The sequence below is a fragment of the Silene latifolia genome, chromosome X, assembly GCF_048544455.1.
Source record: "Silene latifolia isolate original U9 population chromosome X, ASM4854445v1, whole genome shotgun sequence".
Lineage (NCBI taxonomy): Eukaryota > Viridiplantae > Streptophyta > Magnoliopsida > Caryophyllales > Caryophyllaceae > Silene > Silene latifolia.
This window is the reverse complement of record NC_133537.1, coordinates 335,896,701-336,040,879: the sequence shown is the minus strand read 5'-3', so window position 1 is coordinate 336,040,879 and position 144,179 is coordinate 335,896,701. Positions and strand designations below refer to the sequence as shown.

At 35.9% G+C, this 144,179-nt stretch overlaps 6 protein-coding genes, 1 long non-coding RNA gene and 2 pseudogenes across 8 annotated transcripts; 1 reads left to right on the top strand and 8 right to left on the bottom strand.

Annotated features, from left to right (window-relative positions):
* The first annotated feature begins 7,561 nt into the window (after positions 1 to 7,561).
* On the top strand, positions 7,562 to 11,578 carry LOC141622475 (uncharacterized). Its single transcript, XR_012532977.1, has 2 exons — positions 7,562 to 7,882; positions 11,090 to 11,578. It is a non-coding gene; the product is annotated as an uncharacterized LOC141622475 (long non-coding RNA).
* LOC141622473 (feruloyl CoA ortho-hydroxylase F6H1-2-like) lies at positions 11,507 to 14,135 on the bottom strand (annotated as a pseudogene).
* Positions 14,136 to 42,891: 28,756 nt separating this feature from the next.
* On the bottom strand, positions 42,892 to 51,434 carry LOC141620961 (uncharacterized). The gene is made up of 4 exons (XM_074437697.1): positions 51,429 to 51,434; positions 43,316 to 43,630; positions 43,078 to 43,230; positions 42,892 to 42,990 (listed from the first exon to the last, which is right to left on the bottom strand). The coding sequence occupies exons 1-4, from the start codon at positions 51,432 to 51,434 to the stop codon at positions 42,892 to 42,894; spliced, it is 573 nt and encodes a 190-aa protein (XP_074293798.1).
* Positions 51,435 to 59,400: 7,966 nt separating this feature from the next.
* LOC141620959 (feruloyl CoA ortho-hydroxylase F6H1-3-like) lies at positions 59,401 to 79,683 on the bottom strand. Its single transcript, XM_074437696.1, has 10 exons — positions 79,677 to 79,683; positions 78,648 to 78,715; positions 77,258 to 77,284; positions 77,020 to 77,115; positions 75,067 to 75,354; positions 74,206 to 74,217; positions 74,008 to 74,121; positions 73,255 to 73,542; positions 64,058 to 64,605; positions 59,401 to 59,974 (listed from the first exon to the last, which is right to left on the bottom strand). Exons 1-10 carry the CDS (start codon positions 79,681 to 79,683, stop codon positions 59,401 to 59,403), a joined length of 2,022 nt encoding a protein of 673 aa, XP_074293797.1.
* A 5,413-nt stretch (positions 79,684 to 85,096) lies between these two features.
* Positions 85,097 to 86,692, bottom strand: LOC141620958 (feruloyl CoA ortho-hydroxylase F6H1-3-like). The gene is made up of 2 exons (XM_074437695.1): positions 86,178 to 86,692; positions 85,097 to 85,670 (listed from the first exon to the last, which is right to left on the bottom strand). The coding sequence occupies exons 1-2, from the start codon at positions 86,690 to 86,692 to the stop codon at positions 85,097 to 85,099; spliced, it is 1,089 nt and encodes a 362-aa protein (XP_074293796.1).
* Positions 86,693 to 95,780: 9,088 nt separating this feature from the next.
* LOC141619008 (U11/U12 small nuclear ribonucleoprotein 35 kDa protein-like) lies at positions 95,781 to 101,137 on the bottom strand. 2 transcript variants are annotated; one of them, XM_074436051.1, is made up of 8 exons: positions 100,951 to 101,137; positions 100,762 to 100,859; positions 99,661 to 99,712; positions 98,811 to 98,881; positions 97,521 to 97,611; positions 97,357 to 97,432; positions 96,963 to 97,041; positions 95,781 to 96,483 (listed from the first exon to the last, which is right to left on the bottom strand). In XM_074436051.1, the coding sequence occupies exons 1-8, from the start codon at positions 101,090 to 101,092 to the stop codon at positions 96,175 to 96,177; spliced, it is 918 nt and encodes a 305-aa protein (XP_074292152.1). In that variant the 5' UTR covers positions 101,093 to 101,137; the 3' UTR covers positions 95,781 to 96,174. The 2 variants fall into 2 exon arrangements, with proteins under 2 accessions (XP_074292152.1, XP_074292153.1); XM_074436052.1 differs by having other exon boundaries at positions 95,781 to 96,466.
* A 2,211-nt stretch (positions 101,138 to 103,348) lies between these two features.
* Positions 103,349 to 105,579, bottom strand: LOC141619013 (tetrahydroanabasine acetyltransferase-like; annotated as a pseudogene).
* Positions 105,580 to 106,006: 427 nt separating this feature from the next.
* LOC141619014 (tetrahydroanabasine acetyltransferase-like) lies at positions 106,007 to 108,253 on the bottom strand. Its single transcript, XM_074436056.1, has 2 exons — positions 107,399 to 108,253; positions 106,007 to 106,834 (listed from the first exon to the last, which is right to left on the bottom strand). The coding sequence occupies exons 1-2, from the start codon at positions 108,199 to 108,201 to the stop codon at positions 106,306 to 106,308; spliced, it is 1,332 nt and encodes a 443-aa protein (XP_074292157.1). The 5' UTR covers positions 108,202 to 108,253; the 3' UTR covers positions 106,007 to 106,305.
* Positions 108,254 to 127,650: 19,397 nt separating this feature from the next.
* Positions 127,651 to 129,934, bottom strand: LOC141622468 (uncharacterized). Its single transcript, XM_074438506.1, has 3 exons — positions 129,675 to 129,934; positions 128,823 to 128,952; positions 127,651 to 128,403 (listed from the first exon to the last, which is right to left on the bottom strand). The coding sequence occupies exons 1-3, from the start codon at positions 129,841 to 129,843 to the stop codon at positions 127,731 to 127,733; spliced, it is 972 nt and encodes a 323-aa protein (XP_074294607.1). The 5' UTR covers positions 129,844 to 129,934; the 3' UTR covers positions 127,651 to 127,730.
* Between the last annotated feature and the right edge of the window lie 14,245 nt (positions 129,935 to 144,179).

Genomic DNA, 144,179 nt, shown 5'->3' with positions numbered 1-144,179 from the left:
CAAAAAATAAAGTAATTTGCTGATAAAAATTAATTAAGATCAGTAATTGAAGAATGTGGAAGAAATTTGATTAAGCTGTAGGAGGGAGATCATGGAGAAGAATTAGCTTACTTGGTTTCGGTGAATGGTACAATGGAAAACTTGTGAAAATAAATATATAAAAAAATAAAATGTAAATTATTTAATGGGATAGAGAAAGTACATAAAAGAGTAAATACTAAAATTAAAGTTTAGCTCCAAATCTTTTGGTACAAACTTATAAATTTGGTCGAAAATTATAAGATTATTCTTTAGTCATCAAAGGCAAATTTGGCTCCAAGTAATTTTGGGGACAGATTAAGACTCTATTTGGCAAGATATTTTATGTAGCTTAATTGACCAAAGTAACTTCTTTGATCAAAATTTTACCTACCTTAGCTTATTTTTTTTGCAAATGTTTGACAAGTAGCTTATTTAGATTTCGTTTGGCATGACATTTCAAATAGCTTATTTGACCAAAGTGGCTTATTTGACCAAAATTTCAGCTACCTGATTTTTTTGCAAATGTTTGGCAAGTAGCTTATTTGATCAAATAAGTTACCTGAAATGAAATGCTATCTCAGGTAGCATTTGAGAAATCACGTACTTGAAATGACTTATTTTCCATTTTGTACCCCTTTATTCTATAATATTAAATAATTTTCATATTCTTTTACGTCATTTTACTAAAATTAGCTACTTTTTCAGCTAGTTTGCCAAACACATTTTTATATAATCAGTTACCTTATCAGCTCCTAATTTTCAGCTACCTTATTAGTTACCTTTTCGGATTCAGTTAGTTTTTCAGTTTTCAGCTACTTTTTCAGGTTTCAGATACTTTTTTAGGTAGTTTTGCCAAACAGAGCCTAACCAAATAACCTATCTGAAAATGAAATGCTAGAAAGGGTAACATTTGATAAATAAGTTACCGGATTGTATTTATCTTCCCTTTTTACTTATTCAATCTATAAAAATTAAATAATTATTATATTCTTTTACGTTGTTTCGTAAAAAATCAGTTGTCCTTTTAGCTAGTTTGACAAGCATTTTTTATATAATTAATTAGTTACCTTATGAACTCCTGATAGGTCCATTTTATATATATTTTAACCCCTTGTTTTAGCTCTATTTACATGTCATTTGCACTGATGCTAGTGATTTAATGAGCTAATTCCGTGTTCTAGGTGTTTTTTCTCGTATTCATTGTATTTTTTAGAAAATGAAGCCGTTGATAGTTTTTTTTTTTTCCCGTCAAATTAGCGATTACCCAAGTTCACGAGGCTAATGAGAGCACGTCATAATCATGCAAAGGTGTTTCGGGAAGCATATGGGCATTTTGGGAAGAAATTGGAAAACCCGAGCAAAAGAAAACCAATCTTAGTTGGTGGATATGTAAACAAATGAAATCCAAATAAAAGCCTAACTCACATGCATGCATTGGATGCCAAATTACGCCTAAGATACCTTAGACGGACGCATTAAGAAACAAGCATCGGATTTCGCATTAACATTAAGTGCAAAGTTAAGACGGATTTAAGAGAAAAATGAGAAAAGCCACGACCCCGATCGGGGTGGGGTGGCCCCGATCGGGGTTCCCTTATTTCACCTTATTTTCGTTACTCCCTTGGTTCTATATAAAGGGTGTTGATCCGAGACTTCTTACACACCTTGTATACCACTTTTATACTCTCATTTCAGTTCTTAGTTTAGGTTTGATTAGATTTCCCTTAAATATTTCCTTATTGTAATTTTCTTTAAACATTTCAAGTTCATTTGAAATTTCCATTTCAAGTATTTGTTCTTCCTTTTTCAAGTTCTATTTCCTTTATAAAGGTAATCTCATTTCTAGTACTACTTTGTTATTCCTTTGTCATTTCCATTTACTAATTATGATCACTTTATCATTTGTCATTAGTCTAATTTACATTATGCAAGAGTAGTTATAATTATCTAGGGAATAAGGGAAACTATGCATAAGTAGTTCTTGCACTCGTTGAATTAGGATGTTATAATATCGTTTAATTGTTTCTTTCACATGTTTGCATTGTATTGTTAGTCTTTGATAAATGATCACTATCTTAGATTAAATTTTTTAATTCACTTTTATAAGTCGAGAGACACGAAATTGAGTTAGACTAAACATGTGTTAGTAAGACGACCTAGTCATAACGAGAGTTCTCTAGGACCAGACCTATGGTTGACAATAAGGCCGAGAGGTGGTTGTCTTTAAGCCTAAACAATTAACAATTTTATCAACTCCTATGTTTAACTTGAGCATTTACATAATTTGCATGTGTGACCCAATCTCTCTAGACTATTCCTTTATTATTGTCTTATCACAAGTTTACCAACCAACCAAGCAATCATACGATAACTGACCTTGATAGAATTCACCCAATAACAACTATATAATAACTCCCGTCTCTTTGTGTTCGACCCCTATTACTACATTCATTTGTGTTTAGGGTATTTATCTTTGATTAAGTGTGCGACAAAGCCTATCAGCTCCTAATTTTCAGTTATTACCTTATCAGCTATTTTTTCAAGTTTCAGTTAACTTTTTAGTTTTCACTATTTTCAGATTTCATTTACCTTTTCAGGTAATTTACCAAAGAAAGCCTAACAATTAGGCACCAAAAAGGTCAATTTCCTTGCAATAATCTCTAGCATATTAAAGTTGATCTACGGCTCTAGTTTTCTTTAGTTTAAAATCGGGCGCCAAAAATTGACATTGAACACAAAACCGGATTAAGTACTCAAATACGCGATAATACTTACGATTCGTTTGTAATTAGTCTTCTTAAAGACTGTCTCATACTAAAAATAATGTGAGACATATCATCAAATAAAATTAAGGAAATAGGTTCACCATAATAAATAAATACTAATTTTTTTATGAGACAATCTTGTAATATTTTGTTGTGTAACCTCGTATACAATAGATGAATATTACTTTCTTTTATTACTCTATATATATTTTTAGTGTGTTATGGTTTTTATATAAGGTAAGAAAACTAGATTGATCCTCTAGGGTAGGATCAACCTATCTCATCCTTTAGAATGAGTGAGGTAAATTGAAGCCACTGGCTTTCAAACCACCTCGTAAGAGTTGGACATGAATGTCCAATAGAAGCCATATGGTGTAACACCCTCGCACACCAAGATGCTTACCAAGGACCATCCCAGTGTATGAAGGTGTTACCATCTCGGTTGCCCGAGGTAGTAGATCAAAAAAACAATAGAAGAACATTTATATCACATTACTTTAAGTCTTTACAACTCAAAAGGACGTAACGAGATATACATGATAGCTATGACAACCACTAAATTCAAGTGTCGGGACTTCTACTCCGGTAGCGTGGTGACTCGATTCCCTCCATGCCCAACAGCAAACGAACCAACTGTACCTGCTAAGCCAACTTCTCACCATCCCCAAATGGATCACCACAGTTTTGAAAACACAACACGGGGTCAGTTACTGTTTAACCAAAGTAAGACAAGTACAAGAGAAGACAAACAGCTAATCATCATACACCTCCAGTCTCCCATTCTCACACAATAACCTACTACACACCGAAGTGTGTAGCCCTGCCAGATTACCCATCGCAACAAGTAATCTTCGCCGCCAATGGGGGACCGCAGCCAATCCCACCTAAGCCTCGCTCATCAACAAGCGATAACCCTATCCATTAATGTGCACATCCCCTCCTGTGGCGGGTTACACAGAGAGCGAAACTAGGGCGTGAAGCCACTCCCGCAAGTGACTCCACTCAGCCGAGGACGTACCTCGCGAACATCATCAACAACCATCACAACAACAACACCAACTCCACACACCAACAATGATCAGCAGATAAACAACCGTTCAACAATCTCAATACCACATCAATCTTAATTCAATTAAACAGTAAAACTAAATAGGGGAACCCTACCTTATCGCCAACCATGAAAATGCATCCACAAATAGACAAGCAAGACTCCGAGACGCACCCTACAACGGTAACCATATCCTATTATAAGACTATCCCAACAGTCTACTGAAAAAGGCAACAAAACAGCGACTTATCTAGTGACGCGGACCAATGATGACAACGACGACATCCTCGCACGCATCCTTCATATGTAAACCCATCCACTTCCATCGTTAAGGTCTAGGCTATATGAGAGTGTAGGGAGAGGTGGGTGATAGGTGAGAGAGAGATAAGTTAGGGTTAGAGTGAAATGGAACCGTCGAAATGAAATAAGACTTGCGAACTTGCATTATATAATAACGCGTCAACAGCAGCTATGCTCGGATGAAGTTCATATTCAATTCGCACTTGAAATCTAAAAACCTAAAATAGCTATTAAATCGATTGCTGATAAAATTTAATTCCTGGACATGTGTGTTAAAACTTGGAAGTCCCTATATTCCTATGTCATTGTATAAAACTCCGTTCAATTAACGTTGGTGAATTATTAAAGACTAATTTGGGTAGCGAGTTTTAGTTGAAGAGGATGATGAATGATGACTTAGCTAAAGATAGGGAAGTTAGTGGTAATGCAATATGTAATTTAAGCTATAGAACTGGATACTCAATGACATTGTCGTTGGAAATGCAATTGTTCATTATTGGAATTCTACAATCATGGCAATGTGTTTTAATATGATCTACTTGTCCAGTCATGTTATTCATTTTTATATAGATAATAATGTTGTTGTTGCTGTTGTAGAAGATGCTCTCGGAGATGGTGGCTGCTCATGAGCACTACTGGTCTACCTACACCACTGGGACCATGCTTGAGGTAATTGAATTCACACTTTCTTTGTTTAGCTCATATATTTAGCATGGAATTAATGGAACATGTACGCGTTCCAATTGGAATGAGAATTAAGAACTTTTAGCTATTTGGTCACATATTTCCCTTTTATTTTTTATTTCTATTTTCTCAAAGACACTAACAGAGATTTTTATTTGAAATATGACCCATAAATCACTGTAGGAATAATCTTTTGCAAAAACAAATCTTAAACTACTTTGGTTATCACAAAGAGATCTTATTTGAAATATGGTGGAAGAGGAACTCATCTATAATTCTACTAGTTTTATTACCCATGAAATTCACGGGCTAGCTATATTGTCATGTTAGTGGTGTTATGCAACCCCGGATTTGCGATCGCACTGGACCCTAAGGGAAAAAAAGGCTCGCAAGAAAAAAGCCAATTTATTAAGCAATACGTATATTGTCATAATATATCGTCAAAGTATATATATATATTTATTGTTATATATGACAACAGTTTACTAAACTTTTGTCACGGTTTAATAGTATTTTGTCACGAATATTGCTAAGTTTGTTAGTGTTTTACAACGATTATTGTTATTATTGTTTCATATTTGTTTCTTTTTTTATTATGCTCCCTCCATCTCTGTCATTTTTTCTACCTTTTATTGTTGTTTCATTAAAAACTAGTTTAAAACCCGTGTAACATTGCACGGGTATACTTGTAAACATTTTTTTAAACATCATTCAAAATTATTTTATAATAATTTATGTATATACGCAAAGTATCTAAATATGAATAAAATATTCATAATCATCTGTGAACAGTTTAACTTCAAATTATTGATCATAACTTGGAAATGTGGATAAATATATGTTAATAACTTAATCATTATTACTAAAAAACGAACTATCACAGGTTGATGGTAGGAATTCGACATAGCTCAATAACACACACACACACAAAAAAAAATCGAAATATCTCGACTCCAATTTAGCCCAATATGTTAATTCATAGTCACTCTGGATGTTCCTTTTACCATCTGAATTGTAGACGTGGGATAACCGACCAACTTAGTCTTTATATAATTCATGATTCATACGTTTTCTAAAGAGTAACCGAACATCCACATTTAGTGAAAATCCCTATGTAATCATACTACTAATAGAAACAACTAACCTACATCTCAGTTTAAAACAAATTTTTACACATTTGTGCGCTAATCGTGCTTTACTATTTATTAAAATAATGGTTTACTTTTTATCAAATCATAAAAAGGTACATAAAGTGTTGCATGTGGTTCCACTTCATATTGCGAAGTTATTCTGTGACCCTCGTATGATAGACTGATAAAAGTGACCAATTTATAAGAAAGGTGAACATTTTGTGTAAAAATGATTGTTTTTTTTTTGTAAAGTAGTCACTTTTAATAACAAAATAGTGGTAACTTTTTAATAACAAAAGCTAAATTTTTACCATAAAATGGTTACTTTTATGTTGTCGCATCATACTACGATATCTTATCATAGTATAATTTGTGATTAAGAATTATCTCCTTGACACTCTAGAGTGTAGATCTTTTATTCATGTTCGCTAATGTTAAATATACATCCAATCAAAACTCTCTAATGCATGCCTCTTATTAATGTTTAAACAATGTCAACCTACTCATAATCAAATTTCATACGTATAAATAACATTAACTAATAAAAAAAATTGAGAGATCCGAGATGGTCTCTAAATAAGTTATTGATATAACACTATACTCATTTATGCGTTTTCGTGACCTTTATATAATTATATTGTTAACCATGACATGAAATGACTCTTTAATGTTATATATATTCTTATAATAAGTGAACTCATGTATTTTTAACCCTGTTCCACCTTGTTTTATTACCCGTGATACTGTTTTGTATTATAATTATAAAATAAATCTCATAATAAATTTATTGTGAGGCCGTCTCTAAAGACATTTAACCAATACTTCTCAAACCCATTCAATTTACTCGTACAAGAAAAGGGGAGATGTTATAATTATTGAGAATATTATCTAAAGATATTCTAATATATTCTTGTAATTATAATAGTTGGCATATATATTGTATATTATTCTATGGTTGATCTTATTCTTGTACAATTATGTCACGTATTACGGTTAACTTAGGGTAGATTAACTCTCTCTTGTAATTGGTATAACTTGTATTGTTTACCACTCATGTAAATTATGCAATTCTTAATATAATTCAATCTTTCCCATAATTCTCTCTATTCTATCAATAATAACATGACAATCGAAGATCGGCAACAAAACATAAAGTTCATAATAATAAAAAAAATTAATCAAGAAAATACTATGGCAGTTGTTATTGTTTTATTAATTAGTATACATAGATTTTGCGAATTTTCATATCCTACATAGTCCTATGTGGCAGTTGATGAGCACTATTAGTAAATTCTAAAAAAAATAATAAAATAAAAAGTTGCTTGATAGCTAATTGCTAATTCAACGGGTAAGGAATGAAATATGGAATAGAATATTCCATATTTATCTTTTACAGAAAAGGAATATAATAAATTTTGATTGATATTATGCTAAAATCATGGAGATTCATATTTAGTTATCGTTAGAAATTATCTTTTACATAACAAAATAATTAACCCAAAATATGATAAAGAGAGCAAAATTTGTGCCCTGTAGTATGTCTAAATTAGATTTTTCTCGAAAATGTCACATGAAATCAATATAAATACGCATTATCATGGACAATCCCAATCACCTTCCGTCAGTCACAACAAAAGCGACAAAAAATTAACACAAACCTTACATAATTTACGATTTACAACCCTTTAGAAATTTATCAAAACAAATTGTTGAAAATCAAGGTACTGTCAATAAGGAAAAACTGAAGCATAGAACACGCAACACTGTTGATGCTCTGAGCTTGCTTTTGGTAATACTTTCCGGCAATCATTACTCCATTTGATACAGCTACATACTATGCCTACATCCATGAATGTGTGGGGTTAATTTGTCAATTAAGAATGACACTGGTGGGCAAAAAGAGCTCAATTTGATTTCTGTTTTGTTATTTTCAGGTCGGTTTATATATATGTTTGTTGCCTCTTCATTTTATTTTATTTGGTTTATTTTTCCTAATTTTCTTATTGGATTAGAAAAAAAATAATACTTTTTTGCTCTTTTGGCCGCATGGAGTGTACTTTTAAAGGTTTGATTTATTATCTCATTATATGTGAATGGAGTACTTTCTCCATTTTTTGTGTCTTTTATATTTTCGGGGTATGTATTTACATTCTTTAGTAAATAAAATTAAATTTATGTTTTTAACAACTTTGGACCTTTTTATTAAGTCTTCTAACAAAATTGTGTTATAGGCATGAATGGTAAGTCCTGCTTAAGACGGAGTATCCGTCTTAAATCTTAACATGGGTCAAATGCGTAAAGGGTATAGAAGAGTATTTGTCGTAGAGTCATTTCAAGTCAATTGTCTAGGCATAAAATTAAGGGATAATTCACGTGGTGCCCCTGAGGTTTGGCTTAATTCACGTGGTACCCCTGGGTTTAGGAATGTGCACATGGTACCCCTGAACTTTCGTTTTAGTGCACTACCTGCCCTTAATTTTTATTCCGTTATAACGGTGTTAACTCTCCTCAACCTAACACCTTTTCCCCACCCCCCCCCCCCTCAACCTAACATATTTTCCCCCAATTTCACTCATAAAAAAATAAAAAAAAATTACACTTCCCTGACTTACTCATAAATATAAACGATTATCCTCCACACCTCAATAATCAATCACATCAACACGAGAAAACCCAAAATCAGCTTCTTGTTTTTCATGAAAACTTGTTCATTTTGATCAAATCTCCATCATCATCATCTTTGGTGTTGTATTCCAGGGTAATCAAAATGAAGATGATGATGAAGATTTGATATATATACTAGAATACAAGATTGTTAGTCAAGCTATAATCCTAAATTGTAGGAGTAAAAGAAGTAACAAATTAACAAATTATAATAACAAATAATTGGGATTTTTCTTTAAAAATAATATTTGTGTAAAACTCTACAAAAAAAAAGGGCGATTTTTCTCTCAACTTTGCGTGATTTCTTGATCCGCCATTGTTGCGCTATGGCTCGAGGAAGAGGAAGAGCAAGGGAAGAAACGCAATCGCTTGATTGCTCGGGAGATGATCAAGCAGCAGATACCGAAATCTTGGATAATCATGGAGAAATCGTAGAGAATTCTGAAACCCAGGTGAAATCTATTCCTCAAAGTTCACCAACTGTTAATGCTCTTATTGCCCAAACTTTACATAATTTCGCCATTAAATCTTCTTTGCGTCCTACACCTATTCAGAATGCTTCAGCAGTATGTCAATTAGGGGAGAATTTGTTTGATCCTGTTTTTCATGTATCTTCATCTACTGTTATTCCTCATGTTGATGTGATCGATTGTTGAGGTGTGGAGGATAATCGTTTATGGTTATGAGGAAGTGAGAGAGGTGTACTTTTTTTTATTTGTTTATGAGTGAAATTGGGGGAAATGAGGTTAGGTTGAGGGGTAAAAGGTGTTAGGTTGAGGAGAGTTAATGCCGTTATAACGGAATAAAAAATAAGGGTAGATGGTGCACTAAAATGAAAGTTCAGGGGTACCATGTGCACATTCCTAAACCAGGGGTACCACGTGAATTAAGCCAAATCTCAGGGGCACCACGTGAATTATCCCTAAAATTAAATTTATGCAAGTATAAGAATTGGATGTGCAATTTGATATCCATTAAAACACAAACTAGAATCTTAATATTGAGTTGAATATTTTTAGGTTGAGTGTGACTTAATAATTTTTTATTAAGTTGAAATTATGCTAGTGGACTTTATACGGGAGCACAATGTGTGATAACTGATAACTCAAGCGAATTGAAAAGAGAGAGAGTCGTGTTCCTCTTTCTTATCGTTCGGCATAGTTAATGCATAATCATTAACCCGAAATAAAATAAACAGTATATCTGAATCATGATTACCTATGGTAATAAAATTTTAAAAGCAGACCCGTGAATTTCACGGGTTTAAACCTAGTACTGTATAGATGGATGGTATTTTTGTTGGTATTATTATTGGTATTGTTGTTTTTAATGTTAAGTCCATATTTATAGTTAAATTGACCACATAAATATTAAATTTTTAATGTCGTCCTTGTATTATTAGAGCTAAATTTATATTTTTATGAATTTTTAAGTTAATAAGTGATCTTATATTATTTTTGTGCTAAATTAGGTTTTAACGCATATAAAATTTCAATAATGCCTATATCAATAAAGATTTCAGTTGTTTTGAGATTAGTAAACATTTCTTTTGAGTTGGTTTTGAGACAATATAATCGTTAACTTTATATACCTTAATAAATGTTTTGAAATGCTTACTTTTGATATACTAGTCTCGGAAAACCAAGATGATAACATCCCCTCATGCTAGGGTGGTCCTTGATAAGACACCTTGATATGTGAGAGTGTTACAATATGTATAGCATTACTCATGGAATTAGTTTTCCTTAATACTCCCTCCAATTTAGGAGAATAACTTATATTAGGATTCCCTAAAATATTGATAGAATCAGTTGTCTTAGAGAAAAAATTCCTGCCTCATCTTCCATATTTTGTTCATTATGCACCAAAATCGCCCCTTCCATATTTCCACCAAGATTTTCCTTATTGAGCATTGAATCCGTTTTCTCCTAATTTGCCACACTTGTAATATATTAATCGTAAACCATCATATTGGATGATCCAAACCTTACCATTAAGCCTAAATTTGGACAATAATGGTTTAGTAAGATCGACTTCAACACTCATACGTATAAATTGGCCCCTCTCTGCTAAAGCCGTAGGTTTGTCAATTCTGATAACCTTACCCGCTTTGCTTCCAATTTTCCTAAGAATATCTTCATGAAAGTACTCCACGGACAATCAAGGAATGCGAATCCATGTAGTAAGAAACCTGATGGGTTCATCAGTTCCAATGAAATTAGGGATCCATTTCCAAATGGTTAAATAATGATCACCAATTATCCATGGACCATCGGCAAACACATAGTCATAGTCATTCTTATTAGTTAGCGTATTTAACGTAATAAGATCACCCTTTACCGACCATTTCTTCTTCAATTGACAAAAACAAGCGAGAAATGTCCAATGTTATTATCGAACATCTTAATGATTAATTAATGAATTTCGCCAATTATTTCTTATCATAATTTTCTCTTTTTTCGTTAACAAAATGGTAGGGCATAATGGATCTTTGTCGAGGGCAGGATCCTCCACATCATCATCGGATACATCATCATAGATAGCATTATCCATGACCGTGAAACCTTGCCCATGATTGATGGCAAAAGACGGGTCCGTCCCATGGTTGAGCGACGAATCCTTAGAAGAAGCCCTAGCAATGTTTGGCGTAAAAATCAAGACAATAATGAGACTTGCGTTGCCAGTGTTTAATTTTTATAATTTGGCGGATTATTTGGGGGTGACGTGGCTCAATGAGGGCTGTTGGATCTTGTTGATCAAATGGTCCTTATTCAAGGAACAGACTCATCTAAGAAGCTGGACTCACCGGATGCTCACTCTTTCTTTTTATATATATATACATTTACCACACTTTGATACACTAATTAATTTGATAAATACACAGACATGAGTGATGTAATAATGTTGATAAACAAAACATTGAAACAAGCTAAGCCTTGGCGAAATCAATTGTGGCTTTACCATCATGAACATTCTTGTAGAAGTTCTTAACATAATCCGAGTAAAGAACTTGTTTATACAATGCCGTTTCTCCTCTTTCAAGCAACTCTTCAAAAGGACCGATAATAGCCTTTGGCATCGGACTTACGAATATTGGGACCGAAACTCTTTCCTTACTTCCATTCGCGACCACCCAATGTTCTACACTTTGGTACTTGCCATTACTTAGGATTTGTAGGGCATCTCCTACATTTATTACTAGTGCTCCTTTTACCGGAGGGATGTCAGTCCAACTCTTACCATCTAAACCTCGAACATATAGACCCCCTACATCGTCTTGTAGAAGGATGGTAAGTGTAGATACATCTGAGTGACGACCTACTCCAAATGTTAGGTCTAGGTTAGGACATTTCGGGTAAAAGTTAAGATTAATTCTCTTAGACCCCATTAGTAACGATGCTTTTCTCTTATCAATTTCATTAATATCGAGTCCCCTCATAAGTATTTCCATGAGTCGCAATGTTATCATTTCTGTACTTTTCAAAATTTTCAAGGTCTCATTCCTGCAAGAAAATTTCAAGTTATTCGTATATAAGTCCTTCTTACACAAACATTATAACATACGGATTTATTAATACAAATATCATGACGCGTTTAAATCGAAAGCTAACGTAGTTATTATTAATTATCAATAAATTGTGTAAAACGACCTTTAAAGTTATTTAGCACACCCCAATAAAATTTAGAAAAAATATTACTTGTCATGATTTTTAAAGAGTAAATTATCAATTACACCCACGTCAAATGCAAATTTTTACATTTACTCCCACGTCAATTTTTTTTTTTAAATTACACCCAAATTAATACCTCCGTTTATGGATTAACACAAATTTCACAAGTTTGGTCTAATTGTTAAACCAATGTTATTTTTGAGATGTCCAGATGGTTTAATTCAATCTGGGTTTGGTGTTTTGGTGAGGAAAGGGAAGATTAATGGTGTTAACCAAGATTTGTAATGTTTATGATTTGTCTTCTGGATTTTCGTCAACAAATCGCCTAAACTGCTGTCAAACAATACAACATCAACAACACTATGCGCTTAGGAAGAACCGAATTGAAAATTATAATTGCTTAGCATTAATCGAATGAGAATGAATGAGAATGAAGAGAATGAGAAAGATATAGAAGAATGAAAAGAATGAATGAGGAGAAAAAAACAAGATGATGAGAAGTATGCTTCATAAAAGAAGAAGAAAGGAAGGGCAAAAATGTCCTAAAATCAATTTTCTACCCAGAAAATTTGAATTTTGACGGAAAAGTGGCCGGATTCCGATATTGGGTGCAATTTGTAAACTGAGCTATTAACTTGGGTGTAATTTAATAAAAAAATTTGACGTGGGAGTAAATGTAAAAATGTGCATTTGACGTGGGTGTAATTGATAATTTACTCATTTTTAAATGGGGAAAAATCAGAAAGTAACTTCTCTTTCGAAACTTGCACATCAAAATACCGGTGGAGTAAGATTACAAGAAATGATAGGTATGTTTTGACGAATCAAATACGTAAAATGTCATGTAAGATAATTTGTCTAACTACTCATTTATCAGTCATTTATTTATCTTTTACTTTTAACATAATGATCAAAGAAGGAGAAGATAACCAATTATATGATGACTAGTGGACCAAATTTAATATGGATGATCTAATTATTAACCGTTTTCTACGTACTTACTACTTATGTCTCATTCAACTTTACACCTACGTAAAAAAATTGTACGGAGTATTATTATTGCATGTGTTTAGTTTAGTTAGTTACCTGCATGCAGTTGGCCAAAGTAAATTAGCCTCTTCCTGAGAAACAAAGAAGAGACTTAAATAATCCTTCCATTCCAAAGCCTTCTCCATTTCAGTGTAAGATATCAATACTTGATTCAGAGAAATATGTTTGTGGAGAGGAATACTTTATTCATCAAACTAGAGGGCTATAAATAGCCTTACACCTAACTGATCTCACGACTAATAAGCAACAAACAGAAAGACTAGGAATTAGAAAACTGACTCCCTAAAGAATAGAACTTCCCTATAGACTAGGACTCTGTCAACAGAAATAATGAAACACACTATGACTAGTTCAAACATAATACTAACTAACATTCAGGTACAAAGCTTGTACCATACCTTACATTATTCGAAGTCGATTTACCCTTCATGTACTTACCCTTCTCCTCCACCGGTTCCTCAAAGAAACGGTACGTGGCCGCCTTTACTTCCTCTAACACTTCAAGAGGCACTCCATGGTTAATTGTTTGAAAGAATCCCCATTTCTCTGCGGCCTCACATATCGATTTTTCTAGTAGTTCTTTGTTTGGATTCGACATGTCGATAATTGGGATACAATTATTGTTAGTATTATTAATGTTGAATCTATCTTCTTTAGGGTGGATGTATTGTTTTGGTAGGATTTTAATTTTCATTATATCAACTAGACCTTTAACTCCATAGCCTTGGTTTTGAACAAATTTATTAATGTCTTCTTGGACTAATAAGCTTGAACCTAACAATGTGAGATCCATAATATATAAAAACAAGGTATAATTAAGATGGATTGATTAAATTAGAAAGATGTGTTATGTTGCACTATAACTATATGTTACTGTGGTATTTATAATCTCTAATACTCCCTTAATCCCGTACGATATTTTAATTAAAATTGAATAAATAACTGATATTAAGAATGTAAATTTTTATTATTGCATTGGATGGCCTTTTAGTTTTATCTAATTATAAAATTCTTCTTGTTTTCGTCATTTGTTTACCTTTTATCTAATTTTCAATTTTCAGTTTTATACAAATGATTGAGACCGAGGTAGAAGTCTTACAACAAATTTATTACGAGAGCATCCCTCTGAAGACTTTCTCTCAGTTAGTAGTGTCAAAACATAATTATTATTTATTAAAGACAGTAAATTGGAGTAATTAGGTTATTTATTTTTAATTGAATTTAAGAAAATTTTAGAGGAATTTTGAATAGTCTTACCAACAAAATCTTTACGATGGTACGATTATAACTTGTATGGTACGTATACGCTGTAATGCTGTATCGATTAACTTTCTCTGTGGAATGGACATCAATTGTTAATTAAGTCAAATTAATACTGCAAAAATTTCAAGAATAGTAAGAATTTTCACATTTGTTTCCATGTGCATACGGACAGTAATTTTCTGAAAAATTACTATCAATGGGCCGTATAACTATTATTTAGGCTCTATTTGGTAAAAATAACTGGAAAAAAAAGTAGCTTAAAACTGAAAAGCTAACTGAAATTTAAAAAGGTAATTCAAGAAAGCTGATAAGGTAATTGGTTATATAAACAAATGTTTTGCAAACTAACTTAAAAGGTAACTGATTTGAAAAAATGGCGTAAAAGGATAGTATAGATTTAAGAGTTAAAAAAGGAAAATAAAAGCAACTTAGGTACTTGAAATCTCAAATGTTACTCTACGTAGCATTTCATTTCAGGTAGTTTGTTTTTTTTTTTTTTTTTTAGAGAAAAGAACAATTCATTAATAAAACGTCATACGACACTTACAAAGAATAATTAGAAAACAAATCTAATGGAAACCAAAGAAAAGTAATTTTAGCTTGTTTGGTTAGATAAGTTACTTGTCAAACGCTTTTAAAAAAATAAGATACCTGAAATTTTGGTCAAATAAACTAGTTTGACCAAATAAGATATTTGAAATGCATTACAAAACAGAGCCTTAAGCACGAGTTACCGCCCCTTATAAGCTTCCTATATATACAAAATACAATAATATACTTGTAAAATGGATCCATAATTACGAACGCTAATCAATGCTGGAGTTAGGGGAGAATACAGTTAATAGGGGCGCTCGCCCTCACTAGAGGAAAAAACTTCAAAACTTTTAGTTAAAAATCTTAAACTTTTTTACCTTATACAATTATTCGTTTGTCCTCGCTAAATTTAAATCCTGGACATGCCACCTATAGCTATTGTATTAGTTTTAATGAAAAATAAAAAGTGGAAAACCCGATTAATCTATTTAACACACACTCTTGTGTAAAGAGTGTTACATAATTGTAAATTTTTAACCCTAATTAAAATAATTAATTAACTCAACTTATTCCACAAAAAATAAAGTAATTTGCTGATAAAAATTAATTAAGATCAGTAATTGAAGAATGTGGAAGAAATTTGATTAAAGCTGTAGGAGGGAGATCATGGAGAAGAATTAGCTTACTTGGTTTCGGTGAATGGTACAATGGAAAACTTGTGAAAATAAATATATAAAAAAATAAAATGTAAATTATTTAATGGGATAGAGAAAGTACATAAAAGAGTAAATACTAAAATTAAAGTTTAGCTCCAAATCTTTTGGTACAAACTTATAAATTTGGTCGAAAATTATAAGATTATTCTTTAGTCATCAAAGGCAAATTTGGCTCCAAGTAATTTTGGGGACAGATTAAGACTCTATTTGGCAAGATATTTTATGTAGCTTAATTGACCAAAGTAACTTCTTTGATCAAAATTTTACCTACCTTAGCTTATTTTTTTTGCAAATGTTTGACAAGTAGCTTATTTAGACTTCGTTTGGCACAACATTTCAGGTAGCTTATTTGACCAAATTAGCTTATTTGACCAAAATTTCAGCTACCTGATTTTTTTGCAAGTGTTTGGCAAGTAGCTTATTTGATCAAATAAGTTACCTGAAATGAAATGCTATCTCAGGTAGCATTTGAGAAATCACGTACTTGAAATGACTTATTTTCCATTTTGTACCCCTTTATTCTATAATATTAAATAATTTTCATATTCTTTTACGTCATTTTACTAAAATTAGCTACTTTTTCAGCTAGTTTGTCAAACACATTTTTATATAATCAGTTACCTTATCAGCTCCTAATTTTCAGCTACCTTATCAGTTACCTTTTCAGGTTTCAGTTAGTTTTTCAGTTTTCAGCAACCTTTTCAGGTTTCAGATACTTTTTTAGGTAGTTTTGCCAAACAGAGCCTAACTAAATAACCTATCTGAAAATGAAATGCTAGAAAGGGTAACATTTGATAAATAAGTTACCGAATTGTATTTATCTTCCCTTTTTACCTATTGAATCTATGAAGATTAAATAATTATTATATTCTTTTACGTTGTTTCGTAAAAAATCAGTTGTCCTTTTAGCTAGTTTGACAAGCATTTTTTATATAATTAATCAGTTACCTTATGAACTCCTGATAGGTCCATTTTATATACATTTTAACCCCTTGTTTTAGCTCTATTTACATGTCATTTGCACTAATGCTAGTGATTTAATGAGCTAATTCCGTGTTCTAGGTGTTTACTTTGTTATAGATATGGACAGCTGAGTCTTGTATGTGCCTAGACATTTGCTCTGAGTTATTCATTCACCATATGTTTGTTGTCCTTTGTTTTGGTCTGATTGCTTTGCTTGAGGACAAGCAAAGGTTTGGTTTGGGGGAGTTTGATGTATCACTTTCATATATACTTTTATAGCTCCCTTTACATCGTATTTCATACCGTTTTGTGCCTATTATATCATTTATATGCTTTATTTCAATGAATTGTCGATACTGCCGCTATTTTGTGTTTTGATGCAGAAATGACTCAATATGAGTGTGATCAAGCTGAGATTAGCATAGCGGAGACGGCACGGTAGAGTACACGAAGCATGGCACGGGAAACGAGGAATCACGAAGACTAGAAGTGAAAGAAGAGAAGAAAGAACCTGTGAAGCAAGTTCCTCGATCGAGTCACTGCTGACTCGATCGAGTCACTGTCCTCGATCGAGTCACTTGCGACTCGATCGAGGATCCTCTCTGACGGGCTTTTTCTCCGGAATTTCCTAAAACACTTATCTTTTATTATAAATTAGAAACTCGTGTTTTATTGTTGGATTACGTTATATTTTGCTAAGGATTGCTGGAAAACTCTCTTAAGAACCCTAATCTCCCTTTTGTATGGTACTAATCTTTCCCCATTAATTTAATCATTGTTTTATGTTCTTCAATTATTGTTTTCATCTTGCAATTATGTTTTCATCTTTAATCATATTTGTTGTCCTTATTATAGTCATGAGTAGCTAATCCCCTCATCTAGGATGAAGGGGATCTAGGTTAATAAAAAGGGAAAGTCAATTAATTGCTATTGATATCATTAAAGTTGTTGTTTGATTGTTGTAATTCTTCTAGTTAATCACTTGAGGCCTGAGTTATTAATTAGTGTAGCGAATCGATCCTATCGCCGACCGGGTTAGAATTGATATAGGCTGCGACAATCAAATAGAAAGTATCTAATCATAGCGACCGCATATTAGAATCGATCTAAAGGGCATAATGGAGTCGACCGATCTTATGACCTTAAACAACTTGATAGATTTAGTAATTGATTGATAATCCCCGACTGATTGACCTAGTGAACCTAATTCCTAGACTTTTAATATTATTGTTATTCATCATTTAATTACATTGCAATTAGTTTGTTAGAATCAACTCAAAACAAAACCCCCGAAATTGGTTACTTCTAGACAGTTTAAATACTCTTAGACTAGCTTTCACCGCCTCCCTGTGGATTCGATACCTGTCTTATCACTAGCTATTCTTGTTAGTCCTGAGATAGTTTTACTTTGATTTGGTAATACGATTTAGCCTCATCAAATTTGGCGCCGTTGCCGGGGAGGCAACAATTGTTTAGTCTTTTTGTGTTTATTTTGTCTTTTTGTCTCAGGGAACCCAGTTCCTTGAGACCGTTCTCACACTTTCTTGTTAGTTCTGTTTATGCCCAGGTCTAATAGGTCCGAGATTATTCCTTTTGATCCTGAACCTGAGAAAACTTTTCGCTACAGACGGAAATTTAATCAAGAAGTGAGTCAAGTAGAAGACTTGAGTATACTTGACGTCGAAACGGCGAGCTCCACAGAGTCAGCCGATCGCTCCTACGAAGAGGAAGAGGAAGAAATTCCTATCTCTGATATTCCTATTCCTGAAACTCCTGTTCCTGAAAATATCATCATGTCTACCCTAGCCAGTCACTCTGAGCCAACCTTAGATTCTATTCCACAAGGTTTCAAGCTGCCCACTTCTACCAATGGAACATTCGAGATTCGGTCATCTTACATTAATTTGGTGGAACGAAACATGTTTGGAGGGACAGCTGCTGAGGACCCTGCAACGCATATGGAAAAGTTTGTCACTTACTGCTGTTCTATCCCATTAACAGCTGGAGTGACACAAGATCAAGTTAAGCAGGTGCTCTTTCCTTTCTCTCTGAAAGATGGAGCTGCTGAGTGGTTAAGAGATATGGATATGGATACAGAAGGAGTTACAGACTGGAATTCCTTGGCTCTTGCTTTCTACAAGAGGTACTTCCCGCCTCAGAAGACTAATGCTTTGAGGAATCAAATTATTAGTTTCAAGCAAGCGCCATGAAGATTTGAACGAAGCTTGGACTCGCTTCAAGCGTTTAGTTCGATCGTTCCCATCATGGTTTCCCAAAGTGGTTCCTTTGCAACCAGTTTTATAACGGGTTGTTTGACGATCATCGTGCCCTTTTGGATTCATCTGCTAATGGGAGGTTTCAAGATAACACACTAGATGGTGACGCGTGGAAGTTGATTTATCAGATTGCTACCCATACCGCGAGGTATGGAAATCCTAGGGAAGCACGCGAGGTATCGGGGTTGATAGTGCTTTGGCGGCACAGTGGAGGCTATTTCGCCCAGATTGCTGAGATGAAGACTACCCAATCATTGGGTAGCAAAGAGAGAGTTCATGCTATGAGTCAGCAAGTAGAGGAGACTTGTGCTAGATGCGGTTTGGATGGTCATGGTGCAGCTGATTGTATGAGCACATTTGAGCAGGTTGCTGCCTTTCAGGCTTACAGACAAGGTGCAAAAGGTACACCTTTCTCCAACTTTTATAATGAAAGAACGAAGGAACATCCATTCCTTCAATGGTCCAGCCAGAATGTGCAAAACCCGCAGCAGTCACAACCGCAAAAGAATACTTATATCCCTCCCAATAATCGCGGTAATCAACAACAAGGGGGATATCAAAGGCAAAATCAAGGAGGCCAGCAGTTCAACAATCAATATCAGCAGCCTCCTCAGCAAACTCCTCAACAAATTCCTCAACAAGCTCCGAATAATGATATGGCAGAGTTGCGCAATCTTTTGCAACAAACTTTGTCAATGCAAACAGGCAGACGGCTCGATTTTCGAGTTGATTGCCCATAACAAGATGCTAGATAATCAAGTGGCTCGATGGCACTTCAAAACCCATCAAAACAGGCCGTAGGTCTTCCTCCTCAAGGTAAACAAGCTCATGAGCAAGCTAATGTTATTGGTGAGGAGCGGTACTTCTTATACGAACCCCGACCCGCAAAGTCTTGATAATGAAGTGCCCATTACTGTTGATGAAGTCCCTTACATGCATCCCAAAGGATTGGGTAATTTGGAGCTTAGTGATGATGAGAAAGAGCCTGACGAAGTTGAAACACGAGCTGACGATAAAAGTAAAAAAGACGAAAAAGCTGAACTGCCAAGGTTCCTCGACCGAGTCACAGGCGACTCGATCGAGGATCCACCCAGCTCGATCGAGTCACCCCTGACTCGATCGAGGATCCCAAATTGTCAGCAGACGGTGTTTCAAAAGTTATTTCTAAAGAGAAGCAAGCCGAGCCCATAACTATTTCTCTACCTTTTTCTCACCGACAACAAAAATCCAAGCTGGATAAGCAGTTCGGTAAGTTTATGGAGGTCGTGAAGAATCTACAGGTAAGTGTCCCTTTTACTGAATTGATTACTCAAGTGCCGGCTTATGCAAAGTTCATGAAGGAGATTTTGACAAGGAAGAGATCCTTTGACGCGGTAGAAACTATTGCTTACACTCAGAAGTGCAGTGCCATGTTGCCAATTAACTCACCACCGAAATTAAAGGATCCAGGAAGTTTTTCTATCCCTTGTCAAATTGGTCATCTTTCTATTAGTAAAGCTCTTTGTGATTTGGGAGCTAGTGTCAGTGTTATGCCGTATTCTATCTGTAAAAAGTTAAATATGGGTCCGTTGACAGTTACTAATATGACACTGCAGATGGCCGATAGAACTGTTAAACACCCTCTGGGGGTGTTAGAGGATGTTTCCGTTCGAATAGGGAAGTTTTTCATCCCCGTTGATTTTGTTGTCATGGACATGGCTGAAGACAACCAAATCCCTATCATCTTGGGCAGACCGTTCTTACATACCTGGGGGGGCGGTCATAGATGTTAGGCAAGGAGATTGACCTTAGCTGTGGGGGATGACACGATTATTTTCAACTTAGAAAAAGCATTGAAAAACCCCATGATAGAAGAGACTTGTCACAGTATAGATGTTGTTGATTTTACTATTGATGAGTGTCTTCCTATGTGTTTTGACAGGGATCCTCCGGAGATTGCCCTGGTTTTCGATCCACTGATCGAGACGGGTTCATGGAGTCCGAAGTTCATCGAATTGAGAAGCTTCTAACTGGAGAGGAATGCCCACATCGAAGGTATACGATCTGGGTGTCACACCTAAGGTAATCGAGGTAAAGAAACCCGAATTGAAACCCCTTCCCTCTCATCTCAAATATGAATTTCTTGATGACTGTGAGATGAACCCAGTGATTGTCAATGCTAACCTCATCAAGGTCAACTATCTCGCTTTGTTGACTGTTTTGAGAACTCATAAAAAGGCAATTGGGTATAGCATTGACGATCTCAAAGGTATTAGTCCTGACTTTTGTATGCATAGAATTCACTTGGAAGAAGGCCACAAGCCTAGTGCACAAGGTCAGAGACGACTAAATCCTCCTATGCAGGAGGTGGTAAGAAAAGAGGTACATAAATTACTTGATGCTGGTATTATTTTCTCTATTTCTGATTCTAAATGGGTCAGTCCTGTCCAAGTTGTACCTAAAAAAGGAGGTACTACAGTAGTAAAGAATGATAAAAATGAATTGATTGCTACTAGACTTGTCACAGGATGGAGGATGTGCATTGACTATAGGAAGTTGAACACGGCCACTAAAAAGGACCATTTCCCACTTCCTTACATTGACCAAATGTTAGAGAGATTAGCATGTCATAGTTACTTCTGTTACCTAGATGGCTACTCCGGTTTCTTTCAGATACCCATTCATCCTGAGGATCAGGAAAAGACCACTTTCACTTGTCCATATGGTGTATTTGCTTATAGGAGGATGCCCTTTGGTTTATGTAATGCCCCTGCTACCTTTCAGCGTTGTATGATGGCCATATTTTCCGATTACATAGAGTCTATCATGGAAGTCTTTATGGATGATTTCAGTGTATATGGTGCGATTTTGATGTTTGCTTGAGAAACTTGACTAAGGTTTTCAGTTTGTGAGGAGAGCAACCTTGTTCTCAACTGGGAAAAGTGCCACTTCATGGTTACTGAAGGAGTGGTACTCGGTCATTTGGTGTCAGGTAAGGGCATTCAAGTGGATAAAGCTAAGGTTGAGGTAATTGAGCAACTCCCGTACCCGGTTAATGTTAAAAGTGTGCGTAGTTTTCTTGGTCATGCAGGGTTCTATCGCCGCTTTATAAAGGATTTTTCTAAAATTGCTCAACCTCTAACTCAGCTTCTTCATAAAGATGCTCCTTTTGTGTTTACTGACAAGTGTGTTCAAGCCTTTGACAGGATCAAACAAGCACTTATCTCAGCTCCTATTATCCGATCTCCGGATTGGAGCCTTCCTTTTGAGATTATGTGCGATGCCAGTGACTATGCAGTTGGAGCTGTTTTGGGGCAGCGAAAGGATAAGGTGTTACATGCCATTTACTATGCAAGCAAGACTCTCGACGATGCACAAATCAACTATGCTACTACAGAGAAGGAGCTTCTTGCAGTTGTCTATTCTTTAGACAAATTTAGAGCTTATCTTGTTGGTTCTAAAGTTATTGTACACACTGACCATGCAGCTTTAAAATATCTTTTAACCAAACAAGAGGCTAAACCTAGACTTATTAGATGGATTTTATTATTGCAAGAATTTGATTTGGAAATCCGTGATAAGTCTGGTGCTGAAAATGTTGTTGCAGATCATTTGTCCAGATTGAGATTCTCAGGAAGAGAGATTTTGCCCATCGATGATTCTTTTCCAGACGACCATCTTCTAGCTGTAGCTGCAAATACTCCATGGTTTGCAGATTATGCCAATTATTTGGTAGGAGGAACGACTCCTCTTGACTTATCTTATCAGCAGAAGAAGAGGTTCATGCATGATGTGAAGAGGTACTTCTGGGACGATCTCTATCTGTTCCGAGAGTGTGCTGATGGTATATACAGACGATGTATCCCAGAGGGTGAGGTACGTGCCATCCTTTCTCATTGTCACTCTTCTTCATATGGTGGTCATCATGGTCCTTCTAGGACATTTGCTAAGGTAATGCAATCGGGTTTTTATTGGCCTACTATCCTTAAGGATGCTACTAACTTTGTCCGTTCTTGTGATGCTTGTCAAAGAACTGGCAATATCTCGCAAAGGCATGAGATGCCTCAAACTGGAATCTCCGAAGTAGAGATTTTTGATGTTTGGGGCATTGATTACCAAGGGCCGTTCCCTACATCTTTTGGGAACCAATACATATTAGTAGCTGTAGATTATGTTTCTAAATGGGTGGAGGCAATTGCCACCCCCACTTGTGATGCTAAATCTGTTGTTAAGTTGTTTCAGAAGACTATCTTTCCACGGTTTGGAGTGCCTCGCGCAGTGATTAGTGATGGAGGCACGCACTTCAATGAGCGTCATCTAAATTCCCTCATGAAGAAGTATGGCGTTACACACCGAAGAGGACTGGCTTATCATCCTCAAACCAGTGGACAAGTAGAAGTTTCCAACAGAGAGCTGAAACAGATCTTGGAAAAGGTGGTAAGCAAGAATAGAAAGGATTGGAGTCGGAAGCTCGATGATACTTTGTGGGCTTACCGTACTGCCTTCAAAACGCCGATTGGCACCTCACCTTACCGACTTGTCTATGGCAAGTCCTGTCATTTACCGGTGGAGCTTGAGTATAGGGCTATGTGGGCCATCAAGGAGCTGAATATGGATCCCTCATCGGCGGGTGAGAAACGATCGATGCGATTGAATGAGCTAGATGAATTTCGACTGCATGCCTATGATAGTGCTCAAGTATACAAGGAGCGAACGAAGAAGTGGCATGACAAGCATATCTTGCAAAGAGAATTTCATGTTGGTGAGAAAGTTCTCTTATTTAACTCTCGTTTGCGCTTGTTTCCAGGTAAATTGAAGAGTAGATGGTCTGGACCGTTCACTGTTACTGATGTGAACAAATTTGGGTCAGTTACATTGCATTCTGACACAGGAAAGACCTTCAAAGTGAATGGGCAACGCTTGAAGACTTATTATGAAGGTGCTTTCGTGGGGGTAATAGAGGCTCTTGACCTTTTCCCCATCGATTCTTCTTACTGATGAAGAATTACGGTCGTGCGGGACCGCAAAAACCAGCGCTACCGAGAGGCAGCTCGGATTTTGTAAATCATTAGTTTGTAATTAGGATTTAAATTCACGTATTGCTTTTGTTTTTATGTTTCTTTGAACTTGGAGAGACGAGGAGAGGGTACTTGATGTGCTTTCAAGTGTCTTTTGCAGGAAATTTGACGGGATTTGAAGTTTTGAGTAACAAATGACGAAGAAAGGAGCCTGGACCTGCTTCCTCGATCGAGTCAGCTGCGACTCGATCGAGGAACCTATCGACTCGATCGAGTCACTTGCGACTCGATCGAGGAACCTGTGCTGCATTTAAAAAAGTTTAAAACGAGAGTTGGGTAGTCCTGAAGTTGGATCCTCGACCGAGTCACATGCGACTCGATCGAGGAACCAAAATAAACCCGGTTCCGCGTTTTGTTTTTGCCGGTTTTGTGTTTAATTGCTCTTATTTCCTTCACTTTTCTTCTTCCTTTTTCGACATACTTCCTGCATTCCTTCCTCCTCTACTACTCATTCTCTCTTTATTCATCATAATCATCATCAAAACTCGCTAAAACTTTGTGCTTTCTTGCTTATTAATTGATTGAATCATTCTCTTGTGCTTATTTTCTCAATTCCATTGCTTGAATTACTCAGGTAAGTCACGAAATTGCTCTTATTTGTCTCGAAAATTCTGATTTTTGTTGCTTAAATCTTAAGTTTATTGTGTTAAATATTCCCTTGCTAGTATACAATTGCTATTTCCTTGCTTTCTAGCCCCTTATTTGTTGAAATTTATGCCTAATTTGCTAATTTGGGAATTAGGGTTCTTCAAAATCCGGGTAGAAATTTTGCATTAAATTGGTTAGAATTGTATTCTATTGCTTGGAATCTTCAATATTTGATATATACTCATGTTCCCCTAAGTTTTTGGATGCTTTCATTGTCATTTGGAGTCTTAAAAATTGATTTTTCGGACCCATAAGTGCCAAAACCGGGACTGTTTTTGTGACATTGTTGGAGTTTAATTTTCTACTTGCTCTTATGTAGATAATGTCGACTTCCAGGCAAGGAAATAAGCGGACTAGAGAACGGAGAGCACCGGTTCAACAACCCGAAGTAATTCCTGAGGAGGTTGTGTCTTCAGAGGATGATTTGTCTCCCTTAGACGATTATCCGTTTATCGAATTTCGTGACAAAGTGCAGAAGGACAGGGTCTTTTCACGCTCCACGAGTTATCTTACCCTGCCCTAACTCTTGAATTTCTGAGCTCTTATACTTATTTCCCCAGTGATCACCTAATCCGATTTCGTCTGCTTAATGTTGAACGGTCTTTAACCTTTGGCCGTATTTCTGAAATCTTGGAGTTGGATAAGCATACTGAAGGGGACTTGTATGGTGTTGGTGGGTTATCTGCCGTTCGTTATTTTCCATTGTTTACTGGTTATATGGATGCGGACGTTAGTGCCATGGCTTTGTTAGATGTCCAACACGTTTGCCTTCGTATGTTTTTGAGGTATCTGAGTTATTTGCTGTTTGGTAGGGCTGATAAGAGCAAGACCTCCACTATTGAGGTCTTAATACTTGCTAGTTACCTGAATCCTTTTAGGGAGGAGACATTCCAATTCTCTCCCCCTGCTCTTGTCTCAAGCCAAAGATTTGATAGGGCGATTGGGCGGACGGAACCTTGATCGTGGTGCTCTTGTCACCAAAATTGCTAGGGTTGTTTGTGACTTTGAGGGTGATGACCCATATGAGCCCATGGTCGACTATGAGCCACTTGTTGATGATGACCACCTTCGCTATGACATTTCCTATATTGATATTAAGAATGGGAAGGACCATTCTTTGGAGGGTCCGCGGTGAGTCATACATGCTTCTTCCTTGCGCCCGTTTGCCTGCTCTTGACCCCCTCGAGGAGAGTACGGCTGTGGTGCGCCCACCACCCGTTACTTATCTGATTCCCGAGGATCTTTTGATTACTTTTCCTGGGTCTAGTACTACTACCACCACGGCGGGCGCCGAGACGTCGTGCACCTACTACCCATTTGCCAGTGTTCCTACCAGCCCCGCTCCTCCTCCACCTCCTTCAGCTTATCCCACTTCCGGCTATGCTCCAGGTTACCATTTTGATCCCGTCGTTGAACGGGAAGTGAGGATGCATACGGCATCAACACCTTGCTTTTGAGAGAGGAGGATGTGGGAACAGATGGAGGCTATGACTTTAGCTTCAGTGGGGGCGATCGCGGTGTGTCACCTTCTTACTACACTACTCCCGGTGACGACGGCCGTGTGTTTTATCTTTACGGAGTGACTCCTACAGAGTTTGGACAGTTTAGCACCGAGTTTGGTGCATTAGGCCGTCCCTTCTACACTCCAGTCCGCCCCTCTCAGCCTACTTCTGTTTTCGGGGAGGACACCGGCATCCCTTGTTCCCAGAGAGGCCCATTCGGCCAATTTGTCGCTTCTACTTCCACCGCCGCATCGCTCATCGGAGGCACTCGTGGTCGCAGCCGTGTTCGGAGACCCCTCGTGGTAGAGGTCGTGGCGCAGCCGCCGTTCCCGATCCCGAGCTTATGTCCTTATATGCCGATATTGATGGTTTTGATGATGGTTCGGAGCCCAAGAGTGACAATGGTTTGGTCACTACATCCCTCTTTTTCCATTTGGTTTGGGGAGGCTACTTTGCATTAAAATTTGGTATTATCTTTCTTTTTATTTTTATTGCATTTCCTTTTTCCCCTCTTCCCTTTGTTAGTTGTGTCCTTTAGGTTGCTGGATTTTTGTGTGATTGCTATGCTGTAGGCGTCACAATGAGGACACTGTGACATTTAGGTTTGGGGGAGTGTGTTTATTTCTGTTGTGTTCTTTTATTTATTGTTGTGTGAAAAAAAAAAAATCAAAAAAAAAAAAATTTGAAAATTATAAAATCCAAAAACATGTCTTTTATTTATTTTTGTTTATTTTGAGTCGAGTCATGGTGAATTGTATAGCAATGATGACAACTTGCTTTGTCTTTGCATTTGAGTCTCATTTAGTTGTCCATGTACGTTGTTTTGACCTGTTAGCTATGATGAACAAAGCTCTTTACCCAAGTCTTGACCGTCACAATATGCCTTATGCCGAGTAGACTTGACTTTATTTTGTTGGTAAACCACTTAAATTTCTGAGGTCTTTAGAGCTTCCTAGGCCGGGAACATTAATAAACCGGTCTCATTGTTATTTAGGCTAATGAGTGTGGTCTCCTTGTGGTATATGTAATATCAAACTGCATAAGTGTGACATTAGTTTCTTAGCTTTTGCGCGTTCATTTGATTAAGTACATGTGGATAGGCGATTCTCATTGTTCAAATAAGCCTTACATTACCCAGTTTTGTTAGCCCGTTTGAACCATGTAGCCATTTTATATCCTATTTCTTAGCTACATTCCAGAATTTGCCTACCTTTTCGGGACAGTCGCAGTTGTTTGAGCCTTATTGTCATAGCTACTTTGGTTGGGTTGGGACTTTTATTGTCATGTGGGTAGTAGCTATCTTTTTGTAACGATTGTGTGACCTCTTATGTTGAAAAAGAAGTATTGTGAAGCAAAAGAAAAGAGAAAAAAAAAACAGAAAAAGAAAAAAAAAGAGAGCTTCGAAAAAAAAAGGAGTTCAGAAGAAAAAAAAAGCTTCGAAAAAAAAAGAAAAAAGAAAAAGAAGAAAAGATGAATAATGTTTGCTTCATTGATTTATGTTAGGAGGTCGTGTGTGGTAATTACTGGAGTCTAATGCACATTTGGAGAGCCTTTACATTTCTCTCATATGTTGTCAAAGTTGAGATTATTTCTCCAGTTGGATGTTTGATTTATTACTTATTAGTTTTGGCTATTGGTCTAGAGCTGCGACTACCGTCTGAGCCCCACATATCCATACGTGCTTTTGCACAAGCCACTTCTATACCCATGCCACTTTACCACCATTCTGTCCTTGATACATGTACTTGGTCTGTTTCGTGAATGCGTATTAGCTGGAGGATCTCTTATCACATTAGATTGGATGCATATCTCATAAGTTGAGTGAGTGTCTTATTTCTTTCTATCTTACATAAATCACCCATTATGAGTGCATGAGTGAAACCACGAGAATCCGACAAAATGGTCTTGCAAGGTTGAAAAGTGTTTGGTTGAGTCTCGGTATCATGTCACATCTTGAGTAAGAGCTGCGTGAGTCTATTACCCGTGCTTTTGAATTTGTTTTATTAGCACAACTTCGGTCATTACTTTGTTATAGATATGGACAGCTGAGTCTTGTATGTGCCTATACATTTGCTCTGAGTTATTCATTCACCATATGTTTGTTGTCCTTTGTTTTGGTCTGATTGCTTTGCTTGAGGACAAGCAAAGGTTTGGTTTGGGGGAGTTTGATGTATCACTTTCATATATACTTTTATAGCTCCCTTTACATCGTATTTCATACCGTTTTGTGCCTATTATATCATTTATATGCTTTATTTCAATGAATTGTCGATACTGCCGCTATTTTGTGTTTTGATGCAGAAATGACTCAATATGAGTGTGATCAAGCTGAGATTAGCATAGCGGAGACGGCACGGTAGAGTACACGAAGCATGGCACGGGAAACGAGGAATCACGAAGACTAGAAGTGAAAGAAGAGAAGAAAGAACTTGTGAAGCAAGTTCCTCGATCGAGTCATCTTTTTGACTCGATCGAGTCATCATCCTCGATCGAGTCACTTGCGACTCGATCGAGGATCCTCTCTGACGGGCTTTTTCTCCGGAATTTCCTAAAACACTTATCTTTTATTATAAATTAGAAACTCGTGTTTTATTGTTGGATTACGTTATATTTTGCTAAGGATTGCTGGAAAACTCTCTTAAGAACCCTAATCTCCCTTTTGTATGGTACTAATCTTTCCCCATTAATTTAATCATTGTTTTATGTTCTTCAATTATTGTTTTCATCTTGCAATTATGTTTTCATCTTTAATCATATTTGTTGTCCTTATTATAGTCATGAGTAGCTAATCCCCTCATCTAGGATGAAGGGGATCTAGGTTAATAAAAAGGGAAAGTCAATTAATTGCTATTGATATCATTAAAGTTGTTGTTTGATTGTTGTAATTCTTCTAGTTAATCACTTGAGGCCTGAGTTATTAATTAGTGTAGCGAATCGATCCTATCGCCGACCGGGTTAGAATTGATATAGGCTGCGACAATCAAATAGAAAGTATCTAATCATAGCGACCGCATATTAGAATCGATCTAAAGGGCATAATGGAGTCGACCGATCTTATGACCTTAAACAACTTGATAGATTTAGTAATTGATTGATAATCCCCGACTGATTGACCTAGTGAACCTAATTCCTAGACTTTTAATATTATTGTTATTCATCATTTAATTACATTGCAATTAGTTTGTTAGAATCAACTCAAAACAAAACCCCCGAAATTGGTTACTTCTAGACAGTTTAAATACTCTTAGACTAGCTTTCACCGCCTCCCTGTGGATTCGATACCTGTCTTATCACTAGCTATTCTTGTTAGTCCTGAGATAGTTTTACTTTGATTTGGTAATACGACTTTAGCCTCATCACCAGACCTATGGTTGACAATAAGGCCGAGAGGTGGTTGTCTTTAAGCCTAAACAATTAACAATTTTATCAACTCATTGTAGACACCTCGTTTCTGCACCCCTCGCAAACCACCCGGTGATGATTGGGCCGCATGTTTGATTCGCGGAACGATTAGTGACAGTTCGTAAGATTATCGTCAAGTGATTGCTCAAAAATTAATGTCAACCTCTTAGTTGTCATCTACGTGCCGATACGGTCGTTTTGGCAGTAATTAGAGTACATTCGGAGTCCGGGTCAAAAACCGTCTCCATTTTTCGATAATGTTAAATCCCGAGTCAGAATGTTCTGGAATGTTCCGGATAATTCTATTCCATATTTCTCAAATTTTATCTTTTGGCAAATAATATCCCGTCATATTTACATAATATTCAAAAGATAATCGAATTAAATCCGTCCTACCATAACTAAAACACGGAAATCTTTCTTAAACAGGAGGAAACCCTCACGGGAATAGACGAGCAGTCTGCGCCTCTTCCAAGAGACGCAGATGGCGCTGCGCCTCTTCCCAGGCCCTTCTTTGCATGATTTACGTATCTTTTTTATATCTTTCCGAGATTCACTTCCAAAGAGTCTCCGAAACCCTATTCCTCCGTGTGATTAGTATAAATAGGAGCTTTCGTTCCTCATATTTCTCACGCGAGTGTCCGCCCTTCTCTTCTCCCTTTGCATTCTAGACTTCGTTCTTACTAATTGGCGCCTACGTGCTTGAACCTTCGACCACGTAAGCTCGGATCCTTCCGGGTACCAGCCTCTCCGTTGCATGACCGACCAATTTGACCACTACACTCAATCAATCTAATTAATCAACTTGTTAAATCGTTTTCCTCTCACGAGGGCATTCTTTACTTGCATTCGCGTCGAGCATCACTAATCGATCTTCTTAGTTCTTCTCGTTCCGTCAACATGTAAGTCTGAGGGTGTATTAATTCTCTTTATTTATTGTTATTTATTTTATCGTATCATCATTGTAAGATTCACGTCGAAAGTACCTCATTAAAACCGATTTCTAAAACCGTGCTTTAAAACCTGTTTTTGCGGATTTCCAGTAGACAGACGTCGAGAAAAGACGCAGCAACTGCTGCGCCTCTTCGAAGGAGCGCGGCACCTGCTGCGCCTCTTCGTGAGGCTGCCGCAGCTCCTGCTTCTTTTCTTCTTCCTCCGTCCTCTGTAATTCGTGACAAAATTGTTTATTTTCTTTTGTTCGTCTGTTCATTCATCATATTAGCATATAATTTCACATGTATTATAATTCATCATCATTAACATGTTTTAATCATCTCAAATCCGACTTAAATCCTAAATAATCGATATTTACGGGTTTTCGTCATTAATATTCGAACCCGGATTTTAGAAGTTCAATTTGTCCATATTGGGTTTCTGAGATTCGTCATTGATATATTTGCATCCATGTTCATTATTAATTCATCATGTTTAGTTTGCTCTATTCACCGATGTCACTGATTAATCATTCATTAACATCGTCCCTTCATGTAATTAATCCGTCTAATTCAGTCTCATCCATGTTTTACTGTTTTATGACCCATTCATATGCTAAATAATACATTAAATCACTTTCATCCGAGTAATTATTATCAATCAATCCATTAAATTAACAATCAACGTTAACGGTTTGCAGTTCCGGCTTCACAGCCAGAACTCACCCTTGGAACAGACGCAGCAACTGCTGCGCCTCTTCCAAAGGGCGCAGTGCCTGCTGCGCCTGTTCCAGGATGATTTCTGTCTCTGAACTCCTCTTCTGCTTTGACTTAGTTATTTAGTTTACGTATTAATTGACTAGTAATCATATTATCACCTAATTCCTGTTCGTATTTTAGTTCTTTTTATTCTTTTATTCCTTTTTATCAAATCATCCGTTTTAAAGGTATTTTCGACATAAATCGCCTATCTCAATGTAATTATTGTAATTTTCATTATTGTAATTTATCGCTATTGTATTTCTCCTATTGCTTGTATGTTTTCACATGTAAATGAGTATTAAATCCAACTTCGACCAAATTGCATGATAAATTAATTGTTCACCGACTTAGTTAATTCTCACATGCTAGGATTAATCAATGGATGTTGCATTGCATGCATATAGCCGACGATATATCAAGTACGAATAACTTCCCTAATCATTAGTAGAGGCCGCTATCGAGGCGGGCGGGATTAGGTGTTCGATCAAAAGAGCTTCCTAATACGTACCCTCACCCCTTACTCCAGATCTCCGTGAGCACCCGTGTTCATTGGCATCCACGAGAGTCATTCTAGACATAGAATGCTAAGGGTAACGATTGCCTAGTGTTCATGTCACTACTTTGTGTCTTGACATGACACGAGGTATTCGAACGGTTCCAATTTCCCATAAAAATTGGTGGCGACTCCATACAAAATGCAAACGCTTGTCCCTCGTTTCTCAACCAAGCGCCCCCGTGGGCGGCCCGCTGTCCACAGTTTGGCGACTCCGCTGGGGATATACACTTACGTGTAGCTAGGGTGAAACTTGAACAAGGTTAGGGAATAAGTTTGTACAAGACAATTGTCGGTTTTCATGACTCGGTCTTCCTAGATCGTTTTAATCGGCCTTCCTAGGCCCAACCCAACCCATTTGACCAATCGTCCCGTCTAAACGGTCCTAATTCTTATTTGGGCCTAAGGATGGATAGCGATTGACGTCATCCATACCATGATGCTTACTCTTGTTTGTATCAAGGGCCTTCACTACTTGAGGAAATGGACTAGGAATCGGCCTTACTCTTGTTTGGCACGAGCCTCTCCACATACTTCGGGTTTGATGGTTCGGTATGGCAACCCACCCTTTAAACCAAAACCTTTCTAAATGCACTCAGCATCCCGTTATAATGCTTGTATAAATATGCAAAACCTTATGTGATCACCATTTCAAAAACCATGACGAATTTTCAAAAAAATCAAAACCCGTTTTCAATCAAGAATTTCGAAAATAAGGCCTTTAATCAGTACAAAGTCCGGTCAAAACTCTGTCCGTTTGTCAAGTCAAAATTCGGGCCACAAGCCCATTTCAAACCTCACTTCGAGTCCACTCCTACAACTACACTACAGTTGGCTAGGACACACATTTTCAAAGACCTTGTCTTTCTTCAAAATTCACTCAACACAAGTGGCACACACCCACTTCACGAGTCAAAAACTTTTCCTCTTTTAGCAAATGTGATAGAATGGTCGATCGTGTTTTGATTCGTCGCCGGTCTCCTATCCAGTTTCCAAGATGCCTGGGTCAAGTGATGATACGAACCTCCAGCAAATTCAAGAGAGTAATGATCGAATCCTGGCCGCGATAACCCAAATGCAAATCACTCAAGAACAAACCTATGACCGCCTGGAGCTCATCGAAGGCCGCATCTTTGATGTAGAGGGAAAGCTACCTCCCATTAAAAGTGAAGTACTAGGTTTTTCCGATGACGAGTCCAAAGATGAGAATCCTCTCATGGGGACAACTGCAGCTGAGAAAAGACTCCAATACCTAGAGGAGCAATTGATGTACCTTAAGGGGGATGACATTTACAGGGAGAACAATCGTAAGTATGAAGCCGTCAATTCCAAATTGCCCACTAACTTTAGCATGACGGATATCCCTAAGTTTAAAGGACATGAGAACCCTTTGAACCACATCCGCGCCTTCAAGGACTACATGTCTATCAAAGGCATCAAACCCGAGATGTTCTTAAGGATCTTTCCTTCATCTCTTGACACCATCCCAAAGCAATGGTTCTACACTTTGGATCACAAAAAGGTCGCTACTTGGGAGGACGCCGCCATTGAGTTCTCGAAACAATACGCGGATAATGCCGAGATCCAAGTCAACATGCGCACTCTAGAGGTTCTTACCCAAAATGACAAAGAAGGATTCACCGACTTCCTAAGTAGGTGGAGGAAGACTAGTACTCAACTAGTAGAACGTCCAGATGAGGCCACTCTTGTGGAGAAGTTCGTGGACAATCTCAAGCCCATATATGCCAACCATTTGAGATATCAAAACATCAAGACTTTCAAAGATTTAACCGTGTTGGGGACACGAATTGAAGATGACATCCGCAAAGGGCTCTTGTCCAAAACGGTAGGTCGAGGATATCAAGGGTCCACAAGTCGTTCATACGGCTCTACTAGCAAGACCGACGAAGTTAACCTTCTCGAGCCATCCAAGAAAACTAGCCCACCAAGGAAGTTCACAAACCTTGGGGACACATACTCCAACGCTCTGAAAAGGCTAATGAAGCAAGGCAAACTCCAACCTATTGGACCTACTCCCGAACCCGAAAGGAAGTCCAAATTCTGGGATGAAAATTCTTCGTGAATACCATAGGGGCAAGGGGCACGACACGAAAAATGCTACAAGTTGAAACATGTGCTTCAGGATATGATTGAAGATGGCCGGCTTCCAATTCCACCAGGAGGTAAGCCCAACAACACTCAGAATCCTCTTGGAGTTCTAGTGATTACAAGTGACGAATCTACCTTAGATTGCTCACATCTCATTTCTCCCACCGAAAATGAAATTCATGCAATTGAGAAAGAAAGACTCTACTCTACCATCTCCCCTACCATTTCCGACTTCATCGCATGGGCAAGGAGTGTAGATAGACAAGTGTGGGAATTAGAAAACATGGTAATGATCTTACGCGATCCCAAGGCAACGCCTAAAGAACGCATACCATTGACCTTTTCTCAAAATGCCACTATGCAAGAAGTAGTCACCGTGGTCGATAGACTAGTTGATCAAATCATACGACTAGAAAGTGACATCATGAGGATGAAAGAACTAGCCGCAATTAATGGGGTTTGGGCCGATGACGATGAAGACGAGTATCTCATCGAAAACTCCTTGGTAAAAGAGATAGTCCAAAATGGCGAAGACCAAGATGTGGATCACCTAACTCGCTCGGGCCGTCCATACCAAAGTATTACTCAAAACAGTCCAACCAATGTCATCACACCAAATGACAACGAAGACGATCCCACTGACCATTTGCTCAAGCAATTACAAAGAACCAAGGCTGATCTTTCAGTCTGGCAACTAGTGGCAAGCTCATTTCCACACCGCCAAGCTTTACTGCAAGCTTTGGCCAAATTGAATGTGGCACATAACTCTACTCCCGAAGATGTAGTCAACTTGGTCTTCCAAGAATCACCGAAGTTAAGTAATCCTATTACTTTCTCAGACGAAGACTTGCCACCTTTTGGCGCTAGTCACAACCTCGCTCTATACATCACTGTCATCTGTCTAAAGAAAAATGTGCCAATGACCTTGGTAGATGATGGCTCCGCGGTCAACGTCATACCCCTCAAAACGGCGTATAAACTGGGCATGAAAGAGTCGGATTGGACCCCTACAAGTCAAGGTGTACGCGCATATGACGGTACGCGACGAAAAGTGGTTGGACTTGCTAGCCTAACCATAGCCACGGGACCAATCGAGCGAAAGGTCAACTTCCAAATAGTGGACATCGAAGCTTCATTCAACATACTTCTGGGAAGGCCTTGGATTCATGCTTCCAAAGCTGTAACATCCACCCTTCACCAAAAGATCAAGATCCCACTCAATGGCAAAGTTGTGACAATCACTTCGTCGCCTATCAAGGCAATAATCGAGAAACAATCAAGCAATCAAGTCCTTGCGGATCCCATATACGAACTTGGGGGCTTCCAAAGTGTAAGTGTCATAGAAAGCGAGTTGGCACCCTTGTACTACAATCCCTACTCTAACTTAGTGGTCAATCACATACTCAAAAATCGGGATACTTCCCGGAATGCCTTTGAACCCAATTCGGAAGAACACCTTCGCACCATACAAGAAAGGCAACTCATCAAGAATACCACTTGGACTAGGGTACAAACCCACAGCTGAAGAAGTTCTCGAAATGCTTGCTCAAGTCCAAAATCGCAAGTATGTAGGAGTCCAAATGAAGCCGTATCTCCCCACCTTGAATGGGTACTTCGTTCAAGAAGGAAGTTCGGAACTCTATCATGGATTTCCCGAACCTTGGCATTACCTCGAGAGGAAGTTAGCCGGAATCGAGATCTTTCACGATTGCTACTTTATCCCTCCAGAAACGGTTCCTACCGTCAAAACCCGTCAAGCACCTTGCTTAGACGAACAAGCTGTTAGCCTCCTATTTGGAGAGGACCGATTTGTTAGGGCCGCGCAGGATGAGATCATTACTACAATACTTCAAGACGATCGCTTCAACCCCACCGCATTAATCACAGAAATCGATGCAAAGCAGCAGAAAGGATGGAGAAAATCAATCAAATGGACCGACAATCAAGGAAGACTCTTCAAGCTCACCACTGGAGAAGGAGAGATGTTCAAAGAAGAGCCGGAAGACGACGAGTTCGAATCAGAGTCGGAGTCGGAGTCAGAGTCAGAGTCTAGAGAAGTCATTAGAGAGTCTACTCCTGTCGTCATCCCCACTCCTTTCGTTTCTCCTAGCTTACTTTCAAGTAGTCACAGTAGTTCGGGAAATGCCCCAACTACTGTTCCTTTGCCGCCACTGATCATGGATCAGTTGGCTTCTTTGTTTCAACTTTACTCAAATCTTAATATGAATAAATCAGGTTCTGCTTACTCTTTGCGTTATCTTGAGTGCAATTCTGTTTATGATGATACTGAGGATGACCAAAACCCAGACTTGACCGAAATACCTCCCTACATAGCCAAAGAAATACTACAGGAAAGGGAAGGGGGACCAAGAATGAGTGAGGACACCGAACCCATCAATGTAGGAACTGAACTAGAACCCCAAGAACTTAGGATAGGGACTACCTTGAGCTCTACCGAACGGGCCGAATTCATAGACCTCCTAAATGAATTCAAAGACGTTTTCGCTTGGTCCTACAAAGACATGCCAGGGATTGACAGAGACATTGCCGAGCATAGAATTCGATTAAGCTGGGTTTCAAGCCCAGAAATGAAGCTTCGACGGATGAGAACAGAATGGGCCCTGAAGATCAAGGAAGAAGTTGATAAGCAATTCAAAGCCGGGTTCATCAAAGTTTCCGAGTATTTCGACGGGTGGCTAACATAGTACCCGTACCCAAAAAGGATGGGAGAATTCGAGTTTGTGTTGACTTTAGAGATTTGAACAAAGCAAGTCCGAAAGATGACTTTCCTCTACCTCACATCGACATATTGGTGGACACATCGCAGACCACGCATTACTATCCTTCATGGATGGATATGCGGGTTATAACCAAATCAAAATGGCCATGGAAGACATGCACAAGACCGCGTTCGTCACCCAATGGGGAACCTATTGTTATACAGTAATGCCGTTCGGATTGATCAACGCTGGAGCTACATACCAACGCACCGCAACTACACTCTTACATGACATGATGCACAAAGAAGTTGAGGTATATGTAGATGACATGATCGTCAAATCCAAAGAGAGAGAGGGACATATTGCGAACCTTCGCAAGTTCTTCGCAAGGCTACGAAAGTACAACATGAGACTCAATCCTCAGAAGTGCACATTTGGGGTAACGTCTGGCAAACTCCTAGGATACGTCGTTAGCCAACGAGGTATAGAAATAGATCCCTCGAAAATCAAAGCTCTGATTGAAATGCCACAACCTCAGACAGAGAAAGAAGTCAGAGGATTCCTGGGAAAAGTTCAATACATAAGTCGATTCATATCGAAACTTACGATGATTTGCGAGCCTATCTTCAAGAAACTTAAGAAGACAGACCACACCATGTGGGATGATGATTGTCAAAAGGCGTTCGACAGAATCAAGGAGATATTGGCTAAACCACCAGTGCTCATGCCACCACAACAAGATCAACCTCTTGGTTTGTATCTCACAGTAACTGAAACTGCCATGGGTGCTATGCTAGCTCAAACCGTAGGAAGTGAAGAAAGAGCTATTTACTACCTAAGTAAGAAGTTCTTGGAATACGAGTGCAAATATTCACAACTCGAAAAGACATGCCTCGCTCTTGTGTGGGCAACAAAGAAGCTACGCCACTACATGCTTAGCTACTCCGTCAAAATATTCTCCAAGATGGACCCAGTCAAATACCTCTTCGAGAAACCTGTCCTCAATGGACGCCTAGCAAGATGGACCATGATGCTCTCAGAATTTGACCTCAAATACGTACCACTAAAAGTAATAAAGGGTCGCGCCGTCGCCGAATTCTTCGCAGAAAATCCCATCAACGACGCACAAGCCATAGATACTTGGTCATTTCCCGACGAGGATATACTTCAAACAGATGTAGACTCCTGGGACCTATACTTTGATGGAGCATCAAACCTAAGAGGATTTGGGATAGGAGTGTTGCTCATTTCTCCTGAAGGTGAGCATACACCGATCGCTGTCAAACTCGACTTCGAGGTGACAAACAACGCCGCAGAGTATGAGGCTTGTTTAATTGGACTACAAGCGGCAGTAAGCTTAGGCATCAAAAACCTCCGAGTGCATGGAGATTCGTCACTAATCATCAACCAAGTTACGGGATCCTGGAAAATCCGAAGCGAAAGCCTAGCACCCTATCAAGCTAGGATTGACCAAGTCGCTCAATTCTTTGATCACATAACCTACTTGCACCTACCTCGGGAGGAAAATCAATTTGCAGACGCTCTTGCGAAACTTGCATCTTTGATAAGTATACCAGATTACATGATGGAAATGCCTTTGTGTATCGAACGACGGTCAGAGCCGGCTTATGTCCATCAAATTACCGATGAAGAAGAAATCGCACAGAACCCCGGTTCCAAGCAATCCCTGAACTTCAAGCTCAATGGTACCTATCCACCGGATACGGATAAGAGGGGACAACGAGCTATACGCCTACTAGCTTCACAATACGTCCTCATGCAAGGAGAATTATACAAAAGAACACCTCTTGGTGTAGTCCTGCGTTGCCTTGATCATTCACAGGCACGAAAGGTGATGGAAGAAATCCACGATGGAGAGTGCGGTCCTCATATGAGTGGACCTATGATGGCAAAGAAAATCACACGTCTAGGGTACTATTGGAGCACAATGGAATCCGATTGCATCAAATATGTGAGGCACTGCCACAATTGCCAAATTTTCGGGAATGTACAGCATGTCCCTCCTTCGTTGCTCTATACGATGACATCTCCTTGGCCATTCTCCGCGTGGGGAATCGACATAATTGGGAAAATAACCCCAGCAGGAACAGGAGGTCACTGTTTCATCCTAGTAGCAATTGACTACTTCACCAAGTGGGTAGAAGCGGCTTCCTACACCGCTCTCACAGCCAAAAATGTAGCCAAATTCATACAAAATAACATCATCTGCCGATATGGTTGCCCACATGAGATCATCAGCGATAATGGGTCCCACTTCCAAGCCGAAACCGAACAATTGCTAGCCAAGTACAAGATCAAGCACCATCACTCATCGCCCTATAGACCACAGACTAACGGCGCGGTAGAAGCGGCTAACAAGAATGTCGTCACAATCCTCAAGAAAATGACTGACAATTACAGAGATTGGCCAAGCAAAATACCCTTCGCTTTGTGGGGGTATCGAACATCCGTCAGAACGCCCACCGGGGCTACTCCTTTCTATTTGACCTACGGCATGGAAGCCGTACAACCAGTCGAGCTAGAAATACCATCCTTGCGTATTCTACTCGAAAGTCAAATCCCCGAAGCCGATTGGAAGAGGGATAGGTATGAAGAACTCATCCTCCTGGATGAACGCAGGCTTCGTGCCTTACATAATGTCCAAACATATCAAGCACGTATCAAACGAGCTTTCAACAAAAGGGTTAGGCCAAGAAACATCAAAGAAGGAGATTTAGTTCTCAAATCGGTCGAGCTCTTTTTTGTCGACCCAAGGGGAAAATTCAAACCTAATCGGGCCGGACCATATCTAGTCAAATCAATACTCCCGTGGGGTGCGGTTAGAATCACGACCTAGATGGGAATGAGTTTTCAAACCCCACGAATCTCGACCAACTGAAACGGTACTATGCCTAGGATAGAACAGAAACGCGCCTCGCGTAAACCTACGTGTCGCTCTTGCGGCACTAAATAAACGGCCCCTGGCCCATCTGAATGTCACTGTGCTCTTGCATCTTGGCAAACTTGTCATCCTCATATCATCAAACAAACTAAATTCGCACCTCCCGAGTAAGCAAAAGCTCATGCTTATTTTCTATGTTCATTACAAGCTCTTGCTTCAAACAATTATTCTTTTACATTTACTCGAACTACGCGCAAGGGTTTGATTTCGCTTTTTTAAGTGAATACGTAGGCAATCCTTCACGGGATTCAACCCACCATTTAAAATGTAAATAGAAGGACATTTGCATTGCATTTGAAATTCGACAAGAATAATTAAAGAAAATAACAACGGTTTCATAACCACTTAACCTTTTTATTTCATTCAATTTCTAATAATAATAATACGGCAAATAATAAAAGTAGACTAGGCTAGGATTCTAAAAATCCCTCCTTTTATTACAACAATAATAAATAATAATAATCAAATAATAAATAAGACTTGGGCTATTCCTCCATCTTTCCCTTGCCCTTGTCGTTCTTGTCATATTTCTGGTCACGACCTCGAGCCGGACGCTCTTGCACCACTTCAGACCTAATCACCAACGGTCTTTCTCGAGGCCTGACTCTTCCGTTCTTGCCAACCACCACCTCTGCGACAGGAGTAGTCTTCGATTTCTTCGAAGGATGAATGACTTGAAAGCCGGCTTCTTCTTCTTCGGTCAGATGCTTCTCCTTCTCTTTCTCTCCTTCGCGCACCTTGTAGTCAACGGGCTCACGCTTCCTCAGTCTTTCGCGCTCTTCCGAAGTTGCGGCCTTCCTCCACCTCAGATAAGAATCCGACACCCACAAGGCATTGGAGGAGAAACTCAGGAACCACATGTTTCTTTGGGCCCACTTCATAGCCCACTCTCTTCGGTTCTCGGTAGTCAAGGCCATGGCAGTCCGCGGGACGGTGTCAAGCCTGGGAATCATCTGCTTCAAACCGACTTGCCTCATCAACCTCTCAGGAAAGATGCATACCATAAACTCCAATCCAGGGAGGCGCACGGACCTAGTAGGATCCAAAGAAGACACTCCCGTGGTGATGATTTGAGATGCCACCACGGTACAATCCACCCGATCAAAGGGCCATCGTCATTCTTGACTTGTTCTTCCAATAGTCACAGACCCGGGTGAAATCCACCATGTACAACCTCGTCCTCATCGAAATCATACGGGCATGATAGGAAAGTACATGAACTGGGGGCTCGAGTAATCGGAGCCGTTCCATAAGCCAAACCTACCAAAACAGGTATTAGACACCCAAAAAAAAAAAAAAAAAAAAAAAAAAAAAAAAAAAAAAAAAAAAAAAAAAAAAAAAAAAAAAAAAAAAAAAAAAAAAAAAGGTGTCTTTTACCTGTAAGATGACGGGACTCCCCAAGAATGGAAGATCGCGGTTGGATTTCCTATTATCCAAGCCCAAGATAATCTCCCTAAACACAAGCAAGTCGGGCTCTGCGCGACTCCATTTGCTCAACGAGACCCAATAGGCGGGGATCACCTCTCAAATCTTCATCAACATGTCCCTGAAAGACGTAAACGTGAAGCAAACAGAAGCCAAATGCTCTCCTCCTAGCGACATAAGAGACAGTAGGGTCGGCCCTGTTGATGAATCGATCAATAAAGTCCAACATTCGCACGCCTTTCGAAGTAACAAGACGATCTACCTCAAGCCTAGTAAGTCCAAGCAAGTCTCTAAACTTGCTCTTATACCCTTGTGAAGTGGAGGGGATGGCAGGTGAATGTTCAGGGTCCCACCCGCCAATAGCAGCAATTTCCTCCGGGAAAGGACAAATATCACCTCCTGGGAACGCGAAAACATGATAATTTGGATCCCAATAATCAAGACAAGCATCCAAGAACGGCTTTACTACCTTAATGAGTTTCAAACTCAACAGAGATCCAAGGTTGTAAGCACCCATGTCATGTTTCTCAATATTCGAAAACTCGTTAGTCCATTCCTTCAAGCGAATTTCTAGGGTATTCATGATGATAATTTTCTCTTGAAAATTTTTGGGGAGTTTTATATGTGAATCGACGAAGAAGAGACGGAAGAATTGTATGATTTAAAGCTTCATCGACACTTCTATTTATACTAATTGTTGTTTCCAAAAATCTGTCAGAACCGACCTGCTTGGGAACAGGCGCGGCACCTGCTGCGCCTCTTCAAAGGGACGCAGCTCTTGCTGCGCCTCTTCCCTAGCATCACTTCTGTGATTTCCGTGTTTGGATCTTTCCTAATTCTATAAACGAATAATTTCCTATTCCTACGGGATTTTATTTTGGTAAATCCGCAAAATTTACCATGCTTCAGGTTTCCTTGATCCAGGAACGCGCATTTCGAGGCGACGTCAACATTTTCGGCCATTTTTATATTTAATTCTCATTTTAATTCTTTTTTTAATTCTTTCTTTTTTATTTTCACTTTTATTTAGTCATTTCATTTCTATTTTCTTCATTTTCTAACTTATATATTTCTTTTTTTTTTTTTTTTGCGGGGATAACCCTCCCTACCGTCCGGTCATGTCCGACAAAATTTTTGCATTTTCGCGTTCTTTTTGAGTCTCATTTTTTTGCGCTAATTAAAGGCCTCATGTGTATATAAAAATGTAAATGAATGTGTTTTTTCTATGTAAATTTCGGCAGCATGACGGTACAAACCGTTGTCTACCAAACTTGTCCAAAAGCTAACCCGCGGTACAAACAACGCAACCCGAAAAAAAGGCACTCGGGCCGTCGTATATACAACAAAAAGCAAATATACAAGCAATCGGGGCTTCGCCCCAAACAAGTCCAGATGTGCAACTGGGGGCTTCGCCCCAAACAAATCCAAGTCTAAATAAACTGGGGGCTTCGCCCCAAACAAAATCCAAAAATGTTCAAAATCAAGACTACAAAAACCGCGCAGGCTACTGCTGAGCACCCTCCAACTCGGCAACCCTCGCCATAAGAGCAGCGATCTCGGCATCCCGAAACTCGAGCTCCCTCGACAAACGAGCCGTCTCCTCCCGGGACTGGGCTAACTCTCGCTCCACTCACGATCGGCTCGAGAACAAGACAGAAATTGGCTCATGTCAATCGGTTCAAACAAAATAAAAAAAAAATAAAAAAAAATCAATCAAAAGAGATCAAAAAAGGTTCATACCTGACGACCTCGACCACCGACGAGTGCCTCGATGGCCGTAGCTCGCAGCCGGTTGGCCACCCTCCATAGTGCCACAAACCGAGATGGCGCGACCTGCGTTTTCAAAAGAAATTCTCAGCAAATTGAACAAGTTTAATCCAATGTGTTCTTACGCAAAAGGTGAATAAGCCAGAGGCTCACCCTCCGAATCAGATGCTGCCAGTCGTCAAGGCCAGCATCCGTCACAGCCACGTCAAAATCACGCAACTCGGAGATCGTCGTCCTCCCGGTCGCGTCGGTGTACTCGAGAGTCTCGGGATACACTGGGGGCTCGATGCCCGCCGCCTCAACCTCCTGCAAAGACAAACGACTCTCATGAATCGGTGATTTTTCATCGAAATTCCCAAGGTCAACCAAAGAGAAATAAAAGGATACTCACCACTACTGGCCAGTACGCCAACCTCCCGTAAAGGAATGCCGAGTAGTCCTCACCAGGCAGAAGGAGGTCGTCACCACTGGCACCGGCCAAGTCCGCCTCCCTCTCAGCCTCGGAAGGCTCCCTGAACATCGTCCTAGGAGGATCAACGGGAACCGTCAACGCGCCCCGAGAGCACTGACGAGCCAAACGCTCGCCTAAGTACCACACCGGACCCATCGACGTCCACAACAACAGCCGACTCGGGCTCCTAGGTCGAAGGACCTCAGCAACAAAAGGAGGTGCCTCGGCATACTCCGCCCAAGGTCTGGGCACCCACTGCAACAAGATAAAGACAGAGATCATTCTTATGATCAGATGAAGGAAAGAAGTATAAATACATACAAACGGGATACTCACGCTTGCTCGCTGAAGGGCGTTCACATCCCGCCGGTAGACATTGTGAGAAGAACGCTTGCTCTTCGTCCGGCACATGACCCAATCCCTCACCACGGGATAGGCCCTCTCCAACGGCTCCGTCCTCTTGGGCGCGAGGCCCGGGAAGTAAGAGTACACCCACGCCTGTAAAACGGAATAGTCAATGACGATCTTTCGATCTTGATGAAAGAAAGGAATTTATTTTGCTATCAAAGGGAAGGTTCATACCTCCAACAATAGCCCAGGTCCGACAGCGCCAGGAGAAGTCCCCTTCTCCATCAACTCCGGACGAACCATGGCCCTCATAAAGCGGATGAGGACCGCAAAACCAGCAGTGACCCAATCCCAACGCCCTAGGGAGCTCAGGTCAGCAAGAAATGGAAGAAGCTTCGTCGACAGCCTCTCACCCTTGTCTCCGAGGTAAATCGAAGACAAGAACCACCAAAGCCACAGGCGAGCCCTCTGCTCAGCTGTACAAGGAGGAGGAGCCGTCTCCCTCCCATCGATCACCACCGATGCCGGGGTCTTCCCCGCGAAGTAATCTCGAACATAGGTACTGGGTACCAAACCCGCACCGCAACGTGACCTTCGGCGACAGGTTCCACCGATCAACCTCCTCGCCTCGGCCGAATCCGCTCTCATGCCGGTCTCCGGCCACACCATCTCCTCGGTCCGCGCGGCAGCCGTAAATCATGCCGTAATCCTCCAAGGTGACTCCCACCTCACCAAAAGGCAGGTGAAACGTGGAAGTCGTATCCCAAAATCGATCCAAGAAAGCGCGGACCAGGCTAAGGTTGGCCCGCAACTTCCTCTTCACGATATCCCTCCGGACTCGAACCGGAGGACCGAACGCTCCACGCTCGATCATGGCCCTCTCCTCCTCCGATGACCGCTCGTAGTGCTCCATCGCCGTCGTGTACCCCGAGAACGACCGGATATTCCCGGCCTCCTATTATGATTCGAAATAAAGCTATCTTTAATTTTGAAATAAATTTGAAGGAAATTTGAACAAAAACAGAAAGAGGATAAGTAATGAGTTAGGGAATTCCTATTTACCAAGCTCTTCACCGTCCTGTAGGACAAGTGACCCTCTGCAGCCCACACAAGGTGCCTACTCTCCCAGGTCTCAGCCCACGTGGGAGCTCCTCTCACCGACGACCCTCGTCCAAGGTGGGCCCGTCGCGGAATCTCCTCCTCATCAGCAACCTCCTCCTCAGGAACCTCGTCTGCAGCAGCCATCACCGCGTCGGTGAAAGCCTGCTCCAAAGCCTCCTCGACCGCACTGGCGTCAACCTCCATGGGAGTCCTCCCGGAAGTGGAAGCATCATCACCTGCAGCATTAAAGTGAATTCAGGCCGCGTCACGTGACGGCGAGCCTTTGATTAAGAAGTTTTCGAGCCTCCAAGGCCCGGGAATTCCCCATTTCTGGCCATCCTTGGCCATGTTCTCACCAACTCAATCACTCATGTGACAAATTGGGTCAAGTTAAGTCAAAGTCAAAGCCTAGTTCCGGGTTCGAGTCGAAAATTCGGCAGCATTTCGCTATAATGGCGGTTATGCCCTGCAAAAGTTGTCACCAACCAAAATTCCGAGATGACAGGAAGTTTACCCATCACCCAAGGGTCCCAAATATCAAATTTCATCACCAATGGGCAATCCTAAGGTCGTTTTCGAAGCCATTTTCGATCTAGCTGTGAAACCGTCTCAAAATTCGCTCAAGGGCTCAAAACTCGATGAAAATTCCAAGTGAATACATGGTTATGTTCCTAACATTGCCTACTATCCATTTCTAGCATCAATTTGGCAAGACAAATCCATTTGGGGAAAAGCCCCAAATTTTCGAGTAAATGGGTCGAAAACCCTAATGTTTGCAGCTCAAAATTCGACAAATACGGATGATTAATGCAAGATTAAAACACATACCTCGATTAGTCATATTTCAAGCAAGCTTTTGAATCCAACCTCGACGGAAATGGTGAAGATTTGAGAGAGAAATTGAAGAAAATAAGTTTCGAAATAATGAACATAAACCTTTCTGATTTCGCGTTTTTACGCAGAATTGCCAAATTGGGGAACAGACGCAGCAGGTGCTGCGCCTCTTCCAAGAGACGCAGCTCTTGCTGCGCCTCTTCCTTTTGTTCCCTCCTTACGAATTTTCGAAAATTCGTTATGAGTTCGTTATTTGTGGGCCCATCTTTGGTGCGCCTCTTCTTCGATGCTATTTTGACATTTTGGTCCATTTCGACGATTTTCTTTCGTTCCGGCCCATGTTTATTCCAGCGCGACAGTATTTTGCAGTATTGTCCAAACCCATTTTACCTCGCGCGTGATATTTTGCAAAAGTATTGCTCAATTTATTTCGCGAGTAGTATTTTGCGATCTTGCTCACTCAAGTTTCTCCCGACGATCAAGATGTTCCTAACCGTCATTTCTCTCCCAGTGAGCGATATTTTATGTATTGCTCACCCAATGAGAGTTTGCTTGAGGACAGAGACAGGCAGATTCCCTAAAATTATCATTTTATTCCCCAACGAGAGTTTGCTTGAGGACAGAAACAGGCAGATTCCCCAGGCGATCCTTCCTCCCTTCAGATAATCCCTTATTTCTTCAGACGCTTCAGAATAATCCTTTCAGAGATCCTTCAGATTCCCCCCAGTTAAGTCCCCTTTCAATCCTTTAGAGAGAAGTATCCTTCAGCCTTCCCTTTAGAGGGGATTATCCTTCAGCCTTCCTGCAGTGAGAGGTAGCCTTCAGAGTTAGCCTTCAGAAGTATTAAGAAGCTTCTTCAGAATCCCTGTGACCCCCCTGATGCCTTCAGACACCAAGTTATCTTCAGACCAAAGAGTTTTGCCGAAGCGTCTTCAGTCCCGTTTCACCCAGGGGTATCTCAGGTATGGTTTCTTCTTATGGCTGGCGAGCTTCCTTACGTAGTCTAATGGACTTTAAACGACCCTCCCCGATAGTCGACAGACTCTAAAATGTTCCCGACGATAGGTCCTTGGTTCAGACCCCTTGAGCCGCCTCGCGTCGCCATAGTCGTCAGGTTGTAATCTTCGATTGACCTGATGACTATACTTTGACTTTCGCCTTGTCCAAGCCTCAGTCAAAGTGGGGGCTCTGTAGACACCTCGTTTCTGCACCCCTCGCAAACCACCCGGTGATGATTGGGCCGCATGTTTGATTCGCGGAACGATTAGTGACAGTTCGTAAGATTATCGTCAAGTGATTGCTCAAAAATTAATGTCAACCTCTTAGTTGTCATCTACGTGCCGATACGGTCGTTTTGGCAGTAATTAGAGTACATTCGGAGTCCGGGTCAAAAACCGTCTCCATTTTCTGATAACTGTTAAATCCCGAGTCAGAATGTTCTGGAATGTTCCGGATAATTCTATTCCATATTTCTCAAATTTTATCTTTTGGCAAATAATATCCCGTCATATTTACATAATATTCAAAAGATAATCGAATTAAATCCGTCCTACCATAACTAAAACACGGAAATCTTTCTTAAACAGGAGGAAACCTCCTGGGAATAGACGCAGCAGGTGCTGCGCCTCTTCCAAGAGACGCAGTAGCTGCTGCGCCTCTTCCCAGGCCCTTCTTTGCATGATTTACGTATCTTTTTTATATCTTTCCAAGATTCACTTCCAAAGAGTCTCCGAAACCCTATTCCTCCGTGTGATTAGTATAAATAGGAGCTTTCGTTCCTCATATTTCTCACGCGAGTGTCCGCCCTTCTCTTCTCCCTTTGCATTCTAGACTTCGTTCTTACTAATTGGCGCCTACGTGCTTGAACCTTCGACCACGTAAGCTCGGATCCTTCCGGGTACCAGCCTCTCCGTTGCATGACCGACCAATTTGACCACTACACTCAATCAATCTAATTAATCAACTTGTTAAATCGTTTTCCTCTCACGAGGGCATTCTTTACTTGCATTCGCGTCGAGCATCACTAATCGATCTTCTTAGTTCTTCTCGTTCCGTCAACATGTAAGTCTGAGGGTGTATTAATTCTCTTTATTTATTGTTATTTATTTTATCGTATCATCATTGTAAGATTCACGTCGAAAGTACCTCATTAAAACCGATTTCTAAAACCGTGCTTTAAAACCTGTTTTTGCGGATTTCCAAGAGAGACGTCGAGAAAAGACGCAAAGAATCGCTGCGCCTCTTCGAAGGAGCGCGGCACCTTTGCGCCTCTTCGTGAGGCTGCGCAGCTCTCGCTTTTTTCTTCTTCCTCCGTCCTCTCGTAATTCGTGACAAAATTGTTTATTTTCTTTTGTTCGTCTGTTCATTCATCATATTAGCATATAATTTCACATGTATTATAATTCATCATCATTAACATGTTTTAATCATCTCAAATCCGACTTAAATCCTAAATAATCGATATTTACGGGTTTTCGTCATTAATATTCGAACCCGGATTTTAGAAGTTCAATTTGTCCATATTGGGTTTCTGAGATTCGTCATTGATATATTTGCATCCATGTTCATTATTAATTCATCATGTTTAGTTTGCTCTATTCACCGATGTCACTGATTAATCATTCATTAACATCGTCCCTTCATGTAATTAATCCGTCTAATTCAGTCTCATCCATGTTTTACTGTTTTATGACCCATTCATATGCTAAATAATACATTAAATCACTTTCATCCGAGTAATTATTATCAATCAATCCATTAAATTAACAATCAACGTTAACGGTTTGCAGTTCCGGCTTCACAGCCAGAACTCACCCTTGGAAATGACGACGCAAAGAATCGCCGCGCCTCTTCCAAAGGGCGCAGCGATTACGCTACTTTGTTCCAGGATGATTTGTCTCTGAACTCCTCTTCTGCTTTGACTTAGTTATTTAGTTTACGTATTAATTGACTAGTAATCATATTATCACCTAATTCCTGTTCGTATTTTAGTTCTTTTTATTCTTTTATTCCTTTTTATCAAATCATCCGTTTTAAAGGTATTTTCGACATAAATCGCCTATCTCAATGTAATTATTGTAATTTTCATTATTGTAATTTATCGCTATTGTATTTCTCCTATTGCTTGTATGTTTTCACATGTAAATGAGTATTAAATCCAACTTCGACCAAATTGCATGATAAATTAATTGTTCACCGACTTAGTTAATTCTCACATGCTAGGATTAATCAATGGATGTTGCATTGCATGCATATAGCCGACGATATATCAAGTACGAATAACTTCCCTAATCATTAGTAGAGGCCGCTATCGAGGCGGGCGGGATTAGGTGTTCGATCAAAAGAGCTTCCTAATACGTACCCTCACCCCTTACTCCAGATCTCCGTGAGCACCCGTGTTCATTGGCATCCACGAGAGTCATTCTAGACATAGAATGCTAAGGGTAACGATTGCCTAGTGTTCATGTCACTACTTTGTGTCTTGACATGACACGAGGTATTCGAACGGTTCCAATTTCCCATAAAAATTGGTGGCGACTCCATACAAAATGCAAACGCTTGTCCCTCGTTTCTCAACCAAGCGCCCCCGTGGGCGGCCCGCTGTCCACACTCATATGTTTAACTTGAGCATTTACATAATTTGCATGTGTGACCCAACCTATCTAGACTATTCCTTTATTATTGTCTTATCACAAGTTTACCAACGAACCAAGCAATCATACGATAATTGGCCTTGATAGAATTCACCCAATAACAACTATATAATAACTCCCGTTTCCTTGTGTTCGACCTCTATTACTACATTCATTTGTGTTTAGGGTATTTATCTCTGATTAGGTGTGCGACAAAGCCTATCAGCTCCTAATTTTCAGTTATTACCTTATCAGCTATTTTTTCAAGTTTCAGTTAACTTTTTAGTTTTCACTATTTTCAGATTTCATTTACCTTTTCAGCTAATTTACCAAACAAAGCCTAACAATTAGGCACCAAAAAGGTCAATTTCCTTGCAATAATCTCTAGCATATTAAAGTTGATCTTCGTCTCTAGTTTTCTTTAGTTTATAATCGGACGCAAAAAATTGACATTGAACACAAAACCGGATTAAGTACTCAAATACGCGATAATACTTACGATTCGTTTGTAATTAGTCTTCTTAAAGACTGTCTCATACTAAAAATAATGTGAGACATAACATCAAATTAAAGAAATAGGTTCACCATAATAAATAAATACTAATTTTTTTATGAGACAATCTTGTAATATTTTGTTGTGTAACCTCGTATACAATAGATGATTATTACTTTCTTTTATTACTCTATATATATTTTTAGTGTGTTATGGTTTTTTATATAAGGTAAGAAAACTAGATTGATCCTCTAGGGTAGGATCAACCTATCTCATACTCAATGGCATTGTCGTTGGAAATGCAATTGTTCATTGTTGGAATTCTACAATCATGACAGTGTGTTTTAATATGATCTACTTATCGAGTCACGTTATTCATTTTTATATAGATAATAATGTTGTTGTTGCTGTTGTAGGAGATGCTCTCGGAGATGGTGACTGCTCATGAGCATTACTGGTCTACCTACACCACTGGGACCATGCTTGAGGTAATTGAATTCACACTTTTTTTGTTTAGCTCATATATTAGCATGGAATTAATGGAACATGTACGCGTTCCAATTGGAATGAGAATTTAGAACTTTTAGCTATTTGGTCACATACTTCACTTTTATTTTTTGCTTCTTTTTTCTCAAAGACACCAACGAGATTTTTATTTAAAATATGACCCATAAATCACTGTAGGAATAATCTTTGCCAAAAACAAATCTTAAACTACTTTGGTTATCACAAAGAGATCTTATTTGAAATATGGTGGAAGAGGAACTCATCTATAATTCTACTAGTTTTATTACCCTTGAAATTCACGGGCTAACTATATTGTCATGTTAGTAGTGTGATGCAAGCCCGGATTTGCGATCGCACTGGACCCTAAGGGAAAAAAAAGGCTCGTAAGAAAAAAGCCAATTTATTAAGCAATACGTATATTGTCATAATATATCGTCAAAATATATATATATTTATTGTTATATATGACCACAGTTTACTAAACTTTTGTCACGGTTTAATAGTATTTTGTCACGAATATTGCTAAGTTTGTTAGTGTTTTACAACGATTATTGTTATTATTGTTTCCTATTTGTTTCTTTTTTTATTATGCTCCCTCCATCTCTGTCATTTTTTCTACCTTTTATTGTTGTTTCATTAAAAACTAGTTTAAAACCCGTGCAAAATTGCACGGGTATACTTGTAAACATTTTTTTAAATATCATTCAAAACTATTTTATAATAATTTATGTATATACGCAAAGTATCTAAATATGAATAAAATATTCATAATCATCTGTGAACAGTTTTACTTCAAATTATTCATCATAACTTGGAAGTGTGGATAAATATATGTTAATAACTTAATCATTATTACTAAAAAACGAACTATCACAGGTTGATGGTAGGAATTCGACATAGCTCAACAACACACACACACACACACAAAAATCGAAATATCTCGACTCCAATTTAGCCCAATATGTTAATTCGTAGTCACTCTGGATGTTCCTTTTACCATCTGAATTGTAGACGTGGGATAACTGACCAACTTAATCTTTATATAATTCATGATTCATACGTTTTCTAAAGAGTAACCGAACATCCACATTTAGTGAAAAATCCCTATGTAATCATACTACTAATAGAAACAACTAACCTGCATCTCAGTTCAAAACAAATTTTTACACATTTGTGCGCTAATCGTGCTTTACTATTTATTAAAATAATGGTTTACTATTTATCAAATCATAAAAAGGTACATAAAGTGTTGCATGTGGTTCCACTTCATATTGCGAAGTTATTCTGCGACCCTCGTAAGATAGACTGATAAAAGTGACCAATTTATAAGAAAGGGTGAACATTTTGTGTAAAAATAATTGTTTTTTTTGTAAAGTAGTCACTTTTAATAACAAAATAGTGGTAACTTTTTAATAACAAAAGCTAATTTTTTACCATAAAATGGTTACTTTTATGTTGTCGCATCATACTACGATATCTTATCATAGTATAATTTGTGATTAAGAATTATCTCCTTGACACTCTAGAGTGTAGATCCCTTATTCATGTTCGCTAATGTTAAATATACATCCAATCAAAACTCTCTAATGCATGCCTCTTATTAATGTTTAAACAATGTCAACCTACTCATAATCAAATTTCATACGTGTAAATAACATTAACTAATAAAAAAAATTGAGAGATCCGAGATGGTCTCTAAATAAGTTATTGATATAACAATGTACTACTTATTTATGCGTTTTCGTGACCTTTATATAATTATATTGTTAACCATGACATGAAATGGCTCTTTAATGTTATATATATTCTTATAATAAGTGAACTCATGTATTTTTAACCATGTTCCACCTTGTTTTATTACCCGTGATACTGTTTTGTATTATAATTATAAAATAAATCTCATAATAAATTTATTGTGAGGCCGTCTCTAAAGACATTTAACCAATACTTCTCAAACCGATTCAATTTACTCGTACAAGAAAAGGGGAGATGTTATAATTATTGAGAATATTATCTAAAGATATTCTAATATATTCTTGTAATTATAATAGTTGACATATATATTGTATATTATTCTATGGTTGATCTTATTCTTGTACAATTCTGTCACGTATTACGGTTAACTTAGGGTAGATTAACTCTCTCTTGTAATTGGTATAACTTGTATTGTTTACCACTCATGTAAATTATGCAATTCTTAATATAATTCAATCTTTCCCATAATTCTCTCTATTCTATCAATAATAACATGACAATCGAAGATCGGCAACAAAACATAAAGTTCATAATAATAAAAAAAAGAAAATTAATCAAGAAAATACTATGGCAGTTGTACGTTATTGTTTTATTAATTAGAATACATAGATTTTGCGAATTTTCATATCCTACATAGTCCTATGTGGCAGTTGATGAGCACCATTAGTAAATTCTAAAAAAAAAATAATAAAATAAAAAGCTGCTTGATAGCTAATTGCTAATTCAACGGGTAAGGAACGAAATATGAAATAGAATATTCCATATTTATCTTATACAGAAAAGGAATATAATAAATTTTGATTGATATTATGCTAAAATCATGGAGATTCATATTTAATTATCGTTAGAAATTATCTTTTACATAACAAAATAATTAACCCAAAATATGATAAAGAGAGCAAAATTTGTGCCCTATAGTATGTCTAAATTAGATTTTTCTCGAAAATGTCACATGAAATCAATATAAATACGCATTATCATGGACAATCCCAATCACCTTCCGTCAGTCACAACAAAAGCGACAAAAAGTTAACACAAACCTTACATAATTTACGATTTACAACCCTTTAGAAATTTATCAAAACAAATTGTTGAAAATCAAGGTATTGTCAATAAGGAAAAACTGAAGCATAGAACACGCAACACTGTTGATGCTCTGAGCTTGCTTTTGGTAATACTTGCCGGCAATCATTACTCCATTTGATACAGCTACATACTATGCCTACATCCATGAATGTGTGGGATTAATTTGTCAATTAAGAATGGCACTGGTGGGCAAAAAGAGCTCAATTTGATTTATGTTTTGTTATTTTCAGGTCAGTTTATATGTTTGTTGCCTCTTCATTTTATTTTATTTGGTTTATTTTTCCTAATTTTCTTATTGGATTAGAAAAAATAATACTTTTTTGCTCTTTTAGCCGCATGGAGTGTACTTTCAAAGGTTTGATTTATTATCTCATTATATGTGAATGGAGTACTTTTTCCATTTTTTGTGTCTTTTATATTTTCGGGTATGTATTTACATTCTTTAGTAAATAAAATTAAATTTATGTTTTTAACAACTTTGGACCTTTTTATTAAGTCTTCTAACAAAATTGTGTTATAGGCATGAACGGTAAGTCCTGCTTAAGACGGAGTATCCGTCTTAAATCTTAACATGGGTCAAATGCATAAAGGGTATAGAAGAGTATTTGTCGTAGAGTCATTTCAAGTCAATTATCTAGGCATAAAATTAAATTTATGCAAGTATAAGAATTGGATGTGCAATTTGATATCCATTAAAACACAAACTAGAATCTTAATATTGAGTTGAATATTTTTAGGTTAAGTGTGACTTAATAATTTTTTATTAAGTTGAAATTATGCTAATGGACTTTATACGGGAGCACAATGTGTGATAACTGATAACTCATGCGAATTGAAAAGAGAGAGAGAGAGTTGTGTTCCTCTTTCTTATCGTTCGGCATAGTTAATGCATAATCATTAACCCGAAATAAATTAAACAGTATATCTTAATCATGATTACCTATGGTAATAAAATTTTAAAAGCAGACCCGTGAATTTCACGGGTTTAAACCTAGTATTGTATAGATGGATGGTATTTTTGTTGGTATTATTATTGGTATTGTTCTTTTTAATGTTAATTCCATATTTATAGTTAAATTGACCACATAAATATTTAATTTTTAATGCCGTCCTCGTATTATTAGAGCTAAATTTATAATTTTACTAGATAGTATCCCGCGCTTCGCGCGGCCTGTTTTAAAATTTAATTATTATAATTGAAAAAAATAACACAATTTATATAAGACCTTTAATATTTTTACTTATAAATAAAAAAAAATTATTCTCAAATTTAATTTTTTTAGGTTTATTTTCAATATGTTAAAATAAAATACATACAATTTTAATTAAAACTAATAAATGATAATTAATTATGTTGATCAACGTTTTATAAATTATTTTGGGACTGCTCAAATATCATATTAATTAAAAAGAAACTTATTCAAAAATGCAACAATCAACATTAAGTTCTCAAATTATATCATTTCACAATACGTTAGGTTTCAAATCAATTAATATTTGTTCAAAATAATGTGAATATAATTTTATGAAATTTTTAATTTTCTTATATATAACGTGTGATATTTATGTATCAAACATATAGAGTTCAAACTCAACTTATTCAAATGTTTTGATTGTGTTTTGCATCTGTTATGTATCAAACATATCTATAAAAATTGCACCTTTTGTATTTTTAAACAACTATATATATAAATGATGCTTAAGAGTTTACCTGTAAATAAAATAGCACTACTACAAATCCAGGCAACTACAACGCCCCTTTAACAACGATTATTCACGAAAATCACAATAGACGTTGTAGAATGTATGGCGCGAATTTTACTAAAATCAATTACAACGGGTATGGTTATAAAAACCGTTGTTATTCGTTTTAACAACGGGTCACACATGCACAACCATTGTTAATAATTTGGCGCAAAATTGGCGCAAAGTTAGTGAAAAGTAATCACAACGGTTATTTTTGAAACCCGTTGTTAAAACTTATTTAACAACGGGTGTTGTTTAATAACCGTTGTCAATACCTTCCATACTATAAACCACACAAACACAAGTCTGCTGCAGCCACAAAACACAAACCCAGCAGCAGCCAAACACAAACACAAAACACACACTTTCTCATCGTCTCTTTCTCTCTTTCTCATCGTCGCTTTATCTTCTCGCCGTCACTGTTGATTTCATCGTCTCTTTACGTACGTTCTGTAATTATCAGGTTTGTTTCATCGTCATTATTTTATTTTTCTAATTATTTCATTTCCATGTATGTGTTTTTATCGACCATTAGGTTCCGTTCAGCATCTGCTAATTATTTCATTTCCATGTATGTGTTTCTAATTATTTCATTTCCATCTTCTTTGGCGTCCTTCAGTACGGATCGAGCATAGTAAGAGTCTTAAGGATGATATCATTCATTTTGTTGGAGTTTGGAGTTTGTTTTGAAAGATTAAGGAGATGGTTAATTTATTTGGAGTTTGTTTTAGCAGTTAGGGTTTGGAGAATATATTGAGATAATGGAAATGCATGTTAGTTGAGATAATGCAATGTATTTATACTAAGCAATGTGTGGGTTGAGTTGTTTTTTAATTAATATATATGTTAGGAAGTTGTGCATAATCAGCATCATCATATCTCTCAATGCTGCTTCAAATCTTATTGGACAGTGATGACAGTAATAATCTGGATCTTGATGATGACTGATAGATCTATGGAGTTCAAAAAATGGAAGCAAATCAAACAAGCATAACTCAACACTTTCAAAATGATCATTTCATTTAATTTTAAACCAAATACATTACAGCAATTATCAGAAATTAAAAGATGTATAATAAGCCGGAACAATCCCGGTTAAGCGTAAAAAGCGCTTCTCAACCTGCCACCAATCACGCCACTCTGGTATACCGCTAACTTCCGGGTCATTGGCTTCATATTTTGCAATAACAGATTGAATATATGCAAGGACACGACTTGCATGTGGAGACAAGGTTGGAAGAGTACAACTCAACATATCTCGGTGCGAGCCAAGTTGCGATAACAGCCGACGAGGGTATGAAGATGATGATGATGATGAGGCTTTGTTGACAAGCCGGATTGCTTCACGCCTCTTAATCCAATAATTCCGTTGATGTTCAAGGGATGCTTTGATTAATGGGTGTTGATCGGCGGAAGCTTGGCAAGAACCTTCCCATCATCTTCAATCGTTTGTGTAAGCCATTCTTCGTTGTTGATAAAATTAGGGTTCATTGCCATGTTGTTTCAATTAATGAATGTTAGTAAAGGATGCTTTAATATTTATAGCTAGTCACATTTATAAGTTTTTTCAAAACCGTTGGTAATTAATTTAAGGGATATTCTGCATGCATCGGAATTCTAATGGGCCGTAATTATACATGCATCTAGTAATATTTAATTTTTTTTTTTTTTAAGAACAAACAACAACGGTTATTTACAAACAACCCGTTGTCGTTATATATAACAACGGTTTTGTATATTCAAACCCGTTGTTATAACTTTCCCCCCAAAATTGAGTCACACTTTCCACAACGGGTTTTTATACTTAAAACCGTTGTTAATATTTTTCACAACGGTTTCCTTAAGAAAACCAACCGTTGTTAAAACCTTTTACAACGGACGCTTTAACAACGTCCGCTTTTTTATATAACAACGGTTTTTGACCGTTGTTATAGCCTGTATCTGTAGTAGTGTAGGTTAAACTTTTTCAAATAATACTTTTTGAGGTTTAACTTCAAAGTATTTAAAATATAACATATAAAATTGTTAACTAAAAGTAATACTCCCTCCACACATTTGTTTTCACCCCATTTCTTTAATATATGTGAGGAGTATTATATTGAAATGAGGTGAAAATAGGTGTGTGAGTATTTAGCTAGTCATAATCAATATTTATACTTGACGTATACGTATTTTAATTGAAGATATTAAAGAAAAATGTAACGTTTTTTTTCTGCTTTTTCATGTCTTCTATAATACTATATTATTTAATAATCATTACTTTTGTTTTGATTATTCAAATGCATTCGCGATCACTGTGTACATACATACTCGTACACATACTTTTGTTATCACACTATTTAAACCTATCAAAATCTCATATGTATTCTATTTTTCGCAATATATTTTTTTCATTACCACATAAAAACTTATCTCTTAGTGGTTTTCTTTTAAGTTACGTTTTTAAGAAATACAACGACTATATATTCCAAATATATTTTTCTTAGGATTTAATTGACTCTTCCAAATATATTTTTCTTAGGATTTAATGGTCTAAGTTTTATAACTTTCTCAAAATATCTTTTTACGTAAACATAAAATATTATGAGACACTCACTTTAATCATCCCTACAAATCAAAATATTTCAATAAATATAATGAAAATTATACTCGATTTGAAGCATTTTTCGCAATAAACGTAATTATTTACATTTTAATATTTTTATCTAAATAATTTTTTAATAAATTTAGAATCAAATCACCGTAATTATGTAATGTAATTTTATAATAAAATTTATTAAGCTATAATTAATATTTTGCTGAGATTTATACAACATTTATTATGTTTATATTTGATGTTCAACTGTAATTAATACTTGTATTTAAAGCTGGGTTGACACGTGGCGCATCCACAACGCTTCAACCCAGTTTTATATATATATATATATATAAGATGAATTTTTAAGTTAATAAGTGATCTTATATTATTTTTGTGCTAAATTAGGTTTTAACGCATATAAACTTTCAATAATGCCTATATCAATAAAGATTTCAGTTGTTTTGAGATTAGTAAACATTTCTTTTGAGTTGGTTTTGAGACAATGTAATCGTTAACTTTATATACCTTAATAAATGTTTTGAAATGGTTACTTTTGATATACTAGCCCCAAGAAACCGAGATGGTAACAGCCCCGCATGCTAGGGTGGTCCTTGGTAAAACACCTTGGTATGTGAGAGTGTTACAATATGTGTAGCATTACTTATGGAATTAGTTTTCCTTAATACTCCCTCCAATTTAGGAGAATAACTTATATTAGGATTCCCTAAAATATTGATTGAATCAGTTGCCTTAGAGAAAAAAAATTCCTGCCTCATCTTCCGTATTTTGTTCATTATGCACCAAAATCGCACCTTCCAGATCTCCACCAAGATTTTCCTTATTGAGCATTGAATCCGTTTTCTCCTAATTTGCCACACTTGTAATATATTAATCGTAAACCATCATATTGGATGATCCAAACCTTACAATTAAGCCTAAATTTGGACAATAATGGTTTAGTAAGATCGACTTCAACAATCATACGTATAAATTGGCCCCTCTCTGCTAAAGCCGTAGGTTTGTCAATTCTGATAACCTTACCCGCTTTGCTTCCAATTTTCCTAAGAATATTTTCATGAAAGTTACTCCACGGACAATCAAGGAATGCGAATCCATGTAGTAAGAAATCTAATGGGTTCATCAGTTCCAATGAAATTAGGGACCCATTTCCTAATGGTTAAATAATACAGTAATCATCAATCATTCATGGACCATCGGCAAGCACATAGTCATAGTCATTCTTATTAGTAAAGCGTACAACGTAATAAGAGCAACCCACATTTGTGAAAATAAGATCACCCTATACCGACCATTTCTTCTTCAATTGACTAACAAGCGAGAAATGTCCAATGTTATTATCGAACATCTTAATGATTAATGAATTTCGCCAATTATTTCTTATCATAATTTTCTCTTTTTTCGTTAACAAGAGGGTAGGTCCAATGCTATTATCGAACATCATCATAGATAGCATCTTAACAGCGAGAAATGTCCAATGTTATTATCGAACATCATCATAGATAGCATTATCCATTACCGTGAAATCTTGCCCATGATTGATGGCAAAAGACGGGTCTGTCCCATGGTTGAGCGACGAATCCTTAGAAGAAGCCCTAGCAATGTTTGGTGTAAAAATCAAGACAATAATAATGAGACTTGCGTTGCCAATTAATTTTTATAATTTGGCAGATTATTTGGGGGTGACGTGGCTCAATGAGGATTGAGGGTTGTTGGATCTTGTTGATCAAATGGTCCTTATTCAAGAAACGGACTCATCTCTGGACTTACCGGATGCTTACTCTTTCTTTATATATATATATATATATATATATATATATATATATATATATATGTACATATACCCCACTTTGATACACTAATTAATTTGATAAATACACAAACATGAGTGATGTAATAATGTTGATAAACAAAACATTGAAACAAGCTAAGCCTTGGCGAAATCAATTGTGGCTTTACCATCATGAGCATTCTTGTAGAAGTTCTTAACATAATCCGAGTAAAGAACTTGTTTATACAATGCCGTTTCTCCTCTTTCAAGCAACTCTTCAAAAGGACCGATAATAGCCTTTGGCATCGGACTTACGAATATTGGGACCGATACTCTTTCCTTACTTCCATTCGCGACCACCCAATGTTCTACACTTTGGTACTTGCCATTACTTAGAATTTGTAGGGCATCTCCTACATTTATTACCAGTGCCCCTTTTACTGGAGGGATGTCAGTCCAACTCTTACCGTCTAAACCTCGAACATATAGCCCTCCTACATCATCTTGAAGAAGGATGGTAAGTGTAGATACATCCGAGTGACGACCTACTCCAAATGTCAGGTCTGGGTTAGGGCATTTCGGGTAAAAGTTAAGATTAATTCTCTTAGACCCCATTAGTAACAATGCTTTTATCTTATGGATTTCATTAATGTCGAGTCCCCTCATAAGTATTTCCATGAGTCGCATTGTTATCATTTCTGTACTATTCAAAAATTTCAAGGTTTCATTCCTGCAAGGAAAATTTCAAGTTATTCGTATATAAGTCCTTCTTACACAAACATTATAACATACGGATTTATTAATACAAATATCATGACGCGTTTAAATCGGAAGCTAACGGAGTTATTATTAATTATTAATAAATTGTGTAAAACGACCTTTAAAGTTATTTAGCACACCCCCAATAAAATTTAGAAAAGATATTACTTGTCATGATTTTTAAAAGGGGAAAAATCAGAAAGTAACTTCTCTTTTGAAACTTGCACATCAAAATACCGGTGGAATAAGATATTAGGAGGACGATAGGTATGTTTTGACGAATCAAATACATAAAATGTCATGTAAGACAATATGTCTAACTACTCATTTATCGGTGATTTATTTACCTTTATTTTTGACACAACGATCAAGCTAAGGAAAGAAAAAATTCCAATTATTTGATGATAAGTTAACCAAATTGAGTGTAAAGAATCAAATTATTCATCAAAAGCATCCCAAAATAAAAAGATAACCAATTGATAAGGACGCCTAATATGAAATAGGTAAACAAATGACCGGGATAAAGGGAGTAATATTTAAGCTAATCAAATCCCATAAGTATTAGGCTCCGTTTGGCAAGGCATTTCAGGTACCTGATTTGGTCAAAGTAGCTTATTTGACCAAAATTTCAGGTACCTTATTTTTTTGTAAGCGTTTGGCAAGTAGCTTATTTAACCAAATAAGCTACCTGAAATGAAATGCTACCTAGAGTAGCATTTGAGATTTCAGGTACCTGATTTGGTTCAATTTTCCATTTCTACCCTTTAAATCTATACTGTTAAATAATTATCATATCCTTTTACGTCATTTCATCAAAATCAGTTATCTTTTCAGTTAGTTTGCCAAACATCTTTTAATATAATCAGTTACCTTATCAGTTAACTTTTCAGGTTTCAGGTACCTTTTCAGTTTTCAGCTACCTTTTCAGGTTTCAGCTACCTTTTCAGTTAGTTTTACCAAACAGAGCCTTAGGCTACGTTTGGCAAGACATTTCAGGTACCTGGTTTGGTCAAAGTAGCTTATTTGACCAAAATTTCAGGTACCTTATTTTTTTGTAAGTATTTGGCAAGTAGCTTATTTAACCAAATAAGCTACCTGAAATGAAATGCTACCTAGAGTAGCATTTGAGATTTCAGGTACCTGATTTGATTGGATTTTCCGTTTTTACCCCTTAAATCTATACTATTAAATAATTATCATATCTTTTTACGTCATTTCATCAAAACAGTTACCTTTTCAGTTAGTTTGCCAAACACTTCTTTATATAATCAGCTACCTTATCAGTTCCTAATTTTCAGCTACCTTATCAGTCACATTTTCAGGTTTCAGTTAGCTTTTCAGTTTTCAGCTACCTTTTCAGGTTTCAGCTACCTTTTCAGTAAGTTTTACCAAACAGAGCCTTAGTCATTTCAAAAAAAAAAAATCCCATAAGTATTAGTCTCCTACGAATTTTTAGTATAAGATGGACTAGTCAGGTTCGAACCCTGGACCTATTCCTTGAAGTACTACATTTACTACAGCAACACCCAAATTTTACTACTATAAAATTATTCTTTCACAAATGTTCAAATTTGCTGTAGCAAAACTCCGTCGTTTTTTTTTTAAGCAGGTAAACTCCACTCTCCTCGCCCTAATTCCTAAGACCACTACCCCAAACTCTGTAAAGGACTTTAGACCTATAGCTTGTTGTTCAACTCTCTACAAGATTATTAGCAAAGTCTTGGCCAATCGACTCAAACAAGTCCTTCCTAAGATTATAGGACAGGAGCAATCGGCTTTTGTTAAGGGTAGGGACATTTTTGATAATATAATGATCTCCCAAATGCTTGTCAAAGGCTATGGGAGGGCTTTCATCTCACCTCGATGCTTGATTAAAGTTGATATCAGGAAAGCCTTTGACTCCATTAATTGGAGATTTATTAAACAGCTGCTCAATGCCCTGAACTTCCCTCCCGACTTTATTGACTGGGTGATGCTCTGTATTCAAACCCCCTGGTTCTCTCTAAAGATTAATGGAGATAACCATGGTTTTTTCCAAGGGAAGCGAGGTATCCGTCAAGGTGACCCCATCTCTCCATACATTTTTGTGATTGCCATGAAAGCTCTCTCGAGAAAACTCAGACAGATGCCTATTCAACCCCAATTCTCTTATCACCCTAAGTGTCATAGAACGCAACTCAGTCATCTCATTTTTGCTGACGACCTCATGCTCTTTGTTAGAGGGGATCTCCCCTCTGTTCTGGCTGCTTTGAAATGCCTGGAGGAGTTTGCTCATGAGTCAGGCCTGCACGCAAACCCGAGTAAAACGAACATCTACTTCGGTGGAGTCCATGAGGGGATCAAGAATGATATTATTGAGGCTACTGGATTCACTGAAGGGACCTTCCCTTTCAATTACTTAGGTCTCCCTCTCCACTCGGCTCGTCTCAGATGCGAGATGTTCGCTGGCCTTCTTGCCAAGCTCCGCAAAAATGTCAAACACTGGACTACAAAAATGCTATCCTATGCTGGGCGCATTCAACTCATTAATTCGGTTCTATTTGGGCTGGACAATTATTGGTGCTCTATCATCTTACTTCCAAAAGGTATTATCAAAGCTATTAAGAAAATTTGTAAAGACTTCCTCTGGAACATCGAGGAAGGACGCACAAAAATGACTATAAAAAGTTGGCAAAGTTCTTGTGCCCCTAAAGACGAAGGCGGTTTCAACATCAAAGAGCTGCTATCTTGGAACAAAAGCCTCATTGCAAAGCTAATCTGGAGACTGCAAACTAAACAACAATCAATTTGGAGTGACTGGATTCATCATTACAAGATCAAGTCTGGTTGTATATGGACTGTCAAACCTAACGACTCAGATGCTGAGAGCTGGCGAAGTATTCTTGCTGTTAGGGACGAATTAATTCAAAGAGAGGGGGATAGGGTCGCAGCAGCTAATGCAATCTCCTCTTTGTTTGATGCCGGTAGCTTCAAAACTGGAGCAGCCTATGATTACTTTAGGGTCAAATATTCTAAGCACGGGTGGTATGCTACTATTTGGCATAGGGTTTGTACCCCAAGACACAGTTTTATAGCCTCTCTTGCGATGCAACGGAAGCTGCCCACGATTGACCGTCTTATGGCCAGGGGGTTTCAGATGGCTAGTCGATGTGCATTATGTGAGGGTAGTGAAGAGGACATTGAGCACATGTTTTTCTCTTGCCCGTTTTCTCAGCAGGTTATGCAAGGAGTGTTCGGTTGGCTCGGTATAACACAACAACCTCGAAGCCTTAACTACGAGATTAAAAGACTTTCACGATCCAAAGCCCGAAGAAATTGGAGAGCTCAATGGAGAATTTGTAGTATTGTGACTGCCATTTATGTGTTATGGGAAGAACGTAACAAAAGGATTTTTGGTAGAAGTTCTCGGACAATGCAAAGTCTAATTAGTTCTATCAAAAATCTTGTTTGTATCCGCCTTTTGTATATTAATCCAACAGACAATGAGGATTTACTAGATTGTGTAAATGCTTAGGCATCACTTGGAGATTATTTTGTAAGTCCCATCTTTGTTCCCATTTTTTGGATGAATAAAGAGCTATCTTCTTGCAAAAAAAAAAAAAAAAAAAAAAAAAACTCCGTCATTTTAACTGTTTTTTTTTCCTTGGGGTAGTGGCGGCCTCGTCAAAATTTTATTATGACTTACGAGATAATAAGAGGCACGTTATTTACTTATTTATATACCTCACAACAAATATTCAATAAGTGTGGTCAGGTCGGTTTGGGTGAGGTTATTTCAAATTTATTATAAGAACAATATTAGAATATTATTCATTGCTTTTTTTTTTTTTTTTTTTTTTTTTTTTTTTTTTTTTTGTAATCTTTTAGTATAAAAAAATTATCCTTACATATTAAACGTACGAGGGACAAGGCAACACGATTGGCGGTACAAGACGACCCGTTATAATTAACCGTTTTCTACGTACTTACTACTTATGTCGCATTCAACTTTACACTTACGTAAAAAAAAATTGTACTCGTATTATTATTGCATGTGTTTAGTTTAGTTAATTACCTGCATGCAGTTGGCCAAAGTAAATTAGCCTCTTCTTGAGAAACAAAGAAGAGACTTAAATAATCCTTCCATTCCAAAGCCTTCTCCATTTCAGGTACAAAGCTCGTACCATACCTTACATTATTCGACGTCGATTTACCCTTCATGTACTTACTCTTCTCCTCCACCGGTTCCTCGAAGAAACGGTACGTGGCCGCCTTCACTTCCTCTAACACTTCAAGAGGCACCCCATGATTTACTATTTGAAAGAATCCCCATTTCTCTGCGGCCTCACATATCGATTTTTCTAGTAGTTCTTTGTTTGGGTTCGACATGTCGATAATTGGGATACAATTATTGTTATTATTATTGTTATTATTTATGTTGAACCTATCTTCTTTAGGGTGGATGTATTGTGTTGGTAGGGTTTCAATTTTCATTATATCAACTAGACCCTTAACTCCATAACCTTGGTTTTGAACAAATTTATTAATGTCTTCTTGGACTAAGCTTGAACCTAACACTAGTTTTAATCCCGTGCAAAAAATGCACGGGTTGTTTCTAAAATTCTAATACAAAAAATACTTTAATTAATACTCATTTTGTTTATATATATATATATATATATGTGTTATTCTCACTTTAGAAAGTAAAAAATTGTCTTATTTATCTCCTTAAAAAATACTAACCTTTCTTTTATATATTTAATAAATAATATATTCATATCCTTATTTGTCATTTTAGAAAGTATCTAAACAATTTGTTAATCTAAAACTGCCAATTATCAAATACCTCTAAAACAATTTCGCTAAATAAATCTGCTAGTCAAACCCGCTAAATCATTATGTTAGCCAAATCTGCTTTCTAAATCTGTTTCTACTAATATTAGTCTGTTGTTTACCAAACAGGGCCTAAATAAAAGTGTTAAAACATACTCGTATTTAACTTCGTCTCCGTTGGCAAGGCATTCAGCTACCTGATTTGGTCAAAGTGGTTTATTTGACCAAATTTCATGTACCTTATTTTTTTTCAATTGGTCTCCCTTGTGACGGGTTACCATTTGTGACGGATATTTTGTGAGATAAAATGGTAACAAAATGGGTTAGTGGAGAAAGGGGACCACATGAATAGTGTTGCAGAGAGAGAAAAAGTGGGTACATTGTGAGGTAAAATGGTATCCGTCTTCAGCTTGTGACGGATATGTCATGTCTTCAATGAGAATTGTTGATTTTTTTTTAAGCATTTGGCAAGTAACTCATTTAACCAAATAAGCTACTTGAAATGAAATGGTACCTAGAGTAGCATTTGAGATTTCAGGTACCTGATGTGGTTTGATTTTCCGTTTTACCCTTTAAATCAATACTATTAAATAATTATCATATCCTTTTACGTCATTTCATTAAAATCAGTTATCTTTACAGTTAGTTTGCCAAACATTTTTTTATACAATCAGCTACCTTATGAGTTCCTAATTTTCAGCTACGATAATAAATAATTTTAAAATCACTAAAATGATACGAAGTATTAAAATAAATTAATAATAATAATAATAATAATAATAGTACAAATAATAAACTAATAGTAGTATTCTCAACCCAAATTTAATAACGGGCTAATTTACCATTTTACGATGTCTCTATCTCTTATTTGTGCAAGAAAGCCCAAATGAAACATTGTAATTTAAACCAAGCTGATAACCTAATTATCTACTTATATTTGCATTACATTACCTAAAACCTATATTTGGATCACCTTGCCGCTTCAACTTCATATTCACCACCTCCCTCTACTAACAAACACCTATATGGCCTCCCACCACAACCTCCTTCCATACAAAAATACACCACCACCTTTCTCATCACACTCAATAAAACACCACACCTTCATATTTTTCCGACTCATCAATATTCTTTAAATAAAAACTTGCATGCCTCTTTTGTTGGCTAAATAATGTTTAAAGTTTCAAGAAGAGCAGATAAATGAAGAAAAGTTAATTATTTTTCTCAAAGATCAATTTTTGTCCTTCAAGTATTGACAATATGGTAGATCGTCTAGCATACATATTTTTGCATTTGTTTATTTATTTTATAACAAACTTTTAAATTATTTACTTAATAAACTTCAATTTTTCTCATAATAAAATCTTAGTTTATTTTTTTTATTTGAAGTTGTGCTTTTTTTGGGTGTTTTGCAATTCTGATTTTGTTTTAGTGTAGATTTCTTTTAGTTTTTGTATATGGAAAAAAGTAATATTTTAGGATTATTTTTGCATAAATTATTGAAATATACTTTATATTATTATGAGGATTTATACTTGTAAGATTTGAAAAAGGAAAAAGTTTTTTTTTGCCAAATTCTGCATATTTCTTTAATACTATGAAATTATGAATTATAATTATATGAATTAGCTTTAATTTTAATTATTACTTGTATATTTTTTGTGTACATTATTTTTGCGATATAAATATGATATTATAATGTTAACAAATTACAATTTTATAAATTTTTGTATTAGAAACATTTATTAATTTATTTATTCATTCAAACACATGTATAAGGTTAACAAATTCAGATTTTGTAAATTTTTTACATTAGAAATATTTATTGCGACAAATGTATACATAATGTTTGGGAAATGTATAAGGTATGGTTTTATCACAGAAATCATACTTGATCATCTATTCATCTTCAATGTTCTATGAAATGCACAACAAAGAAGACTAATTAAATAGAATCATAGAACGTGGGGGTCTCTACACCCAACAAAAAAATAAACTCCTAAAAATAAGGGACCAATTAAAAAGCTTTAAAAAACCTAGCTTTTATACTAGGTAGATTGTGAGATCCATAATATATAAAAACAAGGTATAATTAAGATGGATTGATTAAATTAGATAGATGTGTTATGTTGCACTATAACTATATGTTACTGTGGTATTTATAATGTCTAATACTTCCTTAATCCCGTACGATATTTTAATTAAAGTTGAATAAATTACTGATGATATTAAGAATGTAAATTTTTATTATTGCAATATGGCCTTGTAGTTTTATCTAATTATAAAATTCTTCTTGTCTTCATTATTTGTTTACCTTTTATCTAATTTTTAATTTTCAGTTTTGTACAAATGATTGAGACCGAGGTAGAAGTCTTGCAACAAATTTATTACGAGAGCATCCCTCTGAAGACTTTCTCTCAGTTAGTAGTGTCAAAACATAATTATTAAAGACGGCAAATTGGAGTAATTAGGTTATTTATTTTTAATTGAATTTAAGAAAATTTTAGAGGAATTTTGAGTAGTCATACCAACAAAATCTTCACGATAGTACAATTATAACTTTTATGGTACGTATACGCTGTATCGATTAACTTTCTCTGTGGAATGGACATCAATTGTTAATTAAGTCAAATTAATACTGCAAAAATTTCAAGAATAGTAAGAATTTTCACATTTGTTTCCATGTGCATGCGGACAGTAATTTTCTGAAAAATTTCCATCAATGGGCCGTATAATTTAGGCCCTATTAACCTATTAACCAAGTGTTTGCAGTCTCGTGGTAGACTTGGGTAACCTCAAAGCTTGCAAAGACAAGAATTGTGAGGTCCCGTGTTCGAACTTATGGATGCGCAATGCATGCGGTTATCTCGGCGGTCCCAATTGGGGTGGTTTACATGGTCCAAGTGGTGATGCTGGAATGCCTGGGCCCGGGGGAATTAACCTCTCGTCACCAAAAAAAAAAAAAAAAAAAAAAAAAAATTAGGCTCTATTTGGTAAAAATAACTAGAAAAAAAAGTAACTTAAAATTGAAAAGTTAACTGAAATCTAAAAAGGTAATTCAAGAAAGCTGAAAATTAGGAGCTGATAAGGTAATTGGTTATATAAACAAACGTTTTGCAAACTAACTGAAAAGGTAACTGATTTGAAGAAATGACGTAAAAGTAGACCTGGCAAAACAGGTCAACGGGTCGGGTTCGGGTCAGGTCAATTCGGGTCGGGTTAATTCGAGTTTCTCATTGATTTCGGGTTAACTCGGGTCGGGACGGGTCATTTCGGGTTTCGGGTTTATTATCGGGTCAGTTCCGGGTCAAGCGGGTCGGGTTATTTTCGGGTCAATGAATAATAGAGAAACTGTCATTTCAAGTCTTTTCGGTTCAATTAGAGTTATATTTTGTCGGGTCATTTTCGGGTCAGGCCAGTTCGGGTCAAGAAAGCTCGGGTCATGTTCGGGTCGGGTCGGGTCAGTTCGGATTTTCGGGTCAAATTCGGGTGATGTAGTTCGGGTCACTTCGGGTCTCGGGTCAGCTTTTTCGGGTCGGGTTGCTTTTGCCAGGTCTACGTAAAAGGATAGTATAGATTTAAGAGTTAAAAAAGGAAAATAAAAGCAACCTAGGTACCTGAAATCTCAAATGTTAATCTACGTAGCATTTCATTTCAGGTAGCTTGTTTTTTATTTTATTTTTAGAGAAAAAAACAATTCATTAATAGAACGTCATACGGCACTTACAAAGAATAATTATAATCGAAAACAAATCTAATGGAAACCAAAGAAAAATAATTTTAGCTTGTTTGGTTAGATAAGTTATTTGTCAAACGCTTTTAAGAAAATAAGATACCTGAAATTTTGGTCAAATAAGCTAGTTTGACCAAATAAGATATTTGAAATGCATTACAAAACAGAGCCTTAAGCACGAGTTACCGCCCCTTATAAGCTTCCTATAAATACAAAATACAATAATATACTTGTAAAATGGATCCATAATTACGAACGTTAATTAATGCTGGAGTTAGGGGAGAATGCAGTTAATAGGGGCGTTCGCCTTCACTAGAGGAAAAAACTTCAAAACTTTTAGTTAAAAATCTTAAACTTTTTTACTTTATACAATTATTCGTTTGTCCTCGCTAAATTTAAATCCTGGACTTGCCAGCTATAGCTATTGTATTAGTTTTAATGAAAAATAAAAAGTGGAAAACCCGATTAATCTATTTAACACACACTCTTGTGTAAAGAGTGTTCCATAATTGTAAATTTTTAACCCTAATTAAAATAATTAATTAACTCAACTTATTCCACAAAAAATAAAGTAATTTGCTGATAAAAATTAATTAAGATCAGTAATTGAAGAATGTGGAAGAAATTTGATTAAGCTGTAGGAGGGAGATCATGGAGAAGAATTAGCTTACTTGGTTTAGGTGAATGGTACAATGAAAAACTTGTGAAAATAAATATATAAAAAAATAAAATGTAAACTATTTAATGGGATAAAGAAAGTACATAAAAGAGTAAATACTAAAATTAAAGTTTAGCTCCAAATCTTTTGGTACAAACTTATAAATTTGGTCAAAAATTATAAGATTATTCTTTAGTCATCAAAGGCAAATTTGGCTCCAAGTAATTTTGGGGTCAGATTAAAACTCTAGTTGGCAAGACATTTTATGTAGCTTAATTGACCAAAGTAACTTCTTTGATCAAAAATTTACCTACCTTAGCTTATTTTTTTTGCAAATGTTTGACAAGTAGCTTATTTAGGCTTCGTTTGGCACGACATTTCAGGTAGCTTATTTGACCAAAATTTCAGCTACCTGATTTTTTTGCAAGTGGTTGACAAGTAGCTTATTTGATCAAATAAGTTACCTGAAATGAAATGCTATCTCAGATTCTCAGGTAGCATTTGAGAAATCACGTACCTGAAATGACTTATTTTCCATTTTGTACCCCTTTTATTCTATAATATTAAATAATTTTCATATCCTTTTACGTCATTTTACTATCAGCTACCTTTTCAGCTAGTTTGCCAAACACATTTTTATACAATCAGTTACCTTATCAGCTCCTAATTTTCATCTACCTTATCAGTTACCTTTTTAGGTTTCAGTTAGTTTTTCAGTTTTCAGCTACCTTTTCAGGTTTCAGATACCTTTTTAGGTAGTTTTGCCAAACAGAGCATAACCAAATAACCTATCTGAAAATGAAATGCTAGAAAGGGTAACATTTGATAAATAAGTTACCGGATTGTATTTATCTTCCCTTTTTACCTATTCAATCTATAAAAAGTGAATAATTGTTATATTCTTTTACATTGTTTCGTAAAAAATCAGTTGTCCTTTTAGCTAGTTTGACAAGCATTTTTTATATAATTAATCAGTTACCTTATGAGCTCTTGATATATCCATTTTATATACATTTTAACTCCATGTTTTAGCTCTATTAACATGTCATTTGCACTAATGCTAGTGATTTAATGGGCTAATTCCGTGTTCTAGGTGTTTTTGCTCGTATTCATTGTATTTTTTAGAAAATGAAGTCGTTGATAGTTTTTTTTTCCCGTCAAATTAGCGATTACCCAAGTTCACGAGGCTAATGAGAGCACGTCTTGATCATGCAAAGGTGTTTCGGGAAGCATATGGGCATTTTGGGAAGAAATTGGAAAACCCGAGCAAAAGAAAACCAATCTTAGTTGGTGGATATGTAAACAAATGAAATCCAAATAAAAGCCCAACTCATATGCATGCATTGGATGCCAAATGACGCCTAAGATACCTTAGACGGGCGCATTAAGAAACAAGCATCGGATTTCGCATCAACATTAAGTGCAAAGTTAAGACGGATTTAAGAGAAAAATGAGAAAAGCCACGACCCCGATCGGGGTGGGGTGGCCCCGATCGGGGTTCCCTTATTTCACCTTATTTTCGTTACTCCCTTGGGTCTATATAAAGGGTGTTGATCCGACACTTCTTACACACCTTGTATACCACTTTTATACTCTCATTTCAGTTCTTAGTTTAGGTTAGATTAGATTTTCCTTAAAAATTTCCTTATTGTAATTTCCTTTAAACATTTCAAGTTCATTTGCAATTTCCATTTCAAGTATTTGTTCTTCCTTTTTCAAGTTCTATTTCCTTTATAAAGGTAATCTCATTTCTAGTACTACTTTGTTATTCCTTTGTCATTTTTATTTACTAATTATGATCACTTTATCATTTGTCATTAGTCTAATTTACATTATGCAAGAGTAGTTAAAATTATCTAGGGAATAAGGAAACTATGCATAAGTAGTTCTTGCACTTGTTGAATTAGGATGTTTTAATATCGTTTCATTGTTTCTTTCACATGTTTGCATTGTATTGTTAGTCTTTGATAAATGATCACTATCTTAGATTAAATTTTTTAATTCACTTTTATCAGTCGAGAGACACGAAATTGAATTAGACTAAACATGTGTTAGTAAGACGATCTAGTCATAACGAGAGTTCTCTAGGACCAGACTTATGGTTGACAAATAAGGCTGAGAGGTGATTGTCTTTAAGCCTAAACAATTAACAATTTTATCAACTCCTATGTTTAACTTGAGCATTTACATAATTTGCATGTGTGACCCGACCTCTCTAGACTATTCCTTTATTATTGTCTTATCACAAGTTTACCAACCAACCAAGCAATCATACGATAACTGACCTTGATAGAATTCACCCAATAACAACTATATAATAACTCTCGTCTCCTTGTGTTCGATCCCTATTACTACATTCATTTGTGTCTAGGGAATTTATCTTTGATTAGGTGTGCGACAAAGCCTATCAGCTCCTAATTTTCAGTTATTACCTTATCAGCTATCTTTTTAGGTTTCAGTTAACTTTTTAGTTTTCACTATTTTCATATTTTATTTACCTTTTCAGCTAATTTACCAAAGAAAGCCTAACAATTAGGCACCAAAAAGGTCAATTTCCTTGCAATAATCTCTAGCATATTTTAGTTGATCTTCGACTGTAGTTTTCTTTAGTTTATAACCGGACGCCAAAAATTGACATTGAACACAAAACCGGATTAAGTACTCAAATACTAATTAGTCTTCTTAAAGAGAGTCTCATACTAAAAATAATGTGAGACATATCATCAAATTAAGGAAATAGGTTCACCATAATAAATAAATACTAATTTTTTTATGAGACAATCTTGTAATATTTTGTTGTGTAACCTCGTATACAATAGATGATTATTACTTTCTTTTATTACTCTATATATATTCTTAGTGTGTTATGGTTTTTTTTATATAAGGTAAGAAAACTAGATTGATCCTCTGAGGTAGGATCAATCTATCTCATCCTTTCGAATGAGTGAGGTAAATAGAATCCATTGGCTTTCAAACCACCTCAAAAGAGTTGGACATGAATGTACAATAGAAGCCATAAGGTGTAACACCCTCGCACACCAAGATGCCTTACCAAGGACCATCCCAGTGTATGAAGGTATTACCATCTCGGTTGCCCGAGGTAGTATATCAAATAAACAATAGAAGAATATTTATATCACATTACTTTAAGTCTTTACAACTCAAAAGGACGTAACGAGATATACATTATAGCTATGACAACCACTAAGCTCAAGTGTCGGGACTTCTACTCCGGTTGCGTGGTGACTCGATTCCCTCTGTTGTAACGGAGGCGTCCCGTTACCCAATAGTTAGTTGATTAGGGTGATAAGAACAAATATAGCGAATAACAAATAAAGATGACACACAGATATACGTGGTTCACCAGTCAAATAACTGGCTACGTCCACCCTGAAGGAGAGCAAAATTCACTATTGTGGAGATAATAGTACAAAAGTAGACCGGTATACACGCGCTCAATATGAGCCAAAAGTATACCCTATTCTACCAACAAAATAGTAATCTCAAAGGAACAAAAGAGACTACCCCAAACGAGATGAAGGACAAACGATCTTGAGGCCAGCAAGATCCGAACAGACTCCTTCAATCTCCAAATTCAGACGAACGCCAATCTACTTGAGCCCGGAACAAACTGAAGCTTCCTCCCGAAGGGAACCTCACAAATCGACTCTCATAAAATTGTGCTCACAAATACTATCTCCACCTCCTTAATTAACCTAGACTAATACAAGGGTCTTTATATATATTTATTCCACCCTAAATAAAAGATCTAGTCTAATTAGGAAATAAAGACAACGCTATTAGGAAATTATATACTCCGTAATAATTTCCCAATACAAACCAAGCACAAATTGCCTTAAACAATTTAATGCTAAGTCAAAGACTAGACAAAGGAAACAATGAACCGCCTAATACCAAATGAAATAGGAAACCAAAAAATTTCCACTAACTTTCCATAAAGCCAAGGATGTACATTGTACGTACACATGCATGAAGTCCGTTTCATGCCAATTAACAGACCTATGCGCGACTCACATGAACCACGGACCTTGTTTCTTCGTCTCGTCTTAGCTTGATCCGTCTTCGACACAAATTCAAGGCACAAATTCCTAACAATCTCTACCTTGACTTGAATTATCCAAAAACAAACCAAACCCAAATCAGCTTCAACAGAGTCGATCCTCAAGTCACTACCTGTCCCGTTAGTCTCCACTTTGACTTGAACACCACCCACAAAATGGACAAACGAACCAAGTGTGCAACAAATGTGACCAATATACGAAGTACCCAATGTAGTAAGCTGAAAACTACCAATTGTACCAAGTACCCAACATATCTTCATACCAATAGGAAGGCCAAACGTAGCAAACTCCGAAGAGGACAAAAGCTACTAAACGCCATCACAAATATATAAGATACCAAACGTCACTAATGATGGAACGGTGTACCAAAACAAACACACTAGATTCCAAAACAAAATCTCCTCCAAACTTCATGGCCAAATGTATCGTCGTACCAAATTGCCCATACAAGGACACAAACGCCATGAACAAAACAGAATGTCTCACTTGGTACAAAAGAAAGTGTCGCGAACACTACCAACATGCCTACACCAAGACAACAAATACCCAAGTCGAAACCAAAAACACCATTCTATGCGAGCACAAATCACCTCCATCAAAGATGCAAATTAATAGACTACCAAGTCCAACCCAAAAGCTCCATAGAACAAACTCCCGCCGAAGTTTCAAATGACCCCTTGTGAGATCCGACTCTTTTTCAAGAACCCAAATAGCTCCACCTGGAACTCAAATTGCCTCACTGAGACGCAAAAACAGTTGTAAGTTTGTCTTGAAGGATCTATTAGCTTGACCTGTATAGTAGCAAACTCCACCTTACCGCCAACACTACCATCCTTCCACAAACTCACCAAACCCAAAAGTATGTCAACTTTCAAAATATTCGCTCCCAACATCTTTCCACCCATATGTCAACAAACCCAAATTAACGCCTAAAAGACAATTACAGCAGAAGCAGATCCCAAATCAGAACTCTAGCTCTGATACCAATTGTTGTAACGGAGGCATCCCGTTACCCAATAGTTAGTTGATTAGGGCGATAAGAACAAATATAGCGAATAACAAATAAAGATGACACACAGATATACGTGGTTCACCAGTCAAATAACTGGCTACGTCCCCCCTGAAGGAGAGCAAAATTCACTATTGTGGAGATAATAGTACAAAAGTAGACCGGTATACACGCGCTCAATATGAGCCAAAAGTATACCCTATTCTACCAACAAAATAGTAATCTCAAAGGAACAAAAGAGACTACCCCAAACGAGATGAAGGACAAACGATCTTGAGGCCAGCAAGATCCGAACAGACTCCTTCAATCTCCAAATTCAGACGAACGCCAATCTACTTGAGCCCGGAACAAACTGAAGCTTCCTCCCGAAGGGAACCTCACAAATCGACTCTCATAAAATTGTGCTCACAAATACTATCTCCACCTCCTTAATTAACCTAGACTAATACAAGGGTCTTTATATATATTTATTCCACCCTAAATAAAAGATCTAGTCTAATTAGGAAATAAAGACAACGCTATTAGGAAATTATATACTCCGTAATAATTTCCCAATACAAACCAAGCACAAATTGCCTTAAACAATTTAATGATAAGTCAAAGACTAGACAAAGGAAACAATGAACCGCCTAATACCAAATGAAATAGGAAACCAAAAAATTTCCACTAACTTTCCATAAAGCCAAGGATGTACATTGTACGTACACATGCATGAAGTCCGTTTCATGCCAATTAACAGACCTATGCGCGACTCACATGAACCACGGACCTTGTTTCTTCGTCTCGTCTTAGCTTGATCCGTCTTCGACACAAATTCAAGGCACAAATTCCTAACAATCTCTACCTTGACTTGAATTATCCAAAAACAAACCAAACCCAAATCAGCTTCAACAGAGTCGATCCTCAAGTCACTACCTGTCCCGTTAGTCTCCACTTTGACTTGAACACCACCCACAAAATGGACAAACGAACCAAGTGTGCAACAAATGTGACCAATATACGAAGTACCCAATGTAGTAAGCTGAAAACTACCAATTGTACCAAGTACCCAACATATCTTCATACCAATAGGAAGGCCAAACGTAGCAAACTCCGAAGAGGACAAAAGCTACTAAACGCCATCACAAATATATAAGATACCAAACGTCACTAATGATGGAACGGTGTACCAAAACAAACACACTAGATTCCAAAACAAAATCTCCTCCAAACTTCATGGCCAAATGTACCGTCGTACCAAATTGCCCATACAAGGACACAAACGCCATGAACAAAACAGAATGTCTCACTTGGTACAAAATCTCCTCCAAACTTTATTAAGCAATATGTATATTGTTATAATATATCGTCAAAGTATATATATATATATATATGTATATATATATATATATATATATATATATATATATATATGTATATATATATATATATATATGTATATATATATATGTATATATATATATATATATGTATATATGTATATATAGAGTCGGGATCCGGTGAGAACTCCTAAATATTTGAGGATTGAGTAACGAATGAAATAACACTTGTTATTCTAAACAATATCAGTCGTTGTTAAAGGTAAAAAAAAACACTCAGCCTTGAAAAATAAAAACGCGTAAGATTATATTTTCAATCTACACTTTCTCTCTCTAAAACTGAATCAAAAACGAAGGGAACGAGGGATTAGATTGGCGAATCAATCAAAATTACGAAGCAATACCGATCATTCTTCATGATAATTGCGTTTTGAGCGGAATTCAGGTACAATTTTTGCCTTAATGCTCTCGAATTTTTGAATTTAGGTATATTTTAGTGAATTAATTGCTAAAATCGAGTAATTATTCAATAAATGTTGTATCATTGTTTTGAATTTGTGATATAATCAAAAACTAGGTATAATTATGGGAAATTGTGCAATTATTTTCAGATTTTGATTCGTTTTTGCTCAAATTAGGTATACAAATTATTACTAAAATTTATTAATTTTCATTTATTTTCATATAATTGAACCAATTACTATCATCAATTCTTTGTTATAGTTGTTAATTAGATGTTTTTTGTTTCAATCCCGAAAATTAGGGTTTAATATTGTTCGATTGTGAAATTTAGGGTTCAACAGTGAATCTGCTTTGTGCAAACTTGAGTGTACTTATCTTATCTTTGTTTCTGAATTTCTAGTCAAATTCGCCTCGAGTTATAGATGATTATGAATAATTTACTTGGAGTTTTTGTTTTATATTATTGGATTAAGATTTTTGAAGTGCAACAAGGTGAACGGTTTTGTTATGTCGATGGAATATACGGATGTAAACAGCGATTCAACATCCCGTGTGAGATGATTGTGTGCATACAGCCAAGCCATTAGTCTTGATATCATGTGCATACAACCAAACAATTAGTTTGACTATGTTGATTGAGTAAATGGATATAAATTATTGTAGTGATTGTGGAGTGAACTGGTGATGGTTTAGCAAGTTATGGATTCTATTGATTTGGCTTGAAAGTTTTATTGAAAGAAAGTTCAATTTCGCTTATAAATGGAATGGCGTAAACTGTAGCAACTTTTGATTATTTATGGCTAGCGTTGTCTGTACAAGTGTAATAGTACTAGTAATTACGCAGCATCACAATAACTTTGCTTTTGGTGAAATAATGATGCCTTGTGGGAGTCTTTGTAGGTTTGTTTTTGTTTTTGTTTTTGTTTATGGATTTCGTTTACAGGATGAATCGGGATGAGAGTGATTCCCAATTCAGGTCTCCACCAATCTCTGCCTTTCACTTTAAGCTTACTACTGTTACTAAGCCCTTTTTTTTCCTGATCACAAAATTCTTGTAAAAAGACAGACGAACATATTTGTTACTTATATTTTACTTTTGTGATATTGTGAAACAATATCACACGTTATTAGAAACAATATCACACCTTATACAAAACAATATCACTATTTCACAAGTACTTTAAATGACTCTCCAATTTTGTGATACTGTGAAACAGTATCAGAACCATTAAAATAAAATACCACAAGTCTTTAGAAACAATATCACAGTTTTGTTATTAATGTGTTAAACTTACTCCTGACATTATGTTTTTGTTCTTTTTTTGTTCTTTTTTTTTTTTTTTGCAGATTTCTTCACTTGCAGATGTTGATTAAGAGCTTGTCTTCATGCTGAGAAAGTCTATATTACATCATCAACTTAGCAAAATCGTCTTTTTTTAATCATTTTTACTCACATGTACAATTTTTTTTATGCTTAGATGTAATTCCAAATGGTAACAATTTTGTATTCTTTCTCCATTTTTAGTTAACAATATCATAAAACCTCAGAATCAATAATATAGTCTTACCAAGATTTGCTTTTTGTATTTTACAATATCACAAGTTATTGTAAACAATAGCACACTTCATTTGAAACAATATCACCATTCTTCTGAAATAATATCATCACATCGCACTTAATTGTAGACAATACCCTTTGATTGATATTGTTATACAATATCACATGTACTTATAAACAATATCATTTGTATACAAAATGATATCAAGAATAAAAGTATTTTAAAAGGATTCTCCAATTTATGCTACTGTGAAACAATATCACAACTAGTAAAATAAAATATCACACTGTATCTAAAACAATATCACACTATATACAAAACAATATTGAAGTAAAAAGGATTTTTAAATCCCTATCCGCTTTTGTTACAGAGAAACAATATCACACCCATTAAAGTAAAATATCACATGATATTTGAAACAATATCACACTTTACCAAGAATTATATCAGAGCCAAAAGAAATTGTTTAGCTATAACTACTTTTGTAATCTTGAGATACAATAATATTCACCTACACCAGAAATAATTGAGGATTGAGTAACGAATGAAATAAGTTCTACCATCATTACATCCATTTACTTGCAATTACATTTTTGTCCAACATATCTACTTCTCATTCTAATTGCTTCTTCTACCTCTACCTCTACCTCTATTCTTATGATTTCCAACGGTCTTGTATCATACTGGTCTTATTTCGATCTGTTGTCCATGATCTTCAGCATCTTCTCTGCAATTAGGTCCTCTGTACATTAAATGCATAATCAAATAACCACGACAGACGTGACATTCACCAGCATAAATGAATTCCAATCACATGTTGATTCATTAGTAATTTATCTGCCTTTGCAACACCAATGAAGTATACAAGTCAAAATTGTTAACAGATCAAGATCAGCAACTATTCTAAACTATTTGTAAAGAAGGTCCTGTATCCAAAAACATTAGGACTTTCATGTTGGAAAGAAAATGAAGGCATATTCCTTAGAGGATGGCCAACAGTCAATACTAACATCTTGTTTATTGTCAAGAACCATGATCAACAAGGCTTTATGAGCACATTCAGCCACCATTCTATAACCTGGACAAAAAAAAAGGTAGTCAGTGAGAAATAAGACATGTAAGCAGTGTGTCATATAACAAAGCCTTGGCCACAATGACATTATTTGTAGCACAGTACCATTTGTATACACCTTCCAACCAATCAAAACATTGTAACATGCGAGATCAAGATACTACACATGTAAAAGAATGCCAACTACTAGCTAACATTAAAGAGTAACAATGTAAAACATATGTAAATCAATCTGACACAAATTTAAAAAGATTTGAAACAAAATACTACACATGTAAATTAGGTGTGCATGACAAAAAAAACTCGAACAAAGTGCAATAAATTAAAATCACAATCAAATAACAAGACAATATGAATCAATCTCATCAAATTACGAATCGAGAACAAAAAATCAGAACACAAGGTGAATTGAACATAGATCGGGGAAAATTACTAAATATATAACAAATTGTCAATATCATTGAAAAATAACATGTATTTGAACCAATATATTCATTGAAAACTCAAATCCACAAAATTGTCAATATCACACAGTCTGTAAAACAATATCACACCGTCTGTAAAACAATATCACATAGTCTTTAAAACAATATCACACAGTCTGTATACATATCAGAACCATCATATGCTGCTATATTTGAGAATTCATATCACAACAATCATCTTTTGTAAGAAAATCGAAAAAACATCAAATAAAGCTGAAATAACAATAAAAGTAGATGAAAATAAGAATAAAAATACACATAAATTAAAATTAGGGCAAACAAAATCGGAAAAGATCAAATAAAGCTGAAATAACAATAAAACTAGATGAAATTGAAAATCTAGATAGAAAATTATTACAAACGCAGTAAGATGACTACGAATTCGAAATATATGTACGAAAAAAACAAAAATAACATGTGATTTAAAGCTGAAATTACAAATTAAAGAGATAATAAATCTGAAATTAACAACAATAACGTACCTGACATCGCGATTATGATTGAAACAGTATGATAATTGATCAGAAATAGAAGAATGGGTTGAGATTGACTGAAAACCTAGAAATAACGAAAGAAAGCGCTTAAAATTTGGGGAATCCAAGGAAAAAAAGAGTAAGAGAAGAGAGAAGGTAGAGGGATAAGTGATTTGTGCGAGAATGAAAGGAGTTTACTGAGGAAAGGAGTATATATATGCACGCGCGAAATGACAATTTTGCCCTTATTGTCCGCGCACAGTAATGGACGTTGGATCTCTTAAATCCGACGGCTTGTATTAATCCTCAATCCTCAAATATATGAGCCATACTTACATGATCTCATTCCTGTATATATATATGTATATATATATATATATATGTATATATATATATATATATATTTATTTATTGTTATATATGACCACAGTTTACTAAATTTTTGTCACGGTTTAATAGTATTTTGTCACGAATATTGCTAAGTTTGTTAGTGTTTTGCAACGATTATTGTTATTATTGTTTCCTATTTGTTTCTTTTTTTTTATTATGCTCCCTCCATCTCTGTCATTTTTTCTACCTTTTATTGTTGTTTCATTAAAAACTAGTTTAAACCCGTGCAAAATTGCACGGGTATACTTGTAAACATTTTTTTAAACATCATTAAAAATTATTTTATAATAATTTATACATATACGCAAAATATCTAAATATGAATAAAATATTCATAATCATCTGTGAACAGTTTAACTTCAAATTATTGATCATAACTTGGAAGTGTGGATAAATATGTGTTAATAACTTAATCATTATTACTAAAAAACGAACTATCACAGCTTGATGGTAGGAATTCGACATAGCTCAACAAAACACACACAAAAAAAAAATCGAAATATCTCGACCCCTATTTAGCCCAATACGTTAATTCATAGGCACTCTGGATGTTCCTTTTACCATCTGAATTGTAGACGTGAGATAACCGACCAACTTAATCTTTATATAATTCATGATTCATACGTTTTTTAAAGAGTAACGAAACATCCATATTTAGTGAAAAATCCCTATGTAATCATACTACTAATAGAAACAACTAACCTATATCTCAGTTCAAAACAAATTTTTACACATTTGTGCGCTAATCGTACTTTACTATTTATTAAAATAATGGTTTACTATTTATCAAATCATAAAAAGGTATATAAAGTGTTGCATGTGGTTCCACTTCATATTGCGAAGTTATTCTGTGACCCTCGTATGATAGATTGATAAAAGTGACCAACTTATAAGAAAGGGTGAACATTTTGTGTAAAAATGATTGTTTTTTTTTTTGTAAAGTAGTCACTTTTAATAACAAAATAATAGTAACTTTTTAATAATAAAAGCTAAATTTTTACCATAAAATGGTTACTTTTATGTTGTCGCACCATACTATGATATTTTATCATAGTAGAATTTGTGATCAAGAATTATCTCCTTGACACTCTAGAGTAGATCCCTTATTCATGTTCGCTAATTTTAAATATACATCCAATCAAAACTCTCTAATGCATGCCTCTTATTAATGTTTAAACAATGTCAACCTACTCATAATCAAATTTCATACGTATAAATAACATTAACTAATAAAAAAATTTGAGAGATCCGAGATGGTCTCTAAATAAGTTATTGATGTAACACTGTACTCATTTATGCGTTTTCGTGACCTTTATATAATTATATTGTTAATCATGACATGAATGACTCTTTAACGTTATATATATTCTTATAATAAATGAACTCATGTATTTTTAACCATGTTCCACCTGTTTTATTAATCGTGATACTGTTTTGTATTATAATTATAAAATAAATCTCATAATAAATTTATTATGAGGCCGTCTCTAAAGACATTTAACCAATACTTCTCAAACCCATTCAATTTATTCGTACAAGAAAAGGGAAGATGTTATAATTATTGAGAATATTATCTAAAGATATTCTAATTTATTCTTATAATTATAATAGTTGGCATATATATTGTATATTATTCTATGGTTGATCTTATTCTTGTACAATAAGTCACGTATTACGGCTAGCTTAGGGTAGATTAACTCTCTATCTTGTAATTGGTATAACTTGTATTGTTTACCACTCATGTAAATTATGCAATTCCTAATATAATTCAATCTTTCCCATAATTCTCTCTATTCTATCAATAAGAACATGACAATCGAAGATCGGCAACAAAACATAAAGTTCATAAAAATAATAAAAATTAATCAAGAAAATAATATGGCAGTTGTTATTGTTTTATTAATTAGTATACATAGATTTTGCGAATTTACATATCCTACATAGTCCTATGTGGCAGTTGATGAGCACCATTAGTAAATTCTAAAAAAAATAATAAAATAAAAAGCTGATTGATAACTAATTGATAATTCAACGGGTAAAGAATGAAATATGGAATAGAATATTCCATATTTAACTTATACAGAAAAGGAATATAATAAATTTTGATTGATATTATGCTAAAATTTTTGCCCTATAGTATGTCTAAATTAGATTTTTCTCGAAAATGTCACATGAAATCAATATAAATACGCATTATCATGGACAATCACATTCACCTTCCGTCAGTCACAACAAAAGCGAAAAAAAGTTAACACAAACCTTACATAATTTACGATTTACAACCCTTTAGAAATTTATTAAAACAAATACTTGAAAATCAAGGTACTGTCAATAAGGAAAAATTGAAGCATAGAACGCCCAACACTGTTGATGCTCTGAGCTTGCCTTTGGTAATACTTGCCGACAATCATTACTTCATTTGATACAGCTACATACTATGCCTACATCCATGAATGTGTGGGGATAATTTATCAATTAAGACTGGCACTGGTGGGCAAAAAGAGCTCAATTTGATTTCTATTTTGTTATTTTCAGGTCGGTTTATATGTTTGTTGCCTCTTCATTTTTTTTTTTGGTTTATTTTTCCTAATTTTCTTATTGGATTAGAAAAAATAATACTTTTTTCTCTTTTGGTCGCATGGAGTGTACTTTTAAAGGTTTGATTTATTATCTCATTATATGTGAATGAAGTACTTTCTCCATTTTTTGTGTCTTTTATATTTTCGGGTATGTATTTACATTCTTTAGTAAATAAAATTGAATTTATGTTTTTAACAACTTTGGACCTTTTTATTAAGTCTTCTAATAAAATTGTGTTATAGGCATGAATGGTAAGTCCTGCTTAAGACGGAGTATCCGTCTTAAATCTTAACATGGGTCAAATGCATAAAGGGTATAGAAGATTATTTGTCGTAGAGTCATTTCAAGTCAATTATCTAGGCATAAAATTAAATTTATGCAGGTATAAGAATTGGATGTGCAAGTTTAATTATATCCATTAAAACACAAACTAGAATCTTAATATTGAGTTCAATATTTTTAGGTTCCGTGTGACTTAATAATTTTTTATTAAGTTAAAATTATGCTGATGGACTTTATACGGGAGCACAATGGCCCTGTTTGGTAAACAGCGGATTAATTTCAACATAAGCAGATTGTAAAAGCAGATTATAAATGGCAGATTTTATCAGAAGGTTTGACTAGCATATTCTAATTAGCAGAATTAATTTGAGTGTTTGGTAATTGGCAGATTACAATTAGTATATTGTTACTTTTCTTTGTAAAATGGAGAAAAATTTCCTATTTTACAATATGCTAACCAATATGCTAGGGTAAGCAGCAGCATATTGTAAATCAGCATATTGACCCCAAATATGCTGTTTCAATATGCTGTTTACCAAACACTAAAATTAGCATATTGATTGGTCAAACATGCTAAAACCCTTGAATATGCTAAAAATTGGCCAATATGCTGTTTACCAAACAGCGCCAATGTGTGATAACTGATAACTCATGCGAATTGAAAAGAGAGAGAGAGTTGTGTTCCTCTTTCTTATCGTTCGGCAGAGTTAATGCATAATCATTAACCCGAAATAAATTAAACAGTATATCTTAATCATGATTACCTATGTTAATAAAATTTTAAAAGCAGACCCGTGAGTTTCACGGGTTTAAACCTAGTATTGTACATATGGATGGTATTTTTGTCGGTATTATAATTGGTATTGTTGTTTTTAATGTTAAGTCCATATTTATAGTTAAATTGACCACATAAATATTAATTTTTTAATGTTGTCCTCGTATTATTAGAGCTAAGTTTATAATTTTATGAATTTTTAAGTTAATAAGTGATCTTATATTATTTTTGTGCTAAATTAGGTTTTAATGCATTTAAAGTTTCAATAATGCCTATATCAATAAAGATTTCAGTTGTTTTGAGATTAGTAAACATTTCTTTTGAGTTGGTTTTGAGACAATGTAATCGTTAACTTCATATACCTTAATAAATGTTTTGAAATGGTTACTTTTGATATACTAGCCTCGGGAAATCGAGATGGTAACAGTCCCTCATGTTAGGGTGGTTCTTGATAAAACACCTTGGTATGTGAGAGTGTTACAATATGTGTAACATTAGTTATGGAATTAGTTTTCCTTAATACTCCCTCCAATTTAGGAGAATAACTTATATTAGGATTCCCTGAAATATTGATAGAATCAGTTGCCTTAGAGAAAAAAATTCCTGCCTCATCTTCCATATTTTGTTCATTATGCACCAAAATCGCACCTTCCAGATCTCCACCAAGATTTTCCTTACTGAGCATTGAATCCGCATCCTCCTAATTTGCCACACTTGTAATATATTAATCGTAAACCATCATATTGGATGATCCAAACCTTACAATTAAGCCTAAATTTGGACAATAATGGTTTAGTAAGATCGACTTCAACACTCATACGTATAAATTGGTCCCTCTCTAGTCTCTACTAAAGCCGTAGGTTTGTCAATTCTGATAACCTTACCCGCTTTGCTTCCAATTTTCCTAAGAATATTTTCATGAAAGTTACTCCACGGACAATCAAGGAATGCGAATCCATGTAGTAAGAAATCTAATGGGTTCATCAGTTCCAATGAAATTAGGGACCCATTTCCGAATGGTTAAATAATAATCACCAATCATTCATGGACCATCGGCAAGCATATAGTCATAGTCATTCTTATTAGTAAAGCGTACGACGTAATAAGAGCAACCCACATTTGTGAAAATAAGATCACCCTATACCGACCATTTCTTCTTCAATTGACAAACAAGCGAGAAATGTCCAATGTTATTATCGAACATCTTAATGATTAATGAATTTCGCCAATTATTTCTTAACATAATTTTCTCTTTTTTCGTTAACAAAATGGTAGGGCACACTAATTATCATTATATTATACATATATGATATATACATTTACTACACTTTGATAAACACACTAATAAATTTGATAACACAAACATGAATGATAATGTAATAATGTTGATAAACAAAACAAGCTAAGCCTTGGCGAAATCAATTGTAGCTTTACCATCATGAACATTCTTGAAGAAGTTCTTAACATAATCCGAGTAAAGAACTTGTTTATACAATGCCGTTTCTCCTCTTTCAAGCAACTCTTCAAAAGGACCGATATTAGCCTTTGGCATCGGACTTACGAATATTGGGACCGAAACTCTTTCCTTACTTCCATTCGCGACCACCCAATGTTCTACACTTTGGTACTTGCCATTACTTAGGATTTGTAGGGCATCTCCTACATTTATTACAAGTGCTCCTTTTACCGGAGGAATGTCAGTCCAACTCTTACCATCTAAACCTCGAACATATAGACCCCCTACATCGTCTTGTAGAAGGATGGTAAGTGTAGATACATCTGAGTGACGACCTACTCCAAACGTTAGGTCTGGGTTAGGGCATTTCGGGTAAAAGTTAAGATTAATTCTCTTAGACCCCATTAGTAAACATGCCTTTCTCTTATCGATTTCATTAATATCGAGTCCCCTCATAAGTATTTCCATGAGTCGCAATGTTATCATTTCTGTACTTTTCAAAAATTTCAAGGTCTCATTCCTGCAAGAAAATTTCAAGTTATTCGTATATAAGTCCTTCTTACACAAACATTATAACATACGGATTTATTAATACAAATATCATGACGCGTTTAAATGGAAAGCTAAGCTAGTTAGCTAGTTATTATTAATTATTAATAAATTGTGTAAAACGACCTTTAAACTTATTTAGCACATCCCAAATAAAACAAATTTAGAAAAAATATTACTTGTCATGATTTTTAAAGGGGGAAAAATCAGAAAGTAACTTCTCTTTCGAAACTTGCACATCAAAATACCGGTGGAGTAAGATTAGAAGGCCGATAGGTATGTTTTGACGAATCAAGTACGTAAAATGTCATGTAAGACAATCTGTCTAACTACTCATTTATCGGTTATTTATTTACCTTTTACTTTTAACACAATGACCAAAGAAAGAGAAGATGACCAATTATTTGATGACAAGTGGACCAAATTGAATGTGGATGATCTAATTATTAACCGTTAGTGCATGTGTTTAGTTAGTTACCTGCATGCAGTTGGCCAAAGTAAATCAGCCTCTTCCTGAGAAACAAAGAAGAGACTTAAATAATCCTTCCATTCCAAAGCCTTCTCCATTTCAGGCACAAAGCTTGTACCATACCTTACATTATTCGACGTCGATTTACCCTTCATGTACTTACTCTTCTCCTTCACCGGTTCCTCAAAGAAACGGTACGTTGCCGCCTTCACTTCCTCTAACACTTCAAGAGGCACTCCATGGTTAATTATTTGAAAGAATCCCCATTTCTCTGCGGCCTCACATACCGATTTTTCTAGTAGTTCTTTGTTTGGGTTCGACATGTCGATAATTGGGATACAATTATTGTTATTATTATTGTTATTATTTATGTTGAACCTATCTTCTTTAGGGTGGATGTATTGTGTTGGTAGGGTTTCAATTTTCATTATATCAACTAGACCTTTAACTCCATAACCTTGGTTTTGAACAAATTCATTAATATTTCCATTTACTAAGTTTGAAACTACTATTGTGGGAGCCATAGCTTGTTAAGGAAGGGGACAAGGACCAAAGATAATAAGTTGGAATGATTAAATTAGAAAGATTTGTTATGATAAGCTAACTATGTTGTGGGGTATTTATAACACAAATTCCTAAGACGTTCAATTAATATAGAAAAGACAAAAATATAATGCATAGGTAGCTTAGTATCAAATAAACTTGTCTTATCTATGTAAGTATTATTTGACCCGTTTTAATTTTAAGACGGATATATCCATTTTAAGAAAAACTAATCGTATTTATAATGTCTTTTTAAGGCAACATTTTGACCATATATTTTTATTTTTATATGGGTTTTTCTTTGCTTTTTACAAGAAAATATAATTATTCTTGAAATTAAGAGTTTTACATAGAAAATCTAAACAACTTTGTTTCGTCTTTCAAAGTTTATTATATTTTTTTGATATTTATGATCAAAGTTTTCCAGGTTGATGTTACCTCCAAAATGTCAATGTTAGCAATGGATTGAATAGGGTGGAGTGTAATAAGTAGGAAGAATTTTGAGCATATATTACTCTGTCTTTGAAATTTTATACTCCGTATTGTAATTTTTATTTTTATTTTTTTGTATTTTATCGAATAAATATTCTCCATTTTTTTTCAAATATATCCCTAAATTTAATGAATGTAATTACAATAAGTAGAATTCTTCTACAGTTATCTTTTCTCATAAAAATATACATTTTGACGAGTTACAGATAAACATGTTAATAGCTTCACAAATTAGTAAAAGAGAATTACTTTTTAAGAAAAACTAGTAAGAGAAATTTTTATATTTAGATTATTTTTTTAGTTTTTTAAAAAAAGTATTAGAGGATTTTACAAAAGTTGGGGATACATATATTAGAATCCTACACATAGTTACACCAAGAAAATCATATCCTTTTATTTTTTTTTATTTTGATGGTACATACGGTTGTTGCCATTGTTATCGGCTTAGGCCATGTTCTTTTGAACTTGATTTTAATTCTTATAAGTTTAGTTGAGTTGAGTTTAGCTCGATTCAGTTCAGTTCAGTTTAGATCAGTTGAGTTTAGCGCGGATCAGCCCAGTTCAATTTTATATTGCTTATAAGTTCAGTTCAGTTAAAAAGAAGAGTTAATTCAAGTAATAAGAGTTATCTTGCTCCAACCATGAAGTTGGTAGTTTGATTCTCACCAGCGACATAAGTGCCCTCATTTGAACCAAAAAAAAAAAAAGGTTCAAATCAGATCACATTAGTTTAGTCCAGTTTAATCCAGCCAGTTTAAGAAAGAACATAACCTTATCGTACTTAGTTAATCAAATAATTGAAATGTCAATGATATATCTTGTTTTTTTTTGTTATATCAATGAAATATCTGATAAAATATCGATTTTTTATTTTTGTTTTTAGCTTTAGCACACGCCCTCTGTTGCATAAGTTTCAGGGAATCATATCCGTTAGTTTATGTGGAATGGATATCAATTTTAATTAATATACTACGGAGTATAAGTCAAATTAATACGCTTAGGAATAATCTTCAAAATTAGTAAGACTTATCCAAAATTTTGTTTCTTTGTGCATGCGGAATGTAATTTCCACAAGAATTTCTATTAATAGGCCAAACAACACATTATTTATGTGTAACATAAACACTTATATAATGCTGCATAAAACGGATATCGTTTTCACTCTAATTATAAACACGGATTAGCAAGTAAAAAACAATTATAAAAAATCTGTTTTACACAAATTCTTGTATAATGCCATATTAAATAAGAGTTTGCGTTCGTTTAAGCATATCACAAGTCTTTTTCTACGGTTTCTAAAAAAACACAAATTCTCATTTGTGACGGACATATCCGTCGCAAGCTTGCGACTGGTCAAGTACTACCCATGTGAGGTAGATAAGATAAAAGTAGAGTGCCTAGGGAGTAGCAATATGTTTTGTCTTATCTACCTACAATATGGGTAATACTTGACCCGTTACAAGCTTGTGGCGGATATGTCCGTCACAAGGAAGTCTAGCTGAAAAGAAAATCTTTCCAAAAAAAATTTCTCCTTTAATTACTATCGTTTTAGAATCGAATAATGATTAGAGTATGACTTTTCATAGACAGTTCGTTAGTTCACAATCAATTTATTGTGCAACCATTTTAAAACGTAGTTGCTCATTCATGGACGAATTTTACTCTTTCATGAATTTTTTTTCATTATTTTTCCATATTATGCCCTTTACCTAATTTTCTCTAATTCTCTCTAGTTTTCTCCCTCACAAAATTAATCAAATAAACAAAATTAATCAAATCTGTCAAATTACACAATTATGAATGCTAATTCTTGTATCGATCAGATAATGATTCCAATTCTTAATTTTATTAGAGTTTGTTTACACTAATTAAATTAGGGTTCGTATCAATCAAGTAATTAACTCGCAGGACAACGAAACCAACCCTAATAATTAGTCCTGCACATAGGCACAAGTGCACAACAAATAGCTCGAAACCAACTAATTAAAGTTGTAGGATTTGTGAACATGACACAAATCACAATCAATCGAATTACGTTTGATTACTCTGCATCCGATTTGTTCATTTTTTTTTGGATAAATGTTTTTTTATTTATTTTAGTAATTTTTACTATTTTCTTTATTTTTATTTCATGATTCGGAGTCGGAGTCGGGTGGTGGATGGTGGCTGACGGATGGTGATTTGATGGTGGTAGTTAGAGTGAGAAAAGAGTAAATGAAGAAGTGAGAGATATAGATTGAAAGAAGGGTATTAAAATGAAATCATTAAAATTAAAGGGGTATCATGGTCATTTACGTCCATGAATGAGTAAAACTCGTACATGAATGAGCATCACCCTTTTAAAATGGTACCTCAATTAATACAAATCATAGTTTCATGATAAAATCGGTACGTTTATTATGAAAATAAGTACGAAATTGAAGAGTAACTTTAGGCCACAATTAGCAATGAAAGAGTTATGAAAAAATGTTTCAAAATAGCTTAATAAGATATCGTCTCTTCTAAGCTTTTGCTTTGTGATAAACATATACGAATTATATTTTTATTCAATAATAAGTTTATTGATTATACCTTGTAATAAATATCGCCAATAAACGTGATCAACATGAAATAATAGTTACATGATAATGACGATACAACTTTCATTCTCGAGAATATTTGGCAACAAGAATTTAATTTGAAATGCCTCATTTTCATTTTAGCAAAGTGAAATAAAGATTTGGAAATGAGGGAGGTTAGGGAGTGGATTTCAAATGTTTTTTTTTAGCCTTACTTGGATTTGGTAGGAATTTGGAAATCCAAATCTAATAGGTTAGTCAAACATGCAAATTAGTCCAAATCTGAATTTGAGAATACAATCTTTGTTCCCAAATACACCACTAGTAAATTCGAAGTATTTTCTAGGTGAGTGTCTAATTCTCCATTTATTTAATATGGAATATTAAATAAAATTACGCATGTACCCTTATAAGATTTTTAATACTCCCTTTATCCCGATTATTTGTTGTCCTATTCCATTTCGGGATATCTCAGTTAATTGTTGTCCTTTCTATTTTATAATTGCATTTGCTGAGCAATTTGAACATTTATACTCGATTTGGTCCCCACTTATTATCTCATAATTAACCCCCTCCTCTTTCCTTAGTCTTTGTGACAAAATCAAAAGACGACAATAATTAACCAGAAGTCCGGAACGGAGAGAGTATGACAACATTACTTGCTAAAATTTGGCACAAATTCTTGTTTCAGACCGACACTTTTGGTCTTATTTGTCAGACGGATAAAATGTTGCCATTTTTTAAGAAAATGTAACTAATTAATTCACAAAATGTTATGACTAGAGGTCATTTTTTACCCTGAAAATGATGTGAACAATAATGGTAACATGTTATCAGAAAATAACAACATTTTATTGTAAAATGATGACATGTTACCCGTCTTATTTCAGACCAAAAGCAATGGTCTTAAGAAAAACGGACTGAAAATTTGGACTCTTTCAATTTTGCCCACCAAAAACTTAAGTTAGCTCCAATTTTGTTCTGGCACAAACTTGTAAATTGGGTCAAAATACCAAGATTATTCTTTGGTCATCAAAGGCTGAATGAACAGATTAATACAGTATCTAGGTAGAGACAAATTCAATTTCTGTGCCAAAATTTCTATCATGTTAATCTGGCACTAAATTTGATTTTTGGCTCCAAATTTTCTTAAATTTGTAATCAGGCACCAAAATTGAAATTGTCCCTCATTTTTTCATAGAGCCTTCTTGCCCAATCCGTATTGTAAAATTTGCTATTTACCAAACACCCAAAACAATTTCAAATTGGTTTGCTAAATGTCCTTAATATATGCTAAAGATTCATCAATCCGGTGTTTACAAAAGACCGCCAAGGTCTCACACAAAAATAGTGTGACATCTTCCATACAAAATTTATGGCTTTGTATGGTAAAATTAGTTGAAAAATAAGCTGAAATTTAAAAAGTTGGTTGAAAACTGAAATGTTAGCTGAAATTAGAAAAGTTAGCTGGAAATTAGGATTTGATATACCTCATAAGTTAGTTGATTATATAAAAAATGTTTTTAAAATTAGCTGAAAGAGTAGCTGATATTTGGTAAAATGAAATAGAAGGACATAATATGGTAATATGTATTTAATACGAGTATAATAAATTAAAAGGCTAAAAAAGGAAGATAAAATATAAACTCACAGCTTATTTCTTACATGTTACCTTGGAAAAATTTATTTCATTAGCTAATTTTGGTTAGATAGGCTACTTATTAAACACTTACTTAGAGGTGATAACGAGTCGATCCGATCGAGCATCTCGGCTATTGTACTCATGAAGCAAAATTCGAGTCCCGAGCTCAACCGAACTTGAAAAAATTGAGCTCAATATATCATGTAGTGAGCTTAAACCCGAGCTCGAGCCGAACTCAAGCTTAACTCGAACCTATATATAATTGTAATTTCCGTTCTTTTTTCTTTAGACATTTTTCAAAAACTCAATCGGGATTCGAACTTTATATATAAAAATATTGCACAAATCAATGAAAACAGTGAAACAAAAATATAATCATGATAAAATATTTATATAAAATAAGAGCAAGACGCTCCTTTCCTCCCATTCCATTTTTTACCTTTTTATTCTTTGTAAGAGTTATTTATATAAAATATAGAAGACCAAGTGGTGTTAGTCCAGTGGTAGCCGGGTTAAACCTTGAAGCTTGCAGAAATGCAGGAGTTGAGAGGTCTAGGGTTCGACTACCAGCTGGGGCGATGATCACTTGGTCACTGTAGCCCCCGAAGGGGGTGGCTTACATGGTCCATGTGGTGGTGCAGGAATGCATGGGCCCGGGGGGGACTCAACCCCCTCGTCATCAAAAAAAAAAAAAAGAGTTATTTTAATCAAAAGTACATATGATTGGGACAGAGAGAGTATTATCTAACACACAAGTAGTTCAAAGCGCGACCTTTTTCGAGCCGAGCCAAACTCGAGCTGCTTGCGAGCCAGCATTAGCTAGATAGCTTGGCTGGATAAGTTCTTTAGCCAAGCTTTGACCGAGCCAAACTCAAGGTGTTTGTGAGCTCTCTCGTCTCATTATCACCCATGTCGACCCTATGCTTAGCCAATAATAAGTTAGCTGAAATTTTGATCAATGAACTATTTTTGATTACCTTATCCAACAAAGTCTATGCCTCTGATGTGGCCGGTTTATTATGGATCAACAAATCTCCCTTGTAACGAACCGTCACAAACTTGTAACCTCTCACAACCTCATTATGGCCGGTTGTTATCGTATCATGGGTCATTCTAGGGCTAGAATTAACCTTATGTATGTTTCCCACATGTTCTGATGTTCAGCTACCGTATCTTGTACGTCTTCTATATGTAAGCACAAAACACAAATGTACAATTTGACAACAATATATTATGGTCAAACAAATCCTTGATGATTTGAAGGGTGGCTATATGCCTATATCATTTCCTTTTCGAACTTGCCTATAATTTCACTAATTAACTTAAAGTCCTTAAACTAAATCGTTTTAAATCGAATCATTAATTTTTTTCCGGTCAATCTTTTGCTTGGAATTGTCTAAAAATTGTTTTTTCTTTAATCACATTGGCTCATTTCATGTTATATTCATGTAACAAGTAACCTTAGTCAAACTATGTTAGATAACACATTTTCTATTAATAAGTGATGTCACAAAACGATGTCGTTTAAACTGGATATTTTTCCTTATCGAGAAATGTGAAAGAGTAAAAAGTGTATGAACAATAACTTCGTGCACATAATATTAATAGCATTATGCTTCATGAACACATTATTAATTGCATGAATCAAATGCCATTACGTTGAATTAGGGTTTACTTGAATTGCAAGGTACCGTGTATATACGTGTATGCTATTTTTAGTCAAAGTCAATTACTAAAACATACGCGCTGGAGATTTTTAAGGGAGACTTATCGTTTATTTTTCTTCACAATTAGGGTTGGTAGTATACAAATACAAATAAATTAATAATAATAACTACTACTACCAAAAATGGATAGAGATGGTCGTTAATTAGTCATCATCATATTATTTACATACATCATACATGTACTAAATAAATGATCAAGTGTGTATATTTCAAAAAAAAGTGTATCCATCTTGTAAACGTACGGTCTCATAATTATTGAAGTAGAATATATTCGAGTTCATACATCGTTTCATTGATTATGAAGTCTTCACGTATTTTCGATAAACATCAGCTTATCGTTAGCTAATTTGGTTTGATAGGGTACTTATTAAACACTTATTTAGAGGTGATAACGAGCCGATCCGAGCATCTCGGTGTACTCATGAAGCAAAATTCGAGCCCCGAGCTTAATATGATGATGACTAATTAAGCTCATTAGAGCAACTCCAATGGTTGCTTTTAGGGACTAGCTTGCAATTTTTGTAAAATTTCAAGCAAGTAGCTTACCATTGGAGAGGGAGTGAACAAATGTAGCTTGAAAGCATTGTAGCTTTGTCAAGCTACATGCTTGACATGAAAAAAAAGAAAAGGTAAATTTTTTTATTGGATGAAATTAATAAAGTGGGACTCATATAAGCTACAAAATGTTGTAGCTTTCCATTGGAGCGGTGTGTTGCTGAAAAGCAAAACAGCTTTAAAAATCGACTTGGCAAATCAGGCTACAATGTATTGTAGCCGTCCATTGGAGATGCTCTTATATTAAGGCAGTGAGCTTAAACCCCAGCTCGAGCCGAACTCAAGCTTAACTCGAACCTATATATAATTGAAATTTCCGTTCTTTTTTTCCTTTTAGACATTTTTCAAAAACTATCGGGATTCGAACTTTATATATAAAAATACTCTGTATTGCACAAATCAATGAAAACAGTGAAACAAAAATATAATCATGATAAAATATTTATATAAAATAAGAGTAAGACGCTCCTTCCATCTCATTCAATTTTTTTACTGATAGGCTCTTGGCTGGTTAAGTTCTTTAGCCAAGCTTTGACCGAGCCAAACTCAGCTCGAAGTGTTTGTGAGCTTTCTTGTCTCATTATCACCCCTGTCGATCCTATGCTTAGCCAATAGTAAGTTAGCTGAAATTTTGATCAATGAACTATTTTTTATTACCTTATCTAACAACACAAAGTCTATGCCTCTGATGAGGTCGGTTTATTATGGATCAATAAATCTCCCTTGTAACCGTCACAAACTTATGACCTCTCACAACCTCATTATGGCCGGCTGTTATCGTATTATGTGTATGTTTACCACATGTTTGTGACGGTTACAAGGGAGATTTATATTTTTATATTTTTATATTTTTTAAATGTATTAAATTTAAATTTTATAGGTTTTAAGTTTTGATTTTATGGTTTTCCAATAATTAAATGATGAGAGTATCCTACTCCCTACTCATGGGAGTAGGATATAATTTACATGTTCAGCTACCGTATCTTGTACATGTTCTATATTCCATGTTGTAATAGCTAGACATCATCAATAACATCATCGTGTATGTAAGCAAAAAACACATTGGCTCATTTCATGTTATATTCATGTAACAAGTAACCTTAGTCAAACTAGTTAGATAACACATTTTCTATTAACAAGTGATGTCGCAAAACGATGTCGTTTAAACTGGACATTTTCCCTTATCGAGAAATGTGAAAGAGTAAAAAGTGTGTGAACAATAATTTCGTGCACATAATATTAATAGCATTATGCTTCATGAACATATTGTATTAATTGCATGAATCAAATGCCATTACGTTGAATTAGGGTTTACTTGAATTGCATGAATCAAATGTCATTACGTTGAATTAGGGTTTACTTGAATTGCAAGGTACCGTGTATATACGACTTATACGTGTATGCTATTTTTAGTCAAATTAAACTCAATTACTCAAAACATAACCGTTGGAGATTTGGAAGGGAGACTTTTAGCTTGTCGTTATATTTTTGATTTTTTTACACAATTAGGGTTGGTAGTATACAAATACGGAGTACAAATTAATAATAATAACTACTACTACTACCAAAAATGGATAGAGATGGTCGTTAATTAGTCATCATATTATTTACATACATCTACTAGTCCTTAATTAAGCATCTTGTGTGATCAATTATAATGTTGACAATGTATCTTCTTAAGTAAAGTATATCTTCTTCATTTTTTATTTTCGAAAAAAAGTGATATAACAAATTTTTACGTAGGCGACTTTACCCAAAAAAGTTTGTAAAAAGAGTTCTTGCTAGTAACTAATTTTTCATTTAATGAATAATGTTTCTAATTTTCAGTAAATCTATTTTACACGATTTTTATGTAAAATGACCTTACAGGAGAACGAATTTGTATCAAACGACAAGAAGTTAGTAACTAATTTCTCATTTAGAATTTAGAATTTTTTTTTTTTTTTTTTGTGAAATGTATAGTAACATGCCGGTCAAAGCGCTGTCATTTTGCCTTTCTAAATCCCAAAATTAAAATTGGTGATTAATAATTTAAAGTAATAATTGAACTAGATAAACGATCAAGTGTTTATATTTTAAAAAGAAAGAGTATCCATCTTGTAAAAGTACGGTCTCATAATTATTGAAGTAGAATATATTCGAGTTCATACATCGTTCCATTGATTATGAAAGTCTTAACGTATTTTCGATAAACATTAGCTTATCGGAAAAAAAAAAATGAAAAGAAAAAAAAACGTAGTCACCGGCACAACTACAAAATAAATATTAACATGAACGTATACAACGGTCTCATATGAGTAATTGTCGTATTTCTTCTAGTTAATTTAGCCTGGCAAGGGCTTTCGAGGAAGCTCCGGTTGTGAGCTGCTTGAACTTTGAAAACACGATCTTTTTCGATGACAGATATTGTTGTACTACAAAGTCCAAGCTGTATACGAGCTATTTCTTACCATGGATAACTTCTAATGAAAGGGATTTCTAAAGAACTGTTAGTATGACGAATCGTCCCTCGACGATCTTCTTCTATGTTTATGAGAATGTCTTGTTTCGCTTTCGTGCTTGTGAAAGGATCGATGTTTTCCTGTATCCCTCCCATCTCCTTCTCTTTCTGGCTTCTGTGACGCCATTTCCTGATCGTCATACTTTCTCTTTCGTCTAGTTGGTGTCCTTTCCCTATCTTCAAACTCCCCTTTCCTATTGGATGGTGACCTTACTCTTTCTTCCGACTTCCTCTTCCTCCGTCTTGTTGAGGTTTCTCTCTCTTCCGAGTTCCTTCTCCTCCTTGGTGGCGAAGGAACCTAGCACCGTCAGCAATTAAGTAGGCAAAAAATACATGTTCATTTTTTTACATGACGTTTCAGTTTTTGAGAAGGCTGTCTGACTTCTAGTTACAGTTAAAGTCCGACCAGAAATCAGCAAGATAACTAAAATTTCGATTGCATTGCACCGAGCCTCTGAATAGCTTATAGAGCAGATCTGCGATTGATGTCTGTGCTAGTCTCAGGATGAAGAAAGGTCGGGAATGGCTTTCATGCCCACATCCTTCGAGTGTCATGTAGCACACAAGTATGAGCTCAAACATGAAGAGTTCATAGTAATACAGCTCGTGTCGTATCAGAAAAGTGTTGTGTCTCAGGTTTTACAGTGTCAGAAATTTAGCTTTGACCAAGATTAAATTTTAAAATTGTTTCATAATTTTAGCACAAACTACCTATGTATCGCTTATTTGTAAAAACTGTCGAAATTAATAATTTTGAGATACAGATGAAAAGATTACCTGGAAACGTGATAGATATCTCCCTTCCGGAGGAGGTGAAATGCCCAGTCTTTTCAAATCCTCGTAGGGGATAGGTCGCCTATGTTTAGCAAACAAGTCAGCATATAACATATCATTTATTTTATGTTTGTAAGATTCGTGATGGTGCATCCAACCATTTAGATATGATCATCAGAAAATTTGAATGTCATTCAAGTCTCAAAATGACCTATGTTATGTTTGGAAGTTAACATACACTCATAACTCGGATGTGACTCGTAAAAGCAGGCAATAGCAAGCATGCTTATCCAAATTAGTTTAAGTTAGAGGCCAGATGAAATGGAAGATATAAACATATCGTTATTTTGGTGTTCCCAAATTTTATCAAACAAAAGACAATACAAAATTAACTTACAATGGAGCTCGAAATGGTCTCTCTCGCCCTCCAAAACGAAGTTGCCCAGATTCCTTTTTACCACCAAGTCCTCCACCTATCGACAAAAAAAATATCATGAGAATACACTCGCACATCAGCGCTAGATGCCTACATGCTATGCCTAAGAAGTGAAATCTACTGACCTAATCTTCTTGGAATCCATCCCGACATCAACTGCTGTCTATTATAATCAACAATGATTTCAGAATCATCGATGTATGAATGGTGTGCATCCTATTCAGCAAAGAACAAATAACATGGATTAAAACAGAACATAAACTTGAAGAAGTATTGTGATGGAAGTTGAAACCAGCCAGCCACTTGAGATGAATTCTGATATAATCTGTTGTGCCTTAGTTTGAGAAGGGGTGAGGGCGTGAGGCACACTGAGGCGATAGGGTCCCGAGGGGATGAGGGCATGAGCCGCAAGGCGCGCGCCTTTGGACACGCGATGCACTGATTTTTCAATCGTGCATCCACATTTTACAATCAAATTTTGTGCAAGAATAGTCCCAAGGTGCGCCTCACTAGTTGCGCCTTGGGTGCGCCTCATGCGCTTTTTGTTTTCCAGGCATCTCAGGCACTATGATGCGATTTAGCTGGTGCCTCACTGCGCCTTGCGTCTCTGGCGAGCTTTTTTTAAACTAAGCTTTTGTCAAGGATAACCTTTCTTACAATTTGAAACTATGTTGAAAGAATTAGAATGTAGCTGAAGAACTTTGCTACAGAATGAGTAACCAGCTTGTGAGTCTATACTTGGCAAACAGTATTTTGGGCTGTGTATGGGTCACATCTGTCCGTGTTCGGCCATTTCGGATATGCTTGTACTGTCATTTCAAGTTCAGTATATTTCGGATGTGTTGTAACCAATCATTTAGGGGTAAAGATCAATTTGGAAACGGAAAATTGGATAAACCTGGAACAGGTCGGACAAATTCCGGTTTGGATCCCACATCTTTTAGTATGGGTCTCTTAGGTCGGGACCATATAGTTGGGTCCAGTTGTGACCGGTGCCGAATCTTGGGAGTAAACAATAAGAGGGGCCAGTATTTAAATTATGGGATATTCTACATGGTACCCCTCAATTTGTCGACTTTCTACATGGTACCCCTACACTTATTAGGCTCAATATGTTTTAAAAAGTGTAGGGGTACCATGTCAAAAGTCGAATAATTGAGGGTTACCATGTAGAATATCCCTTAAATTATTGACTTCAAGGGTAAATATTTAAGTCTCAATCATTGAGTGAAGGGGAGCCAGCTAATAATATGAAAAGCAAACGAAGGCCGGAACCCCTCCTGGCATAACTAATGTCTTCCACTGCTTGTGACTACCATGCTCTCCTTACATACGAGTATCTATTTGTGGATATATAGTTGAAATGAAGGCCGTAAATATACACTAATACACCATCGGAAAAGAAAAACATTTACCTCATACGCGTGTCTCATTTCTCTCTCTGTTTCAAATTCAACAAATGCATACCCACGTGATGCTCCTGTTACTGCAAAAGTGTATAATAATCACAGCCTATACTTTAGGTTATGAAGCAAGTCAGAAAGGAAAAAATTGCATCAAAAATGTGGAGAAGAGTTGCCAATGCCAACTCAATGCCTCGTTGAAACATATTCCGCTAAAATCAAGCAGAAGAAACATCATCATTGATTTACCAACTCTTCAGATGGATCGCTAGAGCTAAGAAAACAACTCATCAAACAATTAAATCCAAAAAAAGAATCTATGTTCACAGATATTGGAAATTTATCCCAATGCACCCCACCAAAAAAAAGGCTCAAGCAAACAAAAGACTCTATATTGTCCCGACAACCATGTAGTTTTAGATATCTAAATATTGGCAAAGCATAATTCGTGTTCTTCTCCAATTTTGTCGGCACATTCACTCAACAAAACGCATCCAAACATAAGCAACTATACCACTTGAGAATGAAACGCTATTAGACTAGCCTTACAACGATCCTGCCCACAAAACCCATATGCATTAACACATGTAGGAAACACGAGAAGAAAACTTAATTCGCCTAAAGACAAGTGTGCAATATATGTAGGCGCAATATATATAATACTCCGTATCACATGGTAGCCAGCAGTCTATTCCATCATACTACCAAACTCGATCAATCGAGGAGATACCCCCACATTTCATAACCAAAGAAACACAGTAATTGATCACAGAATCCAACCTATTATATCTAATTATCGTATAAATCATAAACATAAATGTACCCAATATCCAAGATTAGAAACCTTTAGGTATGTTCTCACCTATATCCCTAACTAACCGCAGATTCTTCACCTTTCCATACTTGCTCATAACCTATACAATACAAAATTCACCATTCAAAATCCCCCTTACAACATTTCAACAATTACACCAATTCAGTAGCGGAACTAGAGGGAGCTAGCAAGGGCAGTCACTCAAAAACAATGAAAAGTCCTTCAATGGCGGAAATACAAGAGCTAGCAGGGGCAGTCGCCTCTGAGCAATAAAAAGTTCAGAACTTTTACTTAAAACTTTCCTAATCTCTTTTCAAGGTTACCATATTGCATTAATAATTCGCCCCGCCGGAAACTTAATTCCCCCAATTGCAAATCCTAGTTCCGCCACTGCACCCACCTTCTCCTACACCAATTCAGCAGCGGAACTAGAGGACTAGCAGGGGCACTCACCAGTCACCCCCTAACAACAAAAAGTTTGGAACTTTAACTTAAATTTTTCAAATTCCTTTCCTAGTTCATCATATTACATTAATACTCTCTCCATCATGGTCATTTGTTGTCATTACTTAAAACTTTCCTAATCTCTTTTCAAGGTTACCATATTGCATTAATAATTCGCCCCGCCGGAAACTTAATTCCCCCAATTGCAAATCCTAGTTCCGCCACTGCACCCACCTTCTCCTACACCAATTCAGCAGCGGAACTAGAGGACTAGCAGGGGCACTCACCAGTCACCCCCTAACAACAAAAAGTTTGGAACTTTAACTTAAATTTTTCAAATTCCTTTCCTAGTTCATCATATTACATTAATACTCTCTCCATCATGGTCATTTGTTGTCATTTGGTTTTGGCAGACCAAGAAAAGAGGAAGGGGGCAATTAATAAATGACAAGTGAAACAAATTGAGTGTGAATGATCAAATTGCTCATTAGGTTCATTCTTAAAATAGAAAGGACAACAATTGACTGAGACACCAAAAAAATTGGAAAAGGACAACGAATGACCGGGATAAAGGGAGTAATTGGCGCAACCGGAAACTTAATTTCCCTTAAACCGCAAATCCTAGTTCCGCAACTGAACAAAATCAATACATAACAAATTAACAACCCAATAACATGTCCAATTTAATCATTAAAAAAGATAAACCTTGAGAAGAGTATCTTCAGTAGTAGAACGAGAAAGATGACCCACAAACAACGTACAATACGGGTCACCAATTACTTTCGGATCACCAAATGGGTCATCTGAAAATACCCAACAAATAAAAATTGATTAAAATGATTATTAGTAAGAAAAGATTGGAACTTTGAGAGAAAAAAGGGAAAGAAAGAGTACAAAGGGAAGCAGAAGAACAAAGAAGAGCTCTGTAAATGGCGTTATCATGAGGAAGAATGTCAGTGCCATCGATGCTGCCTGATTGTATTGGATGGTAATCTTTTGCGTAGAATACTGCGTTTATGTTGTTCTTGTTGTTCATCTTGTTCTATTTTTGTGGGATTAGAGTTGGACTATGAATTATTTTAATTTTGTGGGTTGCTCTAATACCCGGTAAACAGGTTAAACGGTTTGGATTCGAGTCCGGTCAATTCATGCCGTGTCACTTTAGAGTTTCGAGTTGGTAAGAATTCGGTTTACGACAAAAAACATTATTCGAGACGGACCGGGAAATGGATTTGGGTTTAGGGTCATGCTCGAATGCTCAGTTCAAGTGTCGGGTTGGGAATAGGTCGAGTTATATGGATCGGGTTAGTTTTGTCACGTCCAATTGTTCACCGATTTCAATTCTCAAGACCTACTTTGTGCTTTTCAAGTGAGGGTTACTATCATGTGGTATGGAGTAAAACAATTAAAATTCCGGTATCAAATTTAAAGCAAGACAATTGATCAATTAGGACATCGTGATTTTAATTATACGAGTACGAAATAAATAAACAGTGTAAGATGTATTATTCAGGGAATAATGGATTTCAAATACAACGTAACATTGATGTATTACCGTGCTAAGGCGGTGATACATACTAATATTGTCATAAAACGATAAAAATGGATTAAAACGATTTATTACAGGTTAGATATTATTTACGATGCCGGAGTTGATTTATATACAAAACTTGAATTAAAGACGGTTGAAAACAAAAGAAAACAAAATATGAAAAATAAAGAGAAATATGTACAAAGACGAATTCAAGGGACTTGATTCGGATAAATCGAGACTTTAAAATCCAGGTTTGAATTTGTGACGAAAACCCGCAAATATTAATTATAAGTGATTTAAGTCGAAAATTATTGAAAAGGATTCATAAAAAACTAATTTGAAAATTATTAGGTGAAATAAGGGAAAGAACAAAGAAAGAAAAATAAAAGACGAAAGGAACAAAAACCCAAGGAAGAAGAAGAAGTGCAGCAACTGAGAGCAGCCCCTGGAAGAGGCGCAGCAGATGTTGCGCCCTTTCCAGAAGGCGCATCAGTTGATGCGATTCTTCCCCACGTCAGATCTGTGTTATTTCCGTTAAAAAGTTTTAAAAGGGTGATTTCAAAAGACGGTTTTGAGCATGCTTATAACATAAATACTTACATTAATTATAATACAGAAAATAAAAACAGAATTAAGATGAGATTTTACACCCTCAGACTTACATGTTAGCGTCGCGAGATTTAACTAAATCAGTTTTTGAGTGGTAACTCGACTCGAACTTTAATGCAAATAGGAAAGTGCCCTTGAAAAAGGATTTTAAAATAAATTGAATTATTGATTATGGTGTAGTGGTCAAATTGGTCGGTCATGCAAACGTGACTGGTACTCAGAATGATCTGAGCTTACGTGGTCGAATGATCAAGCACGTAGACGTCAATAAGCTTAGAGCACTGTCTTAGAATGCAAAGGGAGAAGAGAAGGGCGGACACTCGCGTGAAAAATATGTGAGGCAAAGGCCTCTATTTATACTAATCACACGGAGAAATTATGGTAAGGGTAGAATACGGAAGGAAAGATCCGGAAACAACCGACTTAGGTTGAAACACGGAAACTTGGACAAAAAGAAAGCCTTGAGAAAAGGCGCAGCAGGTGCTGCGTCCCTTAGAAGAGCCACAGTATTTACTGCGTCCTTTCTCGGGTAGGTTCCTCTGCGCGAGAAAACGCGTTTGACAGCCTGTCGTATTTTAGGCATAATTTTTTCTACAAGACTCGGAATAAGGTGATTTCGGTGGTGTTGGAAAGCTAAGAAAGAGATCTAAAACTTTCTGTAAAATTGGCCTGACCCAAAAAAGTCGTTATCACCTCGTAAAATGGGCCTAAAGGTCGGATTATCATTTTAGCTAAATAAAATGTACATTTTGTAATGTAAACTTAAGTTTAGCCTAAAGAAGTAACATGGGACTCAAAATGAGATATATTCATAACATTTTATGACATCCTAACCTTAGGTAGACAAGCACATTGCTTTTGACTCGGGATTTGACGGTTTTAGGAAATGAAGACGGTTTTTTACCCGGACTCCAAATGTACTCTAATTACTGCCAAAACGACCGCAATGACACCTAGATGACAACCATGGGTAGACACAAGTGTATGAGTTACCTTTTATTAACCGATTTACGAAACGTCATAAAATCATGACATATGCTAAACATGCGGCCCAATCATCACTGGGTGTTTGGCGGGAGATGCAGAAACGAAGTATCTAAAAGACCCAATATCAACCAATAACGTCACCTCATTTTCAAGCGAGAAAGTGAAAAACATAAATCAAATTACAAACGCGTAACCTCAGATAAAAACTTGTAAAAGACGACATCATATATACATATCAAGCATATTTCTCCCCACATAATTTCTCCACTTCTTCCATAAATCCCTCCATAGCATACTCTCTTAGATAAACAAGAACCTTAAACCCACGCATCTTCTCCTTATCCACAGAAGAAAAGGGCAAGAAATAACAAGGCTCCATACTACCAAGAAGGTTCTTAGAAACCGGAAAAACCATAACCGGACCGCCTGACCCGAAATCAATCGTAGAATGTCCAATATTTCTCCAATCAATGAGCCCACTTACCTCAGTTCCACCAGAAATACTTTTTTCATAATTAATCTTTTGAAAATCAATGTATGATCTTACATATTCATTTGTTGCATTGTATTTGCTTTTATTGATTAATTCCGCAATTTCCCAAATTGGTAGGTCTTGTAATTCTTTTGATGTGAGTTGGACGTACATTTGTGTGCCTGCATTTCCCCAATATCTTTTTGGTAATGGTGGGTTCATAAGTTTTCTTATGTTCATTAAATATGCAAATTTCAATTTCTCGTTACTTGGAATCTTCGATGATTTTACTCTGTCACATGCAATTAGCAACCATGAGAAAATCTCGTATTAAAGGAACATATCATGTTCAAACCCTCGTGTAAACAATTACGTCACATAATCAAAAAGAAATTGCTAACTTGATATGTATGGTTATATAACTATCACGTATTACATGGGTTCGTATCATTTGCAACTCGTTATTAATAAAGAAATACCGAAAAAAAAAATAACGCTTTAATTATTTAATTTACTATCAAGAAAAGCTAAGCACAGGCTGACTAGATCATAGTCCAGACAACTTTTCAGTTAAAAATACACAATTGCCTTTCTTTAAAAAAAAAAGTATTAACTATAATTAGAAATATAGAGGTTAATGTTTTGGTCCTAGCTAGAACTTAAACCTGTCTTCGTATGATTCAATACCTTAACAAGCTAATTTGCAAAATCATGTATTATAACAATAATAATTGAAATTAATATATATTATTAGGAAATACTCCCTCCTATTCCAGATAAACGTCTCATTGTCCATTTCCGTCTATTCACAATAATGTCCCATTGTTCATTTTTGGCAAGTGTTGTGTGATCTAAATTCAATTCCATTTCCGTTTATTCACATAACTGTCCCATTGTCCGTTTTGTGTGGTCTAAACTCACTTTCTTAATTCTTGTACCATATTCACAATAGGACGATTATCTGGAATAGGGGGGAGTCTATTAAACAAGATACACTTACTTTGCTTGCCATATGAAAGCACCTAAGGCTTCAAAGGTAGTAAACCGAAAACCGCCGGATTTCTCTAACAAATAGGCTTTGAACCGGCGAAGCACGGCATCATCCATATCAAAGCACACTTTACCAACCGGTCCGACCGGTTGCAAGTAAGGTGAAAAGTCCTTATTCAAAGTTAACAACTCTCCAAATGGAAAGTCAACAGAAGGTGGCTCTCTCGGTCCGAGTAAACCAACCCGGTTCCAGTCCGGCTTAGACCGGAATTTGTTCGAATCACGGGTCAATTCGGCCACCCAAATAAAAAACTTGGACTCCCCAAGGCCATCACACAACATATTATGTACGGCTGACCCGAGAACGTACCCTCCACACTTGAACATGGTAATTTGTAACACCATTGGATGGTCCATGGCCTCATTCGGGTCTGGGTTCGGAACCAATGTTCCGAAAACAACTCATCCGGGTCGTATAAGTAGTTTACTGACTCTAAGGTGGAGTCCACTGTGGCTCGTACCACAGGGACTCCACTACCTACGTTACAATGTAACTCTACACGGCCGTCTTCAGTGCTGTTACGCCGAAGACAGCCGGTGAAAGGATAATAGGGGACCAAGGCACCCGCGAGAGCGTTGGTGATCAGGTTAAATGGGTCGGGTTCATTATTTTGGTTGGAGTAGACTCGAAAGTAACGAAACGTTACGTCAAGATTGCGGTCGGTGTCGAGGTAAGAAAGGGGGAGGACATGGTTTTCATTGAAAGGAGAGTTGGATGGGAAAATGGTTGTTGTTTCATGGATGGTGACTTCCATGGTTAAGGTTGTTTTGTAATTTCTTGGTGTAGGTTCACTTTTGTAAGGTGGGATATTTGAGGGTAGGAAAATGAAAGGGCGTCGCCCAGTGACATCCAATTTGGGCGCCACCCTCTCACATGGGGTGAGTGGGGACCCCTTCAATTAAAAAGGGTTGTGAGAGGGTGACACCCAATTTGGGCGTCACCCGGTGGCGCCCTATCTTTGAGGGTATAGAAGAAGTATGTTTATTTTGACTTTTCATAATTGGCTGGTACGTACTACGTAGACTTGTAGTTGGGTCGTAGTTTCCTCGTGGACTACGTAGAGCATGTTGTAAACTTATACAGAGTAACTTGTAACACAAATTAACTCTCAAATCCGACTTTTCGTATTTGGTGGTTTGGGACCATTCTCTGGCCTTACTGAGGCCTAAACAATAGAGTTCAACTTAGGCAAGGTCTTCAGAGATCATATATTAAAAGGACTTAGGAGTAGTCTTGGGTCACTTTGGTCAATTCGGGTTTAAGTTGTATCGGATTTGTAAGAATTCAGATCATATATTAATAAGATGTACTCCGTATTATTCAGGGAATAATAGATTTCAAATGCAACATTAATGGCTTACACTACTAAGGTGGTGATATCAAGTTTCAGCATCACCTTTTTGTTACATGCTTTTATATAAAATCTATTATTTTAATAAACCTTATATATTTTGAGAAGGTAAAACACTAAAACATACTAAGACTTGATATCAGTCAATAGCGTTACCTCATTTCCAAACGAGAAAGTGAAAAATATAAATCAAATTACAAACAAGTGAACTCACAGAAAAACTTGTAAAAGACATTATACATATATCAAGCATATTTCTCTCCACATAATTTCTCCATTTCTTCCTTAAACCCCTCCATTGCATACTCTCTTAGATAAACAAGAAGCTTAAACCCACGCATCTTCTCCTTATCCACAGAACTAAAAGGCAAGAAATAACAAGGCTCCATACTACCAAGAAAGTTCTTAGAAAGCGGAAAAACCGTAATCGGACCGCCTGACCCGAAATCGACCGTAGAATGTCCAATATGTCTCCAATCAGTGAACCCACTTACCTCAGTTCCACCAGAAATACCCTTTTCATAATTAATTTTTTGAAAATCAATGTATGATCTTACATATTCATTTGTTGCATTGTATTTACTTTTCTTAATTAATTCCGCAATTTCCCAAATTGGTAGGTCTTGTAATTCTTTTGATGTGAGTTGGACGTACATTTGTGTGCATGCATTTCCCCAATATCCTTTTGGTAATGGTGGGTTCATAAGTTTTCTTATGTTCATTAAGTATGCAAATTTCACCTTTTCGTTGCTTGGAATCTTCGATGATTTTACTCTGTCACATGTAATTAACAACGATGAGAAAATCTCATATTAAAAGAACATTAAGGTATCAGGTTCAAACCCTTGTGTAAATAATTACGTCACATAATCAAAAAGAAATTGCTAACTTGATATGTATGGTTATATAACTATCACGTATACATGGGTTTGTATCATTTGCAACTTGTTATTAATAAAGAAATACCGGAAAAAAAAAATAACGTTTTAATTGTTTAATTTACTATTAGGAACGAAGCTAAGCACAGACTGACTAAGCCAGGTCATGACCCAGTTGAGCTTTTCGAAAAAAATACATAATTGCCTTTCTTTTCAATAAAAAAAAAGTAACTTAATTAGAAACATCCATAAGGTTGATATTTTGGTCCAATGCAGAACTTAAAACCTATCTGGGATCTGTAGCTACTATTGATTGTCAAGTTGTACCTAACATGTTTTGCATGATTCAATACCTTAACAAGCTAATTTGCAAAATCATGTATTATAACAATATTAATTGAAATTCATATATTATTAGGAAATATATAGTCTAGTATTAAACATATACTAAGATACTTACTTTGCTTGCCATATGAAAGCACCCAAGGCTTCAAAGGTAGTAAACCGAGAACCGGATTTCTCTAACAAATAAGCCTTGAACCGGTCAAGCATGGCATCATCCATATCAAAGCACACCTTACCAACCGGTCCGACCGGTTGCAAGTAAGGTGAAAAGTCCTTGTCTAAAGTCAACAAATCTCCAAATGGAAAGTCAACAAAAGGTGGCTCTCTCGGTCCAAGCAAACCAACCCGGTTCCATTCCGTATCAGACCGGGTTTTGTTCGAACCACGGGTCAATTCGGCCACCCAATTAAAAAACTCGGACGCCCCAAGTCCATCACACAACATATTGTGTACTGCTGACCCGAGAACATACCCTCCACACTTGAACATAGTAATTTGTAACATCATTGGATGGTCCATGGCCTCATTCGGGTCCGGGTTCAGTACCAACTGTTCCGAAAACGACTCATCCGGGTCGTCTAAGTAGTTTACTGACTCTAAGGTGGAGTCCACTGTGGCTCGTACCACAGGGACTCCACTACCTAAGTTACAATGTAACTTTACACGGCCGTCTTCAGCGCTGTTGCGCTGAAGACAGCCAGTGAAAGGATAAAAGGGGATCAAGGCATCCGCAAGAGCGGAAGTGATCAAGGTAAATGGGTCGGGTTCATTATTTTGGTTGGAGTAGACTCGAAAGTAACGAAACGTTACGTCGAGATTGCGGTCGGTGTCGAGGTAAGAAAGGGGGAGGACATGGTTTTCTTTGAAAGGAGAGTTGGATGGGAAAATGGTTGTTGTTTCATGGATGGTGACTTCCATGGTTAAGGTTGTTTTGTAATTTCTTGGTGTACGTTCACTATTGTAAGGTGGGATATTTATAGGGAGCAAGGGTTTTGGGGATATAGAAGAAGTGAATATAGGTTGGTGGGTTATTTTTCTAAAAATTGGTTTAATATAATGATCAATGATTAGATATAGATATATAATGTTATTGTTTTGATTATTTGTGATCAGTGTTAGTTAATCCACTATGCTTGATAAAATGGGAGCTTATAAAATATATATGTATGTTCCAATGAGTAATTTACGTTTATTTTATTTGTGGAAGATAAATAAAATAAACGTAAATTATTGACTGAAATTGAGGAACTAGTAATCGTAGGTTCAAACTTCATAGTCTAAACGGTTATGATCGATTAGGTAGCAAGATTAAGATTTTCCATTTCAAGGACTATGCATTTATACATTTATTAGTGATTTAGGGGCTATAGCCTCTCAGTTTATTTTATCGGTTCGCGCTAGTTAAATCCCCAAAGTCTCGGGCAATAAACAACTCCACAAACTCGCTTTTGGTGAGATTTGAACTTAAACTCTTTATAATTTCCCCTAAATTTTAATCACTAAACTTCTCTCTTACAAACAAAACAAGATAAACAAAAGCTTGAGAAAATAAAGAAAACACATACAAAAGGGAAACTCGCTACTAGAAATATGGACATGATTTATTTATTATTAATCACTTGTTATTTTATAAGGAGTAGTCGGTAAGTGACAATAGGCATTTAATTTATTCAATTGTAAATTTGTCTTACGACTTAATAGTAAATTTTGATTTATATTTATAACGATGACTATAAAAATGAAACAATAGTTTTCCAAAAAAATTTTTTTTTTTTTTTTTAGAAAAAAGTATGTTCATTTTGACTTCTCATAATTGGCTGGTAGCTGGTACGTAGACTTGTCGTTGCGTCATAGTTTCCTCGTGGAATACGTAGAGCATGTTGTAAACTTGTACGGAGTAACTTGTAATTAACTCTCAAATCGGACTTTTCGTATTGGGTGGTTTGGGCCCATTCTCTGGGCTTACCTAGGCCTAAACAATAGAGTTCAACTTAGGTAAGGTATTCAGAGATCGTATATTAAGGTCTTGTTCTTTTGGATTTAAAGTACTTAATTTAAGTTCACTTTAGATTCTATAAATTCAGTTTAGTTTAGTTTAAATCCTATAAGTTTAGTTCAGATTCTATAAGTTCAGTTTAGTTCAGATCCAATAATTTCAATTTAGTTCATATCCTATAAGTTCAGTTCAGATCATATAAGTTCTGTAATACCACAGTTTTCCTTAGTCTGCTACTCGACCGAATATGGCTTACTTGGCCGAGTAGGTGTGTCGTGTGTTTCTGGACAGCTTTCTGCCTAGGAATACTCAGCCGAGTATACTCTATACTCGACCGAGTATCCGGTCTGACGGGTGTTATTTCTGCGGTTTTGATTAAAATGATTAGAGATTATATATAATCGTTCGTCAGTTTCTAAAGCCATTTATTCCAAAACATAAACTACGTGTCATTCTCCTCTAATCATCTTCATCAATTCCAAGGCAAAGGTCGTCGATTGTCGGTTCTAGCATCTTATTCCGTGTCAATCGTCGTAGTAAGTGTCTTATGCTTGTTGATCTATTGTTGTTCTTATAAGTTAACGTACAAACCCTAGTTTGGGTTAATTTGAGGGTTTAGGATTTGGTCATCATATGTGTGTTGATTGTTGATTATCATTGTTGTAGGTGACGAGGTGGTATTTGTCATGCATATTGTATGATTGATTGCAGCATAGCGGATTGTGAAAATGTATGGTTTTCCTACTCGGTTTTGTCTAATTGATTAAAGATGTTTTGTGTATTGTGTATGATTGTTGTCTGCTGATAATCGTTGGAGTGTTAGTGCGGTGATGGTGTGGTGGTTGTGATGGTGTTGTGATGATTGTGGTGGAGTCACTTGCGGGAGTGGCTTCACACCCTGGTTCGCCTTCCGTGGAACCCGTCACGGGAGAGAATGTGCACATTAAGGGACAGGGATATCGCTCGTTGATGAGCGGGACTTAGGCGGGGATTGGCTGCGGTCCCCCACTGGCGGCGAGGATTACCTGTGCGATGGGTAATCTGGTAGGGCTACACACTTCGGTGTGTAGTCGGTTACTGTGTGAGATCGGGAGACCGGCGGAGGAGGATGATCAGCTGGTTGCTTATTGTACTTGTCTTACTTTGATTATTCAGTAACTGACCCCAGTGTTATTTTATAAAACCTGTGGTGATCCATTCGGGTATGGTGAGCAGATTGTGACAGGTGATGCAGATGTTTAGCTATGGGACAGTCATGGGGAGTCACCACTTCGAGTCTAGCTTCCGCTGTTATGAGTTTAGCTGTATTTGATTTCAGTTGTATTGAGATCCTTATACTTTTATTTTGAGTTGGTCTGAGATAATGTAATCGCTAACTCTTTATACGTTAATAAATGTTGTTTGGAATTTGTAACTTTGGTATACTAACCTCGGGAAACCGAGATGGTAACAACCTTTCATGTTATGGTAGTCTTTGGTAAGGTACCTTGGTATGAGGGGGGTGTTACAAGTTCAGTCAATTCAATTCATATCCTATAAGTTCTATTCAGATCCTATACGTCACTTAATTTAAGTTCACTTCAGATCCTATACATCACTTAATTTAAGTTCACTTCAGATCCTATAAGTTCAGTTCAGATCCTATAAGTTCAGTTCAGTTCAGAATTCAGATCATATAAGTTTAGTTCAGATCCTATAAGTTTAGTTCAGTTCATGGTAGTGAGGTTTGTCGCACTCCCCCAATCAAATAATTAACTCAACTAATGTAGTAGGGTAGTCGAGGTCGAACCACAAGGAGCAAGGGTGATTACTAATTGTCTAAATTCTTAGGTTTAGCTAAGTCAAGAAAAAGGGTTGATTGGTAAATTAACTAAGTAGGCTACACTAAATGACTAGCAAATTAAACTAAATAAGCAACAACTAAATTCAAAGAGAAAACTAAAAGGAAAGATGTGCTACTCAAGATATAAAAGGACTAAGGCACGATTAGGCTACAAACATTCATGATTATCATGTTAATTCCGGCAATAAGTCATCTTGGGTAAACAAGGCGGGGGAAAACGCCTCTAACTCGCCTATTGACTCCCTCCCGGGCTCACAATAGGACACTAGACCTACCGACTCAACTCCCTCCCGGGCTCATGACTCGGAATCTCCTATTCAACATTCTAAGACCCTAGGAACGCGCGCCATCCCCAAGGTAGTCGATTTATGCTAGGAGTCATTAAGTATACGATAAATTCCCGGCCTTCCCAACCCTTTTCCCAAAGGTGAAGGTCAAACCGGTCCCCAAAGGCACCCTCTTTAGGCTCTCCCTCCCGGGTTCAACCCAAATAGGCAAAGGATGTAAAAGGGGGGTCAACTTAGGACCTAACCAATTCCCATTGGTGGACAAGGGTCATCAATCAACCAAAATCCCAAATCACAACATTAACAAAATAAATCCTAAGGTAAACCCCACCAATTTTCCCTTAATGACTAATTAAATGGAATCAAACATGTTAATCACTCATGTAAGTGCCCAATCGCACCCTAGCAAGGGTACTACTCACTAATCATGGCTATTTTAGCAAGACTACAATTAAAGGAGGCAACATTAACCATGAACATGATAATTAATTGATTACTAGTACTAAGCATGCAATTGGCAATAAAAAGATGATAACAAAGTTATCAAACCACAATCAAAATGAAATTAGGCAAAAAGATGGTAACTTTGACTTCAAGCAAAACAAATATTCAAAAATGGGAGAAACATAAACAAAGGAAAATGAAATCAACAACTAAAAACAAGAGGAAATAAGAAGTGACAAAAGAAATATACCAACAATTATAAGGCAAGAAAGATGATTGGATTGAATAATTGAAAAAGAATGAAGAACAAAGGTTTCAACTTTCCCCCAAATGATTTCTCTACCAACTCACTTTTTGATCTAAAATCTAGTATGGAATGTTATGTTTTCTGAAAATAGGGTTGGGTATATATACCAAAGGGTCCATTAACGGAATTACAAAGGTCGAAAATCAAAGAAAAGCCCAAAAGACCTCTATCCGGTGTTGGGAACGCCGGCCGCCCTTGGGAACGCCGGATAGAGGTGGGAACACCGGATGGAACTCTGAACACCCACTAGGCCAATTTTGAGCACCGGATAGAGGTGGGAACACCGCCCTGGAGTCTGAACACCCATGGAAGTTGGGAAAATCTCAAGACGGTTCTCGATTTCCGCTTCGCTTCTTGCAAAAAGGTCCCGTCCCTATATCGCCTCTCACGTTCTCCTAAAAAAGTGTGAAATAATATTGAAATTAAGCAACGCCATATACAAAATGAATAAGTGCAAAATCGACTATGGACTAGGCTAAATTAGCTAAAGAGTGTAACAAATTGAAGACAAAGTGAAGGGTTTAAGGCCAAAAATGTAGGGTGATAACATAGTTATCAAATCTCCCCACACTAAACCCTTACTCGTCCTCGAGTAAGTCGAAGGTCAAATTGCAAGGCAATACTAAAGCTAAGTATCAATAGTGAGTGCACAATATAAGCACCACTAAATTATTCTACTATATAATCCGATTGAGTATTAGCGCACTCAACGCCCTTTCAACTCACGTAGTTGTGATTATGAGGCAAAACACGACTCGTAAGGCAAGTAAGGTCTTGCAAGAAAAATGCAATGCATCCAACATGTAAGCACATAATAGCACATAAAATGCATCTCCAAAAAGTCAAACCGCTTTCCTCATCTAAGCGGCCGTTTTGTTTTCAAATACCGAACAAAAAGAGTCATGAGTGGAGGATGTCGTCTCCGGGTCTTACCAAGGTGTCGACTCCCTAATTCTAGCTCAAGCAACCTATATTGACAACACGTGGTGCCTAAGAAATAAATTCTAGGTGGGAAAGGGGAAGTACGTAGCTGTACTCCCAAGATTGACACGACACACGCAAGATTCGACTCCATATCAAACCTTTGACCAGAAGGAGACCTAAGACCGACTCTCACGGGTTTCACTAGTCACTCAAATGAAAGAACGGGGTGATTTTGTGACAAAAAGTAACCAAAATCACTCTTCTAAACTCGACTTGCGAAGCATGCCCGCAATCTAATATGGTACTATATCCAATATCCGCAAGAGAAATGTTAAACGATGCACATACAAGAGAGACAACCGGGTTGTAATGGGGCTTGGGTTCGGTGAAAAGGGGTTGGTGCAAGCACCATTTTTAGGAAATGTGAGGCTAAAGATCGAGTAGTCGCCACATCTCACCAATTCACTAAACTCAACCAATGCAAATGAATTCCTTCACAAAATATGACAAGATTGTCATTTTCAAAAATTATTCAATACTCTTCAAAACAAACTCAATTTGCAAATTACCAACCCTTTATTTGAAACAAAATGTACATTCTTTTCTTTTTGCTTTTTCATTTCATTTTTCTCTTTTACTATTTGTTTTTCTTCTTCATTTTTTTTGTTTTCATTCACTTGTAACGTCCTCAACAATTGAAAAATTGGCCAACCGTCAAGCTTCATTTCACTTTTGTGTTATTTCGGACCGTTCACCTCAATAAAAATCAAACTTCCTACCCAATTATACTCCTCCAAACAACTACAAAGACGAACTACTCAACAAGGTGAGATGTTTATGGAATGTAGCTATTTTATTGGCAACTGAAATGACAAGGCTTAGGCACAAATTGGGTAAACAAAAGGGAAAGATGATCAAATGGGTGAAAAATAAGCTTATTTGGCTATGAGAGGCTAATTTATTGAATAAAATTGTCTCAACATGCACATCGACACTTCTACGGTAAGGAATGAGCACCATACTTGTGCGTTTTGACATGACATACCACGTAAGGAGAACTACTCTCATGACCTAAACAGGACCGGTTTGATGGACCGGCCATAATGAGGCTCTATCCTCACATTTTAGTAGCTATATCGGACCAAGGTCAAGTCTCGGGCCTAATACGGTCTCACAAGGTGGTTGTTACTTGGTTGTTAAGCTAGACTTCCGGGTTTTTGCAAGCAAAAACCCTAACATGTGTCATCAAAAGGCACGAGCTATCAAGAGGGAAATGACACGGGCAAAACAATTATCATCATTGGCAACATATACCCTCCACATTTAGACTCCTTATGCAACTATTTACATACGAGATGCAACGTGTATGAAATGCAACTAAACATATGAACAAACTACGTGAATGCAAGAGTGAACATATATATACATGTCTACTCTAAATGCATACAAGTTCTAGTCCTAACAACACACCAACAACACACGCATATCCAAAATGGTTCCCAAAAGGAACACCCACATCACATATCCCGTCCTCCTCCATGCTTATATATACAAAAAGAAAAGGAAGGATAAAGGAGAAAGAATTGGAAGAATTTTACCAAGCGTCTTCTCCGATGATTCATGTGTTGCCTATCAAAATGGTTAGGACAAATGCAATATATATAATATAAACAATGCAATTTTTTTGAAATTTTTCAATTTTTTCAATTTTTAGGCATTTTGTGATTTTCTCAAATTAACAAGCAAATATATACAATTATAAACAATATGCACAAAGTGGATATTTCCCTCCCCACACTTAAAATTTACATTGTCCTCAATGGAACAAAGCATAGGGAGAGAATGGAAAATTAAATAACATATTTTTGTTGGTTTTTTGAATTTTCCAAAATGTAAGAACATGTTTTTGATTTTTTTGAATATTTGAAAATAAATAACATTTTTTTGGTATTTTTAATTTTTTTTTTCAAATTTTTAAGATTTTTATGTAAAGAATCCCCTCCCCACACTTAAAACGTGACATTGTCCTCAATGGAACAAATGTAGGGGGGGGGGGAACTAAAATGCAAGTAAAGTATAAGTAAGTAAGGGAAAAGAATATATACAATTTAGTGGTTTTTGAGGGACTCCACCAAACCTCTCATCCAAAATTTGTTGTTTGAACTTCCAAGTAGCATGATCCATGTCACTCAAGGCACGGAGTAGTTGGTCAAAGGTTCTAGCGAAAGCCTCAAATTGACACAAGTAGTGCCAAGCTATAGCAAACCGCACCCGGTCTCTCTTCCAACGCTTCTTCCCCTTATTCCTTTTACTCTTCTTTGCACCATTTTTTGGGCCCTTTTGATGCCTTTGACCCTTCTTCTTGAAGAAATAGCTAGGATGTGAAGGGATCGGTATCTCAAAAACCTCATAAAATGGGGAAGCCTCCTCATGGCCATCAAGACAAGGAGAGTGGTGGAAAATAGGAGGTGGAAGAGTCAACTTCTCATCTTTGAGGTTCAAATTGCTACCATGCATATCACATTCAATTTGACTCTCCATGTGAATCGAACCATTTCCAAAGAGAAGACTCTCAATTTCTTCCAAGCTATTGTCAAAGCTACCAAGATCGTAGTTCTTGTCATGGATTCTCAACTCTCCAAAAATGGCAATTTCGAATTCATCAACCTCCATTTCCCAATTTTTCCCTTCTTCCTCACACTTGTCATTGACAAGCACTTGTTCTTCAAAGATTTCGAAAGGAGGTGGTAGAAGGGAGCCTTCCTCATTATCATAAACATCCCAAATAGGGGCACCAAGCTTTTCATAACTTCCCTCCCCACACTTATCATTTTGCCACGAGTCTTCATAAGTGTCCCATATGGGAGGACCAAGTTCATCTTCCTCACGACTCTTGGTATACTCCATTCCACCCCCATTAAGAGCCACCTCTAAGGCATCAACTTGAGCCTCCCAAGAATCATTTGAAGAGTCATCTAACCAAGACCCAACATCAAGTAATGATTTTGGGGAGTTCAAATACAATTCAATCTCCTTCATAATTTGAGGTTCAAACTCACTTTCCCTCAAACCATCTTCATTCAAATCTTCTTTCATATCAACCTCCAACACATCCGCTCTATAACAAGAGTCACTCATAGAGGGAAACTTCATGGACTTATTGATTTCAAACTCAATCTTCTCATGCAAAAAGCTTATACACTTAAAGGAGAGAGTTAGCAAAATAAATGGCACACCAAGGTGTGCAAAAGCAACAATGACTTAGTCTAAACTAGAACAAAACAACTAATATCATGCCAATGCTCCCCGGCAACGGCGCCATTTTGGTAGTGAGGTTTGTCGCACTCCCCCAATCAAATAATTAACTCAACTAATGTAGTAGGGTAGTCGAGGTCGAACCACAAGGAGCAAGGGTGATTACTAATTGTCTAAATTCTTAGGTTTAGCTAAGTCAAGAAAAAGGGTTGATTGGTAAATTAACTAAGTAGGCTACACTAAATGACTAGCAAATTAAACTAAATAAGCAACAACTAAATTCAAAGAGAAAACTAAAAGGAAAGATGTGCTACTCAAGATATAAAAGGACTAAGGCACGATTAGGCTACAAACATTCATGATTATCATGTTAATTCCGGCAATAAGTCATCTTGGGTAAACAAGGCGGGGGAAAACGCCTCTAACTCGCCTATTGACTCCCTCCCGGGCTCACAATAGGACACTAGACCTACCGACTCAACTCCCTCCCGGGCTCATGACTCGGAATCTCCTATTCAACATTCTAAGACCCTAGGAACGCGCGCCATCCCCAAGGTAGTCGATTTATGCTAGGAGTCATTAAGTATACGATAAATTCCCGGCCTTCCCAACCCTTTTCCCAAAGGTGAAGGTCAAACCGGTCCCAAAGGCACCTCTTTAGGCTCTCCCTCCCGGTTCAACCCAAATAGGCAAAGGATGTAAAAGGGGGTCAACTTAGGACCTAACCAATTCCCATTGGTGGACAAGGGTCATCAATCAACCAAAATCCCAAATCACAACATTAACAAAATAAATCCTAAGGTAAACCCCACCAATTTTCCCTTAATGACTAATTAAATGGAATCAAACATGTTAATCACTCATGTAAGTGCCCAATCGCACCCTAGCAAGGGTACTACTCACTAATCATGGCTATTTTAGCAAGACTACAATTAAAGGAGGCAACTTTAACCATGAACATGATAATTAATTGATTACTAGTACTAAGCATGCAATTGGCAATAAAAAGATGATAACAAAGTTATCAAACCACAATCAAAATGAAATTAGGCAAAAAGATGGTAACTTTGACTTCAAGCAAAACAAATATTCAAAAATGGGAGAAACATAAACAAAGGAAAATGAAATCAACAACTAAAAACAAGAGGAAATAAGAAGTGACAAAAGAAATATACCAACAATTATAAGGCAAGAAAGATGATTGGATTGAATAATTGAAAAAGAATGAAGAACAAAGGTTTCAACTTTCCCCCAAATGATTTCTCTACCAACTCACTTTTTGATCTAAAATCTAGTATGGAATGTTATGTTTTTCGAAAATAGGTTGGGTATATATACCAAAGGGTCCATTAACGGAATTACAAAGGTCGAAAATCAAAGAAAAGCCCAAAAGACCTCTATCCGGTGTTGGGAACGCCGGCCGCCCTTGGGAACGCCGGATAGAGGTGGGAACACCGGATGGAACTCTGAACACCCACTAGGCCAATTTTGAGCACCGGATAGAGGTGGGAACACCGCCCTGGAGTCTGAACACCCATGGAAGTTGGGAAAATCTCAAGACGGTTCTCGATTTCCGCTTCGCTTCTTGCAAAAAGGTCCCGTCCCTATATCGCCTCTCACGTTCTCCTAAAAAAGTGTGAAATAATATTGAAATTAAGCAACGCCATATACAAAATGAATAAGTGCAAAATCGACTATGGACTAGGCTAAATTAGCTAAAGAGTGTAACAAATTGAAGACAAAGTGAAGGGTTTAAGGCCAAAAATGTAGGGTGATAACATAGTTATCAGTTCACTTTAAATCCTATAAGTTCAAGTCAGGTTAATTTCAGTCCAAAAGAACATAGTCTTATAAGTTATGTTCATCATCTATCATCATTTACTTAGAGCATCCACATGACCACATCCATGGAACATCCCCATATTCTCTCTCTCTCTCTCTCTCTCTCTCTCTCTCTCTCTCTCTCTCTCTCTCTTTTCATTCGTCCACTAACTTTTCCAACTACCCTCCCAACTTCATTAATAACTCTCGCACTAATGAGTTCCTAACAAAAAAAACTATCTACTAATATTCCATGTTCCACCTGCCACATGGTTGTTTTCATTGGTCTTTCAATTTGGGAAGGTTCCCTAAAACTAGGGAGGCCCAAATTATGGAGAACCTTTCACATTGATAGGGTACACCAACTAAGGAGAGAGAGTGCATTTGGGGAGGTGAAAACCAACCAATGTGGATGCTCTTAGGATTTAGGACTTAGAGCATCTGCACTCATAGGATGCCCCAAATCTTCTCTTTCTTTTCCACAACACTTTCCACTAACTATTTTATCTACCTTTCTCATTTCGCAATTACTTCCTGCATCGATGAGGCTCCCCAAACAAAGTCATTTCCCTATTTTTCATGGCCCACCATAATTTCCTACTACAATTTGCATACTTGGGCAATATGGTTGCTTCTGGGAACCGACCAAATATATTGGGCATCCCCATTTGTTGGGACACTACTCACACTCATGGCCTCCCCGTCAGAGGAGAAAGGCAATATTTGGAGCACCAAAAAACAACCGATGCACATGCTCTTAGGAGTAGTCTTGGTAAATGGGTCACTTTGGTCAATTCGGGTTTAGGTTGTATCGGATTTGTAAGAATTCAGATCAGTTCGAGTTTAGTTATATCGAATTCGGGTAATTTTCAAATTGGTTGTTATTAAGTTATTTGAGGATGAAAGGTCAATATGCAATAATAAATATAAGGGGTGAATTAGGGTAGCGTTTATTTAGAAAATTTAAGTCAGATTCTAGTTCTCAATTCGGATACGGGTCGGATTCGAGTTGGGAGATTCCGCCCGGGTCAGTTTTACCAGGTCTATTAGAAGCTCAGACTTATAGTTACGATAATGATGAACAACTCTTAGGCATCGTCTTATAGTACAACAGATTCAAAAGGACCAAAAGACTAACATAAATAAATGTGTTTAATGCACTTTAAATTTTAGTTTGACAATATAACATTGTAAATAACAACAAACTTGCTATATTAATCGTCGCTACAAATAATTTAAATCAACATTTATTAAATTAGAAGAACGGTAACAGTTTTATTTTTTGCTAATCCGTAGTCCATATCTTATTACTTCCTCCGTTCACTCCAATTTCATTTATTTGATTGAAATGAACAAGCGTATATAATTGGAGCTAACAGAGAGAATACTAGATTATTAGACTTCACCAAAAATGAAGCATTTTGAAATACTCCATATATATAACAATTGACAATACAAGTATGTTATGCGAAAGCGTGAATATCTTATGTCGGCTCTCTGCTGCACCGATGTCCACTGTTCATTATAATACGATATTGTCCGCTTTGCCTCAAGCCCTCACGGATTTACTCTCCTCTAGCTCCTTCCAAAAGACTTCGTACTATTATATTTAATTAATGGCACTTATAAAAATTATCTTCCATCCTTATTCTACCGATGTGAAACATAAATTTACACACTAATAAGGTAGGTGCCAGTTAGATAAGCACGTTAAGTTTTAAGATGTGTTATTTGTAACTTAAGTTCAATTTCGGTCTACAACTAACTTGCCTTGGTAACTCCCCAATATTATGGGCCGATCCATACCTTGTCAACCAAATTTGTAGCCATGTGGGCCTCGATAATCGATATGATTATCATGTAGAAGCCCATATATATTGCTTTGCCAGATAACAAACTGAAGACCGTTGCATGGCCATCAATATGATTCATCGATAATTCTTATATAAAGTGGTTTTCACAAGCATTTGTGTAAAACAACAAATTACCCCTCTAAAGTAACCATCTATAATAAGTTACCTATTAGTTTTACATTTAGTAAAACTGTTTTACACAAAACTCCGCTATGGTTCATAACTTATTATGACAAATCAACAAATTTTCCAACAATAAAATTATACTTTAAGACTGCTGCATTGTAGGACCCAAGGACGAGTTCGGAAAGAAAAACTTCCAAGATTTTATTTAGACGTTCAATTCTTATATCCTACACCCATGTGTAGGATACTACATACTCCCTCCAACCCCCCACTCCCCACTCCCCACTCATACTCAACTTCCTTCTTTTTTTTTTTTTTTCTTTTTTTCTTCTTTTACTTTTTTTTTCTTTTAAAATTTTAAAAAAAAAATTAACTTCCATTTTTAAGAAAAGTTACGACGGTCATATTCAATTTAAGTGTTACATAGTGTTACATTCACGATATGACACTATTATATTCATTTTAAGTTTAGTGAATATGACAATATTGTTTAATGAATATGTGTTTTAAAGTGCGATATTCACAATTGGACACTATCATATTCACTTTCAGTTTAGTGAATATGACAGTGTAGTTTGATGAATATGTATTATAGGGTGTGATATTCATCTGATGGTTCTATTATATTCACTTTCACTTTAGTGAATATGACATTTATAGTTTAGTGAATATGACTTTATTTATTCAAATATATTGAACAATAATCATGAACGTTTAATTTCATACCAAAATCGCATAATACAAAATAATTTAAGGAAAAAAAATTATGTGATATGATATGAATATGTCAATTACGTTATGTGAATATGTGAGGAAAAATAAAATAAATAACAAAATATATCAAATATGATCTCAATTTGTAGAGGAATAAAAATTATGAATAATAATATATTTTTTATTATTTTCTAATTTATTAAATTTATAATTTATTTATTATAAGAAAAAAATTAAGAAAATGGAGTACCATGCACCATACTCCTGGGTGCATGTTATAATTTACCCAATCCAAACAAAGTACTTTATAACAATGATGAACATATTTAAATATGTCCAATGGACCAAATTTTTGGAGCGAAATTGAAAACGTGGGCATGTAAAAACAACTTTCAGTCCAATCGGTCCGATTCAGTCTTGGACCGAAATTTTTCCGGTCTGGTCTTAGTCTTGAATTTTTATAATCCAGCCCAGGATTTTATAAATTCCGATTACGGTCCAAACCGTTTTCAGCCCGGTCCGATCCGGTCCAAGTTTGGACCCGTCGGCGATCACAGCCCTGTAAAAATTAATTAAATTTTAAAAAAAAAAATAAAGGACAAAAAGTCATTAGCAAGACTTTAGCAATTGTACGTAGTAGCGCACATCACGCAAGTTAATTGGCAAATTGGCATTTGATAATTAAGTACACGAGCTGCCTATGACTTCATGACTCATGTCAAAGAGGTTTGTGAGATTACGTAAGATAATTGTCATTAGTTTTAGTGCCTTCTAGAAATGGAAAAGTATTAACTAATTAAAACAGATTTATGTAGTAAATTTGGGTAAGTGAACATGAATGAATTCCTATTTATGTTACGGATGCGCATGATCAAATATACATTTTGAGGAATAACCTAAGATAAACGGTTTACTAGATTAGATCATCCATTATGAAAGGTTATCATTTAATTAACTCTTGGTGTTTTTATTAGGGTTTTGGAGATGTAATGATGGATTCATAGAAAATATGTGAAAGGGTGATACTGATGTAGCTCTTAGAGTAGCGGATCGGCGATTCTATGGTCCAAAATGAAGAATAAGATTCAAATCGTTATAGGAACGTTTTTGTAATTGTTATTGGATCGTTCAGAATTGCGTACTCAGGTTAGAGCGATGGTAAGATCGTTAAGAATCGTAAAAACTCATTTTTGTTCTAATTTTATGAGGTTGTTTAATTTGTTGTTTATACTTGCAATTCTAAATTAAAGGTGAAAGAGATAGTACATCTTATTCTTTTATCTCGCCAACTCAAGCCTCTCGATGACTCATGGGATTTGTTTGTTTTATGTATTTGGATGACGGAACTTGTGCTCAATTTACCGTACTCCACCAACATACTTATAATAGCCGGTGAAATTATCTCTATTTTTGTAGTTTTAGTATAACTCCATCGTGAATCCAAAGTTGGATCCTGAATTTGATCCCCAAGTCTGATCCTATAACTCCGGTCTTTAATTCAGAGTAGTATTCCGATCTTAACAACTTTGGATACTAAGGCTTGATATTACCCGATGAGCTCCATCACGAAGATACTCCTTTCTTCCTACAAAGCCGTCTTTAATTATTCTACAAATTTCAATAGAAAGACCGATAAATAACTGAGACAAAGACAGATACTCTCCTAATAATCATGAGATTAAGAATCACAACATAATAGGCTTTGCCTACTAATAAACAGGGGTGTCTAAGGCCACGGGCAACCACGGGCGGTGGAACCGGACCTCCGCTTTTGGCAACCCCAAATTTACAAGTTTTATTGATAAAATTTAATACAAATCTTGATATATTGTATATGTGCATTCATAGTTAGGGCCTCATATTTTTGTGATACATCGGATCTCCATTTATTTTAAGACGCCCCTGCTAATAAACACAATTAGTTGACCTTCAAAGATTTGGGAATCAACGATGTGACCATGCTATCAAATTATGGTATTTGTTGGTGTCATTTTCTACCCAAAGCTTCACGCAAGTACTTGTAAGAAATTTGAAGCTTAAACGACAAATTCTAGGTCACGTCTATTCGTCTTGATGGCTCTAAAGTGCAAATTATGTGAAAAGTATAGATGTGCTTCAACATCATTTCTCATGGTTTACTAATTTTTTGAGTAATTTTTTCATTAATCATTTATATTACAAGTACATTACATATTGCACGCTTACTTCTTATTAGTTCTTACCTTTTCGATTTTTGCCCAACCCGTAATGGGCACGTTTTAGGAGTCGTTTGGTTGATCAAGGAACTTCAACTTCCTAGGAACTTGCAATTCATAGAAATTAAGTTCCATCATCTAATTCGGGTGAATTTGGCAAAGTTGTTTGGTTGCCCATGTAGGAATTAAATTCCACAGGAATTTCCAATGACCAAGGGGGGAGTAAGTAAGCCACTTCCCACATCATGTAGGCATTGGAAGTTCCTGGGAAGTTCCAATTCCTACATTCTGCCCAAAAAATGGCAACCAAACAACCTTATTTTTTTAAAATCATGGGATTTTCTAATGCCTGTGTATTTCAAGTGGTAACCAAACAACCTCTTAGTGTCACTTCGTCAATTTCTACATATCATAATATTTTAATTTTAGATTTCCCGTTCATGAAAAAGTTCTGGTCAGAAACACTCACACAGTCGCACCCAAAAAAAACCGAGAGAGAGTCTATTTTCCAAATGTAAGGATGTTTCATTCATCCTTGATAATAGGTTAATAAGTTCCTTGATATATAAGACATTATTTAGTCAGTATAAAACACTTACATGTAAATATTAAGAACTCAACAAAGAGCAACGAACAAGCATTAGTGCATGACCTGTTATGGGTAAAAAAAATACACATTTTACAAGAGACGACGTGGCAATCATCTATTGGTGGGCACAAGGTTGGTAGGATTGATGACATGGAGGCATGGGGAACCATTGGATTAAAGCAAACAACAAACACACATGTGACAAATAACAAATATCTTATGCAAAGAGAGTGAGAAAAAATCAGCAACCACTTCTTATTTTGGTGCAACTGACGCAGGAAACTAGGAGCAGAAGCAAGGAGAGAGTTATGGGCTCAAACCCTAGCAAGCAACAACTATATACAGGAAGCAAATGAAAATTGAAGGGGCATAGCAACCGATACTCTAGCAAAATTACACTTGAATTTCCTTACTTTCGTATTTTCGTCTCGATTATAGTGTCAAATTGGTGGGATTCTGACTCCCTCCCGCGGTTGTTCCCACATCGGGTTTTCCGCGTCACCTAAATTCCACGTGTCAATCTTTTATCTCGTTGTTCTTTCGTTCGCTAATATCGTTGCATTCATTTCATCGTTGGCCATAAATCGATCATTATAACTCACTAATTAAATCAATCACTCGGTAAATTTTTACCAAATTAAAACATCACCCATGCAGGAAATAAAGGATTAGTTTAAATTATCACACGAATGTCCGTTGGATGCAAATGCATGTATTTCTATTGATATGCTTAATATTTCACATTACAAACGAGGGCGATGAATTTGAACCCGTGCCCTTTTAGTTATACGACTACGTCGATACCAATTCAACCATGTCAAGAAACCATCTAAACCAAAAATTTAACCTAATACTCCATAGTAGTTAGATTCCCAAGATCGTTTTTTATTCTAACAAAAAGTCTCACCACCATTTCACTTCCCCTTCCCTCCCTTTCCTTTCCTTTCCGTTCCTTTTTAGTATCCAAACTAGATGTAAGGCTAACATTGTACGATTAATGTAGTACATGTAACTTGGGTTTGTTAGTCTTATAGCCCTACAGACTACAGTAATGTTGAAAATTGCCGCATACGAGGAAGCCTAACGTCCGTAGAAGTCATTAGAGTGTAGTGTAAATTGAGTGCCATCATTTTGCACCTTAGGTAACCTACAAGGCTACAAGTATACAACACCTCACCGTGACACGTGTTCCGCTAATAAGTTAATTTCTCTCTATTTTCTTTCATTTTTATTTTCTTTCCGCGGTTTAAAATTAAAATTATATCCTAAAATGATCAGACAATCACAATTTAAAGTAATGATCAATAACAATAGTTGTGGGAAAATGATGTACGTAGTGGAGTATTAAATAAAAGTTTTAGAGAAAGTGAGCAAGAAATGGAAAGAAAGAATGTAGCGTAATTAGAGAATCTCAATCCTTATTTGAAACCGTATAAAGCTATATATAATTCACATGTCACCCAATTCTAATATGTTATTTTTCATAAAACTATATGATTAAGTAAAGAGACAACCAATAAACAAAGTAAGAATTAATTAAAAGAAAAAGGGAAAATTAAATAAAAATGATAAACTATCTATTATGAGAGATGTCTCTCAGTAACATTAATAAGAGACCATATCTTCAAAGTTTTTGTGAAAAGCAAAATCCATAGTCAATATACTATACTCCAAAACATGCTCTCGCTGTCCCGGTTATTAGTTTACCAATTTCATTTTAGGGTGTCTCAGTCATTTATTTACGTTTCGATATTTGAAAGGTTCTTTTATGGAAAATTTAATCACACTCATCTGTTAAAGGTCACTTCCTTTTCTTCGTTGTTTGTGTCAAAATCAAAGATACACAAATAACTGAGACAAAGGAAGACATATAGATAAACATATACAGTAATGATCATATGCTAAAATCACTTTCACAGATTCTCAATTGAAGCTGGAACACATCAAAACTTTATAAGCCTGCTATTTTGTTTTGTCCATCTACAATAACGTCGACCAATAAAGGTACACAAATAACCGAGACAGAGGAGGGTATATAGATACACATATACAGTAAATCAGTAATGATCATATGGTAAAATCACTTTCACAGATTCTCAATTGAAGCTGGAACACATCAAAACTTTATAAGACTGCTATTTTGTTTTGTCCATCTACAACAACGTCGACCAATAAAGAACACAAATTTGTATTTTGCGACCCGCCTCTGGGCCTTGGGCCTTACTTGGACCGGAGCAGCCCAATTAAAATTCCTCCTCCATTTATTACCTTGTTTTATTTTACGCGATTTTCACTTCAATAATCATTTTTTGAGTATATATATTATATTATTTTTATTAAAAGTACGGAGTGTATTTTTGTGAAACTGATTTCCAGCCTAGCCGGACTCGCACAAATAGGATTATACAACCAGTTGTACCATAAGCATTGTACAACCAAGATATAAGAATCCGAGCTTATATGTATTTTTTCTGAGTTAATTCAAAGTTAATGTTTTTAATATGTAAATGAATGAACTCAATACTTTCTAATAAAGCTCATATTCTTTAACATAAAGCTCGGATACTTTATCACAAAGCTCAGATTCTACACCGTACAACATATACAACTGGTTGTATAGTCCATGAATTGACCGACTCGTCTCTTATAGCCCTATATATGCGGGCGGTTAGGGCCAATGATTTATGGTCCCACCCGCCGGGAAAATTACCCTATATGGGTTGGGCCTCCTCTTTAGTGTCGTACCCGGGCCACTAATTAGTATCCCGGCCTCGGCGACCTGCTTAGGCTCAGTCCAGTGTCAAGCTCTATTACAGTAATAACAAATACAGTAATTTTACAACTCAAAAAAATACATTAATTTTTTATTATAACGTAATGATTTACACCCGTCTTGATTATGGTTAAAATTTTCAAACTCTAACTTCAAAAAAAAAAATTAAAGATCAAGACGTGATTGTATGACGATATTTGATGTTAAAACTCTAAATCGTGTCCGAGATAAAGATAATCTTATAATCTCTGAAAATGAGTTACAACGTGCAAAATGTCAATATCTCACGAGACTTTTCTCAATTTCTTGCATAACTACAAGTCTATAACAAGAATGGAAAAAAAGGTCGTCTTTAGTCTTGGTTCAGACCACATAGACTACTAAAACATTCCATTATCACTATAGATTAATAGTGTTATTATCATTAATAGTCATTTAATAGCGAGAGTTACAACGAAAGATCGATGTGGAACCTATTGTACTTCTTAATCAAAGTGTTAAAATCTGATTTTGTGTACTTTCAAATAGACTTTAGAAAGTCGGGTCTTGACAACGGTTTTGCATATAATCTAGGGAGGAATTAAATCATCGAATATTCTCTTCGTTTCATTTATTTATTTAAATTAAATGATATATTACGTATTAATACTTATGAAAAATAACAAAATTATATTGTATAAAAGTAGAGAATTAACTCGATCTAATACTTATACCCCGTAATTTGATTACATACTTTAATGTTTAAAAATCATTTTTTTAAAAATCGGTTAGACTTTGAGACCCTGTTCTTTTCGGTTAAGGAGTTGAACTAGAGTGAATAAAGCTGAATTGAACTAAACTGAACTGAATAGAGCTGAATTAAACTGAAATGAAAATTAATTTGTAAAGAAAATAGCTGAAATGAATGAAGCTAAACTGAACTGAATAGAGTTGAACTTGTGAAGACATAAAAAAAGAACACAATTAATAAATGATTTCTTATTTCATCATTTTCTAAAGACAAAAATATTATTGATGACTAATAATTAACCCAATGGGGAAAAAATTAAGTATTACAAGCTTCCTAATTCACAATTAATTAACCCCACCCCTACATGCATGTTGTGTATAACACTATAATGATAACAAAGTATGTGTTTTCCAATTTGGAAACTCTCAAATCATGGTACAAACAAACTAAAAAAAGTAAAACATAATTCACTCAAATGTTGTCTATTACTCATTTTCGTCCCAATCATTTGTTTATCCTTAATTAAAACACTGCCAAGAGTATAAATTGTAAACAAATGATTGGGACGGAAGGAGTACATACTGATTAAACTATTGTAGAAAATAATTATCCTCAACACTCCATAAATTGTCCGTGAACCAATGTTGTGGAGTAGTGTTTTGCATGATCATGTTATTAGCATCTTGAAAATCAAGCCCTTGATTGTTGAAATAATAATTAGGGCTTGTTAATGATTGATCACCTCCATAACCCATTTGATCATCTTGGAAATAATCTTGGTTAACAATCTGATTATTATTATTATTATTATTATTATTATTATTATTATACTCGTAATTATTATTATAATTATTATTGTTGTTGTTATTAATCGGAACCCCGTAATAATCCGTAAGATCGGATACTTGGGTGCCTAAGGAGTCGGAGGAATTAGCCGAATTCTCGGAGGTAATATTATTGGAATTTACTTGTGTATGGAGAATGGTATTATTAGACGTGGCTAGGTTGATGGATTGTTGGTTAAGGTTCGAGCACTCGACGGTGGTTGTCGAGGCGGTGGGGTTATCGACATTGGCGGTGGCTGATGCAGCTTGAATCCTCTCAACTAGCCTTGGCATCCATAGATAACGCATTGTATCTTTGAATTGCTTGCTGTTCACGTCACATTTTAATTGCTTTGCATGCTTTTGTACCCGAGTTCTCCAGTAATTCTTAATCTCGTTATCTGTTCTTCCTGGTAAATATTGTGCTATCTTAGACCACCTATAATATTTTCATAAGAGTACATGTTAATTAATGGAGTAATATTTAGTAATGAAATTGCTTGAGTGTATAATACGGAGTATGAGATGAAAATATAATATAATATAATATAAATATTATTCTCATATGCATGCATGTCAACGTCTATTTGAGCTAACTAGAGAATTGTATTTTTGTTATGTTAGGCTCTAGGCCTCCAAAGAAAAGTCTTTTTTTTTCCGTACCATATGTAACATGTTTTGTTACGATTATATTAAAAGGAATTACAGAATAATTCAGTTCAGTTCTTATAAATTATATTTTTCGATATGCAGTCTACAGTTTGACTAACTACGAGAGTAATGGTTATGAAAATAGTTAAATTTGAGGTACGATTTATAATTTCTCTACACATAGTTGTAAATAAAAAAGGAAATTACCGATTGCCCCATCGCGAATGAAGTTCAAGAATCATGAGTTGTTCTTCGAGAGTGATGTTTCCTCGTCGAACATCAGGACGTAAATAATTTAACCATCTTAATCGACAACTCTTTCCAGTTCTTTTCAAGCCTGATAATTTAAAATGAACAAGATCATTACGTTTTGGAACACAAGAGGATACAAAAAATAAATAAATACGATACATAATACATGTTAAATGTGTACGGATGGAGTGGATTATAAAGTTAGTGCATAATAACATAAGCATACGCAAGAACTACGTACTGTACCAATAGTTTAGGCACTATAACTATATAAGATACTTTAACGATTTGGGGTACTTGGGTGTCAAGTCGTGCGTGCTATGGTATTATTTATAAAGACGTGCACTACTTATTCTACTTCTAAAAAATATAAGTATACTCCACGAACTCCACAGATTGAGACGGTTCATTTTTGTATAAAAAAAATCATTTATTGTTAATAAAAGAGTTGTTTTTTACACAATAGAATCTCACAGTGAGAGACTGTCTCACGCAATAATTACTGAACGAACTATACCATAATCTTTATACAAATAAAGATGAAGTTTTTTTTTATTTCTTTTGAAAAAATAACTAAGAATGATTTTGAGACACTTGAAGAGTTGGTGCAATAATTATGATGTAGCCTAACACACAAAATAGGGTACATGCACAAATATGTAAACAACCTCACTATTTAAAAATTTTCGATAAGACGATTTTATGGTAAGACGAAATTTCAAGTTGATGTGTCACATACAAAAACATAATAACTAGTCGATCATGTTATATTATAAGACAGTCTTATAAAAACCGTATAATAATTACCTGCGCAACGCGCAAGGGAGTTCCAACGACCTTCACCATGAGTAGTAATATAATTGATAAGAGCAAAATCTTCTTCAATAGTCCATGGACCTCTTCTAAGATCGAGTTCATCATCGCTAATCCCGGAATTGTTAGAAGAAGAAGATGATGATCTTTTGTTAACCTCCATAGTTAAGAATATAAATTGTTTTGTTAAGCTCACTAGTGTGTTATTTTTGTGATGTATTATCAAATAGAATGTTTTTGAGAATAAGAAATGAGATGAGAGAGAAAGAGGATTAATACATAATGGAAGATATAGAAGGTGGTGGGCTTTTTATAGAGGGAATGTATGAAGTGATTAGTGGAATGGAACAAAAAAGTTTGTGGGTAAAAACGTATAAAAAAAGATGATGGTATATTTTGAGTATCATAAATTAATATTAATATCCAATTTCATATTTTAAATTCGATTTTAAAAGAGACTGTTTCACATATTAATTCCCAGAAACTACGATTGTTTACTCTATGCAAATGTCAATTAGTATAGTTGGTAAAGTCATAAGTGGTGGTTTCGTCTGCATCAAAATCACCCTTAGCTTATTGCTCCCATGAGACTAAAAAAACGAGCGTTTACTCAATAAATTTTCGATATTACGTCTATTTGTCCTCGGAAATTTTATGTTTATAATAGTTTTCAAGAGAACCAGCTGTTCAAAAAACACATAGAAATAATCACGAATGTCTTACTGTAATGGTTAAGACGAGATTGTTACTATTTTGAGTCATAGCCTTATATGGTACTCATTGTATTGCCCATATTGGTCTTTAATATGTTCCTTAATACTCCCTCCTATTTTACATAACCCTCCCCTTTCATGGAGGGCACGAGAATTAAGGGAGGGGAGTATTATATGATAAAGTATTGGAGTGGGGTAGTAGATTGGAGAGAGGGAAAGTATTGTGTGATTAAAATAATTATTGTTGTGGGGTGAGGTGAATCAGGTGATTAAAATAAGGATTGTTGTGGGGTAAAGTGATTAAAATAAGATATAAGTATGAGTATTGTGGGATATTGTTGTGGGGTGAGGTGATTAAAATAAGTATAAAAGTTTGTCAAATAAGGAAATAAGGAGAGTATTGTGAATAGACGAAAAAGGAAATAGAGAGAGTTATTTAGAATAGGAGGGAGTATGTTACACGAAAACTTGTGTCAGTCGATTTTACATAAATTTTATTGTAAAACTGTCGGATATTTTATGTAAGTACCCGCCAGCCTTACTAATAGAAGTTGTTACCGGTTCTATTTACCTAGTAAATAAAAAGATGATTTTACACGAACTTATGTAAAACAGTTTTATAAGAGACCTTTTGATACGATGATTACCATAGTTAAACTAACTATTATTACACGGTAAGGGCCATGATAATTTGTCAAATATTGAAAAAAAAGAGCATGTGTAAGAAATTAGCCGCAATAATGAAATAGTTAATTTAACTTAAATGGAAAACGTAGGATCACAATTCTTCAAGTTGACGTAAGTAAACTAATTAAGTAAATGAGTGGAAAATTAATGATTGTTAATTGTAAGTTTAGAAGGAAGCATCGGCTATGAAGTTTGACTCTTTGACTTTATTAAGCAAATATTACTGTTAAAAATGAAGAAATAGTCTTTGCCTTCTTTAATTCCGAGTTATGTCCATTATTTGTTGATAAAAAAATAAAACTTAAATTCAACACTAAAATGCTCTTGTAGTGGAACTTAATCCTTCATGTGATGATTATTCTTGTTGCCAACTTTCATTCCTCTTTCCTAGTACTACTACTCAACTTATTTACTTAGAATTTAAGAATGTTTGAATTTGGGAGGTATGTTATTGACCTTGTGTAGTTGACTGTGTCTTAGACTCTTAGCTAGTAGATAAAGATTTTTGGTGTGTGATGGAAATAAAACTCCCATTGTCATATTTTCAAAGAATTTTATGAATGTCGGTTATCTCAGCTGATAATAAAGTCATAAGGATGGTACTTGTTATCTGTGTTCGAATTTAGTCAGCATTGAATTTAATTGCCCATATTAATAGCTTAAGGGGATGTTTGCTTTGCATAAAGGTATCGGTATAAAATCAGGAATCATACCAAGATAATATGAGTTTGGAACTCGATTCTTGATACCTAGTGTTTGGTTCAATTCAGGAATGACGAATCAAAACTTTTTGTATGTCTATTTTATTGACTAACTATTCAATTGATTGTTTACTCACATATCCTACAATTAAAACGCGTTATATCAAGATGAAACATCAATGCTCGATTTGATAAAATTCAATTGATTGTTGTATGTTAAATCGGTTTTTTAAACGCGTTTATATTTCATAAATTCTGATCCATTCTTATCAATTGGAAATTTTCTACAAGACAATCTCATTAATATTCCCTCGGTTTCAATCATTTATTCATCTTTGATCAAAAATACCTTACAAAAAATATAAAAGGTAATCAAATGATTGAGAAGAACGGGTACTATCTAAATATAATGAATCAATTCAATTCCAAAACTCCTACCATGATTACTAAGCAAATTGGTGTGCCCTATGATATAAGGGGTTTAATAGTTAAGTGTGCATTTTAGTGAAACAATCGTCATATAATACGTGCACACCATTGATTTAGATGTCCGAATTAAGCGCATTTTGGTATGAGCTAGGAGCTAATCTAAGAGCCTATTTTTGAAAATTAATTGGAAAGCAAAATATCATAAAGTAGATAAATGACTTTGTGAACCAATAAATCGCGACATTCGATTTCGTCTATACTTTTATATACGTTTTCTACCTCGTGGCATTTGTACTTCGATTCTCGTATAAACTACTGTGTAACACATACGGAGTATATAAATTAGAAAGTATAAACGATAAGCGCATTTACTAGCCCCCGTCCCCCCCGTTCCGTCATTAGTAGTATTTTCTTTAATTGTTATTTTAAATTCTGTACGTCTCAGTTATATGTTTATACTTTCTTTATTTCCTCTAACAAAATAAAGGAAATATAAACATATCACTGAGACAAAGGGAGTACATAATAAATACTAAATTGTTTTACTATGCATTTTCCATGGCTAGACGCGGCCAGGGGTTGGTATCGAGTCGTAAGCCAATTCAACCATGAACTAGCTATTCGGACTTGGGAGGGGCGACCTAGTCGGGCGCGACCAGTTCCAGGGATACCCTGAACTGACCCTTAGGCCGGGTGATAGCGCGGTTCATCGGGCTTTGTTTTTGGCGACCCGAGACACGGGTCGGGTCGAACTGGCCACGCAATTGGCCACCTCTATCCATAACAATATATAATTATTTGGAATTGCGTAGATACATACGTTGAATCAGAATAATCACGTGTTATACGTCCTATATTATACTAATATGATGCAGTTACCTACATAATTAAGTACATATAGGTTCATTGGGTATAATCTTAAAACGTATCTTTAGAGGTAAGCCATTTATTAATTAGTGTTGAGCTTCGAACTTAAGCATTGGTTGATGTAGAAAGCTATTGAGAATATTTGTGTGTGTTATCAATTTTTAATTAGGGCTTTATTGTGTTGCCAATAGATGACTAGTTATGGGGTGAAAGTAGAGTATATATATTATCTTTAGAGGTAAGCCATTTATGAGAAAGTATAAAAAAAAGTTGTATTAAAAGATGAGCACAACTTTTTAATTTAATATGACGAAAAATCAATTTAATGTTAAACCCTAATTGTTAATATCAAAATGTTGATTAGGAAAAACATATTTAGCTACTTCACTGTATCTATTTAGCTTAATTATACTTTTCTACCTTTTTTTTTTGTCATTTTTACAAAATTGATGAACCGCATTTGCTGCTTCACTAAATCTATTTCATATACGTTTGGGAGTTCTTACAATTTTTACGAATGCAAAAAAATCATTTATATTAAGTCATTTTCCTTTTAATGTCATGGCTGCTGATGGTAAAATTAATTAATATAATTAGTACTCCGTACTAGTTTAATTTTATGGGCTTAATCCCGCTTCTTGTAACCAAAAAAAAAATTATTCAAAAATGTGTTTCCTATAAAAAAGATTCTACAAAATTTACAATTCACCATTTACCAACCTAAATAACTCAAATGAACAACAAAAATAACTATATCTAAATTATTCACCTTTCAAAATAATAAAATACACACGGTAACTTCTTATATTGCTATTTATAGAAACTCCAAATACATCATTATATGGATCATAATTCATAACACTAGTTATTACTTATTAACTAAGACCCTGTACTTTTTGACTTAATTTTTTCAGTTCAGTTTAACTGTATTTAGTTCAGTTTCATTCAATTTAGTTAACCCATCTCTTTACAAATTAACCGTTACTTCAGTTCTATTTATTTCAGTTCAGTTCTGGTTCATTCAATTCAATTCAATTTAGTCCAGCTACATTCAATTCAATTCAGTTCAGTTTCTACCAGCCGAAAAAACAGGACCGGTTACAAGTTTAACCAAATAAACTCCCTCTGTCCCGGTCATTTATTGTCCTTTTTCATTTTTGGATATCTCAGTCAATTGTTGTCCTTTCTGTTTTAAAAATGAGTTTAATGAGCAATTTGATCATTCACACTCAATTTGTTCCACTTGTCATTTAATTTGATAATTGGTCACCTCCACTGTCCTGGGTCTTTGTGCCCAGTGGTGAAGCTAGGGGGGACTTACAGGGGCGCTCGCCCCCGCTAGCGGATGGAAAGCGCAAAAGTTTTAGTTGAAATTTTCGAAAAAAAAAATCAATTTTTTTTTCGAGTTTTCCTTATACTATAACCCGTTCGCCCCCACTGAGTTCAAATCCCAGCTCTGCCACTGTTTGTGTCAAAAATAAAGAACAACAATTGACCACGGAGGAAATATTAATCGAGAGAAGCCAAAGTATAATCAAAGTATGTTCTAGATGAATGTTTTGTTTAGAATAATGATTAATATTACTCCCGAGAAGGGAACTATATTAAAAGTGGAGGAACAAGTAAGCCAAAAGAAAAAGGAAAGCGGTAATGGTGGAAGTCTATGGTTGACACTTGTGTTCTTAACCAATCAAACACCTTTCTTTCTTCAATACAAACTCCTCAGTTTCTGACTTGTTGACACTTCTTCTTACGACTTTTCTGTCACTTTCACCACACTTAACTCGCCGTCTATATCCTATGTTATTGTTTACTAGTCGGCAAAAAAAAATTTTTTTTGGTAAATAAAAATTGGTTTTTGTTGTTAGGGAGCAAATTATTGGCTTTTAATGATACACATTGGTTATAAGTAATTCAATGGGGATCCTCTGTCCCATTTCGTGTCTCAATTGGTGTGCCACTCCAATCAGCTTCTAACACATCAACAAATTAATATAATTATTGCAATATTTTATTTTGCAACAAGTGATGTGTCAAAAATTGAGTGGGGTGGCACACAAAAGCGGGACAGATGATCCTTACTGATAAGTAATTACTTCCTCTGTTTTGGTCATTTGTGGTCCTTTGATTTTGACATAATGATCAAAGAAAGGGAAGAGGGTCAATTACTAAATGACAAGTGGAATAAATTGAGTGTGAATTAGCAAATTATCCATCAAGTTCATTCTTAAAATAGAAAGGACAACAATTGACTGAGACACCCAAAAATGAAAAAGGACAACAAATAACCCGGACAGAGGGAGTATAATTTTATGTGTCGCGAGATTTTTTAGGGTTTATTTTTAGTGGAGTTAAGCCCTATTTTTTTCGATTGAAAAAAGTTGAGTTGAAATAAATTTAATGTAGTTAAACTGAATTAAATATAAGGCTCTGTTCTTGTCTTAATTTCAGCTCAGCTATATTCAGTTCAGTTCAGCTTCATTTAATTTAGTTCAATTTAGTTTAGTTTATTTCTTCACAAATTAACTCTTACTTTAGCTCCATTCAGTTCAGCTCAGCTCTATTCAGTTTAGTGCAACCCAGCTCCATTAAGTTCAGTTCAACTCAATTCTTATCAACCGAAAAGAACAGGGCCTTAATGCAGATGAACTGAACTGAATTAAGCTGAACTTAATTGAGCTAAACTTAATATAGATGAGCTGAACTGAAATTAGTTAAAATTTAAGTCCAAAAGAACTGGACCTTAGTAGTTTAGAGTTAACTATTGACTTATGTTTTTTTTTGGGTGTCAAATGAAGTGCCATGCTAATACAATCTATGGGAACGGGGGAGATTCAAACTTGTGAGTCGTGAGTCGTGACATATTGTCATGATATCTCCGTCTTAACTATTAGGGTAAGACCTCTCCATTAAGACAACATGAATGACATGTTTAATATTTTGTCCACGATTTCTTGAGTTTTTGGTCATTATTGGTCATTTGTAACGGTTATTTGTTCAGTTTTGTTTAAAATCTCCCTATAAAAAAAAATAAAGGTTCACTAAACAACTGAATGAGACGTAACACTTAAAACGTGGTAATTTATATTTTACATATTACTATACAAGTACAACTAAGGAAAATAATCAAGACTAAGGATAAATTTATTCCATGGCGGCTTATATTCTTTCTAATTTCTTCCATGATAAATACGTCCAAAAATAGGCTAGAAATAAGAAAAAATAGTAAGAGATTAATTGACAAGACATACAAAATTACAAACTAATTCTTGAAAATAAAGAGTAGAAAAATAGTGGTTTGAGAGTGACAATGGCTTATTACTAGTATACGCTTACCATGGTGCATTATTTGTCCAAAGTTGAGGCTCGAATTTCTATGGATGTAATACACACACTACACTCAATTTTTCAATGGGCAGCCCACAATTACAATTTTTCAATGTATATAAAATTATTTTATATCTTAATCGTGCTTGACTTAAATTTATAGCCGTCTCTTATAATTTTGTTTTACACAACGGCAAGTGTGGAATTATGTTGCTTGAAAAGTTTGATGCAAATTTTTTTATACAAAAAAAACATTTATTATGAGTCTATGACTAGTCTTTTAAATAGAACTTTATTTGTTGAAACGGAAATAAATAGTCTACAATGTATGCATGCGAAACCCAGTAAACAAATTTAAGTCATAATCGATCTTTTTAAACTTAATTTGAGTTCATTTTACTTTAATTCAGCTCTTACAAGCTTAGTTAACTTTGTTCATATTAAATCATATATGTTCAGTTGGTCCAATTCAGTTCAAGTCCAGCAAGTTTATTATAAAAGCTCAATTCAGTAATTCAGTTCATCATTCTAGTTTTGTTTATATTTTAGAGGCTAAATTGAATTTCCTATAAGTTCAATAATCCAGTTTAGAAATTTTCACACATAAAAACATTAGTTCGTAGTCTAATATAATGGGAGTATATTGTATATATGAAATGAAAATCCACTTTATTTAACTCGTCTAATCTCCAGTTTATGTGAAATGCAAATCATATTTATTGATTACTATTTTTATATAATTACAATTTTTCTTACAAACCAAATGATCCCTCACTTTTTGAATACTAAAATCATCCTCAAAAAATAATTAACTAAATTAATTAACAAAAGGTCTCCCTTCAGACACTCAGTTTCGTCTGAAGGATTCAGATGAGCCATATATATGTGAACCATTTCCAGGCAAATATGACTACATTTTGACAAAAGTTACTTAAACAACAAATTTTAGTTACAATATTTTGTCGTTAAATATTAGTTGCATTTTACTATAAAATGATCGCATAATAATGTGTAAAACCATCATATGGAATAATCCGTCTGATACAAGATTTGTGGTTAATTAAATAGAGGCCGTCATATATATGGAGAGTACATACTACAAATTTGTAGTGTCTGACTGTACTTAGCACGAGTCTCATTTTTTTTTAAAAAAAGAAAAGCTTTGGAGTTCATACAAATACTGACAATCTATTGATCGTGCAATGTTTATGCTTACGTGCTTTTAATTATGACATGCATGCACCTTGTAAATTCCCTATGATAAAGCATGGGAGCAAGGAGACCAAATTTAAGCATTAACTAACCTTATATATAAACATGTATATGTGACAAATAAAGTGTAACAATAATTGTTTTAAAGATCATGTCCCTTTGTGTTTAAGAATGGATTAGCGTGTAGGAACAATCGTAAATTTATCCAAAAAGTAATCATCAAAATATGTTTAGTATAATGATGCCAATGTTTGGCATACTTAAATAATTCTTCAATTGGGTAGTTTTACATATTGCGAAAAATCGGTCGTCAAATATACAAATTTAATATCTGGAAAATAAGATTGACGCTACAGATTACTCTAAAAATCAAATAGCACTTCACGTTTACAAACAAATAATTGGGACAATAGGAGTATAATGCAAATTTAATTACCAGGCTCTATGTGAGCATTACTTTGATCATACTTATCAACAAATGTTCTTGTTCAGAGCGTCCTTTATTACACTCGTTATTTACGATAGTGGATAGATATAAATTGTTGAATCGTTTCCAACTCATGAACATCGATTTGATGTTGTACAATATACATGTACATAATATTAGATCTATCCTGGTCAATAAATATCATGATTTGAAATTTCCGAGAAAATTTCAGACAATGATAACTAATCGTATTTATTATAATTAATCAAACAATCTACTGTAGTAAAGTATGTGCCATAAATCCTAATTTTGAGTTAAGGAACACCTTCCTCACATCTAACTTTTAGGCAACAAAATACATACATCCCCTTAATAAAAAAAGCATCATGCACATACATTTTTAGAGCTAAATTAAGAGCTAATGTTCCCTAGAGGCTTCCATTTGTGTGACCTACACGTAACCATGTTGGTTTCAAACTCTACAAGTAAACATTATATTTAGTTATTTACAATATATAATTCATTTAATCTAAATGCTCCAAATGTCATTTTAATAATCTATTACAATTTGATACGGGGAATAATTATAAGGGTGACCCACTAAGCTAACACTTATGATAAGCAAAAAAATTAACCTAATCATTTTGATTAAGATAGTCCAAACTCAACAAAGTCATGCACTTTAGTGTAACTTTTTCACTTGAAGAGTTCACATTGTTAAATAACAAAGGATTTGATTTGAGTGATTAATTTGGATTACTTGATTAGACACGTGTATGTGTTGTAGTTTAGGAATTAGAGTGGTCCATAAATAATGTATGATTTTGATGTTTAAGCATATGGTATGTGTATGTGATATACACAAGTTGTTGTTAGCAAAAACCCCACTTATTTGAGTTTTAAGATTTGGGGTTGGTGACCTTTTAGATTGGAGATGAGCCATCCTTCAACTTTTCTTTGATTGTTTTGGGATGTAGATTGATATATACTTTGGAACTATCTTTGTTCTTCCTATCTTGTTCCTATAATCCCATCTAAATGCACGGACGCGCGGATGTCAAGTATTAGTTGATAAAGTTATGAGAGATGTTACTGTAATACTCCGTATTTATGAGTCTTTGGGTACTCTATCGAGTAGGCCTTACTCTGTCGAGTAAGGGTAAGTTGCGTTTTAGAAAAGTTTCTGACCTGTTGGGTACTCGATCGAGTAACTAGGATACTCGATCGAGTAAGGGTACTCGATCGAAGACTTGGGTACTCGATCGAGTAGCGCGGTTTACGGGGAGTTTTCTCGGGTTTTGTTAATTATGCGATTAAGATATATAACCTTCGTCGTCATTATTCTAAACACTTTTGCAAAACCTAATTTACTGTTTAAGAGAGAAAGCAAGTACGTTCTTAATCCTAATCGCATCGTTAGCAAATCCCGGAGTTTGGAAGGTCGGTTCTCATCGTTGGTTATACCGTTGAGATCCTTGCGTTGAGGGTAAGATCTATGTAACCCTTTTTGTTGTCTTTCCTTTGATTTGGTTAAACCCTAATATAGGGATTTGGGAGTTTTCGAGTAGTATGTGATTTGCTAGCATTTGTATGTTGTATGATAGGAGGAGGTTTCGTAGAGGAAACTTTTGATACAAAGAAGAGAGACCGTCGATAGTGTGCTTTCCAGGTAGGATTTCCTACTCAGTATTAGTCCCATAATGGGATGATTGTTGATGTGTTGAGATTGATTGTTTGATATATATAGTAATTGTATTGTGACGGTTGTGATCGTTGTCTATGGTTCTCGAGGCGTGTCCTCGGCTGAGTGAGGTCACTTGCGGGAGTGACTTCACGCCCTAGTTTCTCCTTCTGTGGAACCCGCCACAGAAGGGATGTGCACATTAATGGACAGGGTTATCGCTCATTATGAGGAGCGGGGATTTGGTGGGTACGGCAGTGCGGTCCCCATCGGGGATCGGTCCAGTGGACAGTCGGTGATTGAGATTGCTGGAATTGGTGTGATGGTGTGTGTGACAATTAAGCTGTCTGTTTATCTTATTGTTAATATATTGAGTTGTGTGATTAGTACTGACCCCGGTTGTTGTTTTGTAAACCTGCGGTGATCCATTCGGGGATGGTGAGCAGATATTGAGCAGGTATGAGATGAGTACTGGGATAGCTGGGATTGTCACGATATGATGATAGAAGTCTTCCGCTGTAGCTTAGTAGTTTCTTTACATTTCAGTTAGAACAGTAAATAGTCAGTTGAGAACATGTATTGTACTTTTGGTTTTGGTTTCGAGATTGTAATCCTTTCACTAAGTATTCTTATTTAAACGTTGTTTCTTTATTGTTTATTTGATTATAATTGCCTCGGGTAACCGAAATGGTAATATCTTCATACCTAAGTGGTCCTGGTAAGGCACTTGGAATATGGGGGTGTTACAGTTACTTATGTAAAACCTGACTTAAATCCTGTCATCACTAAAATCGTTTATGGCTCCCTTTACACCAAAATCTTAATGTAGTTAATGTCGGTTGTAAAACTATTATGACCATAACGGTTGTAAGGACAAGAATTACTGTCAAAGGTACAAATAACTTATTGAAAATTTACAGAAAATTTAGGAAATAAGCTACAATTCAATATTCGTATATGTTAAATTATATAAAAAAAAACATTATTTAAGAAAAATGTACATTTTCTATCAATTAGAGAGATTGATATCCCCACCTATTAACCCTTTTAGCCTTTTAATTTACCAAAATTTAGGAAATAAGCTACGGAGTACAATTCAATACTTCGCCATGTATATATTTGTGGGGGCTTGATTAAAAGCGGACAATATTGTACTATTATGGACAGTGGACACCGATAAAGCAGATGATAGATGAACCATCTCAACCAAAACCTTAAGGTGATGGTTGAGGCCCAACTATTATAAATATTCCTATTACGCTCCCTCACTCAAAGAGTGGTTGGTTGTGCACCGGCTCCCCCGTACCGTGTGCTGGAATTCCATTTCGAGTTTTTGAGGAGTTTTGAGGTTGCCAGGATTTGAACCCGTGACCTTCGGTCACACAGGCTCTGATACCATGATAGATGAACCAACTCAACCAAAACCTTAAGGTTATGTGATGGTATCAAGCTATACCTCGCAAGTGCACGATTCTATCGTTGTACACTATTAAGGGTCGATCCCACAAGGAGTTGAAAAGATTACTAATTGTTCTAATCCGATCGTTTAGCTAAGTCGAAAATAAAAGATGATGGTTGTTATACTAATGCTACCTAAGACAAAATGAAATGCAAACTTAACAAAAGCAAGGAAAATAAGCAAGAACGAAGGATAAGGTGTAATTCAAATAATTTAAAGGCCTAAGACTCGGTTCTTCCCAAACAATTCGCAATTCCACATGGTTAAATTTCTAGGCTAATCACAAAGGTAGTTAGGTGAGGAGGTGACGGCTCTAATTCGCCTAAGACCCCCCTCTCGGGTTCGAAATAGGACACTAGCACTACCCACCAACCCCCCTCTCGGGTTCGAAGGTCGGAATCCCTAACTCAATACCCCACTACCCCAAAAACATGCATTTTCCCGAGGTAGTCCGATATTCGCTAAGGTCATTAAGCCCCATCAATACCCGGGTCATCCCACTCCCTCTCTCGAGGGTCGATTTCAAACACTAATTTAGAGGTGTCCTACCCCGGTTCTCCCTTTCGGTCTCAACCGAGGTCAACAATAGGGTCAAGTCTCGGGTACCCAAATCACAACCTAACCAACTCTCGTTGGTGGTCAAGGGTCGTAAGTCAACACTACCCAAGAGTCAACCCATAACCCAAGTCATCCCTCTAAACTACCCTCACCAATTTCCCCAAATAATTAGCCTTTATGAAATTCAATTAATGAAATTACTCATGTCGGGTCAAACCGAGCCCTAGTGGAAGACTACTCACTAATCATGGTTCTAATTGCAAAATTAACAATAAAGATGGAAACTTTGGTCACAAACATGGTGAGAAGATGAAATTCACTACTAAACATGCAACAATCTAACAATGGGTGGAAGGAAAGATGATTTAATCTAATAATGAGAGAGATTTAAACCTAAAGACACAATCTTTAACCAAATCAACTCAAAGATTAAGTCTTTGAGGACAACTACCCAATGATGAACAAAAGCAAGAGGAACAAAGGAAAGATGAACAATGATAAGATGAGCAATGATGGAATTAACAACAACAAACAAACAACAACAACAATTTTAACATAAACAATCAAACAAACATAAAAGATGAACAAAATGTAAACAATTGAAAATAGGGAGAGAAATAATACCAACAAAATAGTGAAAGAGGAATTTGGATAGAAATAATAAAGAAGGAAATCCTTCAATCTTCTTACAAACCCAAATTCAATCACTAATTGATTGAAGAACTTCTCTAATTAAAGAAAGATTAACAAAGAGATTAAGAAAGTTTAAAGCTTGAAAGGGTAAAATTTCTGGATCTAGGGTTGTGTGTACAAAAGGGTTTAAGAGGGGGTATATATAGGTTATACAAGGATTAGGACCGAAATTGGAAATGGGCTTTGAAACTCGTAGAATGCACTCCCTACGGTCATCCCGCCACGGTCATTTGACCTACCGGGAGATCCCGGAAGTTTTGAACAATTTTTGAAGTCATCAGGTGTGCACGGCCGGTCAACCGCCACGGCCACCGACCGGCTGGGGCACCCTTGACTTTGAAGCTTGACTTTTGCCTTGGAGGAACTCCTAGCCAGGCTATTTGGCCACGGTCATTTGACCTACTGGGAGTTTCCTGTAACATTCTTCCATTTTCTTTGTTTCTTCAGCCAACGCGTCCTCCCATGGCTAGCGGCCGCCGGCCACCTACGGGAACACTCCTTCCTTGTTTCCTCTTCATTTCTTGTATATAGGTGCTCCTTAATGGCCAGCTCCATTCTCCCTACCTACCGAGAGTACCTCTCAAAGATCAAATTCACTCATTTTCCTTGTGGATGTACTCCCCCGGCTAGCTAACTGGTCACGGCTACCTACCTACTGAGGGTACATCTCAAAGATACTTCCTTCTTCTTTCATGCAAGGCTTGGAAATCCCGTCTTTCTAGCTTCGTTTCGCCCGTTCCCGCCTCAATTTCTGCAAGGGGGCCAAAGTGTCATAGTAAAGGGAATCGGGACTAGAAACGAGAGTAAGGGGGTACAAAACCGCTTTAAATGGGGTCGAATATGCATGAAAATAGAGGGAAAAAGAGTGCAAAATGGTCCTATATCAAACCTCCCCACACTTAATCCTTACTCGTCCCCGAGTAAGTCCTTAAGCCAAATGTACAAAGCATTATTATGATAGATATGGAGAGTGGATGCACAATATAAGCATCACTCAACTAAACTACTACCTAAGCCGATCGAGTATTAGCGCACTCAACGCCCCTTCAACTCACAATTTGACACCCATGAGGGGAGAGTGCCCTATTGCAAGGCAAGTTGGGTCTTGCTACAAAATTTTTGACACATTCGTCATGAAAGCACATAATCAACAAATAGAATGCATCTAACAAAATGATCCACTTTCCTCATCTAAGTGGTCGGATTTTTCAAATAACAAAACATGGTCTCGGTCGGGAGTACCGTCTCAGGAGTGCCAAATGAGGTGCCAACCCCCTAAATGTGACAAAAGCAACCCATGTGTGACCAATGCTCAAGAAACTAATTCAAGAGCGGGGAAAGGGAAGAAAGGGCAAGTCCGCCGAGAATTACAAGGCCGACACAAGATTCGACCCAAGGACCCATGACTAAGGGGACCAAGGCAACGACATCCTCACGGTTTTTCACTCGTCACTCAATGAAAGAATAGGGTGATTTTTGTGACAAAAAGTAACCAAAATCACTCGACTAACTCGACTAGCGAAAACGTGCCCGCAATCTAATGTGTAAGACCGTCCTATGTCCAATGAAATGCAAACAATGATAAAAATGCATACAATATGAAGCAAAGGGTTACAACGGGGCTAAGGAGAAGGTCAAAACGGGATTGGTGCAAGCACCGATTGGATATGTGGAGCTCAAATCAAGAATCGTCGACACATCACATCCCATCTCTTATTGCAACACATGAGACACGTCTATGCCCT

Coding starts and splice junctions, on each gene's coding strand:
- LOC141620959 (XM_074437696.1), bottom strand. Junction 73,543..74,007: donor TGAGGCAATTTGAGTTCCAG/GTGGAGCTATTT, acceptor ATTGGTATGAAG/ATATGTTGGGTACTTGGTAC. Junction 64,606..73,254: donor AGACGAGACGAAGAAACAAG/GTCCGTGGTTCA, acceptor TTTTTGTATTAG/AATTTTAGAAACAACCCGTG.
- LOC141620958 (XM_074437695.1), bottom strand. CDS start 86,692: ATGGCTCCCACAATAGTAGTTTCAAACTTAGTAAATGGAAATATTAAT. Junction 85,671..86,177: donor CTTTGGCCAACTGCATGCAG/GTAACTAACTAA, acceptor ATTTTCTTGCAG/GAATGAGACCTTGAAATTTT.
- LOC141619008 (XM_074436051.1), bottom strand. CDS start 101,092: ATGAACAACAAGAACAACATAAACGCAGTATTCTACGCAAAAGATTAC. Junction 100,860..100,950: donor TTGTTCTTCTGCTTCCCTTT/GTACTCTTTCTT, acceptor GGGTATTTTCAG/ATGACCCATTTGGTGATCCG. Junction 97,042..97,356: donor AGACCATTTCGAGCTCCATT/GTAAGTTAATTT, acceptor TGCTAAACATAG/GCGACCTATCCCCTACGAGG.
- LOC141622468 (XM_074438506.1), bottom strand. CDS start 129,843: ATGGAGGTTAACAAAAGATCATCATCTTCTTCTTCTAACAATTCCGGG. Junction 128,953..129,674: donor CTCCCTTGCGCGTTGCGCAG/GTAATTATTATA, acceptor TTAAATTATCAG/GCTTGAAAAGAACTGGAAAG. Junction 128,404..128,822: donor CATTCGCGATGGGGCAATCG/GTAATTTCCTTT, acceptor AAAATATTATAG/GTGGTCTAAGATAGCACAAT.
- LOC141619014 (XM_074436056.1), bottom strand. CDS start 108,201: ATGGAAGTCACCATCCATGAAACAACAACCATTTTCCCATCCAACTCT. Junction 106,835..107,398: donor GCTTTCATATGGCAAGCAAA/GTAAGTATCTTA, acceptor TACATGTGACAG/AGTAAAATCATCGAAGATTC.
- LOC141620961 (XM_074437697.1), bottom strand. Junction 43,231..43,315: donor TGGCGTACTGGCCAGTAGTG/GTGAGTATCCTT, acceptor TTGTCTTTGCAG/GAGGTTGAGGCGGCGGGCAT. Junction 42,991..43,077: donor GGCAGCATCTGATTCGGAGG/GTGAGCCTCTGG, acceptor TTGAAAACGCAG/GTCGCGCCATCTCGGTTTGT.